At 58.8% G+C, this 121,896-nt stretch overlaps 2 protein-coding genes and 1 long non-coding RNA gene across 4 annotated transcripts; 2 read left to right on the top strand and 1 right to left on the bottom strand.

Moving 5' to 3' along the window:
* The first annotated feature begins 3,085 nt into the window (after positions 1 to 3,085).
* On the top strand, positions 3,086 to 12,088 carry LOC135272128 (uncharacterized). The gene is made up of 2 exons (XR_010340230.1): positions 3,086 to 7,051; positions 9,350 to 12,088. It is a non-coding gene; the product is annotated as an uncharacterized LOC135272128 (long non-coding RNA).
* A 2,503-nt stretch (positions 12,089 to 14,591) lies between these two features.
* Positions 14,592 to 50,105, top strand: TOLLIP (toll interacting protein). Of its 2 annotated transcripts, none has more exons than XM_021676966.2 (6): positions 14,592 to 14,654; positions 31,660 to 31,809; positions 39,737 to 39,919; positions 40,979 to 41,131; positions 42,348 to 42,438; positions 49,790 to 50,105. In XM_021676966.2, the coding sequence occupies exons 1-6, from the start codon at positions 14,622 to 14,624 to the stop codon at positions 50,002 to 50,004; spliced, it is 825 nt and encodes a 274-aa protein (XP_021532641.1). In that variant the 5' UTR covers positions 14,592 to 14,621; the 3' UTR covers positions 50,005 to 50,105. The 2 variants fall into 2 exon arrangements, with proteins under 2 accessions (XP_021532641.1, XP_012311547.1); XM_012456124.3 differs by lacking the exon at positions 14,592 to 14,654 and adding an exon at positions 19,728 to 19,763.
* Positions 50,106 to 73,087: 22,982 nt separating this feature from the next.
* On the bottom strand, positions 73,088 to 114,119 carry MUC5B (mucin 5B, oligomeric mucus/gel-forming). Its single transcript, XM_064370257.1, has 53 exons — positions 114,050 to 114,119; positions 112,022 to 112,078; positions 110,716 to 110,787; positions 110,138 to 110,399; positions 109,869 to 109,983; positions 109,615 to 109,705; positions 109,231 to 109,337; positions 108,271 to 108,472; positions 107,770 to 107,895; positions 107,257 to 107,374; positions 107,028 to 107,166; positions 106,527 to 106,637; positions 106,192 to 106,261; positions 105,698 to 105,835; positions 105,167 to 105,331; positions 104,773 to 104,867; positions 104,557 to 104,683; positions 104,055 to 104,310; positions 103,483 to 103,538; positions 103,105 to 103,205; positions 102,689 to 102,840; positions 102,087 to 102,225; positions 101,897 to 102,007; positions 100,882 to 101,058; positions 100,268 to 100,507; positions 98,345 to 98,501; positions 97,811 to 97,939; positions 97,431 to 97,575; positions 97,287 to 97,330; positions 97,004 to 97,201; positions 94,764 to 96,404; positions 90,130 to 93,671; positions 89,580 to 89,805; positions 88,360 to 88,787; positions 83,466 to 88,200; positions 81,824 to 82,005; positions 81,367 to 81,538; positions 80,110 to 80,360; positions 79,576 to 79,759; positions 79,079 to 79,304; positions 78,801 to 78,976; positions 78,612 to 78,681; positions 78,082 to 78,182; positions 77,600 to 77,631; positions 77,138 to 77,318; positions 76,651 to 76,755; positions 76,377 to 76,414; positions 75,764 to 75,883; positions 75,042 to 75,128; positions 74,796 to 74,918; positions 74,231 to 74,276; positions 73,900 to 74,008; positions 73,088 to 73,289 (listed from the first exon to the last, which is right to left on the bottom strand). The coding sequence occupies exons 1-53, from the start codon at positions 114,117 to 114,119 to the stop codon at positions 73,088 to 73,090; spliced, it is 16,947 nt and encodes a 5,648-aa protein (XP_064226327.1).
* Between the last annotated feature and the right edge of the window lie 7,777 nt (positions 114,120 to 121,896).

Raw genomic sequence — 121,896 nt, 5'->3', positions numbered from 1 at the left:
AGCCGCCGGGTGCCCGAGGGGGCTGGGGCGGGACTCCGGGGCCTCCGACCCTCGCTGTTGTTAACGTTTGTCAGGTGAGATGAAGCGGAATGAGGAGCCCGCGCGGAATGGAGGGGCCTCGGTGGGGAGCTCGGAGGACCCCTCTGCGCAGGGAAGCGGCGAGCGCGCTCCCGCCCGGGCACACGCGGCCACGGGGGAGGGGGAGGCTCCGTTCGCGCCTCTGCCCCGCGTTCCCGAGGCCTGAAGCTGCTGGAGGGGCGGAGGGGGGCGTCCGAACGCACCGAGCAGGGTCCGCGGCCTCCGGGGACCCCGTGCAAGGCGCCCTCCGGGCGGGGCCGTGGCTGCGGCGACGCTGGCGGGGGGGGGTTCGAGGCCGCGCGCTCCGGGGGCACCAGGCGGGGGCGGGGCCGCGGCTCGGGGGTCGGGCTGAAGAGGGAAGGACGCGGGGGGCGGCGAAACCTTTCACCGGAGAAGCGGGAGGGCGGGTTGGGGGTAAGGGTCACCGCGTCTCCAGCCCGCGGTCGGCGTCGCGTCGAGGGCGCGTTTCCAGTAGGGGGCGGGTGTGGACAGGAGGCCGCGGGGGAGACGCCGCAGCAGCCGCAGCGCGAGCCCCACGGTCCCCGGGTCCCCGCGCAGGTGCCGGACGCGATGCGCTCGGGCCGAGGCGCGGGGAGCGCGGGGAGCCGGGGACTTCCCGAGACACTTGCGGGCCTGGGTGAGGCCAGCGCCCCTCTCCCCCCGGCCCCCTGGCCCCGCCCCCCCACTCCCCGTCCGCCCCCCGACCCCCCTCCGGCTCCCCCTCCCCCGACCCCCATCCCCCCGTCCCCCGGCTCCCCGTCCGCCCCCTGCTCCCCTTCTGCGCCGGCGCCCGAAGGGCAGGAACGCGTGGGCTGTCCCGCTGCTTCTCGGAGCTGCGCGGGGAACGCTTTGTCCTCACGTCTGAATGACAGGGTGACGCCGTTTGTGGCGGCTCTGGAGCCTCCGGATGGTTTCCCAGACCTGCTTCCAGGGGAGGAGTGAGGAGGGCCCGGGGTGGTGCTGGGGGCCTGGGGTCGAGGAAGTGGGAGCAGGCGGCCGCTTGCGGGGACGGTGAGCAGCGCGAGGGTGCCAGCTGGGCAGGGAGGGAGGGGGGGAGGGCGGGAGATGGGGGAGGGGAGGGGGAAGAGGGCGGGGAGGAGTGGGAGGGTGGGGGGGAGGGCGGGGAGGAGGCGGGGGGAGGCGGGGGGGAGGGCGGGGAGGAGGCGGCGGGGAGGAGGCGGGGGGGGAGGGCGGGGAGGGCGGGGAGGAGGTGGGGGGAGGTGGGGGGAGGTGGGGGGAGGGCCCTGGGATGGGAGCTGGCACCCAGGAGCCCCAGGCCTCTGGCCCAGCCTCACTCCAGGCGTCCATTCGTCCACAGCCGGGAGAGACCCACAACATCGCCTGGGACCACCTGCCAGAAGGTGCCGGAGAACACCCAGGAAAACACTCACACCTGCGCTTTGTTACAAAGGCAGGAGTTTTGTTCCTGAAACCGCATCGTTTGCAGCCTCCCTCCTCACCCCGCTCCCCTCTCCACCAACATGAACGTCTCTGAATTTCTGAATGTCTGAATTTGCTGAAAATTCACACCGGTGCTCTGCAAGAGCTGCCGCTGACAGGAACGCAGGGTGTCAGTGGACGCTCTCCAGAGTGTGCAAAGTCACTCTCAAATGCAGCTGTTTCATCAGGCGCCACCTGTGTCCTGGGCATCTGATCTTTTTAGATTCCTTTGGGCGCACCTATAATATGCTCCTGGGGGCCGGAAGAGAGAATCTGGGGCTCCAGTTTAGCTTCATCATGCAGAATGGACCTTTCTTTTACAAACTCATCCAGTCATGCCCTCACTGTGTGGACTCGGCAAGTTACTTAACCCCAGCCTCAGTTTCCCCATTTGTAACACGGGGCTGAGCAGCTCTTGTGAAGAGTCCGGGGAATCGTGAAGTCCCCGGTGCATGAATACAACTTGGCAACAAAAAGACAAACAGCACAATTGAAAAATGGCAAAGGATGTGAGTGGACATTTCTCCAAGAAGATGTGCCAGTGAGCCATGAGCACAAACACATGCTCCACATCACTCGCCATCAGGGAAACGCACCCACGAGGGTGGCTCCACTCTCTATTAATCATTTTGTTTGAACTGGAAAACAGCAAATGTTGGTGGGGATGTGGAGAAATCGGAAGCTTCATTCGTAGCTGGAGGGAAGGTAAATGGCGTGGCCAGGGTGGAAAACAGTCGGGCAGTTGTTCCACAGGTTAAACGTGGACTTGTCACATGACCCAGCAATTCCACTACTGCATATGTGCCCAAGAGAACCGGAAGTGTGCCCACATAAGATCCTGTCCTCGAACGTTCATAGCAGCATTATTCATAGTACCCCCATGTGAAATTAACCTACATGTCCATCAGCTGATGAAACGTGGGCTCCAGCTGTGAAAGCTCTTGAACACCGAACTGGGAAGGAAGTGGTGATTTATTCAGCCAGGAGCTGCAGTGGCATAGATGCTTGACAGCCGAGCTCCCCAACAAAGAAAATCCTTGCCCTTTTAAAGGCTTAACACTCCAGAAATTACATGTAAAAGCATCTTGATCCATGAAGTAGGCGTGGGGTACGTGACTTAGGTGGGGATTTGATTGTATTTAAGTAAAAACAGTGCCTTCTGGAAAGATTCCTCCATACCATGCCTGTGATCTATAGGAGGGCGATTAAAGGTGGTGCCCAGGTCTGCCAGCCTTCACTTCTCCTGCTGAAATGCAGTGAACTCTGGGGGAAGGGCTCTTAGAAGCTTAAGACGATTAAGGGTCTCCTTCCTCAATCCGGCCATAAAAAGGAATGACATCAAATTGAAGCAGGATCTTGAGATGTTTGCACACCCACGTTCCGTGTTCATAGCAGCATCGTTCATGAGAGCTGAGAGCTGGAGGGACCCTGTGTGCTGAAACGGGCTGGCCGAGTCAGCTAGGAAGTGGACACACACCCTGGCGGCTCTCCAGGGACAGCTTCGAGGACGTCCCCTGAGCAGTGCCCGCGTGGTCAAGGACTTCGGTCCCTGGCAGCAGCTCATAGCCAGCTTGGCCTTGAGCGAGGAGAGGTCGCATCTGGTGCCTCAAAAGAACATCTTTGCCTAAAGCTCACCTGCGAGAGAGAGCAGGTAGACTGCAATATTCTGAAACTGCTTGAACCGAGTACATGAATTTGGTGCATCCCAAGTCCCTCTGCCGAGAGATGGCTGCTGGTCCGTGCCAGGCAGAATGGACCGCTGCTCCGAGTCACCTCTGCTGAGCAGCCAAGGCTGGGCTTCCCTTGGAATTGCTTCTGGAATGAGATATTCAGGGCCAGTCCTTGGTTGTGGTTTCTTGACTTCTGGTGGACAGGGCAGCCCCTTGGTGCCGCTCCTGCTGAGCTGCTGGCCCCGGTCTGGGTCTCTCGGCCGCTGTGACCACCCCGTGCCACTGCACGGTGCTAACAGTCCCCGTGTGTATTCAGCTGACTTCCCGACGTGGGGTCCCGCTCCTGCTGCAGAAGTCAGCCCCTGGCTCAGTGCTGACATTCATGCCCCATCCCTTGACTACCCCAGCGTCTGCGTGCGTGTGCGGTGTTTTGTGGATCGGCATGACTCAGCAGCTAGCTGAAGTGTGATTCACTTACGTACGACAAGCTGCGTTGTTTAAAGTGTATCAGTGGATACGTTTTGCCATTTGCAGATGACACCAAAAGCGTCGCCACGATGGAGATAATGAGCAGACCCCCGCTGGCCCCCAGTGCCTCTCGCCGCCCTCCCGCCCTCTCCCTCCACCCTCTCCCTCCACCCTCTCTCTGCAGCCCGCTGACCCGCCTTCTGTTTTCGTAGGTGGGACGGTTTGGAGCTGTGTCTCTGCCCAAATCTCATGTCACGTTGCAATCCCCAGTGCCGGAGGTGGGACGGTTTGGAGCTGTGTCTCTGCCCAAATCTCATGTCATGTTGCAATCCCCAGTGCCGGAGGTGGGCCCGGTGGGAGGTGATTGGATCGCGGGATGGATTCTCGCGGTTCAGCACCATCCCCACTGGGTGCTGTCGGGGCGTGATAGTGAGTTCTCGTGAGACCTGGCTGTTTAAAAGTGTGTAGCACCTCCCCTCTCCCTCTCCTGCTCCTGCCCCTGTCACGTGACTTGCCGGCTCCGCTTTGCTTTCTGCTGTGACTGTAAGTTTCCTGAGGCCTCCCCAGAAGCAGAAGCTACCGTGCTTTCTGTATAGCAATTAAGCCTCTTTCCCTTATAGAGCACCCAGTCTCAGGTATTCCTTTATAGCAGGGCAAGAACCAGCGAACACAATAGGTGACTTTGCATTTCCCCGCATTTTGAACACAGGGAATCTCTTACAGGGTTCACTCCGTCGAGTTGTGCCTGGCTTCCTTCATTCAGCAAAGTTATTTTCAGATTCTTCTGTGTTGTGAACTCCACTGCTTGGCTGTAGCACAGATTATGTTTCCACACTGATGGACGTTGGGGTTGTTCTCGGTTTGAGACTGTTATGAATAAAGCATTTTTTGTAGGGACAGGCAGTTTCATACTTCCCAGTGAGTGGCCCAGGAGAGGAATCAAGCAGCAGGTGTGTGTGAACCTTTTCAGAAACTCAGTAACAAGAATGCAAAGCCTTTTAAGAAATGACAAGGCTGCCTTCCGAATCAGCTGTGCCATTTTGCTTTCCCATCCTCAGTGATGGGAGCTCCAGCTCCCGCATGGCTGGTGTTTTTAACGTCGCCCCGGAATAGGTGTGCGGTGGCAGCTTGCCGTGCTTTGAGTTTGCAGTTCCCTGACGATGGACACGCTGAACGTGCTTTCAGGTTTGTCTTTGCCGCTGCTTTTTTTTTTTTTGAGGTGGAGTCTCACTCTGCTGCCCAGGCTGGAGTGCAGTGGCACGATCTCGGCTCACTGCAACCTCCACCTCCCAGGTTCAAGCGATTCTCCTGCCTCAGCCCATCGGGTAGCTGGGACTACAGGCACCCGCCACCGTGCCTGGCTAATTCTTTTGTTTTTTAAGCAGAGACGAGGTTTCACCATGTTGGCCGGGAGGGTGGTCTCACTCTCTTGACCTCATGATGCGCCCGCCTCCGCCTTCCAAAGCGCTGGGATTGCAGGCATGAGCCATTGCACCCGGCCTCTTTGCCACTTCTACGTCTTCCTTGAAGCGTGTGTTCCAATCTTCTGCCCATTTTTATTTGGGTGGTTGGTTTTCCTGCTGTTGAGTGTAATGAGTTCTTGATGTATTCTATATACACATCCTTCATTGGATGTACAACTTGCAAATATTTTCTTGGTCTATGGCTTGTCTTTTTATTCTGTTAACAGCGTCTTTAGAAGAACAAGTTAATGATTTATCACTTTTTCTCCTATAGATTGGACTTTTTTGTTGTATCTAGAAAATATGTAGTCCGAGTGTACAGAGATTTTCTACTGTTTTCTTCACTAATATTTATATTTTTGCATTTTATATCTAGATCTATGATTAATTTTCAGTTAATTTTTTTCACGTTGTGAAATATTGATCAAAATTATTGTTTTGCATGTGGGTATACAAATGTTCTAGCACCGTTTGTTGAAAAGACTATCCTTTCTCTGCTGAACTGCCTTGACGCTTTTGTTAAAATTTCATTAATCCAGAATTATTCACAACAGCCAAGAGGTGAAACCGACCCAAACGTCCATCGTCTGGTGAGTGGAAAAATAAGTGTGAACCATGCTTATAATGAGACATTATTCAGCCTTAACAAGGAAGAAAATTCTGACACACGTTACAGAGTGAATGAACTTAGAGGCTCATCTTCATGAAATGAGTCAGTCAGAAAAAGACAAATACTATATGATTCCACTAACGTGAGGTTTTCTAAGTAGCCAAATTCAAAGAAACAGCAAGTGGAATGGCGGTTACCAGGGACTAGGGGAGGGAAAACGGGGAGCTATTGTTTAATGACAGAGTTTCCGTTTTGCAAGATGAAAAAGGTTTCGAGATTGATTGCACAACGATGTGAACGTATGTAACACTGCTTAAATACACACTTAAAATGATTAAGGGCTGGTGCGCCGGCTCAAACCACTTCGGGAGGCCAAGCCCGGGCGTTTGAGACCAGCCTGGGCATCGTAGTGAGATTTCCTCTCTAGTGAAAGACGACACAAACAAGACAACTAGCCAAGCACAGTGGCTCGTGCCTGTGGGCCCAGCTCTTCAGGAGGCTGAGGCAGGAGGATCACGTGAGCCCAGGAGGTCGAGGCTGCAGTGAGCCGTGATCACGCCACCACACTTCAGCCTAGGCAACAGAGTAAGACTCTGTCTCAAAATGAATGATTAAGGTGGTGCGTTTTAAGCCATGCGTTTTTTAACCACAGTTAGCGCTGTTTAAGCAGTTAGTTCACCGCGTGTCTCCGTGCTCTGCACTGTCCTGCCTGTCACTGTTGATGCGGACGTCGGCGCCGTGGTGACTTGATGACTGCACTTTTACAGTAACCCTTGAGATAAGTTAGCCTAACTCTTTGTGTTCTTCTTTTCAAAGTTGTTTTGGATTTTCTAGATCTGTTGCATTTTCGTATGAATTTTAGCAACAGTTTTTCTGTTCCTTAACATAGCGAGCCACTGGGATTCTGGTTGGGGTTGTATTGAATCTCCAGGTCAATAAGGGAAGAATTAACTTCTTAAAGGTATTGAGTCTTAACATGAACAAAATATGTCTCTCCATTTATTTAGCTATTATTTAATCTCTCAGTCATATTTTATAATTTTCTTTCTTTGTTCTTTTTTTTCTTGAGATGGTGTATTGCTCTGTCACCCAGGCTGGAGTGCAGTGGTGCAATCTGGGTTCACTGCAACCTCTGCTGTAGGGCTGTTGGGCCCCACAGGGTCGTGGGGTGTCCCTAATGCTGTGCTGAGGTGCAGGATCCGAGAAGTAAAGAGACAAGACGCTGAAGAACTGGGGAAGAGCAGCTGGACTCGGGGGGCCAGGCGACCTGTGAGCGGAGACAGGAGAGGCCCTGAACGTGCAGAAAAATCTATATTTATTAGGTATAGGCGGGGGAAGGGTCGTGCGTGAGGTCATCATCTAGAGGCTTAGTGATAGGGCATAATCACATGAGTCTCAAGGGAAGGGGCCACCCCATTATGTCACCTGGGCAGAGAGGTGGGCCATGCGCAGCAGTAGAGGGTCATGTACAGAAAAGGGGTCCACCCCCATTAGGTCACCGAGGCAGGGAGGTGGGCTGTGTGCAACAGGTGTCATGTGCAACATTTCTTCTCTGGGGGCTGGAGACTTCAAAGGATTTCTAATAGAAGGATACTGTCAGCCAGTGCAGTGGGAGCTGACAGACTTGTGCTATTCTCTTAAGATATTTATGGGAGGATGATTTGAGCCATCACAGAAGCGAGAAAAGACTGCCAGGGTGTACAGCCGCCATGACTGGTCACACCAGAGGGTTCCTCTCCCTCGGTTACTTCCAGGATCTCAGGCCTGAGGCCGACTTTCCACAGGAACTGGATGCAAGGTGCTACAACTCCTTTATCAGGAGGAGAGACTCCTGCTCCAAGCCGGCCATACAGCGTGTGCCCTTTCAGGCAGGGACGCCACCGCCTGGGTCTTTGGTTCTCATCCTGGTCTGGCTGTTTTCCCATGTGCTGCTTCTGTTCTGTGACTGCTCTAGGCATTCCTCCTGCTACAAACTACTATATGGTTATATAGAAGGATTCTATAAGTCAGCACTAAATGTGTCGGTACAGCTCTGACTACGATACCTGTATGATTATATAGAAAGATTATGTGGAACTAGGTATGATTATATATATAAGCTAGATAGAGTGAGCAGTGAGTCATGCTTCAGGCGCTAACTGTTCCTGGGGTCTGCACAGCTCTCCTTCCTCGGTGCCCATGGGGCTTGTGACCCACACTCTGCCTCCGGGGCTCATGTGACTCTCATGCCTCAGCCTCCTGAGCAGCTGGGACGACAGGTGTGTGCCACCATGCCTGACTAATTTTTTTGTATTTTAGTAGAGATGGGTTTCACCATGTTGCCCTTTGTGGTCTTGAACTCCTGAGCTCAGGCAGTCCACCCACCTCTGCCTCCCAGAGTGCTGGGATTACAGGTGTGAGCCTTCATGCCCAGCCTGTAATTTTCAATATACAAGTTTTGCACATTTTTGTCAGATTTATTTCTAAGTATTTAAGGTTTTGATGTCATTGTGAATAGAATTGCTTTTTATTTAATTTATGATTGTTTATTACTGTAGAAATACAACAGATTTTTTTTTACTTCCCTTAAATTCTGCAAACTTGCTAAACTCACTAGTTCTAGTAACTACTGCATTCTATAGAATACTGCATTAGCTGCATCTCACAAAACATAATGTGTGTTTTTATCTTCACTCAGTTCAAAATACTTCCTGATTTTCCTCTGGGTTTCTTTGATGCATGGGATGTATAGTAGTATGTTACTTAGTTTCCAAGTGCAACGGAAATTTTGCAGATAACTTTTTACTGTTGACTTCTAATTCAATTCCATTTTGGCCAGAGAACGTACTCATTTTAGACTTTTTCTGGCCCAGAATGTGGCCTGTCTCGAGACACATTTGGTATATTCTGCTGGGCTTGGGTGGAGTTTTCTGTAAACGTCAGCTGGATCGGGTTGTTTGATAGCGTTCAAACATTTTCTACCTGCACTAAGCATCTCCTGCATTTTATGGAATGCTGAGAAAAGATTATCGAAATCTCCAGCTGTAGTTGTGAGGCTGCCTGCTTCTCCTCACAGTTCTATCAGGTTTTGCTCTTCTGAAGTATTTTGAAGCTCCATAACTAGGTGTGCAGATGTTCAGGATGTATATGTCCTCTTGATGTGTGTCCTGTTATCACTGTAAAATGGCCCACTTGTCCCTGGCAATATGAAGGCAAAACATTTTTGAGTACTCCACTCAGTGGCCTGCCAGTTGTGTGGCTTTTCACCCTAACTGGTGGGAGCAGGAGCTGTTCGTGGCCCGGTGTTCGCTAACAATGTTATTTCTGAAGTTCTTTCAAGCGGTTTGCTCCCCAGCCTTGGCTGGTTTCATCAGATGCGTGTACTCACTAGTACTGAGCTGCAGACTCACGGAGGAGCCTCTGGAGGCCTCTGTCCCTCTTTCCCCATGCAGCTCTCTTCTCCCTGGTGCTCTGCACTGAGAACTCTGGCCCTCCTGTCCTCCCTGGCTCCCAGCTAAGTCTCCTCAGCTCAGGGAGACCACGTGTCTTTGCCTATGTTACACATCCCTATGCTGCAGCCTGGGGACTCTCTAGATGGTGAAAGAGGCAGTCACGGGGCTCACTCATTTGCTTTCTCTCAGGGGCTGCTGGCCGTCACCCCATACGTCTGATGTCTCGGAGACGGCTGCTTCAGGTATTGTTCTGCACCTTACAAACGTACGGAAGTGGTTCTGTGAACACCGCCTTTCTCGTCTCTCTGTACCGCAGAGTGTCCCAGAGTGTACACTTACCACATTCTGCTGATTCATTCCTCTGAAGATGAAGAATTAGGCTACCGACTTCTGCTACACAAACAGCTATGCAAAAGCAGCCTTGAGTGCATTCCCTGGTGAGGCTATTTACAGGATCTACTCTCGAGAGACGGCACTCACAGGGCACACGGACTTCCACCAAGCACAGTCACATGCTTCTCAGAGATCCTCCACCAGTTCCTACCCAGGGGTGCAAGAGCCTCCTGCCTCCCCAGTTCTCACCTGAACTCGCTGTCCACCCCCAACTTGCTATTCTGAGGGATGTAAAGTGGTATGCCAGTGTCATTTTCTTTATCATATCGTGAGAAAGCATTTTAAACGGTCTGTTTTCAAGGCATGATAAATCTAAGCAGTGGCAGCCAGCCTGTGACAGAATGTGGGTGGGGGGGTCAGCCCTTTTTTTTTTGACCGTTGAGTTGTTTGAGTGTCTTATATGTTCTGGATATTAGTCCCTTGTAGGGTGAACACTTTGTAAATATTTTCTCCCATTCAACAGGTTGTCTCTTCATTCTGCTGATAATTCCCTTTGCTGCTGTGCAGAAGCTTTTTGGTTTAATATCGTCCCATTTGTTCTATGTTTTATGTCATCGCCTGTGCTTTTAAGGTCTTAGCCATAACATCTTTGCTAGACCAATGTCCTTAAGTGTTTTCTTCTAGTAGTTTTATATTTTCAGGTCTCACTTGACCTCTTTCATGCACCTGGAGTTGCCTTTTGTAGACGGCTGGAGATGGGAGTCTAGTTTCATTCTTTGCTTATGGATGCAATTTTCCAAGCCCCATTTATTGAAGAGGGTGTCCTTTTCCCGCTGTGTGTTCTGGCACCTTTGTCAGAAATCACTTGGCTGTAAGTATGTGGATTTCTGAATTCTCTATTCTGTTCCAGTGGTCTATGTGTCTGTTTTTATGTGAATACGATGCTGTTTTGGTTATGATACTTTTATAGTATATTTTGAAGTTGGATAATGTGATGCCTCCAGCTTTGTTCTTTCTGCTCGGGATTGCTTTGGCTATTTGGGCTCTTTTTTTGCTCCATAAAGATTTTAGGATTGTTTTTTCTATTGCTGTGGAGAATGATGTTGGTATTTCGATAGGCATTGCACTGAATCTGTAGATTGCTTTGGGCAGTATGGTCATTTTAACAACATTAATTTTTCCAACCTGTGAGCATGGGACCTCTTTCCATTTGTTTGCACCATCCTCAGTTTTCCATCAGTGTTTTGTAGTTTTCTTTGTGGAAATCTTTCAACCAATTGGCTAAATGTATTCCTATATATTTTATTTTTTTGTAGCTGTCGTAAACGGAATTATCTTCTTGATTTCGTTGTCAGCTATTTCATCGTTGGTGTATGGAAGCACTACTGATTTTTGTATGTTGATTTTATATCATGGAACATTACTGAATTTATTTACCAGATCTAATAATTTTTTAGTGGAGTCTTTAGGTTTTTCCAAATATAAGATTATATCATCTTCAGAGAGGGACAGTTTGACTTATTCTTTTCCTCTTTTTTTTTTGCCTTTTATTTCTTTCTCTTGCTGATTGCTGTAGCCAGGACTTCAAGTATTATGTTGAATAGAAGTGGTGAAAGTAGTTATCCTTGTCTTGTTCCAGGTCTGAGAGGGGAGGCTTTCAACTTTTCCCCATTCGGCATGATGTTCACTGTGGGTTTGCCATATGTGGTCCTTACTATGTTAAGATATGTTCCTTCTATGCAACTTTATTGAGAGTTTTCATCATAAAGGGATGTTGAATTTTATTAAATGCTTTTTTTTCTGTATCTATTGAGATGATCATATGATTTTTGTCCTGCATTCTGTTGATGTGATTTACATATTGATTTACGTATGTTGAACCATCCTTACATCCCTGGGATAACTCCCACTTGATCAGGATGTATTATCTTTTTCATGCGCTGTTGGATTCAGTTTGCTAGTATTTTATTGAGAATTTTTGTGTCTATGTTCACCAGGGATATTGGCCTATAGTCTTATTTTTTCTTTACATCTTTGTCTGGTTTCGGTATCAGGGTGATGCTGGCCTCGTAGAATGGGTTAGGGAGAATTCCCTCCTCTTAATTTTCTGGGAATAGTTTAAGGAGAATTGGTGTTATTTTTTTCTTTGACTGTTTGGTTGAATTTGGTAGTGAAGCCATCTGGTTCTGGACTTTTCTTAATTGGGAGACCTTTTTATTACAGTCACTCCCATTTCTTATTATTGGTCGATCAGGTTTTCTCTTCCTTCCTGATTCAATCTTGGTAGGTTATATGTACCCAGGAATTTGTCCATTTTCTCTAGGTTTTCCAGTTTGTTAGTGTGTATAGTTATTTGATGATTATAGTTTAAGTGTAAGTATAATTATGCAACAATTACATAAAATAAAGCAATAATACAGAGGTGGGAGGGAAGAATTAGGAGGATGTTGTGATTATAAGGTGCTTGCACTGCTCATGAAGCAGTATAGTTTTATTTGAAAGAGGACTTTTATGTTAGTTGTAAATGTATATTGTGAACTCTAGGGCAATAAAGATTATCTGCATTGGACGTGCTCCCAGGCATGTCCCAGCTCTCTACTGCTTTTATCTGTTTAAAAAAGTTTTAAGTTAGTAGCCAATCAGGTTTTAGTTTAGATTGTGGGGTCTGGCTCCAGCCAACAGAGATCAGACACAGCAGTAAGGATGACCCCAGATGCGTAAGGAATAAATTTGTGTGTTTTCCTTTATTGATTGTACTCTCCTGGCACGATGGCTAGCGAGTGTACCCCTCCTGCAGTCCAGAAAGTAAAAATTGCGTTGCTGAAAGATTCTTTGTCTCAGTGCTGATTTTTCTTTGTGGCATGGAGCATCGATTTCCAACAGTCAGGGCATGGATAGGAAGGATTTCTCTAGCGCTTCTCAGTAGCTTTGCATGCTTCCTCATACATCGCATGCAACATTCGTAGTTGAAATCTCTCCCCCTAGGCGTGATTTTTAGCATGAAAACGAGGAAGGGGTAACTATAGATGAAGCTTAAGTCTAACTGCTCATGTGGGGCCCGGGGAAGTTCCTAGGCCCCTAGAGCAGGAACTTGGGGTTCACAGCTTCTCGGGTCTTGGGCTATGGATTGGCTGGAAGTTCAGCTGTCCAACTTGAGGCAGGGACTTTGTTCTTTTTCCCTAAACCACATCAAAACAGGCAAGCAGCCAGCCTGCCCGTTTCAAAAGGAGAGACCGATAAGCGAGACCTGAAGACGCAGCCTCTGAGATGAGAGGAAAGCGAGAGAACATGTGTCCTGGGCGGTGAGGGAAGCATGGGTAGCAGGAATGACGATCGATTCGGGTCTGGTTCCCGGAGGACGAGACTGAGAATTGCCCAGTAACAACTTAGAGACCACTGATCCCCTTGGCAAGAGTTTTTAGTGGAGTTGGTTGTGTTACTGGAAAAGGGTACTGATCCAGACCCCAAAAGAGGGTTCTTGGACCTCGTGCAAGAAATAATTTGGGGCCAGTCCAGAGTAAAGTGAAAGCAAGTTTATTAAGGCAGCGAAGGAATCAAAGAATGGCTACTCCATAGACAGGCGCGGTGTTCGCAAAAGCACGAGAAGGCGTCCACCTGGGTACAACGCTTGGTTATATGTAAGACAACAGCCAAAACATCGCCGGGCTCGCGCTGCCTGACGCCTGTCCTGCCCAACCATCTGTATCATCATCTTTAAAGCGAAACTTCAACTAAGAATGCTTTTTGTTCTTAAGATACTAGCACATCAGGACCCAAGTCCCGGGTCTGCTGGGTAAACGTTATTAACCTGGTCCGGTGACCATAAACGCCAGAGGCCGAGGGCAAGGCGGGCTCGAACTCGGGCTCTTCTGGCAGCGCCTCCATCCCAGTCCCGTTCACTCGGCAGCAGCAGCCGCGCAGGAACCGCGCCCACCATTCGTGGCACTCTGCCCCCCGCCCCCCCACCCGCCTTATTTTTTGAGACGAGTCTTGCTCTGTCGCCCAGGCTGGAGTGCAATGGCGCGGTCTCGGCTCACTGCAACCTCCGCCTCCAGGGTCCAAGCGATTCTCCTGCCTCAGCCTCCCGAGTAGCTGGAATTACAGGCGCGCGCCACCATGCCCGGGTAATTTTCTATTTTTAGTAGAGACGGGGTTTCGCCATGTTGACCAGGATGGTCTCGAACTCCTGACCTCAGGTGATTCGCCTATCTGGGCAACAAGAGCAAAACTGAGTCTCAAAAAAAGACAGATATTTTACTATTATTTATATTATTATTATTACTTTGGGACAGAGTCTTGCTCTGTCGCCCAGGCTGGAGTGCAATGGCACGGTCTCAGCTCACTGCAACCTCCGCCTCCAGGGTCCAAGCGATTCTCCTGCGTCAGCCTCCCGAGTAGCTGGGATTACAGGCGTGCGCCACCATGCCCGGGTAATTTTGTATTTTTAGTAGAGACGGGGTTTCGCCACGTTGGCCAGGATGGTCTCGATCTTCTGACCTCCCGCGCGCCTCGGCCTCCCACAGTGCTGGGATTACTGGCGCGGGCCGCCGCGCCCGGCCTCTCTTTGGCACTTTTGACCGGAAAGGCCTTTCCTGGCGCAGGAAGCCGAGGCAAGGATCGCGCTGGAGGGGCTGTCGGGGCTGCAGCCGTTCTGTCCCGAGCGGATCGCACGTCGGCCGCTCACCCCGCCCGGCGGCCAGGCCCTGCAGCAGCAACTCGGCTGAGGCCCGAGGAGGAGCCAACGCACTGTCCAGATCGCAACGCCGCCATGCTTGGGCCCGCGCCGACGGCGGTCACGACGGGGCATGCGCAGACGCCCGTGCCCGAGCCATTTACCGGGATGCTGAGCTCGAAGAGAAGCGGGTGCGCAGGCGCCGGATGAGAGGCTGCGCTTGCACGACCCTGGAGCACGAGTGCGCGTGAGATGCCGGAAGGGGCGGTGCCTGGTGGCGCGGCGCCTGCGCAGTGGGGCGGTGCCGGGGGCGGGGCGCGGCGGCTGTCAGCTGACTGTGGCGGCGGCGGCGGCCTCGAGGTGACAACCATCCCCGTTGCAGGCTCCGCGGGGGCGCAGGAGGTCTCCCGGCGCGTCATTCTCAGGTCGGCGAGGCCCAGGGCCGGCTGCAGCACCATGGCGACCACCGTCAGCACTCAGCGCGGGCCGGTGAGGCCTCCGGGCTAGGGTCGGGCGGGGGCGGCGACCTGCGGCGGCGGGCGGGGCCTCGGGCCCAGGCTTCTGGTCAGCGACCGCGGGCAGGCCGGCTCCTTGGTTCTCCCGGGGCACGCGGGGCGCCTGGCCGGCCGGGGAGGGGCGGCGGCGTCCAGACCTCGGGGCGGGGCGGGCCGGACGGATGCGCCCGCGCTGCGGGACGCTCTAGCTCCCCGCCGCGCCCGGGCAGAGCGTTGGGGAGGCGGCCCCGGGTGAGGGGGCCTGCGCGCGGGGTGAGCCTCAGATGGAGGCGGGCGCCGCTCCCTAATGGTCCCCAGTTGGAGGAGGCCCCGTGCCCCGTGTTCCCAGATGGAGGCGGGCCCCGTGCCCCGTGTTCCCAGATGGAGGCGGGCCCCGTGCCCCGTGTTCCCAGATGGAGGCGGGCCCCGTGCCCCGTGTTCCCAGATGGAGGCGGCCCCGTGCTCTAATGGTCTCCCAAATGGAGGAGGGCCCTGCACCCTAATGGTTCCCAGATGGAAGCGGGCCCTGTGCCCCATGTTCCCAGATGGAGGCGGGCCCGTACCCCAATGGTCCCCCAGATGGGGGCGGCCCCTGCACCCTGATGGCCCCCGCGTTGGAGGTGGGCCTACACTCTGGTTGGTCCCATGGATGGTGGCAGTTTCCTCCTTCTCCCTTACGTTACATGAGGGCAGTGGTGACCACTTCATGGGCGCAGTTTTGTCCCCAGTTCCCCAGTTAGTGGCCGCTGTGTAAAGCCTCAGTTTCTTCATTTGCAAATGAGAGGATAGGTGCCAAGAATTTGAAAGAACCTTTCCTGCTCCGCATTCTCTCCTGAGGGTTGCCTGTCAGTTTCTATAGCATTCATATTGCAGGAGAGCTGCTGTGGATGGACTCAGAGACAATGGGCTCCTGGCGTGAGTGGACTCCTGGCGTGAGTGGGCTTCTGGTGTAAGTGCCTCCAGTGGCATCCTGGTGTAAGTGCCTCCTGGCGTGAGTGGGCTCCTGGCGTGAGTGGCCTCCTGGCGTGAGTGCCTCCTGGAGTGAGTGGGCTCCTGGCGTGAGTGGGCTCCTGGCGTGAGTGGCCTCCTGGCGTGAGTGCCTCCTGGAGTGAGTGGGCTCCTGGCGTGAGTGGCCTCCTCGCGTGAGTGCCTCCTGGAGTGAGTGGGCTCCTGGCGTGAGTGCCTCCTGGAGTGAGTGGGCTCCTGGTGTGAGTGGGCTCCTGGCGTGAGTGGGCTCCTGGCGTGAGTGCCTCCTGGAGTGAGTGGGCTCCTGGCGTGAGTGGCCTCCTGGCGTGAGTGCCTCCTGGCGTGAGTGGGCTCCTGGCGTGAGTGGGCTCCTGGCGTGAGTGGCCTCCTGGCGTGAGTGCCTCCTGGAGTGAGTGGGCTCCTGGCGTGAGTGGGCTCCTGGTGTGAGTGGCCTCCTGGTGTGAGTGGGCTCCTGGTGTGAGTACCTCCTGGAGTGAGTGGGCTCCTGGTGTGAGTGGCCTCCTGGCGTGAGTGGGCTCCTGGCGTGAGTGGGCTCCTGGCGTGAGTGGGCTCCTGGCGTGAGTGCCTCCTGGAGTGAGTGGGCTCCTGGAGTGAGTGGGCTCCTGGCGTGAGTGGGCTCCTGGAGTGAGTGGGCTCCTGGCGTGAGTGGCCTCCTGGCGTGAGTGCCTCCTGGCGTGAGTGGGCTCCTGGCGTGAGTGGGCTCCTGGTGTGAGTGCCTCCTGGCGTGAGTGGGCTCCTGGCGTGAGTGGGCTCCTGGCGTGAGTGGCCTCCTCGCGTGAGTGCCTCCTGGAGTGAGTGGGCTCCTGGTGTGAGTGCCTCCTGGAGTGAGTGGCCTCCTGGAGTGAGTGGCCTCCTGGTGTGAGTGGCCTCCTGGTGTGAGTGCCTCCTGGAGTGAGTGGGCTCCTGGCGTGAGTGGGCTCCTGGCGTGAGTGCCTCCTGGCGTGAGTGCCTCCTGGAGTGAGTGGGCTCCTGGTGTGAGTGGCCTCCTGGTGTGAGTGCCTCCTGGCGTGAGTGCCTCCTGGCGTGAGTGGGCTCCTGGCGTGAGTGGGCTCCAGGAGTGAGTGGGCTCCTGGTGTGAGTGGGCTCCTGGTGTGAGTGGGCTCCTGGTGTGAGTGCCTCCTGGAGTGAGTGGGCTCCAGGAGTGAGTGGGCTCCTGGCGTGAGTGGCCTCCTCGTGTGAGTGCCTCCTGGAGTGAGTGGGCTCCTGGAGTGAGTGGGCTCCTGGTGTGAGTGGCCTCCTGGCGTGAGTGCCTCCTGGAGTGAGTGGGCTCCTGGCGTGAGTGGGCTCCTGGTGTGAGTGGCCTCCTGGTGTGTGTGCCTCCTGGTGTGAGTGGCCTCCTGGAGTGAGTGGGCTCCTGGCGTGAGTGGGCTCCTGGTGTGAGTGGGCTCCTGGTGTGAGTGGCCTCCTGGTGTGAGTGCCTCCTGGAGTGAGTGGGCTCCTGACGTGAGTGGCCTCCTGGTGTGAGTGGCCTCCTGGTGTGAGTGCCTCCTGGTGTGAGTGGCCTCCTGGTGTGAGTGCCTCCTGGAGTGAGTGGGCTCCTGGCGTGAGTGGCCTCCTGGTGTGAGTGGCCTCCTGGTGTGAGTGCCTCCTGGAGTGAGTGGGCTCCTGGCGTGAGTGGCCTCCTGGCATGAGTGCCTCCTGGAGTGAGTGGGCTCCTGGCGTGAGTGGCCTCCTGGTGTGAGTGCCTCCTGGAGTGAATGGGCTCCTGGTGTGAGTGGGCTCCTGGTATGAGTGGCCTCCTGGTGTGAGTGCCTCCTGGCACACTGTTAGGTCCTTCGTGCATTGCTGTAAAGAAATACCGGAGACTGGGTAATTTCTAAGATAGGAGTTTTAATCAGCTCCGAGTTTTGCAGACTACAGGTAGCATGGCGCAGGCACCTGCTCGTGAGGAGGCCTCTGGAAGCTTTCAGCCATGGCGGAAGATCAAGTGGGAGCCTGCACGTCATATGGCGGAAGCAGCAAGAAAGTTGGGGGTGGGAGCTGCCACACACTTTTTAATGACCAGATCTCGTGAGAGCTCACAATCCCCAGGACAGCACCGAGCCACAAGGGATCTGCTCCCATGACCCACACCCCGCCACCAGGCCCCGCCTCCAACATGGGGGATCACAATTCAGCATGAGATTTGGAAGGACACAGATTTAAACCATGTCACTCACTGAGGCTGGGCTGGGGTGGGCTGTTGGGAGCAGTTCAGTTTTTATCAACAGCGGCTCTAAACGTGCCGTGGGTGGAAAAAAGTCCTTTTCCACTATGCTGCAAGGTCCCTGCACCCGTGCAGCCAGTACTGGACGTGGTGGAGGGTTCCCCGGGCTCCCACAAGTCCTGCTGTTTCTCCTAATGAGAGAATTCTTCAGGCAGTACATATTTTCTGAGTTTAGAATGAAGCCCCAGGTTTTGGGCACAGAGGGTTTTTCTGAGGACTTTGAAGGAAACCTCCTGACACATGCAAGACTCAGGTGCGGAGCCTGTGGGTCAGCAGAGGTCCTGGACGGCCTCTGATGTCAGCATCTCCACCCCTTCATCTTCACTGCACGACAGTGAGTCCCTGCAGGCTGCTGTGGCAGTGAGGTGCTCCTTTCTGCCTCACCAGAGGCTCGTAGCAACAAGGGGCCCAGCACCCCCTTTGTGTCCTCCTGGAGAGTGGGGGCCACAGTGGCTGGGCAGGACGGCCCCTTCCTTACTGTGTGGTCTGGGAAGCATCCTCAGCCTCCTGGGAACTTGTCCCTCATCTGGAACTGAACTGGGTTGTGGGACTGAGTTTGAATTCATCAGAGGCTGAGCACCACAGAGCAGCTGGGAGGCAGGCCCTTCCTGTCGTGAGGGACCCCGGCGTGCAGCGCTGTGGTACCCGCGATGAGGAAGTGGGAGCGGCACTGTTCATACATGCAGGGCCTGTGCCGACACGTGCTGAGGTGTCGTCAGACTCTTCTCTTGCCTGGTGCCTCCTGGGCTGTGTTTCTATCCTATGTGGACAAGCAGGTCTTTCAGGGGCACCCCCGTTGACTGTAAACACTCAGTAACATCAGGTGTGGCTCAAGCTACCAGGGTCTCCAGGAAGGTGTTGTCAGCGCTGGGGGTCCGAGTGCTGCTTGGAGTGCGTGTGACTTAATCAACCAGCATTACTGACTGTGGTGTTTAGGACAGCCACAAAGGGCAGGCACGATACAGGGGACAGCCAGGTGGTTCCTGCCATCAGGATCTCACAGGGCAGTGCATAAGGACAGTGGAGCCACGTGATCGCGGCTGGCAGGTCTGTGATCTTAACTCTAGAGTCCGGTGCTGGGAGAGTTTGTAAACGGTGGCCTCACCGGGGCTGGATATTGGGGTGAGGACGCGACACCTCATCTGATCTTGGAGGAGGAATGTGAGTCGAGGGTGGGCCGAGAGGGGAGCGCACAGAAAGAAGTGTGGAGTCTGGAGGTGGAGAGGAGGGAGCCCAGGGGCCGAGGATGGAAGGAGGTGGAGAGGAGGGAGCCTTAGGGGCCGAGGACGGAGGGAGGTGGGGAGGAGGGAGCTCAGGGGCCGAGGGTGGAGGGAGATGGGGAAGAGGGAGCTCAGGGGCCGAGGATGGAGGGAGGTGGGGAGGAGGGAGCTCAGGGGCCGAGGATGGAGGGAGGTGGGGAGGAGGGCGCTCAGGGGCCAAGGATGGAGGGAGGTGGGGAGGAGGGAGCCTCAGGGGCCGAGGATGGAGGGAGGTGGGGAGGAGGGAGCCTCAGGGGCCGAAGATGGAGGGAGGTGGGGAGGAGGGAGCTCAGGGGCCGAGGATGGAGGGAGGTGGGGAGGAGGGAGCCTCAGGGGCCGAGGATGGAGGGAGGTTGGAGCTGGTGGCCGCAGGAGGGTCTTGGGCACAGGAAGGCTGGACTTGGCCCTGAGTTCATCAGGTCACTGCAGCACTCTCTGTGAAGTGTTGCCCGCACATGCCCACTGCAGGGCCTGCCTTGGGACTGGCCTGCCTCACTGACCACGACCCATCCAGCCCCTCTGGATGAGCTCATGCTGGGCCTTCGACCAGTTACTAGTGTCCAGAGGAACTCCTGCTTTTGCAGGACGTATTGACACGATATTTATCGTGTCCTCTTCTTTCTCTTAACTCATGGTGCCGGGGAGGCAGGAGGTAAGGCAGGGTGCTCAGCTTTCCAGCAGAGAGGTGCTCCCCAGGGCCCGAGGCAGGCTCCGGCTCAGGAGACCCTGACTGCGGTCTAGCCGCTGCCTCCCCCTAGTAAAGAGCGGTGACAGCAAGGTCCCATGGGCCGTGAAGGAGCAGAGGGGCCGCTCATGGGGACCTGAGAGGGTTCTTTTGTCCTTGGGTAGAGGGAACTTCAGCGGCCCGGCAGGTAGTTGTGGGGATGACCTGCGTAAAGCTAGCCAGCCCGACATCGTTCTGAAAGAGTCCTACGGTGTTTGTATCTCCAGGGTTGTGCTTCCCCGATAGCCACTAAGGGATGCTTCAGCCTGTGCAGCGTTTGCCTTACTTTTCAGAAATGCCAGCATTTTGTAAAGATAACCCTTTTTCAATACAGTCTGCACATTGTCAGAAAGCGTCAGTGAGTGCCTGCAAGGAGTACCGTGTGGCCCCGCCTTCCCAGTGAGGACCCGGGCACTGAGAACTCAGGGATGGCGGCCCCGCCTTCCCCAGTGAGGACCCGGGTACTGAGAACTCCGGGATGGCGGCCCCGCCTTCCGCAGCGAGGACCCGCGCAGTGAGAACTCGGGGATGGCGGCCCCGCCTTCCGCAGTGAGGACCCAGGCACTGAGAACTCCGGGCGGCCCCGCCTTCCCCACTGAGGACCCGGGCAGTGAGAACTCCGGGCCGGTGGCCCCACCTTCCACAGGGAGAACTCAGGGTGTTGGGGGGAGACTCTGCCTTCAGCCACTGTGGCGCCGGCAGCTAGAGAGGCCTCCTTGGTAGAGCGGAGGTGGGTGTGCTATGCTGGGTCCAGGCTGCTCCGACTCCTTGTCCTGCTTTTGGGGGTGCTGGCTGACCATGGGGTCCAGCTGGAGGCGACCAGGCCCCTCCTCTCCTCCCTGAGAGGCCTGTGCCTGCCCAGGTTGCCTCACTCTTCACTTCGTTGACAATTCCTGCTGAATCGATGACTTCATTAGGGATGGCAGAGGGTGGCTTCTGAACTTTATCATTTATTCAGTGCTTATTAACTGGGATTGTTTGTAAAGGTAAAGCTTTCCCTGTCAACCAGTGTCGGCCAGTTGTCCTGAAATAGAATTTGTGAAGGAAAGGCAAGCTAAATGCTTGGGGAGTCCTTTTCCCTTCCTTGCCCGTACCTCAGGGAGAGTTGCTCTTCTTTGTAGGCGTGTGTGGGCTTTCTCTCCCCCGAGCTTGTGAGGAGCCCGTGGCTTTTCCTGCATCCCGTGTGGCTGAGCCAGTGGCACTCACCCCCTCCGCCGGCCCAGGTGGGCCTCGGGTGGGCTCTTCCTGGCGGATGTCCCTTTGTGCCGACTACACCTGAGCCTGCGAGGGACACACTCAACGCCTGCTCACGAGTCCTTTCTCTCTGGGCCCCGTGAACGTCTGTGCTGGATTTTTGAGGCCAGGTTGTGAGTGTGTACAAGTGTAGATTGCTGTGTTTTCCTGGAAATGAGATCTTTCCGCTGTGTGAGGACCCACAGGCCTCTTGGAAAATAAAGGCCTTTGCCTTGAATTATTTTGTCTGATGCTGGCATGGCCACTCCAACTATCTTTTAGAGAGTATTCACCTGGTATTTTTTCCTTCTTTGATTTCACATTTTTTCCGAAAATGTATGTTTAAGATAGGTGCATCATCCACAGCACGTAGCTGGATTTTAAAGTCATATTTAAGGAGTGTGAGTCTTGTGATGGGAGTGTGCTAAATAGTTTCATATTTCTAGTTACAGGTGCCCGGGTGGATACACAGATTTACATTCTTTTTAATGTTTTCTTTTGTGCTTTTATCTGTCCTACATTTTCTTGTTTCGTTGTCTCTCATTGCCTCCTTTTAGATTTGTTAAACGAAGTTTTTAAAAATTCAGTTGTTTATCTCAAGTACATACACGCTGTACTTGGGAAGTACCAGGGCGGTCCTGGAAATGATAACATGCAGACTTATCAGCTTCTACCGTGAGGGAGTCGGAGCGAAGTCTGGCTCCAGAGGCTGCCCGACTGAAAAACAAATAAATAAATCAGTGAATCATTGTCTGTGCCGCCTCCTGATCCACATGGAGCCCTCAGCCGCCCGTCCCGGCGCAGGTGCTACTGTGCCTTGTGTGGGCGCTCCTGTCCTTGGGGCTCCCGCAGGAATGTGTCATTTCTATTCAGTCAGCGCTGGTCTAGATCTCCTTCTGTGTTTATCTCTTTCTTTTCTTTTTCCTATTTGGGATCGCTTTCCTTTAGCTTCAGGTTCATCTTTTAGAAGTTTCTTTAGTGGCAAACTTGATGTTTGCTTGTAAATGCCTTTTCTTGGGTCTTGATGGCTATTTTTTCTGTGTTTGGAACTCCAGTGCCTCGAAGGTGGGAGCCGCCCGCTCCTGGCTCCTGGGTGGCTGCTGAGCAGGCGGGGAGTGGCCGTCCCTTCCTCCAGCTTTCCTTCGTTTCTGCCTCTCCATTCTGAACGTGCTGCTTCTGGCCTGCCTCCCAGTTCACTTGAGGTCTTTTTTTTTTTCTTTTTAGACAGTCTTACCCTGTCGCCAGGCTGGAGTACAGTGGTGCGATCTCGGCTCATTGGAACCTTTGCCTCCCAGGTTCAAGCGATTTTCCTGCCTCAGCTTCTGGAGTAGCTGGGATTACAGGCATGTGGCACCACCCCAGCTAATTTGTGTGTTTTTATTAGAGTCAGTGTTTCACCATGTTGGCCAGGCTGGTCTTGAACTCCTAGTTTCAAATGATCCACCCGCCTCAGCCTCCCAAAGTGCTGGAATTACAGGTGTGAGCCACTGCCCCCGGCCCCAACCTCTGTTCATCTGGGGCTCTAACACTGTCCCTTGACCTGCCAGACAGGCCCCTGGTTAGGCCTGCCGTGCAAGTATTTCCTGTCCCTGAGTCACCGTCTCCAGATCCTGCGGGCCCTGCCCCGGCACCAGGCTGCTAAGGCCTGCCCTGCCGCCCGGCTTTGCCCTGTGTCTCTGCACAGCACCTGCTGCCTTTCACACGCAGCGTGACTCACAGTGCTCTGCACTGTCCTCTTTCGTTGCAGCACCGCAGGAGCCATGTCCCCCAGCGCTGCACCGTGGAAGCCTCAGGCACACGGTAGCTCAGAAGCCGCCGCAGCGCCTGCCCCGTCCCGTGCCGTCCCTCTCTGGATCTCCGTCCGTCCACCCTCGGCCTGGTGCTTGGCTGGCCTTTGTTTTGTCTGAACAAGACCAAAAGGACGGGTTTTCCGCCTCGGCCTCGGTTGAGCGTCCCAGCACTTAGGATTCGGGGCTGTGTGCCGAGGAGTTCCTGGCGGAGACCCCGTTTCAAGTCGCTTGTTTTGTGTTGGCTTTTATGAGCACGCGTGTTCTCCTTCCGTCCTCTTCCTTTCACCGCGCTTCAGCCCGCACGGGTTCGCGTCGGCGCGGTCGTCTCCTAGCGTGTCTGCTTTGAGGCCAGCCTTGCGGGAGCCTCCCAACACTTTGGCCCTGCAGTGCTTGTCGTGTTTTGTATAATTGAAGGAAGAGGGGAGGGGTGGTAGGAGCAGGGAAGGAAAGCCCTGTCTGAGGAAGGCCCTGGGGAGGCGAGGCGAGGTGAGGCAGAGCCATTGAGGGCTCAGTGAGGGCTCCTGGGAGGAGGCGGCTGCCCAGCGGCCTTGGAAGGAGGAGGCGGAAGCCTAGGACACTGCCCGTCCACGCTGGCGTGGGAGCTGCCCTGCTAAGAGCAGATGTGTGAAATGCTGTTTGTTTGCTCAAAGGTTATTATTCATTGAACATACCGGTGCTGGGAGGCTGGCATGGAGCGTGAGGTCCGAGCTGGCTGGCGTGGGTTTGGGGAGTGCCAGGGACTGCAGGGTCGGGGGCTGGCCCAGCTTTTGAATGCTGCTGCTGTGAAGGGTGGTAGGTGGAGGAGCCGGGAGCTGGGTGGTGCGGGGAATTGGAGTTTTCCTTCCAGCCTTATTTTGGAAGATGCTGTGGCCCCAGAGTCCTTCGCCTCCACGGGGCTGCCCTTGGGCCGTGAGTGTGCAGGGCTGGGGCTTGTGTGGGCTGGCACTTCCAACTCAGAAAACCTGTGCACTGAGGCGTCAGTCAGCCGACCAGAGGGACTGCCAGAAGGACTGCCAGGGCCACCCAGGGACTGTCCTGACTGCCCACGGCCCTGTGTCTCAGCCCTGCTGCACTCTCTGACCCTCTCACACACCCCACCCCAGGTCTGGATGTGAACCACACAGGTTTCTCCTGGGCCAGACTGAGCTCTGACCTGGGTGTGAACCTGGTAGCAGCCGTCCCCTGTAGGACAGTGGCCTGAAGCGGGCCCCTTGCACAGCTTTCAAGGCAGGGCCAGCCCGTCAGACACAGTAGGAAGGCTGGCGATGACCTGGGCTTCAGGTTCTCAGCTCCATCTGGGCCGACTGGGCCGTTCTATGCGGGTCCTGGGGCCCTGGCCGAATCTGGGGTTCCCTTTTTAGCAGACACCCATACCTCACCTAAGAGGCTTGTGAGACTGTGCCTTCCACCCATATCCCCAGGACTTCTGACTACGTGGGATTTATCTCTGTTCTGTTAGGTTCCTCTGTCCCTTTAGACACCAGCTCAGCCCAGCGCTTCCTGCTGTGGGTCCCAACTCTGAAGGTCACCTTGAATCATGGCTGAGTTATGAGCTGGTGAAACCCCAGGCCTGGGGTACAGGAAATATCTGTGTTAGGGCTGCCTTGGGCCGGCTTTGGGGCTTTTTCTCCATGTGGGGTTGAGATTGATCCTGAGAGGGCAAAAAGTTTCCTTCTTGGGGGAGGAAACTCTTTAGATTTGACAGCTGTACGTGCCCTCCCCAGCTCAGCTCTGCTGGATTTTTTTGTTCCTTAGTATTTCATTGTCCCTGGGTTTTCTGGGTGTGTCTCCTGAGCACGCGGGTATGGAGTTCACGGAAGTTCAAGACACATGTGTGAGCTCGGGCCTGCTGCGCGGTGGGTGGGGAGGGCGGGCAGGCGCCCGTGATGCCTTTGTGTGGTTTCCTCAGCGCTGCTGTGTGACCCTGCCTGGAGAACTGCCTGGAGAATCGTTGACATTTTTTGATTGAATTCCGCAAAACGTATTTAGCCATCGCCAATTATATCAGTTTGCTGACAGAATACCAAGCAGCCACTGAGAAGGTGTTTTCTCACATCAAGCAAAAGCTTCAGTTCACTAAGGATATTTGCTGCGTTTATATAACTTGTTTATTTGTACGTATGATTTGAAACAATTTATGTAAGTAAATAAATTACACTCAGAGCTGCTCAGCACAGTCATGACGTGTTAGAAGCTTTTTAGTTTTTAATTGAACTTGATTTAGTAACGCTAACCTCACGTTAGAACTGAGACTCAGGAGAGCTGTGCTTGTAGTGTTGATGTGCACAGTGCAGGTGCACACGCGTGGTGCACACACAGACACAGTTCCTCCTCAGCCCGTGCAAAGTGCAGGTGCACACAGACACACACACAGACACAGGCACACACAGTACCTCCTCAGCCCGTGCACAGTGCAGGTGCACACAGACACACACACAGACACAGACACACGCAGTACCTCCTCAGCCCGTGCACAGTGCAGGTGCACACATGGTGCACACACAGACACAGTACCTCCTCAGCCTGTGCACAGTGCAGGTGCACACAGACACACACACAGACACAGACACACACAGTACCGCCTCAGCCCGTGCAAAGTGCAGGTGCACACACAGACACACACATAGACACAGACAGTACCTCCTCAGCCCATGCACAGTGCAGGTGCACACATGGCGCACACACAGACACAGATCCCTCCTCAGCCCGTGCACAGTGCGGGCGCACACACAGACACAGATACCTCCTCAGCCTGTGCACAGTGCAGGTGCACACGCGATGCACACACAGACACAGATACCTCCTCAGCCCGTGCACAGTGCAGGTGCACACATGGTGCACACACAGACACAAATACCTCCTCAGCCCGTGCACAGTGCAGATGCACACATGGCGCACACACAGACACAGATACCTCCTCAGCCCGTGCACAGTGCAGGTGCACACAGGGCGCATACACACACTACCTCCGCAGCCGCACGGCCTCATGGGGCAGGGACAGTGAGAAGGTTTCACAAGGCTCCACAGCGGGCCAGTCATGGATGTGGCTAGGAAACCCTGCCTTCCCACTGCCCACTCGTGGCCCGCCGTGCTCCGGCGCGTCCGTGGCTGCAGCTCCTCAGGATGGTGCCTCCTCGTAGGACAGGCCGGGACTGCGTGTGTTCAGGTCTCCATGTCCTGCGCTGAGCTGGGCTCTATCTGGGCTCTGTTGGGCAGCAAGTGTGACCACTGGCTCTTTAGACTGGAAACACATCACTACCAGGAATATTCACAGTGGGTGCTTGTTTAATTTGTGTGCTTAAATAGAAAAATTAGCTTTGGATTGACTACCCACATTGCATGATAAAAAAGAAGAATTAAGACTTTATTTCTGTGCCAAAACTAAAATTTAGACTTGAAGAGCAATTGTTTTAAATAGAAGTGAATTTTGGAGCCTTTTTTCTCTGATGGTGGAGAGGTGCGCTGTGGTAGTTGAGAGCCCTGGTGTCAGCGAGGGAGGAATGGCCGTCACACAGGGCTGTGTCGTGATCCATGGAGAGCGCCACGTCGAGGAGGAGAATCAGCCCTTCCCAGAAATGTGGAATTACATTTTAAACTAGATTTAGATGGACTAATAGTTATAAAAGTAGCTTTTATTTTCAGAGAAGAAAAAACCCAGAGAGCTCTGTGGAATGAGAGCCCTACCCTGTCCATTTTATTTTAAAAGTAATTCACAAATGTGGTTTTAAAACCATTTCTAAAAATAACCGGCAGGATATGAAAGTATAAATAAATTAAAATAGAATCTTCCCTGCCTGTTTCCCTGGAGTTCCATTCCTGAATGCTCCTCCAGAGTAGGTGTCGACCCAGGCCTCCTTATGGTTCCCGCGGCAGGTCGTGCTGCGCCTCCGCCTCCGCCTCCGCCTCCACCCCCGTCCCCCGGGTCTCCTCGTTTCCTCGTGTTCCATTTTTGCATCGTGGACTGCCAGCTCCTGTTGGGGCCGCGTGGCTCTGCGCTGGGTGGCTGTGCCTGGCTGGTGGATGGGGCGTTTTGACGGCACAGGTGGTGCAGCCGAGGCGTCCTGTGCTCACGTGCCTGAGTGAGCATTTCCACGGGACTGGTTCCTGAAGTGGAACTGTTGGCCTTCACACAGACATTAGGATTGAACTCAGTATGTTCAGCTTGTTCATGGAAGCAAAATTATAGGAAATATCCATTATGTATCAGGAGTAGTCATTTTTGTTTTCATATTCCAAGCTTTTGAGCCAGGGTAAAGCATATGTTTTTATGTGACCATTGAGACATTTCCTTCATCGTAATATGGCAAAAATAAATTTTAGGATTAGCACTGAATTTAAAAAACAAATTCGAAATAAATGTTTATTGAAGGACCGAGTCTGGTCCCTGAAGCGGTAGGATTTGCTTCAGCGCCTGGCCTCCCTGTGGCTCTGGAGTGGTCCCTGGTCTTGTTGACAGTGGTGGGACCCCTCTTGGTGGGAAGGGTGTGGCTCTAAGTGGAGAAACAGGGCATTGCAGCAGCAGGCAAGCGCCTCTCCCTGGCAGGCAGGGCGGCAGGTTGCATGACCAGTGTTCCTACGGGCAGGACTGAGGCCTGGTCTCTCTCTTGCTCTTGCTCTCTTTACGTGAAGTGAAATATTTTCTGATAAGCTTTTAATTTTGTAGTGCTCAGTTGAATGTGGAATTGAAAAGTTGGCACGAGAGGTCCTGTGTGTCTCAGCCACGTTCCCTGGCTGATGCTCCCCTCACCGGGAACAGCTCTCATGGCTGTGACGCTGACTGGGGACTTGACTGTTCGCTCCAGGTTCCATTTGGATGTCCTGGTTTTTCAGTGACTGTCCCCTGCTGCCTCTGGATCCCACCTTGCATTTAACCATCGTGTCTCTGTCTCTCAGGCTTCCCTTGTGTTTTTGGGACCTTGACAGTCTGAAGAGGACTGGCTGCTCAGGATTAGGTTCTGTTTGGATGTCCTGGTTTTTCAGTGACTGTCCCCTGCTGTCCCAGGACCCCACCTTGCTTTTAACCATCGTGTCTCTATCTCTCAGGCTTCCCTTGTGTTTTGGGGACCTTGATGGTCTGAAGAGGACTAACTGGTCAGGATTTTGTCGGATGTCTCTTAATTGGGGCATGGGTTTTTGGGGAGAAAACCCAGAGGTGAGGTGTGTGTCATCTCGGGGAGCCAGATGCGCACCTGCCCGCTGCGTGGTGCTGGCCACGGTCCCCGGGTGCGTGGGGCAGACGAACTGGTTCCACAGGGAGCTGCTTCTCCCCTTTCCGTGTTCTGTCCACACGGTTTATATTTAAAAACCCTCATTTCATATTTGTCATTTTGTGGTTAAATCCTTGTTGGAAAGTGATACTCAGTTATGAGGCCTTTGGATGTAATTTTATTTCCTCCCAGTAAAGAGTGGTCCCATTGTCCTTAATGGACACCTAAATTGTGCAGAGCAAGGAGACAGGGCGCTGGATGCCCACAAATGCCAGGACAGCCAGGAGCCAGAACAGTGAGGGACCCATAGCCCTCCCTCAGAGGCCTCTCCCGGACCCTGCATCCACACAGCCCTGTGACCACCCACACCCTCCCCGACTGGCTTCTCCATGCTGCTGTCTCCCAGACATGAGCTGCCTGACTGTCCCTCATGTGTGCCTAGGAGGACACTAGCTGCCTGTCTGTCCCACGTGTGCCCAGGAGGACATGAGCTTCTTGACCATCCCCATGTGTGCCCAGGAGGACACGAGCTGCCTGTCTGACTCCACATGTGCCTAGAAGGCCACGAGCTGCCTGTCTGTCCCCCATGTGTGCCCAAGAGGCATGATGCTATTCCTGCCATGTCCCCAGAGCTGTATGCATGGCACGCAGGAGGCAGTTGTCGCAGATAAACAGGAGTTTAGCCTGTGTACATTAATCACACAAACTTGGTTAACACGAGTGTATTTCTGCAAGAGAACCTGTTTCTGGTGAGCAGATGAAGCTAGTGTTAGAGCCCATGGTCATGGACTGTGCCAGGGCCCTGTGCGGTTGGCAGGGAAGCGTGTCCTGCATGGTCAGGTGTCCCACAGGGAGAGAGCTCTGGGCTGCGAATCCCTCTGGGAGATGGGCAAGGGGTCCTGGCCTTCTTTAGCCCAGCGTTTCCTGTGCTCCTACAGGAACAGGGCTTCATCCTGGCACTTCCCGTACACCTACAGGAACAGGGCTTCACCCCGGCACTTCCAACACACCTACAGGAACAGGGCTTCACCCCAGCGTTTCCCGTACACCTACAGGAACAGGGCTTCACCCCGGCGCTTCCCGTACACCTACAGGAACAGGGCTTCACCCCGGCGCTTCCCGTACACCTACAGGAACAGGGCTTCACCCCTGCGCTTCCCGTACACCTACAGAAACAGGGCTTCACCCCGGCGCTTCCTGTACACCTACAGGAACAGGGGACACTTACAGGAACAGGGCTTCACCCCGGCGCTTCCTGTACACCTACAGGAACAGAGGACACCTACAGGAACAGGGCTTCACCCCGGCGCTTCCTGTACACCTACAGGAACAGGGGACACCTACAGGAACAGGGGCTTCACCCCGGCGCTTCCTGTACACCTACAGGAACAGGGCTTCACCCTGGCGCTTCCTGTACACCTACAGGAACAGGGCGTCACCCCTGCGCTTCCCGTACACCTACAGGAACAGGGGCTTCACCCTGGTGCTTCCCGTACACCTACAGGAACAGGGCTTCACCCCGGTGCTTCCCGTACACCTACAGGAACAGGGCTTCACCCCTGTGCTTCCTGTACACCTACAGGAACAGGGGCTTCACCCCGGCGCTTCCTGTACACCTACAGGAACAGGCTTCACCCCAGCGCTTCCTGTACACCTACAGGAACAGGGGACACCTACAGGAACAGGGGCTTCACCCCGGCGCTTCCTGTACACCTACAGGAACAGGGCTTCACTCCGGCGCTTCCTGTACACCTACAGGAACAGGGCTTCACCCCGGTGCTTCCCGTACACCTACAGGAACAGGGGACACCTACAGGAACAGGGGCTTCACCCCGGCGCTTCCTGTACACCTACAGGAACAGGGCTTCACCCCGGCGCTTCCCGTACACCTACAGGAACAGGGCTTCACCCCGGCGCTTCCCATACACCTACAGGAACAGGGCTTGCCATCTCGTTCCACAGGGCCTCTCCATGTCCTCAGGACTCGCTGGTAACCTGTACAGCACCTCAGGACATGCTGCCCGTGGGAGGCCGGCCTGGGACTCCTGGCAGTCACTGGCCTGGCAGGGGCCTGCTCCCCTCCGGGACCTCTGCACCCTCTTTGTTTGTCCATAAGGATGGGGGTCCCTCCTGTCCAGGGCCTGGCCTGTGCCACACCCTCCACTGGTGAAGCCGGGGTGCTCTGCTGTCCTCACACAGGACGGCTCCTCTCATGGGGCAAAGGCCACTTGTGATGGGCCCCTGTCAGAAACAGGGTCAAGTGTGCAGAAAGACACGAAGTGTGTTTTGCTCTCTAGAAAAGCGCGGTTGAACGCGTACCAAGCCAGTCGCTCAGGTTGGGGTACAGCCTTCGGAGAAGTGAGGGTCCTGAGTCCCTAACCCTTCAAGCAGTGCCCAGCGTGGCTGAGTCCCTTTTTGCTGCCGTTGGCTATGGAGCGCTAACTGGCTTGTGCTCTCCAGGCCTGAGATGGGGACCAGGTGAGGACCCTTTTGGGTCCTTTGAAATGCAAGGCAGCAAAGCACAGCAGGTGCAGAGCTTAATTCAGAACCTCCTGGCACCCTGCCTGGCACCGGGTCATTGGGAGTCCATCGCACAGGCAGGGATGGGTGCCTGGTCTGCATGGCAGAGGTGTCCTGGAGGCCTCAGCACACGCACTTTACCTGAGCTCACGTCCGACACGCCCGGGCTTCCAGGTGTCTGCTCGGTGTTTCCTGAAAACCACTGGCTGGCCGGGCCCTGCAGGTGGCCGGGTCTCCTCAGCTGGCGTCTCTATTCCACCAGCAGCCAGGCCTGCCCTCGGCCTTGTTAGCCACCGTCACTGTGGAGGGTGTTTCTTACCCCCAGACGCCTTCGGCTGCTACAGGCGTGCGGGTGGTTCCGGGATGGCATTGCCCTGCCCGGGCCCATCCTGTCTCCCCTCAGGGGCAGCTGTGGTGAGCAGAGGGCTGAGGACACAGGATGCACAGTGGGGAGGGCTTTCGTGGCGGTTTGGAGTCGATTCGCTTCCTGTTTTCTTCTAGGGTGGTTTTGAATTTCGGCCGTTACACGTAGAAGCGTCTGAGGTGTATCGGCAGAGGGCTTTCCAAACAACTTAGACCTGAGGCTCAGCTTTGTCTCATTCATTTGTTTGGCCAAGTGGCCTGCAGTTCCCTGGCCTGCCTTTAGTGTGGACAAGGAGAAAGAAGTCATGGGCACACGTGGCGCAAGTGAGACCCTTTAAAATGACCTGAAAACCACCTGCCCAGGCTTTGAGGATGCAACCCGTTTTTAGCGGCAGAAACTGTTAAGCGCCTCCGAGTGGGATCTCCTGCGGGGATCTCCCGAGTGAGGGGCCGCACCTGTACTTCTGGGGCCTCGTGGTGAAGGCCAGGGTAGGGGCGGGCCTCGGCTAGACATCCTTGACCCCTTGGTTTGGAGATGAAGAAACTGAGACTGAGCACAGTCCAGGACTGGATTAGGAAGTGGGTGGGGATGGGGGCACAGGTGGAGCCCCTGGGGAGAGCTGGTTCTCAGGAACGCAGTGGCGGAGCTGCGGTCGGGTTGCGTGGTGCTCCCACCCTGACTCAGTGGCCTCTCTGATCCCCACCCTGCAGGTGTACATCGGCGAGCTCCCGCAGGACTTCCTCCGCATCACGCCCACTCAGCAGCAGCGGCAGGTCCAGCTGGATGCGCAGGCGGCCCAGCAGCTGCAGTACGGAGGCGCTGTGGGCACCGTGGGCCGACTCAACATCACCGTGGTGCAGGTGGGCCTTGGGCGCCCCCTGCCTGCCGGGGGCTGGCGTGCTCAGCTGGGGTGGGACTGAGGGTTTCGGCGTTTATACGGCATTTCCTAAGTGGGCAAATGGAGCTTCTGATCCAGGTTTTCCTGTGAAACGTGTGTGATGTGAAAAATGATACACATGAAAAATATTGTCAATGGCCCCGGTTCTGCCAAACATAACTAAAATGACAAGTAGGGGGTGTAGTGGGCGTGTGCTCTGTGTGGGATCCGGCTTCTCCACCAGGTGCCTGCACCCTCCCCTCCCCACGGAGCAGCTCCCCGTCAGCCTCAGAGCTGGACACCTGCCGCCAGGACGCGGCCAGCGGTCGCTTAGTGGACTTTCAAGTGAAAACCAAAATCCATGGGCAGATTGAACACCGGTCTTGATCACACCAAAACATTCCGTAAGACCACAGGAGAAGGAAACGCATTGCGGGCCACACAGGCTCTTCTAGAGACCCACAGTAGAGCAGGCGGAAGTGCCTCTGTGGACCTCACAAGTCAGACTTGCTTTCAGGGACCGAATGGTGTGGCGGGCCTGGCTGCGCCGTCAGTGTTTGGGTCTGTAGCCTCACGCCTCTCCTCACAGCGCCTCTTGGACCCTCGCCAGTGCAGGCGTTTCTGTGCTGGCATGGCACATCCCTCTGCCCATCTGCTGAACTCCTACAAGCCTGTGCGTTCCTGCCCCAGCTGCCACCAGGCCACCAGGTGCCATCACCCGCATTCAGCTGCCACCTCCTGGCAGGGCCTGGTGACCACAGGGCACTCCGCCTCACACAGTTCAAGCCCCAGGGCTGGCTGGGCCTTGGAGGTGGCCCTGGCATTGCCCACACCTCTGGTCCCCCTTGGTCCCCCGTCACACTCTGGAGCCCACCACAGGCAGCCTGTCTGCTCCGTCCACGTGAGCTCACCCAGCTGTTTGTGGGCAGCTCCAGAGGTGGGAACATTCCTGCCTCCTTACTGGGCCACGTCACTCAGCCCGCTGTTCCCTGCTTCTCTGGGCTTCTGGGAGGCCACACGTGTGGTTCCGTTTGCCACTCCTGGCTGCTTCCCCTGGTCGTCTCCTGGTCCTGCAATGGGACACCAAGGCGTCTGGTCCTCAGCCCGCCCTCCCCTCTGCCCACACACCCCAGGGTGATGCTGCATTTCTGTGGATCTAAATACCCACGTGCTGGCCCCTGCCTGAGCCAGCCGCTTAGCTCTGCTCCATATTTCTGGGTACAGACCATGGCCACATGGCCTCCCCGGTGTCCAGTGGGCATGCCGGACTCCGTGTGCCCAAGGTGAGCTCTCGAGCCGCCCTCCCCCACCCAGCGTCTGCAGGTGGCTGCTCCACACTCTGGAAGCTGAGCCCAAAGCCATGGTGCCCCATGGTTCGTCTCTGCTGACCCTCAGCACAGGTGCCACCTCCAGCCGGTCCAGGCGGGGATCCCCACACGCACCCACTGCCTCCGCTCAGCCACTGGAGCATGGCCAGAGCAGGTCACTTCCTGCATAGGCCTTTCTTGCGGGCACTGTCCTGCTGAGCCTTCTCAAGCTGCGGCCTGTTTTTTGCCTCACCCCTGGTCACTCTTGACTTTCCTGCTCCCTGGGCTATTCTCCTGCTGCCTGCAGCTCCTCCTCCAGCTCCTGCGCCCACACGCTCACTCAGTCCCCCTGGCCGGTCAGCCCTGCAGTGCCAGCACCGTCTGCTGCGCCGTGTGCCTGGTGTGCGTCTCTTGCCTGTTGTGGGGGAAGCAGCGGTGCCTGTGTGTCCCCACAGTGTCTGCCACACCAGAACAGCGTGTGGTTGTGTGCAGTCACAGCGAATGGGAGGATGCTCCTGTAACATTGGTGAGGCCACTTCAGCAGAGCCGTCGGTGCAGAGAATGCCCCCCTGCACTTTTCCATCCACAGCACAGAGGGCAATTGGAAGACACAGGAACGGCAGGACCCAGTGTGAGCAGGCGTCAGTGACGGGCACGGGGACACTGGCGGGGGAGTCCCACGTGCCACCCAGAAAGTTGGCTTTGCTCAAAGCCTTTACAGTTATCAGTAAAAACAAAAGTGTTAGCAGCTAGGCAGAAACAGCGTGGTTACCTGGAAGCTTTGAAAAGTCACTCTGGTCTCAGACTTTGCTGCTGCATACTTTCCAGAAAACAGGGCAGTTTCTAAGGAGTTGAGGGGGGCAGAGTTTTAGTGTAAGAGCTGATAGAGTAGATTTATGGGTGTGGAACTGGAAGCTGTAAAGGCTGAGCACGCCTGTCGCCTGGGAGCTTCCAAAAACCTGTCATTCCATAGGATTCCGCAGTACGCTCCGGCCACCCAAGAAACACCCTAAAATTAAGGACCCAAGAATGGGACAGTTTTGACATAAAAGCACTGGCCACAGCTTTGGTTAGAAGTGAAAGCAGGGAGCTTGTATGTGGATGAGGACAGAAAACAGGACCCGGCAGTCCAGAGATGAGGGCACGGGGTGGGAGCGCTCAGCTCTGCAGTCCAGAGATGAGGGCACAGGATGGGAGAGCTCAGCTGTGCAGTCCAGAGATGAGGGCACAGGATGGGAGAGCTCAGCTGTGCAGCCCAGAGATGAGGGCACGGGATGGGAGAGCTCAGCTGTGCGGTCCAGAGATGAGGGCACGGGATGGGAGAGCTCAGCTGTGCGGTCCAGAGATGAGGGCACAGGGTGGGAGAGCTCAGCGGTGCGGCCCAGAGATGAGGGCACGGGATGGGAGACCTCAGCTGTGTGGTCCAGAGATGGGGGCACAGGGTGGGAGAGCCCAGCGTTGCAGTCCAGAGATGAGGGCACGGGATGGGAGAGCTCAGCTGTGCGGTCCAGAGATGAGGGCACAGGGTGGGAGAGCTCAGCGGTGCGGTCCAGAGATGGGGTCACGGGATGGGAGAGCTCAGCTGTGCGGTCCAGAGATGAGGGCACAGGTTTGGGAGAGCTCAGCGGTGCAGTCCAGAGATGGGGGAGCTCAGCTGTGCGGTTCAGAGATGAGGTCACGGGATGGGAAAGCTCAGCTGTGCAGTCCAGAGATGAGGGCACAGGGTGGGAGAGCTCAGCTGTGCGGTCCAGAGATGAGGGCACAGGGTGGGAGAGCTCAGCTGTGCCGTGGGGGGTGGTGAGGACAGGGCGGCCTGCTCTCAGAGGGGGTTCAGCCAGGACGGGGCGGCCGTGCCCTCAGAGGGGGTTCAGCCAGGACGGGGTGGCCGTGCTCTCAGAGGGGGTTCAGCCAGGATGGGGCGGCCTGCCCTCGGGGGGGTTCAGCCAGGACGGGGCAGCCTGCCCTCAGAGGGGGTTCAGTCAGGACGGGGCGGCCTGCCCTCAGAGGGAATTCAGGCAGGACAGGGCAGCTGTGCCCTCAGAGGGGGTTCAGCCAGAACAAGGTGACCATGCCCTCATGGGGGTCTATGAGGATGGGGCAGCCATGCCCTCAGAGGGGGTCCATGAGGATGGGGCAGCCATGCCCTCTTGAGAGTCTATGAAGATGGGGTGGCTGTGCCCTCAGGGAGGAGTTGGTGAGGACAGGGGGCCATACCCTCAGAGGGCTCGGGCAGTGTCTGGACTCTTGCACTGGAAAGGAAGAACCAGTGGGCTCCACGTGGCTACCCCTGAAGTGTGCGGGAGGGAGGGTTGGGATGGCTCCCGTGGTCTCTGTTGCCGGCTCCTGGGGTGAGCTGGGTTGGCCACAGGAGAACAGGTGGCAGTGGTGCGGGAAGGCCATCTGCGCTCCAGGGAGGACGCCTTCCCGGCGGTGCGGGCAGGCCATCTGCGCTCCAGGGAGGACGCCTTCCCGGCGGTGCGGGCAGGCCATCTGCGCTCCAGGGAGGACGCCTTCCCGGCGGTGCGGGCAGGCCATCTGCGCTCCAGGGAGGACGCCTTCCCGGCGGTGCGGGCAGGCCATCTGCGCTCCAGGGAGGACGCCTTCCCGGCGGTGCGGGCAGGCCATCTGTGCTCCAGGGAGGACGCCTTCTCAGTGGCCAGGGCTGCAGGCTGCACCCGACCCAGCTCACCAGGGCTCTTCTCCTGGTTTTTCTTGACAAAGTTTTACAGTTCTAGGTTTCATATTTGAACCTGTCGTAGATGCTGAGTTGCTGTCTGCTGAGCCAGTCACCTTACCTGCCACAGTCTTCTGGACATTAATAAGTCCATTCCCTATAACACATTCACCTGTGACACATGTTCACTCTCACCCCGTGGACCTCAGATGTCCCAGCCCAGCCCAGCACTAGCCTGAAGTTGGGTCTTGTGGTCTACATGTGACGTGGCTCCTTGTGATGAGGAGACTGTAAGGCTGGTTGCCTCACCGGGAGCTCGGACGCAAACCCCTCCCCTTTTTGTCTGAAACCTCGGACAAGCTCGGGCATGTTCCCTTTTCCCCTTCTCGCACAGCCTGTCTTTCCCTTAAAGAACCCAGTATGCAAGTGGGATCTTGTGATTCTAGCCAATAGTAGCCAAGTCTTTCTAGCCAATAGCAGCCGAGTCTTTCCAGCCAATAGCAGCCGAATCTTTCTAGCCAATAGCAGCCGAGTCTTTCTAGCCAATAGCAGCCGAATCTTTCTAGCCAATAGCAGCCGAGTAATTCTAACCAATAGCAGCCAAGTCCTGTATGCAAACAAAGGCTTGTAACCTTACCCAATAGCAGTCCTGCTCTCCCACAACCAATTGAGCTCCTTCACTCCCTATAAAACCCCATGTCTGAGAGGAGTCCGTGCGACTTCTCTGGCCCCTTCTGTCGGACCGCAGAACCTCGCCTGGGAGCCTGAATAAATTCCTTCACATGGGATCTTCTTGTGTTGGCCTCAGTTTCTTCCTTTTAAATTCGGCAAGAACAAACCTTACAAATGGTGCTGGAAACCCGGGAGGAGTTGTAAGACCCCTCCTGGGGGAAACTGACTCCTCCACACAAAGCCAGACTGGGGAGCCACCGTTTCACCACAAGGTAAGACTTCTGTTGCCCACCACCCCACCCGCTGTTCTCAGGGAGTCCCTGTCTGAAACCGCTGCAGCGTCAGGAATTCCTGTTGGGGGTCCGGGACTCGAGTCTGGGACTCCAGCCCTGGATCCAGGACTCCGGTTGCCTGCCGTGGGTCTGGGACTCTGGCTTCCTGCCGTTGAGTCTGGGACTCCGGCTTAGGACCAGAGTGTAAGAGGAGACGTCCCTACACTCTTGTCCTCTCCCTGTGAGGGGTTTTTTAGGGTCAGGAATTTGAGGGAGACGTCCCCACTTTCCTGAACCCTCACCAGCGACTGAGGTATGGGTACTCAGAAAGCCCCCTTCAAGCAGCCCTGCCTTATGGCAGAGCCAAACCCTCTGGCTTATACCAAAATTTTTATTTTGAACTAGCTTATTGGCATAAAAGGCTCCCGTTAAGTAAGAAACTGTATTTTCGGTTTCTTTCTTTTTCTGTTTCTCTTTTTTTCTCCCTTTTCTTCTCTCTCCACCTCTCTTATATGTGGTACTGTCTTTATTGTAGCCTCTAATTTTGCCATGTGACAGATAGCCCTAGCCCTGTCTTTTTTTGTTTTCTTCCTGATTATAATCACTGTAAGTGCAGGCTTTCTGGTATTTTCATTCCCGCCCCATGCTCTGTTCCTCTTGCACCACTGCCCAGGTGCTCCTAACCAAAGAAACCTTCTCTACGCCTTTAGCCCCTCCACCCTCCTCCTCTTCCTTTTCCGACCCCGATGCACCTGAGGAACTCTCCTTTCTGCTGGCCTGACCCAATAATCCTCCGCCCTATGACAGACCTCAACTCCCCTCAGCTCCTCCACCTCCTAATTACAACCTGACCTCTTCTGTTAGTGCTCACACCTGCTCGTGCTGTGCTCCTAACGACGCCTCCTAGCAGGCATGCAAAGCGCAGCCCAGAAGGTAGTTAATTATGACAAGCTGAGGGAAATAACTCAGGGCCCTACTGAAAACCCCGCCGCCTTTAACTAATGCTATGATCCTCCATACCCGGCTGGATCCAGCCTCCTTAGCGGGGGCTACAGTCCTAGCCACCCGCTTCATCTCCCAGTCGGCGGCTGATATAAGGAGGAAACTTAAAAAAGCTGAGGAGGGCCCCCAAACTCCCATATGGGACCTGGTAAACATAGCATTTAAAGTTTTTAATGGCCGAGAGGATAAGGCTGAGGCCACCCGACAAGCCTACTTACAGCAGAAGGTAGGCCTCCAAACCCGAGCTCTTGTAGCAGCCCTGAGGCCGGCAGCCCCCCGAACATCCGGTGGGGGAGGTCCATCGAAACCCTTCCAAAAGGCTCCAAGGGCCCGGCCCAGGCCCTGTTTCAGATGTGAGGGACATTGGGCCCAGTAGTGCCCCTGTCCTCATCCACCTCCCGGAACCTGCCCAAACTGCAAACAGACTGGACACTGGAAGGTAGATTGCCCGTCCCGGACCACAGGCCCACTCCCCGCACCTCTATGTAAGGAGCAGGCCGGTCCACAGGAAGCAATCCCTTTGCCTGAATTTCTCGGCCTTCTGGACGACTGACGCAGCCCGGACTCGAGGACCCCCATCACCCTTGCCGAGCCCAGGGTAAAGCTGCAGGTAGCGGCATCCCCTCTAGCAGCAGCTGGACTCAGGAGCGGTGCCCTAGGGTACAGTGTCATTTCAGCTGCCTAACTGGAAGATAAACTCCGTGTGGCCATTGAAGCGTCAGCCGCCTCTCTGGCCTCCCTTCAGCGACAAATCACGTTACTAGCCCAAGTAATTCTCCAAAACCAACGGGCCCTTGACCTATTAATGGCAGAAAAAGGAGGTTCCTACAAGCTCGTATGCAAGAAATTGGACGAGTGGCTGTCAATCAAATGCTGCTTCATCCCTTTGTCTGGTTCACGGTCGAGGCACCAGCCGACTGACCTGTCCCCCTTACTTTGCCCCTATTCAGCGGGAAGTAGTCAGAAAGAGGGGCACCCTCTATCATCAAAAGGTCGGAATGTAAGGCCGGTTGCCTCACTGGGAGCTCGGATGCAAACCCCCGCCCCCGCTTTTGTCCGAAAGCTCGGACATGCTCAGGCATGCTTCCTTCTTTTCTCGCACAGCCTGGCTTTCCCTTAAAGAACCCAGTATGCAAGCGGGGTCTTGTGATTCTAGCCAATAGCAGCCCAGTCTTTCTAGCCAATAGCAGCCGAGTAATTCTAACCAATAGCAGCCAAGTCCTGTATGCAAACAAAGGCTTGTAACCTTACCCAATAGTAGTCCTGCTCTCCCACAACCAATCGAGCTCCTTCACTCCCTATAAAACCCCACGTCTGAGAGGAGTCCTTGCGACTTCTCCGGCCCCTCCTGTCGGACCGCAGAACCTCGCCCGGGAGCCTGAATAAACCTTTCACATGGGATCTTGTGTTGGCCTCAGTTTCTTCCTTTTAAATTCAGCAAGAACAAACCTTACGGAGACATGTCCCCAAAACCCCACAGACTCTGAAAGCAGAGGCAGGGTAGCTGCCTTCGTGAAGGGAAGAAACCTCTGGCACGTGTTGTCTGAATTCCGTGGAGCAGACGTCGCCAGCTCCCCGCTCCCAGGTCCTCATGCTCCTGGGGGTGGCTCACGTTCCCCTTCGTGCTCCGTGGCTCTCAGCTGTGTCCTGGGACGTCCTCCTCTTTCCCCCCTCAGCCACTTCTGAGGAGGGCGTTAGAAAGCCTGCCCTTCATGGTGGCTGATGGCAGCCTCCATTGTGTCTGTGAGCGTCGTAGGTATCTCTTTCCAGGACAGGCCACGAGCTTTATCTCAGAACTGCACGATTCTATCTGTGGCTCAGTCTTGTTGCTCCTGGCCTCCGGGGAAGCAGGTCTCAGTCATGTTCAGGTGACTGGGTGGCTGTAGTCCGTCTGTTGGGAAGAGGCCACATGGAAGGGTTCAGGGAGGCAGATGACCTAGAGAGGGTCGGCACCTCCTTTTCCTGACACTGGCTTCGTTTCAGGCAAAGCTGGCCAAGAATTACGGTATGACCCGCATGGACCCCTACTGCCGCCTGCGCCTGGGCTACGCAGTATACGAGACACCCACGGCGCACAATGGCGCCAAGAGCCCCCGCTGGAACAAGGTCATCCACTGCACGGTGCCCCCAGGCGTGGACTCCTTCTATCTGGAGATCTTTGATGAGGTGAGAGGGGCGCACCAGCCATCACGGAGGCCGCACGTGGCTGAGCGTGGCTGCCCTGGGAACACGCCTGCCGACACTGCTGCGTTCCTGGCCAGCTTCGAGGCGTGGCCCCAAACCTGGTGTTTTATTGGGTGCATGACAGGGTCCCACTCTCCCTAAGGAATATGGAAAAGAGAGACTGTTTCCAGCTTCTCGAATGCCCTTACGTTTGGAAACATCTCTAGTGACAGGCGCTGACCTTCTAGGGACAGCGTGCACGTGTGCCCTCCGTGGGGTGCACCTGGGCTGGCCGCTCACAGCAGTGGGACTCCAGTGAGTCCTGCCGGGTGGGAAAGCTGTTCTTGGTGGTGGGAGTGGCTGTGGCCCTGGAGGGTCCTGGGTCCCTTCTGTGGCTGCACCTGCAGTGTTTCTGAGGGAGACTCAGAAGGTCAGAGGGGATGTGGCAAGGCTGTCGCTCAGTGTGATCCTGGCACCTTGCACCTGTGGTCCTGTGAGGCTGGAGCCCGCATGAGGGTGGGAGCAGCGTGGGGTAGCCAGGCCAGCAGACAGCCAGCCCCCTAACCCCACCGCCTGGGCCCTGCCTTTTCCTCCAGGCTTTTCTCTTTCCACGCCCACCCTGTTTTCCCCCCTCCGGCCCTCAGAAGAGTAGAGAGTGCATGGGAGGTGCAGAGGCCGCTGTGGGAGGCAGGCCCCATGTCCTCTCTGTGTGCCAGCTGCTCTGGGGCTTGGGAGGTGGCAGTTGGTGGAGCAAGGATGGGGCCTGAAGGGCTGCGGAGGAGCAGCCAGTGTCCCTGAACTGGACCCGGAGGAGGACAGCAGCCCAGGGCTCTCACTCTGCCCAGCCCCAGACCTGGCCCTGGCCCATCCTGGTCAGGAGAGGGAAGGAGAAGTCCCCTGCAGCATTGATAATCGCGAAGTCTGCGCTGCTGGAGGGCCTCCTTGTGGGAGCGCAGTTCCACCAGTGAGTCGGAGACCCGAGGCGGGCCCACGATGCTGCAGCCACAGGGGCAGGCGGCCTCCTCCCTGATGCCCTGGGCCTGTGCCTCTTGTCTCCCCAAGAGAGCCTTCTCCATGGATGACCGCATCGCCTGGACCCACATCACCATCCCTGAGTCCCTGCGGCAGGGCAAGGTGGAGGACAAGTGGTACAGCCTGAGCGGGAGGCAGGGGGACGACAAGGAAGGCATGATCAACCTCGTCATGTCCTACGCGGTGAGCTGCGGGCCTGGCATGAGGGCAGGGTGCAGTAGGGCAGGGCGGAGTGGATCGGGGTATGGTGGGGCACATGGGGGCCATGCCGCCCAGCGGACGCCATGGTCTTTTTCCTGCAGGCGCCAAGCCCGTAAACCAGCAGGGTCAGCGTTTTGAGGACAGAGGGCAGGGGCCCTGGGGTGGTTTGGTGGCCGAGAGGGGCTGCCCCGCGCACCGTGCCTGCCCACGTGTTCCGTCTGGAAAAAGAGCGTTGGGGTTGTTTGGTGGTCTCCACTGCAGGCCCGTGTCCTCGGAGGCCCACAGTCCTGCCAAGCCCTGCCCTTAAGGTCCAGCTGGGCAGCCCTCCAGGGTCTGAGATACAGCCCTGGGCCCTGCAGGTTTCGAGGCACTGGCCAGGACATGGCAGGGTGTCTCAGTGGAGACGGGTAGGGGGAGTCCGGGGCCCGCTGCCCTCAGGGTCGGGAAATCGAGGCCTGGCCATGCCAGGCAGTGGGGCCAGCACACCAGCCACCCTGGCTCTCAGCTGTCTCCGTCCTCAGCGCACCTGCAGCTCCTGGGGGCACAGGAGGGTCAGTTAGAGGATCCCGGACTCAGGGCTCTGCCATCTCCTCTGTATTCTCATCCAGGGGTTTTTAGGTCATGGTAGTTGAGACGTGCTGCTGTGGTAAACATCAGGCAGATGTGGGCAGAGGGCACAGCAGGGAGCAGCTCTTCTGGGCAGTCTTGGCTCCTCCCACCCCCTTTTTGTTAATACCGGGATATTTTAAAGCAAGTCCCGCCATGAGTGACCCCTCGTAAATGTCTCATGATGCGTCTTTTTAATAGACACTTTTATACAAACACAAAACATCATGGCGCTCCAGTGACTTATCTGCAGTTCACATTTGAACTAAACTCAGAGGTGACAGCAGCCCAGTGTGCTTCCCCCAGGCCGACCCAACGCCTGCACTGGGATGTCCCTCCTGACGCCACACGCTCTCGGTCACATCCCTATTAGCGGGGGGTGAGGGGGGTGGTCCTGTGAGTCTCACCGTGTGACGTCACCTCCCGGATGGGAGGAGGTGGAGTGGGGGCCAGGTGTCCCTGGGGACTGTGCACCCAGGCCTCACATCTGGCCTGAGGGCTGGCATGGCGACGGTGATTCTGGAAGTCATGAGGTTCTGATGTGTGTGGCGTGTTCTGCCCTGACCCCGGAACCATCTCCGCTGTGTTTCAGCTGCTGCCAGCTGCCATGGTGATGCCACCCCAGCCTGTGGTCCTGATGCCAACGGTGTACCAGCAGGGCGTTGGCTACGTGCCCATCACAGGTGCGTGTCCTCTGTCTTCCCTAGGTGCCTCTCCCCTGAGAAACTCTAGGGGCAGAGGGCGGGCGCAGGAGGAGGGAGGGGGTTTAGAGCTCTAGAATCCTGCAGACATGCTGACTGTACGCACACCCTTCAGCCAAGGAGCCAGGCGTTGCGTCTGAATTTTGGATGCATATATAGAAAATAGAATCTGTCTTTTCGTGCACATTCTTCAGGCCAGGGAGTCAGGGGTTAACGTTTGAATTTTGTATACGTATATAGAAAATAGAATCGGTCTTTTCCTGTTGGCGCAAATGTGTTGAAATCGTCAGAGCTGTGGAAATCTGACTTTGGAGCCCCGTAGTGCCAGCGCTCTGCAGGAGAACCTCACCCCCCTGTCGGGTGACGTGTGCCACGCACTGCGCCACTGCGTCCTTCGTCGCTGTTAGGAGTGAGCAGCCTACGGCTGCAGCAGCACCCAGCTGGGATGTCGCTTTTCATGCTGTTGCGTTTCCAGTCCTGCTGTGGCCGTCGCAGCAGCTGGTGCAGGGCCGGCCCCCGCTATGGACGGGCCCAGCTCTCCTCAGCAGGCGGGGAGACCATGTCCCCTGAGAGGAGGTGCTTGGTGGGGAGCCTGTGGTCACCCTGGTTCTCCTCCTGAGGTGGCCTTTGTCTTGGTCCAGGGAGCTGGTGTCCAAGCAGAGCACTGGTCCCTCTGCAGTGAGGCATGGAGTCCAGAGGCCAAGGCCATGGAAGTGCCGAGGTTTCAGGCAGGGCGTTGGGGATTTGTGGTGGTGTGGGGGAGGGGCGGGGCATTGGGGATACCTGGTGTGAGGGAGGGGCAGGACACTGGGGATACCTGGTGTTATGGGGGAGGGTCAGTGTGTTGGGGATGTGTGGTGGTGTGGGGGAGGGGCAGGGTGTTGGGGTTACCTGGTGTTATGGGGGAAGGTCAGGGTGTTGGGGATGTGTGGTGGTGTGGGGGAGGGTCAAGGTGTTGGGGATGTGTGGTGGTGTGGGGGAGGCTCAGGGTGTTGGGGATGTGTGGTGGTGTCGGGGAGGGTCAGGGTGTTGGGGATGTGTGGTGGTGTGGGGGAGGGTCAGGGTGTTGGGGATGTGTGGTGGTGTGAGGGAGGGGCAGGGCATTGGGCATGCATGGTGTTGTTGGGGGCCCTGTGCTGAGGGGCTGCTTTGGGGTCAGGGCGGGATGAGCTGCTAGCAGGCAAGAGTGCTGGGAAGCCAGTGCTGATGTCCAGCCCAGCTGGAGGGAGGAGGCCTGGTCCACACCCCAGTCCCGCAAGCATCCCGCACAGATGCAGAAAGGCCACCTTGGGAGTCGGGACCTGGCCTTAGACCCACCCCAGCGTGGCGGGAAATGCAGCCGGACTATGGGAAGGAGGGGACGGCACTGGGAGACTCAGGCTGTCCTTTAGCATTAGGGACGTTCTCTGTTGTTGGGTGCCAGCCCCAGCCCTGTACATGGTGTCCTTAGTCCCGGTGGTGACCAGGGAGTGAGAAGAAATAGACAAAGACGAGAGTTGAGTTTCACAGCATGGGTCCAGGAGACCGGCGCAATGGCGGGACGGCCTTGGCCCTGAACTCTGGGCTCCACACGCTTTTATTAGGTGCATTGTCTCATTAACTTGCAGGCTATGGTGAGGGGAGGTGAGAAGGGCAAACTAAAAGCTATCGTGGGGTAAGACAGCCAGGGGACCATGCAGCATTCAGCAGCACATGTTTCTTCTAAGAAACCGAACTTAGAACACTGAGTTTTACCAGCTGTGGTTACCAAGGTGCATCTGCACAGGAGCACAGCGGATGAGGCACGCCAGGCCTGACCACACACAGCGCGTTAAGGGGCTTCATCTCCCGAGCGTTGCCGACGCAGAGCTATCAGTCACTCCATATTCTGAGAACCTAGGCAGAGCCAGTGGCGTTCTGGTTATCTCTGCCCTGCAAGGCTTTCCTGTCTTGCAAGCTCCTATCTGTAATGACCCTCCCGAGTGTTGTGAGTGGAGGTGGCATTCCTTCCCAGAGTTCTTGGACAGGCCCTCTTTACGAGACCCTCACGCAGACCCTATGTTGGGAAGAGATCGTGGGACCAAAACCATCGTTCCTGCCTTGCACCCACACCGCGGCGTTCCCTGGTTTTAAAGCTCTCAGGTGGTCTTTACTGTAGGCCTCCTGTTACCACTTAGTTTTTGTCTGTATGGGCCTTAAACAGTTTTTATTGTACTGCACCATGGTTTGGAGTTTTCTTAACTCAGTATTTGATCCGTGGCACGAATCTCAGTGTATAAAAAGCAAAGCAAGCTTGTAATCATTTACCTAGAAATAACATAGGTCTTCCCCTGCCATCTCGGCCCACACTGTGATGAAACTGCTTGTGAGAAACACATGGCCTCGTCCTCCCTTGCTCACCTCTGCAGACTCTGCTTCCAAGTAAAGCCGCCTGCAGGTGCCAGGGCCGCCTTTCTCGAGAGGAAGAGCAGAGCTCATGTCTGAGCGGGGCCTCCGTGGTGTCTGGCGTCTTAGAAAACCCCCAGCCCAGCAGAAGCTGCACCTGCGCCCGGTCACCGAGGAAAAGAATACTTCCTAGGAAGTGAGTGGAGGTGACCCAGAAACGCAGAAGCCGCCAAGAGACGTTATTAGAGGAGGGCGGGCATCTGGATAAGTGGAAGAGCAGGGACCTCGGCAGAGAGACAGGAGCGCCCGGGAGCCCCACAGCATGGCCAGGGGAGCTCTGCTGCCCCGGGGACCATGATGTGCCCTGGGTGCTCCCTGGAGTGTCTCCTGGGGGGCTCAGGTTTGTAACTGGGACAGCGCAGAGCCACCGTCTTGGGGTCGGAGTGTCTCCTGTGGCCTGCAGTTCCTAGGGCTGATGAGCTGCTGTCTCTGATTGGCCTGAGTTGGAGGCAGATGGGTGACCTGAAAGAGAGCCAGGCCCTCCGGCTTCCCGAGGCTGGAAGTCCCTGCCCACGTGGGTGGGGCTGTTCACTGGCCGAGGCTGTGGGAGGATCCTCCTTGTCTCCTCCAACTTCTGGGCCGGGCACTCCGTGGCTGCCTCCTCCTCCTCCCTGAGTCTCCTCTTCCCATGAGGACCCCAGTCCGTGGATCGAGGCTCACCCACCCCAGCGTGCCCTCGTCCTCGCCCGCTCACATCTGCAGACTCCGGCCAAGACCGCCCGCGCAGGCTGCGAGTAGGACTCACCTGTCCTTTTGCGGGGTGCAGTTCCATGGACTGTGGATACAGCAGTGGACGTACCTGGCTGAGAGAGCATTCAGATAACAGTGACATTGATGAGCTTACCTCTTTCTGGTTCCTATCCCTCATTCTCTTTGTAAATGCCCTTAAAGTTTGTCCTGAAATGTTTATTTTAGGAAAGGCTAGATTTCTGTATAAACAGACTTCGCAATTTTTTTTCATGTACATTGTACATTTTGAAACAGCCCCACACATCATAGCAAAGTTACCAAGGAGATGCAAGAACGTCTGCCAGAGCCCATGGGGACCCGTCCACCTGACACCCCTAGCCCCGTGCCCGGGCATGTGTTTCCTATACGCAGGGGTGTCCCAGCACAGGATGGCCATCCAGCTGGGAGCTGACGTGGATTCGTTGGTACTGTCCCCTGCTTGGACCCCGTCTGAGTGTCTCAGGGGTCGCAGCGGCCCGGCCAGGGTCACTGGCCCTCTGTGACGTCGCCACCTTGGCCTGGAGGAGTCCCCATCTTGCTTCTAGGGTGTGCCCTGGCCAGGGACCCGGTGAGGCTGCCGATGTGGCCTCGGAGGGCAGGGCTGAGTCTTCCGGGACTCCACCCAGCACAGGGCTAGTGGTGTGACTTGCTTACTCCTCACGGTGGGCTCTGCCCGGCTGCTCCCCAGGAACTAATGAGTGTCCCATGTGGGAGGCACCTCAGGACCCCTCGAAGATCCTGTCCACTTTCCTCAGTGAAAAACCAGAGTCCCCCACAAAGCAACTCAGAAACCAGGTGCGCTGAGATCAGGGTGTGACCACAGCAGTGAGGAAGGAAGGCTGGACACAGAGCACAGCCTGATATTAAAGCGTTTATCCCAGGTCTCCAGCAATGCGGAATGATGATTTCCTATTTTATTCCTTGGGTTAGAAACCCTTACAAACATGGTTTCTTTTTTCACTCAAATCCCAGATTTGGCCAGAGGGAGCCCCCCAGGCGGGGCCTTTGTCCTTTGTCCTGGTCCTGTCCTCTGGGCCCCTCCCTGCTTTCTGGCTCTGTGCACTTCCCGCCTCAGCCCTGGCATTAGCTGTTTCTCCAAGGAGCCTTGGTTCCCGCTAGGCGAGCGTTGCTTTTAGAAGGCTTTGAAGAATTTTTTAATTGTCCTAACAGTACTGTTTGTAGTGTGAATAAGGCACCCTTTTCTTCATTGGAAGCCAATGCCTTCATTTTCCTCTGAGTACCCTAATTTTTGAATCTCTGTGATCTCAGCCCATCCTCCCAGAAGCCATTGCCAGCTGAAGGGCGAGGTCTGCAGAGACCTCAGACAGGCTGGCAGCTGCTGTGGTCAGCGCGTCTCAGCTTGACCGGGGAAGCATGGTGGATTTCCACCCACCAGAGTTTTCTTCTCAGAGTGCATCTCGGCCAGGGCATTTGTGTGACCCACAGTTCAACTGTCTGTGGCTCACGTCACGCAGAAACCTGCCTGCGCCGCGTGCTCTGCCCCACACGCTTCCCCTCGCACGCAGAATTCCAGTGAACGGGGAGTTTGCAGCCGAGCAGCGTATGCTGTTTAAAATATGAAATGGTTCCATTCAAAATGAGAAGTGGACACTCAAAAGTTTCCCATACTGTCACTTGGAATTCTCTGCAGTTGTGTTTGTTAACCCGCTAACTTGAATGCTTTGAAACAAAGAATCATGTAAGTGTTCTTCTTTGTGACACGCTCTCCAGAGTGAGAAGCACCGACCAGCCTTGTGTTTCCAGAACAGTCTCTGAGCTGGACGGTCATCCCCACCTGCTCTTTGGACTTTGTTCCACTATGGTGCGAAGCCTCTGTGGCCGGGGCTACACGCCTTCAGCCTGCCTGCCGCAGCCAGGCCCCACCAGACTGCGTGGTCTCAGTTCAGGCCTTCCAGACCAGTGCTTCCTGAACGGGAAAGCAGCAGGTTTTGGTTTTTGGGATCCCGTTGTGTTTGTGAGTAGAGAATTTGACTTTGCTGAGACCTGACCGCGGAGTCCCACAGTGTGAAGACCGTGAGGTAGGGCCTGTCCCATCTGCTGCACGTCTGTCGTGTAGGCGCAGGTGTGGTGGGGGTGGGGAGCACGGCAGATGGCAGGGACTCAGCGAAGCCGCCGTCCTCCCGGGGCTGCTACAGGTGGGGTCTGGGCTGCCCCTGGCTCCTGTGGCGTCCTCTCTGCCCACGTCTGGTGGACTTGGGGCTCTGCCAGGCTCCAGAGCTCTGGTGTGTCCTTCCCCTGAAGTCCAGGCGGCCCCGACACAGCACACTCAGTGTTCCCAGGGGGCTTGGTGGACATGTCCACGCTCAGTAATGGGCATGGGTCACACTGGGGCCAGGCATGCAGCCTGTGCCCTGCAGGGGGCGGGGGTGGGCCTGATGCTACCCCTCAACCCACACCATGGAGGCACCCACCTCTGCCCCCGGGGGTGCCTGGTCCCAAGTGTGCTGGGGCCGTGCTCGCTTGAGGGCCAGTGGGTGCCACGGCCCCTTGTTGTCTCGGGGCGTCCAGGCCATGACGTTGTCATTGCCATCGTCGATTTTGCAGCCTTCCCCCTTCCCCCAGCCCTTCTCCATCAGGCTGGGTCAGAGTGCACTGCCTCCACTCCTCGCTGCCACGCTGGGGGGAGCTGTGTGGGCAGGCACGGGATGGCCGAGCTCCGGTCTACCTGCCAGCCAGGGCGCCCAGGAAACCATGGGGGTCTCTCCAGGACAGGCAGCGCCCGAGCCTTCGTCTGGTTTGAGAAAGAAGAAGGGTGAGGCTGGCCGTGTCCCCACCTGGTCGTTGTTTGGTTCATTTTCTCCTTATTACTGAAAGGCTGGTCAGCGTGGGGATGATGCTTTCCCGGTGAGGTGAGGTGTCCAGTGGCCAGAATGAGGCAGGTGTGGGTGTGGCGGAAGGGTGGGCTTGGGCGGAAGGAGCTGGGAAGTGGAGGAGGCAGGTGTGGGTGTAGGGGAAGGGTGGGCCTTGCTGGAAGGAGCTGGGAAGTGGAGGCCTTCCTTGCTGAGGAGCCCTGGCCACAGCAGGAGGTGCTGGAGGCTCAGCGGCAAGCCCCGTCTGCTCCGTTTCCACCCCTGCAGGTCCTTGTTGCCATTGTTGGTTCAGAGTTAAAATGGCTTCTGCTGCCTTTAGGGTCCTCCCAGTGTAGAAAAGAACAAAAGTCCTCTCCTAAGATTGTGGCTCTAGTGCCTCCGTGGGTCTGGCTGAGAGGTTGTGCTTTTAAAGGTGAACGGATGGGTGAGTGGTGAACCCGTGCAGTGCTCTAGCTGCTGCAGGAGGAGCCGCGCGCACCCACCAGTGCTCAGGGCTGTCTGTGGGTGCCGGTAGGCGGGTCTCGGGTCCGGCCAACTGCGCCTTGAGGGATGTGTGCGCTGCAGTGGCTGAAGCGCTGTGCAAGCTGCTCCTTGATAGATATCGTCTCAGTGTGTCTCTCGCATCTGACACAGGGAGCCAGGGGCCTGCGCCGCTGTGGGTGGTGATGCAGGGACCCTGGACAGTGGCCCCAGTGCGCTGAGGGCCCCCTGGGCACCACACCTGTTGCCCGACTTGAATGTTACTGAGCGTCTTCCTGGCCGGGTGTTTGCACGCGTGTGTTGGAGCCATCCTCAGGGTCAGCGTGCAGCTCTCCTGAGGTCCTCAGTGCCTGTGGTGACGGTTCCCTTCCCAGCACACGGTTCTAGTGACATACCTGTCAAGTGCAGAAGCATCTTCTAGAATGTCTTGCAGTGTCTGGATAAACAAGTGTGACATTGTTTGTGTCCCATCGCCAGATGAAGAGGATATCTGTGCCCTCTGGTCAGTGAAGGCAAGCATGCACAGGGCAAATTCATGCGTCTTAAGGGATCAAAACACCACCCTGCTGTGTCCCCCCACCCCAGCCTGCTAATTATAAAATAGGCTCGGGGAGATTTGAAAGATCAGACTTTCATATTTACATAAAAGGGAGATGAGTTCATGAAGGAGGCGTCACGGAGACCCCAAACCCCCTTCCCGTGGCTGTACCTGGCGTCGGTGTTGGAGGGTGTGGGTTTCAAGGGTGTCTTGCAGGACTGGTGTTTGCTGAGATCCGAGGTGGTGGGATGTGTTTCCTCCTTCAGCAGGAGCTAGCGTGGCACTTCTGTAACCGTCCGACGTTTTCACCAAACTTGATGATTGCTTCCAGGGATGCCCGCTGTCTGCAGCCCCGGCATGGTGCCCGTGGCCCTGCCCCCAGCCGCTGCGAACACCCAGCCCCGCTGTAGCGAGGAAGACCTCAAAGCCATCCAGGACGTGTTCCCCAACATGGAGCAGGAGGTGATCCGCTCTGTGCTGGAAGCCCAGCGAGGGAACAAGGACGCCGCCATCAACTCCCTGCTGCAGATGGGGGAGGAGCCGTAGAGCCCCCGCCTTGCTGCCTGTTGCCCAGCTCTGTTGCCGGCCCGGTTTCCCCCAAGGAATGCTGCCCCATCAAGATTTCCATGAAAGAGCACCTGTGTCGCCCCTCCACAGCTACGTCTGTGCCACCCGTCCACACCTGTTCTGGGGATGCATGTGGATTGTCGGTTCCCAGCGGCCCAGGACTGGGCGGAGCTCCCCTCTCGTCTTGTGTTGGGGGTCCCTGGGATGTGCATCTCCCCTTCTCTGCTGTTCTGGAAAATGGTCTTGCTGTCGAGAGCAGCTGCTTCTGCCAGGGTGTTGGGTGCTGGAGGTTGTCGGGCGCCTGCCTGTCTGATTCGATTCATGGCATTTTGTTACGTGACAATTGGAATAGAGCTGTTCATTTAAGGCATACACAATCCCTCACACTGATTTGTGGGTTTTTTTTAGAACTTCCCAAAAACTCAAGCCCTTGCCCTAACATGCTTTGCTGTGAGCCTGGCCCCTGCCCAGGGCTTGGGTCTGGTGAGCGGAGCCGCTTCTTCCTGTGGACGGCCTCTGGCCTCGCTCACCTGGCCACTGTCCAGCCAGCCTGTGACAGACTGCGGCCTGAAGGCAAGATGAACCCCCACCTGGCGTGAGGAAGGGAGCCTGGCACGATCACCTGGGCTCTGCCCGATTGCCAGCCAGCAGGCATCTGAAGCAGGGCCCTTCGCCTGCCAGAGGCTGTTGTCCGTCTCCTGCCGCGCTCATGCCGGCTACCGGGGTGCCTCCCAGGACGCTTTTCCTCAACAGGCCTTGCAAGGTCGGGGTGGGAGGTGACAGAGGCAGCATTATGTGTTTCTGAGGGGGCATCGTGGCACTGCCAGCCGACTGCTGATGACGGCCTGGGTTCGGTGTGGCGAGGGAGGCCTGGCGAATGTGGCACTGGAAGGCTTTCTGAGGCAGGAGGGGCACCTCTGCCTGCCTGGGCTCTGTGTGTGGCATCTTGGCTCACAGGACAGATTAGAGGATGAAATCAGAAATCCCAAAGCTTCTCAAAAGTGACGCACTTTAGCCCGCATGCCGTCGAGACTCCTGTGTACACAGCTGCGTGCCCGTGGTGTTCGAGGTTCGTGTCTGTTCCCAGCCTTTGGATGTGCATCCTCTGAGAGGACAGAGAGAATGCTCACGGCAGGTCTTCCGTGGAAGGTACAGGCGGGGGAAGTGAGCGCTTTCATTTGAGTCTTTTTCTCCCTCTAAAAAAGAGGTTAAGTTTTAGTGTCAGCTAGAAAATAACTGCTTTCTGCCACCTGTTGGTGGTTTTTGTTAAATACATTGTTCATAAATATTTATTTTTGTAAACTGTAGAAGTGTGTGGTGACTGTGGGGAGGGCTGGTGGCAGCAGAGGCCGACCACTCAGACGGAGGCCCTGGGATTCTATCTGATGGCCTGGTCCTGTGCCTGTGTAGATTTCTTCTCCATTGGGAATGAAGGTGTCAGGCAGGACTGGAACGTTCTAGATGCTATGTTCCGTGATATTAGCGACTCTTAACCCGGGACGGGCCGCAGGCCACGCTGGAAGGCCTCACTGTGCTGGGGCTTTGGCTACCCGGCGCCCAGGTGTGGCCACAAGCATGAGTTTCTGCCTCCGCATTGCTGGGGTGCAGTGAGACTGCCACACGCGTGCACGTGTGGTTCTGTGGGTGTCTGCTGAAGAGGGCATGGCCCCTGCTGCCGGCCCCTGGAGCAGCCCATGTGGAGGCCCAGTGGGCCGGCCTCACTGGAGGGAGCACCACCTTCACCCATGACGCCACGCCGGCCACCGTCGCTTAGTTTTGTTTTTCATGAACACTTTATTTTTTTAATAGATGTCACATTTTATGAGGCCTTTAAATAAGATTCTTCTTCCTTTCACTTATGCTTCATTTCCTGTCTGAAGGCTTACTGCATGAAGCTGCTTGCTGAGCCCTCTGAGAGGTCCCCAGAATTAGCCATTTCACATCCCCCCGCCCCCTCCTGTGTCAGGTGCAGATGAGGTCGTAGCACTCAGGACAGGCTTGTTCACTGGCTCGGAGGGGAGGCCGCAGTGGGTTTGGGAGCTGGGCTGAGACCCCTGGTGTCTGAGGGCTGCTCCTGCTCCTGGGTTGAACATGCAGGCCGTCGGCCAGCTCTGTGGCAGCGATCACTGAGGACGGCCTGACTGGGCCATCTCTGAGCCTGTGGCTGGGGCCCCCGTGGCATGGCGTGGCTGTGTTTTCCTCTGCTGGGCAGATGCCGGTGGGTGGCATCAGAGTCCAGGTGTTCTGGGCCTGTGTAGCCTGGGGCCTCAGGCTTGCCGGGGCCTGCGTGTCGAGGGCACCTGGAGTCACCGGACGCTCCTGCCTGTCCTCCCCTCTGCAGATGCTGCCCAGACGCTCCTGCCTCCCCTCCCCCCAAAACTGCAGATGCTGCTGGGACACTTCCTCCTCCTCTCCTCCCTGCAGATGCTGCCTGGAGCCTCCCACCTCCCCTCTCCCTTGCAGATCCTGCTGGGACACACCCTCCTCCCTCCCCACTGCAGATGCTGCCCAGAGGCTCCCGCCTCCCCTCTCCCCTGCAGATGCTGCCCTGATGCTTCCGCCCTCCCCGCTGCAGATGCTGCCCTGAAGCTCCTGCCTCCCCTCCCCTCTGCAGATGCTGTTCTGCAGGGTGCCCGAGGGAGGGGTCTCAGAACGTGAGCTTCCGATTATTTTATTGGGGTCCGTTGTCCAGATTTTTCTTTGATTGTAAAATATATTTTTACTTTTTAGTCTTCTAATTTAATAAATGATCCATATAAAAATAGAGAAATAAAGTCCTTTAAGGGAAGGTTTACCATGTTTGTTCCCGAGTATTTTTTAACTTAATTCACAATACGCAGGAATGAGGAATCAGAATCGGGGCGTTCACGCGTTAAGTCTCGGAGCAGTGACTGTACACCTTCAGATCAAGCCTGAGCTTTGCCTTCCGGACTGAATGAGAGGAGGGAAGGCCCAGGGGCTCCTCCCTGAACACTGCAGTGGGCGTGGGTCTGCTGCTCAGGCCCAGGCACCCTTTCCCTGCTGGGTGGTTGTTTGTGTCTTTTCATTTCCAGGCCATTTCCATCTGGGAGTGAGTGTGGAACACGACCCTGTTCTAAGAGAGCCGACTGGGAACCGTGGCACCCCTGACTCAGGAGTCTGAGCCCCAGTGATGACTGGCTCATGTGTAGGGAGCAAAACATCCTTAAATGTGAAAGGCACTCCAGAACTCCAGGCTACCCCTCACACCCAGGCACACATGCATTGCTGCAGCATCCACGGACACAGGGTGTCTGCTTCCTCTCTGCTGCCCGACCCCTGAGCTGTGCCTGTCGAACCCTGCCTCCACCTGCACGTGGCCTTTCACAGAAACGGTGGGGTGTCTGCTCCCGCTCTGCCACCTAAACCCTGAGCCAGCCATGCCTGCCAGGGCATCCCTGCCATGGAACACCAGGGTTGCTGGGGAACCACAGTGCTTCAGTGCAGAGCCGGGGAGAGCGGGGAGGGCCCACGCCTGCCGCAGAACAGGGATGCTACGAACCACAGTGCTTCAGTGCAGAGCTCGGCTCACGGGAGAGCGGGAGGGCCTCGCGGTGGGGATGGGGAGTGTGTGACATGGAATGCCAGTGATACCAGCAGGCCCGGGCCCCGGGGCTGTCTCTCCAGAATGTGGCCTGGTGCCCACGTACGAGGCTTCAGCAGCGCTTGCCAAGTGAACAGGGTGCCCACATCCCGGGTGTCCTGGACCTTTGCAGCTGGCAGGCCTGGCACCAGCACTTCAGCAGCCAGGAGACGGGGCTGAGCTGGAGAATGGGGCCCCTGTCATGCCAGGCCATTGGGAAGGCGGTTCCCTTGTTGAAAAGGTGGAGCTAATGTAAGGTTTAAATGAGGCAACTGAGGCCAGTTATTGGAATAAAGTAATTTAATCGGCTCCTGGGCGAGGTTCTGCAGTCTAACAAGAGGGGCCAGAGAAGTCGCACTTGACTCATCGTGGTCACGGGTTTTATAGGGAGTGTAGGCGTTTTGATTGGTTGTGGGGAAGCAGGACATGGACATGGCAAGTTGCTATTGGCAGGTAGGCAGGATTTCCGGCGAGCGGGCCGCCCAGGGGGAGTGGGACCTGGACAGAGCAAAATGCTATTGGGCAGGTTTTGGCGGGACTACTTTCAAATTTTGGCGGGGTTCTCCAACGGCGGGCTAGGTGCTGAGGGCAGAGCCTAGTGCTGAGGGCAGAGCCTAGTGTTGAGTGCAGATTTGAGTGCTGAGTGCAGAAGTGGGCGTGGGGGAGTTACGTGGTGGGCTAGGTGCAGTGTAGGGCTTGGTGCTGGGCGTGGAGAGGGCTGGGCGTGTCGGAGCTCCTGGCGAGGCGACCGGCCTTACATTCCGACCCTTTTGATGATATAGGACACCGCTTCTTTCTGGCTACTTCCTGCTGAATAGGGGCGGAGTGAGGGGGACTGGTCAGTTGGCTGGTGCCTCGGTTGGGAGTCGGACGTGGGGTGAAGCAGCATCTGATTTATGACACCCTGGATTTCCCTCATGCGGGCCTGTAAAACCCTGAGGACAAACGGGGCCAGCATTAGCAGAAGACAAAGCACGACAATGAGAGTGATGATGGGGTTAACCAGGTAAGTATGGGGATTGCCACCAGTTGAGAGGCGAGACCGATGTATTTTGCTTCTTGCGGAGGTCTTCCTGGAGGCGGTGGAGAGTGTTGACGTTTTCTTCTACCAGGCCTGATTCATTGATATAGTAGCAGCACTGTTCCTGAAGAAACAGACAGGTACCTCCCTTTTCTGCTGTTAGCAGGTTAAGGGCCCATCGGTTCTGGAGAGTTACCTGGGCCAGCGACATGATTTGTCACTGGAGGGAGGCCAGGGAGGCGGCTGACGCTTCAATAGCCACACGGAGCTTGTCTTCCAGTTGAGCGACTGAAGTGACACTGTAGCCCATCGCTCCGCCTCCTATTCCCGCAGCCGCTAAAGAGGATGCTAAGGAGAGGCCGACTACTGTTGGGAGGAAGACAGCTCATTTGTTTCAGTGAGCAGGGGAAGGCGTAAGGGGGGATAGGAGCTTGGCTTGCCCGTATACCTCTAACTGCGGGACTAGAGTAACGGGCACGCAAGGGCAAGGGAAGGAGGCATTAATGGCTTCGGTTAAGGGTCTGTTACACCAGAAGTATCCTCCCGGAGGTACGTAGAGGGAGGAGTTTACTCTTACTGTGCTGTTGCAGCGGGGGTTGGAACTGCTGGTTGTTCCATAGCAGAAAGAGAGATTTTGAGAGTGCCCTCCGAACAAGGGGATACCCGTTAGGGTGGTGCTAGGCCCCGTAGGTGACTGTGACAGATTTAACCTGGACTGGAGGGGAACTGCGGCTAAGGGGGTTTTGTTGAGAGAGGCACATCAAAAACAGTGGGTGAGATTTATGGCTTTGGTTAAGTACAACATGTTAGCGCCCAGCTGTATTAGAGTTAGCCAGGAGAAAGGTTGGGAACTGCTGTTTGGGGGTTTGATTTGGTTAGTTAGTTCATTCTGTAGGATGGTATGGCCTACTGAGCTGAGTTGCTCTATTCCTTCAGGAACAACGCGGGTATAGGACCGGAATATTAGCCACGTCGCCTGGGGTGTGAAAAGGTGTAGTCTACGTACAATTTGCCTTGTACTCCAGCGTTCCAGCGATCGTTCCAGGGGTCACGGATGTGGAGGAGCAGAGTTTCGTTGGAAAAGCGAGCTAGTACTTGGTTGCTGGTGGAGGACGGGGGCCTTGGTCTGTGGATTTTGCAAGAGTAATAGGGGCATCCTCCGTATGTGGTGTTCCACCAATGACAGTAGTCGTGGGTTTGGTCATAGAGAAAGCATAGTCCGTGTAGGTAGGTGTGGCCTTCCTCCCGCAGGACAGCACTTTTACCTGGCAAAATAGGAGTGACTACAGCAGACTGGCAACCCTTGCGTTAGCGGTCTGCTTGGCCAATGTAGTGAGTTTTAGTGGTAGGGCCTTCCATCCAGGATTCCTGAAGGAAGAACCGCCAGACATAGTAGGGGTTGGCTTTAAGAGGGGACACCAGAAGGATGGTTAGGAGGAGAGTTTGACGGGTTAGGAGTTGACAGACAGGGGCCACGGGTGAGGCGGAGGCGAGTGGGGCCCAGGGATTCAGATTTCCACTGATCATTTTGAGGGGCCATCTTGAGGCGGGACACATGATACCACAGAGGGTGACCCAGAAGTTTGGTGGCTGTGGGGGTGGTTAGGATAACAATGTGGTGTCCCGACCACCTGGGCTGCAGAGATCCTGGTTTGAGCTCCCGGAGGAGAACGCTGTCACCTGGCTGGAGAGGTGCTGCCGAGTGGGAGTCTCCAAGTCCTGGGACGATGGGGAGAGTGCGATCCACGTGCTCCCTGAGTAAGTGGCGGAGGAGAGAGAGGTAGGAGAGGTAGGAGGCTAGGGGAGGGGGTTGCACCGGGAGGTTATGGGAGACCAGGAAAGACTGGCCGTACAGCAATTCAAAGGGGCAGAGGCCTGTTGGCCCCCGTGGGGTGGCTTGGACCCGGGCTAGAGCAAGAGGCAGGAGTGTGGGCCAGGAGAGTTTTACCTCAGTGGCGAGTTTGGCCAAATGGTCTTTGAGGATGCCGTGAGCCCGTTCAACTTTACCTGATGACTGAGGGTGGTAGGGGATGTGTAGTTTCCAGGAGATGTTGAGAGACTTGGCGACCAGCTGGACCACCTGAGCTGTAAATGCTGGACCGTTGTCTGACTGGATGGTTGCAGGTAAGCCGAAACGAGGGATGATTTCCCGAATCAAGAGGGAGGCCACCGTGTCCGCGGTTTCCCTGGAGGTGGGAAAGGCTTCAATCCATCCAGAAAAGGTATCTACAAAGATTAGGAGGTAGCGGAGTTTTTTGTGAGTGGGCATGTGAGTAAAATCAATTTGCCAATCCTGGGCCGGCAGGTTGCCACGCATTTGGTGGGTAGGAAACTGTGGCCTTAAGCCTCCCTGAAACGAGACCTTAGAGCAAGTTTGGCATGCCTTATGTACCTGCTCAATTGTCTGTTGTAGACCTGGTGAGAAGAAAAGGGGCTGCGGAAAGCGGTGTGGCGCCTTGGGCCCTACATGTAAGGATTGGTGGATTTCAGCAATAATTTTGGGGGCCTGTTCCCAGGGAAGGGCGATCTTGTTGTTTAGGAAGATCCAGCCCTGATCAGACTCGGTTCCCCCTTTTAATATGAGGGCTTGTTTTTTTGATGGTGAGTAAACCGGCGGCGTGGTTGTAGTGAGGACAAGGATTGGAGTGGGGGCTAGTCTGCTGTTGGTTAAGGATTTTGCTGCCGCATCTGCCCTTGCATTGCCCCGAGAGACGGCATCTTGCTGGGCCTGGTGCCCTCAGCAGTGAATGACAGTGACCTCTTTGGGCAGTGACAGGGCCTGCAGGAGATTAGAGATCTGGGTAGCATTGATTATGGGGGACCCTTTTGTGGTAAGGAATCCCCGCTCTTTCCAAAGGGCAGAGTGGCAGTGGGTAATGAGAAAGGCATACTTGGAGTCTGTATAGATACTCGCTCACTTTCCCTGCACTAGCGTGAGAGCCCAGGTTAAGGCAATGAGCTCTGCTTTTTGTGATGTGGTTCCAACAGGGAGGTGACGTGCCTCGAGGGTGGCTGAATCTGTGACTACGGCATAGGCCGCTTTTCGTCGCCCCTCGGCTGTCATTATTGAACTTCCATCCACATAGAAAGTAAGGTCTGGGTTAGGTAAGGGAAGGTCGGACAAGCCTTCTCGAGGTTTGGCAAATGCATCTATTAGTTCAGGGCTGGAGTGGGCTGGAGAGGGGGAAAGGGATGGAAGGGGCAGTCAGGTAGCCAGGTTGAGTGGAGAAGTGGGATGCAGGCTAACTGAAGGGTTTTCAATAAAGAGTAGATGGAACTCCTGTAGGCGAGAGGGTCCTAGGTGAGCGAGAGATTTGTGAGAGAGAAGGTCGGTGAGCCGATGGGGAGAAAACACTGAGATGGGCTGGCCCAAGGTAAGTTTTGGGGATTCTTTGGTGAGTTCTCTTGCTGCTCCCAGGACCTGCAGGCAAGGCTGCCATCCCCTGACCGTGGGGTCGAGTTGTTTTGATAAGTAGGCTACTGGACGGTACACGGGGCCCAGGGGTTGGGTTAAGAACCCAACTGCAATTCCCTGTTTTTTGTCAGTGAACAAGTGGGAGGGGCGGTTGAGATCCGGCAGTTGGAGCGGGGGTGCTGTGGACAAGGCAGTTTGTAGGGTTTTAAAAGCCTGTTTTACTCCCCCAGGGTGGGAGAGGGGTCCCGTGGGTGTGTCTTTAGCAGCTGCATACAGAGGTTTAGCTAGAGAGGCAAAATTAGGTATCCAATGGCAGAAGAATCCTACAAACCCTAAAAAGGAGAGAATTTGGTCAGCCGTCTCTGGAGACTGTAGCGAAAGGAGTGCCTTTTGGCGATCTGCTGTCAGGCTTTTAGCTGTAGGGGTGAGGCAAATGCCCAAGTAGACTACTGAGGTGACTGACAACTGTGCCTTGGAGGGAGATACCCGGTACCCTTGAGATCGCAGAAAGTTAAGGAGAGCGGCAGTATGCTGTTGAGACAGGGAGAGGGAGGGGCTGCAAAGTAACAGGTCGTCCACATACTGAAGGAGGAGACTGGGTTGGAGGGGGCAGGAGCTAAGGTCATCTGCTAAGGCTTGTCTGAAAATATGGGGGCTGTCTCTGAATCCCTGGGGCAGGACCGTCCAGGTGAGCTGTTGTGACAGGTTGGTGTCCGGATCAGTCCAGGTGGAGGCAAAGAGAAAGTAAGACTCAGGGTGTAGAGGAATGGTAAAGAAGGCATCCTTGAGGTCAAGAACTGTAAAATGGGAGGTAGTGGAGGGAATGTTGGATAGCAGGGTGGATGGGTTGGGGACTACCGTGTGGAGGGGTACCACCGCCTCGTTGATAAGGCGCAGGTCCTGAACTAGGCGGTAGTCGCCGGACGACTTTTGGATCGGCAAGATAGGAGTGTTGCAAGGGTAACTGGTGGGGATAAGGAGTCAGCGTGTGTTCGAGCCGCTGTAAGAATGCAGTCACACTCATCTGGAGTAAGGGTGGAGGACAGGATTACACAGGTGTCATGCCAGGTGAGGTCGCACGCCTGGGTGAGGTAGCGGAATTCTTTGGTGTAAGCAGTAGGGTTGGTGATGACCCTAGGCATTTTTCAATAGCTGATAGATCGGAGAGGGAGAAGGGAACGTGCACTCGGACAATGCCCTCTGCTCTGGCCACCTCACAGAGGGGACAAAGAGAGGTTTTGTCATTAGGAGCACAGCGCGAGTGAGTGTGAGCACTAACAGGAGCAGTCAGGTTGGGATCAGGAGGGGGAGGAGCTGGAGGGATTGAGGTTCTGCATAGGGCGGAGGATTATTGGGTCAGGCAGGCGGAAAGGAGAGTTCCTCGGACAGGTCGGGGTCAGAAAAGGAAGGGGAGGAGGGTGGAGGGGCTGAGGATGAAGAGGAAGTTTCTTTGGCTAGGAGCACCTGGGCGGTGGTGCAAGAGGAGCAGAAGGTGGGGTGGGAACAAAGATACCAGAAAGCCTGCACATAGGGGACCTCTGACCATTTACTGTTTTTTTTTTTGGCAAAAGTTGTTTAAGTCTGTCAGGACATTGAAGTCGAGTGTGCCCTCCAGAGGCCACTTAGACTGGTTGTCTAGAGGATACTGTGGCCAGGCCATGGTGGAGAGGAAGAGTAGCCTTCTCTTTTTTATGGAAAGACCCAGTTTGGGTAGATTTTGGACTAGGCATCCTAATGGCGACTTGGGGTCTAAGCGGGACTCGATTCCCCATAGTTGGCTTTTGTGGGGTAGTCGGAGGCGAGGAAGGGATAGGAACAGGTATTACACCTAACACGGGCAGAAGTATTCCTTTCCCAGAGAGGGTGGCTGAGAGAACTTACAGGCTGCAATGATTATAATAAGGAAGAAGATAAAAAGAGACAGGGCTAGAGCTATCTGCCACATGGAAGTGAGACCTCAGTGGTAGAAGAAGAATAGGAGGAGAAAAGAGAACACAGTTATTTCTAGGGGCCTGGCCTGAATTCAGTAAAGGTTCCCTGCAGCCAGTGGTCTGTTACTTACTGTAGAATATATGCTACTTTAAGGGAAGCAGGTCTAAACCACTGACATTGGCTAACAGGAGTTTAACAAAACTGGCGAATTTACAATAAAGACAGAACCACATATAGGATTGACAGACGAGGGATGGGTGCCCCCCAGATGGGAGACCAGTCTGATGCCTTCCCGGCCATGTCCCTGAAGGGATGTTTCAGGGCATCTTGGCTAAGGTGTACCTGTATAAACCCCGGGCTTGGTCACCTCAGAACTTTCAGTCCAGAGGTGAATCACTGTTATGCCTTATGACATCCCTGTGGAACTGCAGGTTGAGGCCCATGCAAGCCCCGTAGCTGTTAGGCCGTGGGACTACACATAAACTCACTCACTCATTCACTCATGCCGGGGTTAGGAAGAGAAACTGAAGGTTCAGCTACTCCATTAAGCAGGAAACGGCCGCTATCTTGAAAGAGGGAGAGAGAGAGAGAGTTAGGAGCAGGAAACGGCCGCCATTTTGAGAGAGAGGGAGAGAGAGAGAGAAAGAGAGTTAGTGTAAGGCAGGTTGCCCCATCGGGAGCTTGGATGCACGCCCCCCTTCTTTTTCAAAAGCCTGGACAAGCCCGGATGAGCTCAGGCAAGCTTAGACATGCTCAGGCTTGTTCCCTTCTCCCATGCTCACACAGCCTGACCCTCCCTTAAAGAGCCCAGTATGCAAACAAGGTGCTGTAACCATAGCTTCTTGTTAACCAATAGCAGCCAAGCCCTATTGACCAATAGCAGCCGAGTCTTAACAACCAATAGCTGCCAAGTCTTAACAACCAATAGCAGCTGACTAATTCCAACCAACAACAAGCCAAGTCCTAGGTCAAGTCTTGTAATTTACCCAATAGCAGTCCTGCTTTCCCACAACCAATCGAGCTGTTTCACTCCCTATAAAACCACATGTCTGAGAGGAGTCCCTGCGACTTCTCTGGCCCCTCCTGTCGGACCGCAGAACCTCACCCAGGAGCCTGAATAAATTCCTTCGCATTGGATCTATTCGTGCTGGCCTCAGTTTCTTTGTTTTATCCTCAGCGAGAACAGACCTTACAGTTAGAAGATAGGAGCAGAAACAGGAGCCAAGAATACAACAAGAAAGTAAGAGAGGGGAAGAAGAGAGGAGACAGAAAAGAGAGAGAGAGAGGAGACAGGAGAGAAAGAGAGACAGAGAGTTAGAAGATAGGAGCAGAAACAGGACCCAAGAATACAGCCGAATCTGGATTTGCTGCTTAGAATTTACTTACTCATCCACTTACTTGTGCTGAGGTTAGGAAGAGAAGCTGAAAGTGCAGTTACTCAATTAATGGGAGTTTTTATGCCAACAGGCTGGTTTGAGATAAATGTTTTGATGGCGTAAGCCGGGGGTTTGGTTCTGCTATGGGGCAGGGCCCGGATTTACAAATGGGGCTTCTGATTACTCACACCTTGGCCGCTGCTGCGGAGGTGGTCAGAAGAGCAGCTCAGCGTCCTGGGCTGCGCTACTGAACACTGGAGGATACGAGAGGGTTCAGGAAGGTGGGGACATCTCCCTCAGAATCCTGACCCTGAGAAACCCCTTATGGGGAGAAGACAAGAGTGTAGGGACGTCTCCTGTATGCTCAGGTCCTCGAGACAAGGCCGGGGCCCCGGGCCCATGGCGAGAGACGAGAAGGAGTACCCGACACGGCCGCGATTACAAGCGGGGAGTCCACGAGGCAAGCAGCGGGAGGAGTTGTGGGCAACAGAAGTCTTACCTTGCAGCAGAGCAGCTCCCCAGTCCAGCTTTGAGTGGAGGAGTCAGTTTCCCCCAGGAAGGGTCTTACAACTCCTCCTGGGTTTCGGCATCACTTGTAAGATTTAAATGAGGCAACTGAGGCCAGTTATTGGAATAAAGAAATTTAATCGGCTCCTGGGCGAGGTTCTGCGGTCCGACAGGAGGCGTCAGAGAAGTCGCGCTTGACTCCTCGTGGTCACAGGTTTTATAGGGAGTGTAGACGTTTTGATTGGTTGTGGGGAAGCAGGATGTGGATGGGACAAGCTGCCATTGGCAGGTAGGCGGGATTTCCGGTGAGCGGGCTGCCCAGGGGGAGTTGGACCTGGACAGGGCAAAATGCTATTGGGCAGGTTTTGGCAGGGCTACTTTCAAATTTTGGCGGGGTTTTCCAACGGCGGGCTAGGTGCTGAGTGCAGAGCCTAGTGTTGAGTGCAGATTTGAGTGCTGAGTGCAGAAGTGGGCGTGGGGGAGTTACGTGGCGGGCTAGGTGCTGAGGGCAGAGCCTAGTGTTGAGTGCAGATTTGAGTGCTGAGTGCAGAAGTGGGCATGGGGGAGTTACGTGGCAGGCTAGGTGCTGAGGGCAGAGTCTAGTGTTGAGTGCAGATTTGAGTGCTGAGTGCAGAAGTGGGCGTGGGGGAGTTATGTGGCGGAGCTAGGTGCAGTGTAGGGCTTGGTGCCGGGCGTGGAGTGGTGATGTAGTTTGTAGGCGCGGCGAGGGGTGGGTGTGTCAGAGCTCCCAGCAAGGTGACCGGCCTTACAGCTAGGAAGAAGCCCACGTGCTGGCAGCCAGAGACCCTCAGAGTACCGGGAAGCCATCACCACACTTGCCCGCCACAGGCTTTGGGTTTGATCTGCACCGATGTGGTCCAGGCACCCTCCAGGGACCAAGTCCATTCATGTGGTTCTTTCTGAAGGGGCCATGTCCATCCAGGCTGTGCAGAACCACCCAACGTGCACTTACCATTAAAAGAGCAAAACTGGTTGGCCGTGGTGGCTCCCGCCAGGAATCCCAGCACTTTGAGAGGCCGAGGTGGGCAGATCCAGATGAGGTCAGGAGTTCGAGACCAGCCTGCCCAACATGGCGAAACCCCATCTCTACTAAAAATACAAAAATTATCTGGGCCTAGTAGCATGTGCCTGTAACCTCAGCTACTTGGGAGGCTGAGGCGGACGTTGCAGTGAGCCGAGATTGTGCCACTGCACTCCAGCCTGGGCCACAGAGTAAGACCCTGTCTAACATTTTTAAAAAGGCAAAGCACTGGGATTTTGTTCCATGTTACATAAATTTTTTTATGGTCCAGAGTCAAAACACAAGCTGAATTCACGGAGACCACGCTGTTCCCGCCTGCATGCTGTCCCCGTCTGCTCTCCTCCCTGTGGCCGAGTGTTTCCTCTTTGTGTGGCCTTCCTTGGAGTGGCCTTCCATGGTGTGGTGTGTATTTGATGCAGGCAAACTACATGTGTGCATGGAAAAGCGGAGATCCCTCCACGCCGCCACAGGGACCCTTCCTTTCTGCCGCAGCCTGGCCCGTGGTGTGACCCTTCCCATGGATGTCTCGGTCACTCTCAGTATGGCTGATGGCCTTGGTCCTTCTGTGGAAAAGATCCCTGGTGTGGGACTCCTGAGCAAAGACATACCCGCCTCCCCTGCCTGTACCCTGCCCCCCTTCTGGGTACCCTGACCCCCTTCTAGGTACCCCATTCTCCTTCCCAGTACCCTGCCTCCCCTCCCCATACCCCGCCCCCCTTCCTAGTACCCCCGCCTCCTTTCCGGGTACCCCACCCCCCTTCCCAGTTACCATCTCCCTGGGTCGGGCTGTCCTCTCCATCCCAGCGCCCTCTCCGGCAGCTGCAGTTAACATCTCTCTTTTTAGTAGTGAGATCGTGCACAGCCAGGTGCCCGGAGCGTTCACATCTCCGCCCTGTTTGCCGTGGGACTGCGGCCTTTTTCTTCCCTTAGCGGCTTTTTCACCCACACACGGTAACTCTGCGAAACGCTGCGCAGCCTTCCCTGCTTTATCATTTGTTTCTTCACGTTGCTAGTGATTTTGTCTCATGTAACATTTTATTTTTTAATGCCGCCATGTTAATCTTTTCCCTTATAGTTCCTGGACTTCCGCAGATGTTGGGGTGAACGGCAGGCTGAGCAGTGGGGCCGCAGCGGGCTCTGCTTCTCAGGGGACCCGAGGCTCCCCCAGGGCCCTCCTCCCGGCCACGCTGGCGTTGTGGAGTGGGTGAGACTTGGCCTTTGCTGACTCAGCAGACACCACCCCAGGCCCCGCCGCCCCAGGCCGGCTCCCTCTGCCTCCCTCAGTGCCTGCTCTGGGCCCAGGAAGAGGCTGGAAGGGTTCTCGGAGCCTCGATGGCCTCCATTCAGCTAGGGAGCAGATGCCAGGGGGTGGGGGGAATGAGGAGGAGGCCCCCAGGGACACCCAGAATTGGAGGGAGGTTTGACCACAGAGCTGCTCCCTTCCCTCACATGCCACAGTCCCCCTTGTAGGGTAGAGTTTGGTACAAGGTGCTGAGTGCAGAGAGCCCGGGCCAGAGGGCCAGCCCCTGAGTTCTGGGGCAGGCGATGACCCACCCAGGCCGCCACACCCCTCTACCCTCTACCCTTGATGAGTGGCGACAACCTCTGGGCTTTCTCCTGCCTCTTGGCCCCAAACCCAGATCAAGCCCCTTCCGTCTGGTGAGCCTGGCAGCGGAGATGGGTTCATCTCGATGGCTGTGTCCAGGCGTCAGCAGGGCTGGGGGAATCCTTATAGATTGCAGGTGGCCCACCAGGCTGGGCACGTGGCGACGGCCCAGGGTCCCTTCTGGTGGGTCAGGAACTCCCAAGGCCCAGGACTAGGGTTCTGGAGGGAAGGACAGCAAGGCCCCAGCTGGATCCCATATCCAGGGCTGGGGCATGGGAGGAGGAAGCGTTTCGGGAGTTGAGACTCAGTCCAGAGGCCAGGGCATAGGGCCGGGTGAGGACCCACCAAGGCAGGCTGGCCTTCAGCACAGACACCTCATCGTTAAGCTCTTCCTCATGACACTGTGGGGCTTTTGGACATGTTCTACTTGACTGTGGAGAGGAATTGGAGCGGGCGCAGGCAGCTGGTCCCAGCTGAGAGAGTGAGCTCAAGGAGAGTGTGTCCAGGCACAGACTCCACGGGGCATGTGAGCAGGACTCGGCCTTCCTGTGCCTGCAGAGCCTCAGCCCTTTCAGTGGGGACCACAGGCCCTGGGCATGTCAACCGGCACTGGCCGAGTCCCAGGGCCTCTCCCAGGAGAGCTTTGGCCAGAGGTCATCAGGAGCCAAGGGGTGTCCGTGTGGTGCTGATCTTGCTGGAGTAGATGCACAGCCCCAAGGGGTGAGTTTACAGCAGCTTTGTCTGCCCCTCACAGGAGCCTCCAGAGCCCCTTCATGTGGCCACAGCACAGCTGGCCCCATCCAGGGTGTGCGTGGGCAGAACTGACAGGCACTGCTGTACCTCTGAGGCCTGTATCCTCTCTTGAGAGGGGACACCTCTCCCCAGGAATGCAGCAAGATGGGTTTATTGAGCCCCTCCCACTGAAAGCCCCAAATGATAGATACCATATGTTTTTAATTTCTCCCTGGAGGTTTTGAAAAGATGACAAAGGAAAGGGGGAACCCAAAGAGGTGATTGCAGCTAACTTAGACTTCAGACCAGGTGGTCTTGTGGGGATGGAGAGTGGAGACATCAGAATAAAGGAGCAGATGTATCATGTTCATGGATTAACATAGTCAGTATGTCAAGGTATCAGCTTCTCCCAAATTAATGTAGTCAGTGTAATCCTGATCAAAGTCCCAGAAAGCCCTGTTTTGTTCTATTGGTTTTTTGTAAAGCTTGATAGGTTAATTCTAAATAGCTAGGAAGAGTCAAGACATTCTTGTAAAAGAAGCACAAAGTGTGAAAGCTTGATCAAATAGATATCAAGGCTGGGCACAGTGGCTCACACCTGTAATGCCAGCACTTTGGGAGGCCGAGGCGGGCAGATCACTTGAGTTTGGGAGTTTGAGACCAGCCTGACCAACATGGTAAAACCCTGTCTCTACTAAAAAAATATAAAATTAGCTGAGTGTGGTGACATGTGCCTGTAATCTCAGTTACTCAGGAGGCTGAAGCAGGAGAATCGCTTGAACCTGGGAGCCAGAGGTCACAGTGAGCCAAGATCACACCACTGCACTCCAGCCTGGGTGACAGAGCAAGATTCTGTCTCAAAAAAAAAAAAGATATATCAGATATCAGGACTATAGAGACTATTGTCTACAGTAAGATGAGTCCAGAGCACGACACAGAGCCTGCAGAGATGACGGGGTGGGAACAGATGGGCCTTATAGTACATGATGTTGGCCAAGCATCAAGACCAGTGAAATGAAATGGAGTCAGACCCCTACTTCAGACCACTTTTATACCCAATTCTGGGTGGATTCAAAATTTAAAGGCAGAAGGCAAAATTGCAGAGCTTTTAGGAAATAACTCAAGAAGACAATATTACTGGTCCCAGGGCAGAGAAGGGTTTTCTTAAATAAGGCTAAGAGACACTAACCATGAAGGACTGAGTTGTTAAAGTTAACAACTTCTGTGTTGTGACCTGTGGATTTCTGTTAGGCGTGTTTCTTATTTGGATATAACAGGGCATGAAGGCCAAGTGCAGTGCCTGTAATCCCAGCTACTCAGGAGGCTGAGGCAAGAGAATCGCTTGCATCTGGGAGGTGGAGGTTGCAGTGAGCCGGGATCATGCCACTGCACTCCAGCCTATACAACACAGTGAGACTCTGTCTCAAAACAAAACAAAATGAACAAAAAGAGGGCGTGTCACTGATTTCTTTGCTCACCATTATTGCATGTGTGTGACTGCATTTGGCCACTATTCACCTCTGTTAGTGGCTCATTCACAGAGGATCTGTGGGAGATGACCCTCTCAGTCCCTGTATGCCAAAAATGTCCTTGCCATTCTTAAATGACAGTCTAGTTGGGTATAACATTCTACGTTGAGGTATCTTCCCTCAGCACCTTGAAAAATATCATGGTGCCATCTTGCTGCATCCAGTGTTACTAATGAGAAACCAGATACCTGTCTGGTTCTCATTACTTTGTAGGGAAACTGCCTTGTCTTTCTGGTAGCTTTGAGGTTTTCTCTTTTTCTTGGGTGTATTTTTTTTTCCTCTATCTTGGCACTCACTGGAAGCTTTGAGTCTAATGAAAATATGGCCTCTCTTCCACACACTCTAGTCTTTCCTTTTGGGGCTCACTGGAAAAAGTGTTGAGATTTCCAGATCTGTTCTACACGTCCTCTAATCTTAAAAAGAAAAAAGTCATCCTATTAAACCTGATAGCTTGAGCGCATGCCTTTGTCTTTCTCTACCGATGCAGCTTTTGCTTTCTTTCAGGATGTTGGCATCTCTGAGCTGCTTGGTGGTTTCAGACTGAATGCCCATTTTCTATAAGTAAAGGTATTGGAGTCAGGCTCTGTGTTCCACCCCCCAACTCCCCACCAAGGTCAATTTGAATTGTATCGCCCAGAATTCCCACGTGTTGTGGGAGGAACCCAAATTAATGTAGTCAGTGTGGGGTGGGGTGGGGTGGGGTGGGTAATTGAATCATCGGGCCAATCTTTCCCATGCTATTCTTGTGATAGTGAATAAGTCCCACGAGATCTGATGGGTTTATCAGGGCTTTCCGCTTTTGCCTCTTCCTCATTTCCTCTTGCTGCTGCCATGATTGCCTTCTGCTTCCTGCCATAATTCTGAGGCCTCCCCAGCCATGTGGAACTGTAAGTCCAATTAAACCCTTTTTTCTTCCCAGTCTTGGATACGTCTTTATCAGCAGTGTGAAAATGGACTAATGCAGTAAATTGGGACCAAGAATGGGGCATTGCTGATAAGATCCCTGAAAATGTGGAAGCAACTTTGGAACTGGGTAACAGGCAGAGATTGGGACAGTTTGGAGGGCTCAGAAGAAGATAGGAAAATGTGGAAAAGTTTGGAAACTCCTAGAGACTTATTGAATGGCTTTGACAGAAATGCTGATAGTAATATGAACAATAAGGTCCAGGCTGAGGTGGTCTCAGATGGAGATGAGGAACTTGGGAACTAGAGCAAAAGTGGCTCTTGTTACGTTTTAGCAAAGAGACTGGTGGCATTTTGCCCTGCCCTAGAGATTTGTGGAACTTTGAACTTGAGAGAGATGATTTAGGGTATCTGGCAGAAGAAATTTTTAAGCAGCAAAGCATTCAAGAGGTGACTTGGGTGCTGTTAAGCATTCCATTTTAAAAGGGAAACAGGCTGGGCACAGTGGCTCACGCCTGTAATCCCAGCACTGTGGGAGGCTGAGGTGGGTGGATCACCTGAGGTCAGGAGTTTGAAACCAGCTTGGCCAACATGGTGAAACCCGTCTCTACTGAAAATACAAAAATTAGCCAGGCATGGTGGCATGCACCTGTAATGCTAGCTTGGGAGGCTGAGGCAGGAGAATTGCTTGAACCCAGGAGATGGAGATTGCATTGAGCTGAGATTGTGCCACTGCACCCCAGCCTGGATGACACAGCGAGACTCCATCTCAAAAAAAAAAAAAATTTTTTTAAAGGGAAACAGCATAAAAGGTCAGAAAATTTTCAGCCTTACAATGCAGTAGAAAAACGCAACATAAAACAATTTTTTGAGGAGAAATTTAAGCCGACTGCAGAAATTTGCTTAAGTAGCAAGGAGCCTAATGTTAATCCCCAAGACCATGGGGAAAATGTCTCGAGGCCATGTCAGAGAACTTCACGGCAGCCCCTCCCATCACGGACCTGGAGGCCCAGGAAGAAAAAGTGGTTTTGTGGGCCAGGCCCAGGGTCTGCATACAGTGTGCAGCCTAGGGACTCGGTGCTCTGCATTCCAGCTGCTCCAGCCATGGAGGAGCCAATGTAGAGCTCAGGCTGTGGCTTCAGAGGGTGGAGGCTCCAAGCCTTGGCAGCTTCCATATGATGTTGAGCCTGTGGGTGCAGAGAAGTCAAGAATTGAGGTTTGGGAACCTTCACCTCGATTTCAGAACATGTACGGAACACCTGAATGTCCAGGCAGAAGTTTGCTGCAGGGGTGGGGCCCTCATGGAAAACCTCTGCTAGGTGAGTGCAGAGGGGAAATGTGGGGTCAGAGCCCTCACATAGAGTCCCTACTGGGACACCACCTAGTGGAGCTGTGAGAAGAGGGCCACCATCCTCCAGACCCTAGAATGGTAGATCCACTGACAGCTTGCACTGTGCCCCTGGAAAATTCACAGATGCTCAAAGCAGTCAGGAGGGAGGCTGTACCCTGCAAAGCCAGAGACAGAGCTGCCCAACACCATGGCAGCCCACCTCTTGCATCAGTGTGAACTGGATGTGAAACCTGGAGTCAAAGGAGATCATTCTGGAGCTTTAAAATTTGACTGCCCCACTGCATTTCAGACTTGCATGGGCCCTGTAACCACGTGGTTTGGGCCAATTTCTCCCATTTGGAACAGCTGTATTTACTTACCAAATACATGTACTGCCATTGTATCTAGCAAGTAACTAACTGGCTTTTGATTTTACAGACTCATAGAAGGGACTTGCCTTGTCTCAGATGAGATGTTGAGCTGTGGGCTTTTGGGTTAATGCTGAAATAAGTTAAGACTTTGGGGGACTGCTGCGAAAGCATGATTGGTTTTGAAATGTTAGGACATGAGGTTTGGCGGGGCAGGGGGCAGAATGATATTGTCTGGCTGTGTCCCCACCCAAATCTCACCTTGAATTGTAGCTCCCAGAATTCCCACATGTGGGAAGTGAGGCAGAGGTAATTGAACCATGAGGGCCAGTCCTTCAGATGCTATTCTTGTAATAGTGAATAAGTCTCACGAGATCTGATGGCTCTATCAGGGGTTTCCGGTTTTTGCTTCCTCCTCAATTTTTCTTACTGCCACCATGTAAGACGTGCCTTTCACCTCCCACCATGATTCTGAAGCCTCCCCAGCCATGTGGAACTGAAGTCCAATTAAACCTCTTTTTCTTTCCATTCTTGGTTATGTCTTTATCAGCAGTGTGGAAATGGACTAATACATCCCCATAATCCCCAGATGTCATGGGAGGGACACTGTGGGAGGTGATTGGATCATGGGGTGGTTTCCCCCTGCTGTTCTCGTGATAGTGAGTGAGTGCTCACGAGATCCGATGGTTTAATAAGCATCTGGTATCTCCCCTGCTGGGTCTCATTCTCCTGCCACCTTGTCAAGAAGGTGCCTGCTTCTGCTTTGTCCTCTACCATGACAGTAAGTATCCTGAGGCCTCCTCAGCCAGGCATAACTGTGAGTCAGTTAAACCTTTTTCTTTATAAATTACCCAGTCCCAAATATTTCTTTATAGCAGTGTGAGAACAGACTCATACAAAAGGCTTTGCACCCCCCTCCACACACACACAGTGTGGTAGCATGTGGCCTCTCAGCAGTTCCCCGATCCCTCCTTTTCAGGATATCTTCCTGCCTTGCAGATGATTTATGATTTACTTCCTTGTTTTCTTTCCTTTTCTTTCTCTTTATTTTTTAGACACAGTCTTGCTCTGTTGCCCAAGCTGGAGTGCAGTGGTGTGATCTTGGCTCACTGCAACCTCCACCTCCCAAATTCAAGCAGTTCTCCTGCCTCAGCCTCCCAAGTAACTGGGATTATGGGCGTCCACCACCATGCCTGGCTAATTTTTTGTATTTTTGGTAGAGGCAAGGTTTCACCTTGTTGGCCAGGCTGGTCTCAAAATCCTGACCTCAGGTGATCCACCCGCCTGGACCTCCCAAAGTGCTGGGATTACAGGCGTGAGCCACCGTGCCTGGCTACTTTCTTGTTTTCAATTGCTGCTATTTTATAGTTTCTATCATTGCTGTGGTTTTTGTGTCTGTGGGGGAGACATGCCCACTTTTCCATCTGGAAGCCAGAAACCCGCTTTACAATGTCTTTAAAGTCTGAGTAACATTGGTTTGTATTCACTGTGTCTGTTTTTATAGTTCCTTGCTCCGGGGCATCAGCAGAGCCCTGTGGTTTTGAGTGCGGACTCCATGTGGGCTGCCTGGGTGTGAGCCCGGCTTTCCCCCGACAGAAGCGCACCTTTTCATCACTTGGTGCCTCAGTGTTCCCATCCGTGGAGTGGGAGACACGATACCAGACATCACACAGCGTCGCTGTCAGGATTGAATGAGATGGTTCTGGGTCACAGACGGCATAGCACAGGCCTCTGAGACGGGTGCTGGTACCCACACACTGACGTAAATGGGTCTAAGAAACCATTGCGCCACGAGAATGACTGAGGTTTAGGAAACACGGTTAACATGTGGCTGAATGCAGGCCCAGCTGGGCAGTGACCTGGCGTGGCCTCCAGGGATTCAGCCTCAGAGACACAGCGTGAACCTATAGAAGCTGACCCCAGTGGTGACCAGCCTAACCCACCGCCCCCCCGGAGCCCACCTGCAACCTTGTCAGACCCCTGACTGTCTCCAGCCCAGTCCTGGGGTGGCCTGTCCTGCTGGGCCTTGGCAAGGAGGGCAGGAGAGGCTGGAGTGCTGGCAGGGGCCTCGCTCTGTAAATGGGATTTGGGAAGTGCTGAGAGGCTACACCTGCCACACTGTGGAGGGGAGGGGCAAAGCCTTTTGTATAAGTCCTTCCCACACTGCTATAATGATGGCGTCACTTCCTGGGCAGGGCAGGACCCACCCAAGGGCAGAGGGCAGAGGCAGTTCCCGGTGTGGGGAAGGCCCTGCTCTGCACCCACACCAGAGGCTTCCATGGCAAGGTGTAGGCATTGCCCTCCTCTCCCCAGGCCACAGTCTGCCTGTGACCCCCCCCTGCCCAGTAGGAGGTTGTTTTGTGCCCAAAGACCCCTGCATCCTGCTGTGCCCAGGACCTGGCTGATACCACCTTCACTGTCTTCCCTGCCCACACCTGCAGCGCCAGCTGTCAATGCTGCCCATCCCACAGGCTCCCCGGTCCCCTGCTGTCTGCACGGGGTGCTCTGTGCTCCGGACAGAGCAACAGAAAGGAAGGGCAGGAAGCCTTGCCACATGGGGAGGTGAGATAGGAGGTGAGCAAGCCCCGGAGGAAAGCATCCCGGGGGGTCCGCACAGGATGGGGTGAAAGGTGGCCCTGCAGGGCCCAGCGCCAGCCTGGGAGCATCGTGCCCAGTTCTGGTCACCTGCCCTGGGGAGCAGCTGCGTCCCCGCCGACAGGGCCTGATTGCACATCTGCCCCACTGGCCGCCTCTGTCTTCCTGCACGAGCAGTTTCCTCACACAATCCTCCACGCTGGAAATCACAGCCAGGGTGATCTCCGGGTCCTGGCGGCCCCCTGTGCCCTGTCTCCTGGCCGGCGCTCCCACAGCCCAAGACTGGCTCCCAGGGTGCCCTCAGGAGCACATGGATGACCATCTGGCTTCTTGTCCCCCACCCTTCCTGGCCCTCCCAGAGACTTCCTGGCCCCACAGTGGCTGATGAGGGTTCTGTACCATCCCCTGGATGTGTCCTCCAGCCGGCAGGGCCCAGGCAGGCAGCCCTCAGAGGACCTGGACAGCCTGGGAGGGACGGTAGGCAAGAAAAGACGCTGGGACAGGAAATGTGGGCGATGCTCAGGGTTTATTTGCAGAACTGAACTGAGCTGAGCAGAGGGGGCTTTGGGATGCCGACCCTTCTGACCTGGCCATTGTGGCCTCAGCCCCGAGGTACCCTGCAGCAGGCACAGATGGGCGGACACATTGCCTGGCACAGCTTCCCAGCAGCAGCCAGCCTTGCCTGGACCGGGCTGTCTGTGTCCCAGCGGCCGGACACGGCCAGCTGGGATCCGTGCTGCACGGGGGCTCTGGCCGTGGCTCTGGGCGTGGTGGGAACACACAGGCCTGCACATGCTTAGTTTTTTCCAGGGTGTCCCAGTGACCTCAGGGAGGGGCAAGGCCAGGACGGGCCACAGGCTCTACTGGGGCACGACTCCTGAGTGGCGCTCTCTTGAAAGGCGTCCTGCTGGCTCCTCACACTTCCGGGGGTCGGTTTTACCCCCGGGGTGGGCAGCAGGAGCATGGAGGCACGGGGTGCCACACAGAGGCCGGGGGGTTCCATGGAGCAGGCCCAAGGTGGTCATGGTTGGGCGATGTGCATTCTGGCTCCAGGTAGACAGGGCATGGGGTTGGAGGCAGAACAATGTCAGACGGCAGTGGCCTCCTAGACCAGGAAGCCGGGGGTGTGTGTGGGAGCCACAGGCTCGGGGACACAGAAGGGCGTGCAGCCACACTCATCCACGTGGATGTATGTGTGCAGGACGGCTGAGCCATCGGGACAGCGCAAAGGCACGGTCTCCTCGTGGACCCGCCTCTCCTGGCAGCAGGTGCACTGGTGCCGCATGGCCTGGGCCTCCGCTGAGTACCTGTGGATTCAGGGTGGCCCTCAGACCAGCCACCCGGGCCCCACCATTTCTTTGCCCAGCTGCGGTGACACGTGGGCCTCTGGGGTCCTGGGCCAGACGGCCACCCCTCTGTCCACAGCGGCCTGCTCTGTGGGCACATGGGGCTTCACCTTCCCAGGATGGGGCAGCTCTGGACTCCCAGGGCCCCTTGGCCCAGGTTCTGTCTTCTGTGGCCCTTCCCCTGTCTGAACCAGCTCCTCCAGTCCTGAGCAGCGGCTGACGCTTCCTCCTGCCTCTGCTAGCCAAGGGCCAACCCTCCTGGCCCCTCCTGCTGACAGCCGGCCGCTGTGGCAAGCCGTGGGGGCTCCATGGAAGGCTCTGGTTCCGCCCACTCTCCCTAGGCGGTTACCCGGACCTGGGTTTGCGGCTGGGAGCTCTGGGCCGTGTGGCTCAGCCCCAGGCTTTCTGCCGATGGATGTGGAGAAGGGGGACCCTGCTGGGGAGCCGCTTTCCTCCTTCCTGGAGCTGGCGTAGGCCCTCCTGACCCAGAGTGGGATGCTGGCCAGCAGACGGGCCAGGACGGACCCACCGCACACATGTGCTGTTGGCACAGGGCCAGAAGCCCACTCACTTGGACACTCCGGGGCAGGAGCCATCACAGAAGGTGATGTTGACCGCAGTCTGGGTCTCGCAGCCCTGGTGCCGCAGGATGGTTGTGTTGACGCGGACTTGACAGGAGTCTGGGAGGAGGAAAGGCGGATGCAAGGCCCCAGCAGACCCTGGCTCTGAGGACCTGGTGAGTGGACCCTCCCCATGGGACCACCCCTCCCATGGCCCTCCTGGACCAAGGCTGGAGTCTAGAGGCCGTGATCCCACTGCTGCCCAGTGCTGCCGTCTGGGCGGGAATGGAAGGGCACAGGATGAAGCCGGAGGGCAGGTGTGGGAAGGCGGCCTTCACTTACCCTCCTCCTCACAGGAGTAGCAGCAGCCGGTTTTCCTGAGGCTCCCCTGTGGGGCCAAAGACAGGGCCAGGGCTGTGGGGTGCCTAGGGACTCACGTGGGGGCAGGTGCCTGGGGAATCACCTGGGGGTGGGTGTCTGGGGGGGCTCACCTGGGGGCGGGTGCCTGGGGACTCACCTGGGGGTGAGTGTCTGGGGGGCTCACCTGGGGGCGGGTGTGTGTGGGGGCTCACCTGGGGGCAGGTGCCTCAGGGGTTCCCTGGTGGGTGTGGCCTCCTAGGGTAGGGGCGAAGCCTCCCAGGGGCTCCCAGACAGGGGTGGGGCCTCCAAGGCAGAGGCAGGGCCTCTGGGGAAGGGGTGGAGCCTCCCTGCTGGGTGGGGCTTCCCTGATGGACAGGGCCTCCCAGGTGGGGGCAGGGCCTCCCAGGAAGGGGCGGGGCCTCCCTGGTGGACAGGGCCTCCCAGTCAGGGGCAGGCCTCCAGGGAAGGGGCAGGGCCTCCAAGGAGGGGATGGAGACTCCCTGCTGGGTGGGGCCTCCCAGGCAGGGGCGGGGCCTCCAGCACACACCCTGCAGCTGGGCACATCTGGGCAGGATGCAGGCTGTGGGGTCAGCAAATGGACTCCGCTCTCGACCTCACAGCGGTACACGGTGCAGTTGTCCACAGGGCTGTTGACCCAGCTTTCGTTCAGCTGAAGTGCAAGGCAGAGAGTGGAAGGTGAATAGGGATCATCTCTTGCACCAAGCCCCATTGAGGATGAAGGTCTGCGGAGGGTGCGCAGCTGAGACCTGCCCCTACACGCCTCCGCTGTTACCTGGACTGGCCGGCCGTCGGGTGTGAGGCAGGCTGTCTGCACGCACTCCCTGCAGCACTGCCCGGCCACGCTCTTGTACTCAAAGCCCTGTGGGGACAGGAGGGTGTCAGGCTGTACTCCCCTCCTCCAGTGCCCGTTCTGGCCCAGCCTACCCTGCCATCAACAACCCAGTGCTCTGGTGGCCCTTATCCCTGTCTCTGCCTGGACCTATACCCACAGAAGCTGCCCCCACCCAGTTATCCAGCTCAGCCTCGCCCCAGTTTCCAGCACCTTCTCTCTGCCTACCCCTTTCTTCCTGGGACCTGATGCTAGCCCCTGTCCCCAGCAGCCTGCAGGTCTGTCCCACCCTCAGGCCCCTTAGTCACCCTACTTCATGCTCTCCCTTTGGGAACAAACATGACCCCAGCAAAGGCTGAGCTAGAGAACCCCAGGGAGACAGGTCAACATGACTCGGGGCTGGGTCTGCCCAGCAGCTGTGGGCTCACCTGGGGATGGGTGCCTTGGGGACTCACTTGGGGGCGGGTGCCTGGGGGCTTACCTGGGGGCGGGTGCCTGGGGGCTGACCTGGGGATGGGTGCCTTGGGGACTCACCTGGGGGCAGGTGCCTGGGGGCTGACCTGGGGATGGGTGCCTTGGGGACTCACCTGGGGACAGGTGCCTGGGGGCTCACCTGGGGGTGGGTGCCTTGGGGCTCACCTGGGGGCAGGTATCTGGGGGCTTACCTGGGGGCAGGTGGCATTGTTGCAGGCATCCTCCTGACACTGCACCATTGGATTCTGGGTGTCCCCAGAGAGGCAGGTGCACGTGTGGCAGGGAAGGGTCCCTGGGAAGGTTGTACCAACCTGCAGTGAGTGGGAGGGTGGCACTGAGGGCACTGGTGAGCCACAGGGCCAGGACCCCTCCCCATGACTAGTTGGGACCCGCAGGAAGTTGTCTCTTCCCCAAATGGAGCACCCCTCAAATGGATGCACCCCTGGCTGAGCATGGACCCCTCGAATGGAACACCCTCAAATGGATGCACCCCTGGTGGGCAGAGAATCCAGGAGGGCAGGGAATCTGGGTGGGCAGGGACCCCAGGCAGGCATGTCCTGCCCCCAGGTCCTTGCTGGGAGGCCCTGAGTAACCTCTCAGAGGCAGCAGGTGTGGAGCTCACGGCTGAAGACGTAAGGGGTCTCCGAGTCCCAGGTGTGTCCCAGCCTTGTCGTGCCCAGGGCCCCTGTGTGGATCTGCCCTCATGACAGGAGTGTCATGACAAGGAGTGGGGGTCAGAGGGCCCCGGGCATCCCACACAGATGTCTGGGTGCAGGGCCGCCCCACTCGCTGCTGTGCCCTTACCCCGTAGAAGGTGCCATTGTAAGTACACAGCTGAGGTCCTGGAAGGAAAGGGAGCTAAGTCTATGCTCCGTGCCCTCGCCCTCCTGCACCCCCCACCGCCGGGCGCATGGCCACCCAGAAGCCCATCCCTCCCCCAGCTGCCCTCCTTCATCCCCCACCCCCAGGCGCGTGGCCACCCAGAAGCCCGTCCCTCCCCCAGCTGCCCTCCTTCATCCCCCACCCACGGGCGCGTGGCCACCCAGGAGCCCGTCCCCCCCGCCCCCGCCCTGCTCACTGCAGCGGAAGGTGGGACAGCAGTCGCCCTCCTCCTGGGTGCGGTAGGGCTCCTGGCCTGGTGGGCACACGGGCGGGCTCTGGGGACAGGTGGTGGTGTTGCATACTGCAGGAGGACAGAGGGTACGGTCTGGGGGCTGCTTGCTCCTCCTCCAGACCGATTGTTCCCAGCGTAAGCCCTGGGCGGGCTCCTCCCCGGAGACCTGACTTCTCCCACGGCCCTTGGGGGCTCCCTCCAGGCCCCTCGATTGACCACCTCCCCGCTGCTCCCCACGTCCCCAGTCCTGGGCAGGCCAGAGGACACCAGCCTCATCTTTAGGAGGACAATGAAGTGCCTGGAGGCTGTCTCTGCTGAGTGGTCTCACCTGGTGAAGCCAGGACATGGTGGCTCTCCTCAGCCCTCCTGTGCCCACCCTGCAGGCCCCTGGCGGGCACTGGCTCCATCCCCCCTACCCCGTGCCGGGCACCTCTGCTCCTTGGGTTCTTACCACACAGCGTCTCAGGGCAGCAGGGGTCGTCGGCCTGGGGCCTGGTCACAGTCTGGAAGCCGGGGCGGCTGCAAGTGGGGGGCTGGCCCTGGGCCTCACAGGGCAGGGGCTGGCACTGCACTGACACTGAGCCCTCATCACACACACAGGCCTGGCAGTTGCTGACCCACCGCTCCCCGGGCTGGAAGGGATCGAGGGGGTTCCTGAGGGCTCCTGGACAGGGCTCCGGGCATCCCCACCACACTCAGCCACGGGCCAACCCTGGGCATCTGTCTGGGCACCCCCTCCCTCGGGCTGGCACCCAAGGGGCCCAGAGTGATGGAGCAGGAAGCCCACACCAGCCGCCGGCATGCCCACGTCACGCTCATGCACCCCACAGCTGTCCTGTGGGATGGGGAGGCTCTCTTCCTCCCTCAACTTGAGAGAGGCTTGGGTAGGGCAGGTGGGGGTAGAGCCACTCACAGATTTGGGAAAGCCATCCGGTCCCACGCAGGCTGGAAAGGAAAGGGCATGGTGTCACTGAGGGTGCTGAGATTGCAGGCAGAGGGGCCTCTGGCCACGGGAGGTGCTCTCAGGCCTGGCGCCGGCTTCCCCCTGGGATGGAAGCCCCTGGAAATCTTGTAGGGTGTCGGTTGTGGCTGGAGCTCAGGCCGGGGCACTGTGAGCCCAGCTGTCAGTGCACAGGAGGCTTGGCCATGGTGGTGGGAGGCAGGGCTCAGGGGAGGGACCACAACAGGATTGCACAAGGACAGAGCCTCCCCGTGGGGCTTCAGAGGGCTGGAGGGGGGCTCTGCAGGGGCTCAGGGCCACACTGGGGCCATCCCGGGCCTCTGGTGGGGCGAACATGGCACAGGGGTCAGCTGGGGAGAGGGGAGAGCACAGCGCGATGGGACGGCCCCTCCCACCCTGCAGGCGCTTGGTCGGGCCCAGGTGGCAGTGCTTACGGCAGGCCTGCACGCAGATGCCCGTGTGTTCATTGAAGAGGATCTGGTCTTTGGGGCAGAAGCAGCCCTCCGCCAGCCCCTCCAGCTGTGGGCTCTGGTTCCTACAGGGCGACAAGAGTGGCCCTGGGACCCCGAGGTCCAGGAGGCCTCCCAGCATCTTCATCCATGTGAGTCCCCAGGATGGGCAGTGGGGAGCAGGAAGGAGGGGAAATGGTGGAGTGCAGGGCTCAAGGTGGGAGGGGATGGGCAGGGCTCAGGGTGGGAGGAGATGGGTGGGGCTCAGGGTGGGAGGGAATGGGTGGGGCTCAGGGTGGGCAGGGCAGGGGTGGGGATGGGGGAGGCGAGGGCGGGGTTGGGTCCCGGGAGGGTGGAGACGCGCCTCCTGCCTGCTCTGTCTCTAAGGCATCTGGGAGCAGCCAGGGATGTTTTTCAAGGAGTCCTGGGCTCAGGGGCACCCCAGAAATCTGTGGCTCACAGCAGGATGTCCCCTGGCCTCCTGCTCCCTGAGATCCAGCCATCCCTGCACTTACCTGGAGTTGCATGAGGCAGGCTGTATGGGGCCGCATGGCTTGTACACTTTGGTGAGCGGGCAGGTGAGATCTGTGGGTACAGAGAGATGTCAGGCCAAGGGGGCTGGGGTCCAGGGCTGCCCCCCACTCACTGCACAGGCCCCTCAGACAGGCCAAGGGGTCTGGGGGCGCAGGGCCACGCCCACTCACTGCACAGGCCGCCGGCTGCACCCCGCCAGTCACTGCACACTCCCCATGCGCGGCAGAGCGCTGCGTAGGTCTCCAGGCTCTGGCAGGGCACCTCGGGGCGGCCCCAGCAGCCGTCACTGACGCAGGCATTGAAGAATGGGCCGGGGGGCACCAGGTCATGGCACTCGGCAAAGACCCTGTGGGCAGAGCAATGGGGTGGAGGGCACCAGGCCCCCAGGGAGCTGAGCAAGGGCAGGCAGGGGCACCCCGGAGCCTCCCATCCGGAGGGGAGGACTCACTGGCTCAGCATCAGATCACAGAGCGGCTGCGGCGGGCACTGGCTGGGGGTGGGTGCGCCAGACGTTGGGGCTGTGGGGCTGGCAGTGGGGGGCGTGCCGGTTGGGGCCCAGCAGCCATCCTTTCTGCTGTCGGGGACCAGCCACGTCTCGGCCATGTCCTTGCAGCTGGCGGCCGTGGTTCCATCTCGATTGCGGCAATCGTCCCCCTGGCTGTTGGTGCAGGTGCCTGGGGGCAGGCCGGGGCGTCACCATGGGCTGGAATCCGGAGAGCGTTTTGCGCCCCTTCCCCAGGCTCATTCCCCTCCACAGGCTTCCCCCACTGAGAGCATTTCCCTCCACAGATTACCCCCCACCCCAAAGCTCATTCCTCTCCAGAGGCTTCCCCACCAACCCCCAGTTCATTCCCGTCCGCAGGCTTCCCCTTTGTCCACTGGGCTGTCAGCCCCGGGGACAGCCCTGGTGGGGCAGGACCCGCCTGGCGGGCGGCCCTCACTCACCGCACTGGCCCTCGGTGTTGTTGTGGAAGAGGCTGTAGGGCAGCCGGGCCTGGAAGACGTGCCCGTCGAAGGTGACGCTCACACCCAGGGCAGGAATGTCCACGCGCATGGCGGCCCCCGTCACAGACACAAGCACGCCGTCCTTGCTGAAGCCGCTGCTCACCCGAATTTGGTCAAATGAGATCTGGGGGCAGCCGGGGAAGCCCGTGAGCTGGGAGGCGGTGCCGGGTGGGCTCTGGGGGCGGGGCTTTCCTTTGGGGCTCTGTCTACGCAACCCCCACCCCAAAGCCCGGCTCTTCCCCAGGGGCCTGGAGTCTCCAGTTGGCTGCATTTGGGCCGCAGGGTGCGTTCAGCCTGGGGTGGCCCCACAGCCTTCCCTGCCTCCCCGGGAACTGCCTCCGGCCCTGGGCCATCGCTGCAGCAGCTGTGCCCCCCGCCTGCAGTCGGCCTGCCCGGGTGTGGTCAGGACACGCCCAGCACTGCCACACGCAGCCTGGGCACAGGGAGGGCCGCCCTCCGGCTGCCTGGACTCACCAAGCCCTCCTCCTTCCCGTGCACCGCGGTGACAGTGAGGACGATCTCCATGGACTTGTAACGGACGCCAAGGGCACGGGGGCAGCTGGCAGCGGCAGAGGCCGCACAGTACTTGTTGTCCAGGTAGAGGCTGAGATTCCCAAGGCGCTCGTGGATCTCTCTCATGAGGACATAGGTGCAGTTGCCCCGGAAGGAGTAAGAGGTGCCGTCAAAGGTGGAGTAGTGGGAGCCGCCCCACATGCTGCAGACGCCTGCGGGACACAGAGGCACAGACGGGCTGGCGGGCTCCACGGTGGTCCCCTCGCACCCCAGGCTTCTCGGCAGCCAGCGTCGCCACCGAGACTGCCGCCCTGGGAACCCCTCAGGCCCCTCGGCCTCAGCAGCCTCATCTATAACGTGGGTGCGGTGTGTAGAATGGTGCCCCCCAAGATCCATGGCCACCGCAGAACCTCCACACATGGCCTTGCCGGGAGAAAGCGTCTTTGCAGAGTGATTAAGTGAAGTATCTTATAATGACATCATTGGGGACTACCCGGGTGGACCCTAAATCCGATGGCCAGCACCCGTGCGGGGGACAGGAGACAGACACACGGAGTCGGGAGGCCACAGAGAGACAGAGGAGGAGACGAGAGTGATGCAGCCACGGCCAGGGGATGCCTGGAGCCCCGAGGCTGGGAGAGGCAGGAAGGATCTCCCCAGACCCTCCACAGGGAGCGTGGCCCTACCCGCCTGGATCTCAGCCTTCCAGCTCCAGGAGGGAGAGTGCGTTTGTGTCATCTGAGCCCCCTGGCCTGTGGAGGTTTGGAAGGGCAGCCTGGGGCCAAGGACATGGGAGGAGTGAGAAGAACCCCACCACCTCTTAGCGATGATGCCACTGTGAGGACCCAGGAGACCACAGCTCCTCTGGGCTCCCGCTTCCATCCTGAGCTTCTCTCGGCCTCAGAAACCCCTGGACGGGCTTCCTTTCAAGCCACACAGGCGGATGTGCAGACAAGCTCAGCAAACGCCTCTGCCCCTCTCCTGTGGGCTGCGTCAGCATGTTCAGCCTGGTGGACACAGAGCCTGCAGACTAATGGCGCACACCATGTGCGCCGCTGTGGCCAGGACGGCATGGCGCATGGCGGTTTCCTGAAGGGATGCCACCCATCTCCCAGGCGCCTCTTCACGCACCCCCACGCCCCACTCCTCCAGCCTGGCCACCAGCACGCCCTGCTCCGCCTGCCCCCGGGGGAGTCCCGCGGCCGCCCTCGCACTCACACTCGCACTCATAGTGGAAGTTGCAGGGCTGGCTCGGCTCCGACACTTTGATGGGCAGGTGCTTGTTCACGCAGGTGACGTTGGCAACGGGCTTCGGCTCCAGCAGGACAACACGGTTGTCACCCACACACTGCGCCACAGTGCAGTTCTCCAGGGTCCAGGACTCATTGACCTGTGGCAGGGAACAGGCATGTGCTCACTGGGACCAGCTCATGGGACCCAGCCCCTGGACATCCCATCCCTCGTGGTGCACAGCCCCAGGTTGCCACAAGAGTCCGCCTGGAGAGGGTGGCCCACCGTGTTGGCCTGGCCCCCCCAGACCCTGTGCGCCTCCTCCAACTGGAACTACGGGTGGAGGGTCACTGAGACAGGCCTCGGGGGCTGGGCCCTGGCTGTGCCTCAGCAGACCCAGGCCCTGTGTGCATAGCAGGGGAGGCGGAGGGCAGGTGGGACCCACCTGCCGGGGAGGAACAGCGTTGTCACAGCCGGGGGCAGGGGAGGGCGGGGGTGGTGGGGTGGAGGATGCTGGCGGCGGGGAGCTGGGGCAGGGGCCCTGGAAGCGGTCGATGTCACAGTGCTGGTTGCACACGGCATAGAACTGGCAGCCAGCTAGGTCAGTCTTATTGTAGATGACCTCCCCTATGGGGGACAAGACAAGAAAATAAGCCACTCCCAGTGACAGGCAAGCCAGAGCTTGGGATGACAAAGGCAGGGGTCAGTGCAGGAGGGAGTGGCCCTTCAGGGAGGGGGCCGGGGAGAGCGGAGACTGAATGAGGCCGGTGGGGACCAAGTGTGGCCAGTGAGAGTGAGTGAGGCCGGTGGGGACAGAGTGTGGCCAGTGAGAGTGAGTGAGGCGGTGGGGAGAGAGTGAGGCCGGTGGGGACAGAGTGAGGCCAGTGAGAGTCAGTGAGGCCGGTGGGGACAGAGTGAGGTCAGTGAGAGTGAGGGAGGCCAGTGGGGACAGAGTGAGGCCAGTGAGAGTGAGTGAGGAGGGTGGGGACAGAGTGTGGCCAGTGAGAGTGAGTGAGGCCGGTGGGGACAGAGTGTGGCCAGTGAGAGTGAGTGAGGCCGGTGGGGACTGAGTGAGGCCAGTGAGAGTGAGTGAGGCTGGTGGGGACAGAGTGTGGCCAGTGAGAGTGAGTGAGGCGGTGGGGAGAGAGTGAGGCCGGTGGGGACAGAGTGAGGCCAGTGAGAGTCAGTGAGGCCGGTGGGGACAGAGTGAGGCCAGTGAGAGTGAGGGAGGCCAGTGGGGACAGAGTGAGGCCAGTGAGAGTGAGTGAGGCCGGTGGGGACAGAGTGAGGCCAGTGAGAGTGAGTGAGGCCGGTGGGGACAGAGTGTGGCCAGTGAGAGTGAGTGAGGCCGGTGGGGACAGAGTGAGGCCAGTGAGAGTGAGTGAGGCCGGTGGGGACAGAGTGAGGCCAGTGAGAGTGAATGTGGCTGGTGGGGACAGAGTGTGGCCAGTGAGAGTGAGTGAGGCCGGTGGGGACAGAGTGTGGCCAGTGAGAGTGAGTGAGGCCGGTGGGGACAGAGTGTGGCCAGTGAGAGTGAGTGAGGCCGGTGGGGACAGAGTGTGGCCAGTGAGAGTGAGTGAGGCCGGTGGGGACAGAGTGTGGCCAGTGAGAGTGAATGTGGCCGGTGGGGACAGAGTGTGGTCAGTGAGAGTGAATGTGGCCCGTGGGGACAGAGTGTGGCCAGTGAGAGTGAGTGAGGCCGGTGGGGACAGAGTGTGGCCAGTGAGAGTGAATGTGGCCGGTGGGGACCGAGTGAGGCCAGTGAGAGTGAGTGAGTCTGGTGGGGACAGAGTGAGGCCAGTGAGAGTGAGTGAGGCCGGTGGGGACAGAGTGAGGCCAGTGAGAGTGAGTGAGGCCCGTGGGGACAGAGTGTGGCCAGTGAGAGTGAGTGAGGCCGGTGGGGACCGAGTGAGGCCAGTGAGAGTGAGTGAGGCCGGTGGGGACAGAGTGTGGCCAGTGAGAGTGAGTGAGGCTGGTGAGGACAGAGTGTGGCTGGCAGGGAGAGAGCAACTGGCTCCCGGAAAGGCAGACCCAGGTTGGTATGGCATGGGGGAAAGGGCACAGGGGCATCATCCACATAGACTCACCAGGTGAGAAGAGCTGTCCAAATGCCCTACAGAAGCATGGAGTCGAGAAGGGGGTGCTGGGGAAGCCAGTGGGCATGAGGGTGGTGAGGACCGAGGTGGATGCAGTGGTCACATTGAAGGTGGGCAGGCTGCTGGGGAGCACTGTGGGGGTTCGGATGGTCCTGAGGGCAGATGAGCTGGGCACTGTGGAGCTGGTGGCTGTGGGCATGGTGGCTGTTTCGGTCAGCACTTTGGGGGTGTGAACTGTCCCCACAGTGGAGGAGGGGGTGGCCATGGATCTGGTGGCGATGTTTGTGGTGGCTGTGGTGGTCAGCACTGAAATGGTGCTTGTAGTCCCTGGGCTGGAGGAGAGAGTGGTTTTGGAGCCAGTGGCCGCAGTCGTGGTGGCTGTGGTAGGAATTACCACAGTCCCTGAAGTGGAAGACAAGGTGGTTGTGGAGCCCATGGAAGAAATAATGGTGGCTGTAGTGGTCGGCTCTGTAAGGATCCAGGTGGTCCCCGTGATGGAGGAGGGTGTGGCCATGGAGCTGGTGGCCAATGTCGTGGTCAACACTTTGGGGGACTGAGCAGTCCCTGGGCTGGAGGAGGGCGTCGCTATGGCACCAGTGGCTGGAGTAGTAGTGGTTGTGGTGGGAAACACATTGGGGGTCTGAGCAGTCCCTGGGATAGAGGAGGGGATGGCTGAAGAGCCAGTGGCCGTCATTGTGGTGGCTGTAGTAGGAATTACCACAGTCCCTAAAGTGGACGACAGGGTGGTTGTGGAGCCCGTGGATATGGTCATGGTGGTTGTAGTGGTTGGCTCTATGAGGTTGCGGGTGGTCCCTGGAGTGGAGGAGGGAGTGGCCGTGGAGCTGGTGGCCACAGCCATGGTGGCTATGGTGGTCAGCACTGGGGGTGTGTGGGTGGTCCCTGGGACAGAAGAGGGAGTTGCTGGGGTGCTTCTGGCTGCAGGTGTGATGGCCGTGGTGTTCAGCACTCGGGGGATGGTAGTTGTCCCTGGAGTGGAGGAGGGGGTGATGATGGAGCCAGTGGCCGTGAGCGTGGTGGCCGTGGTGGTCAGTGCTGTGGGAGGACCAGCAGTCTGTGGGGTTGTGGAGGGTGTTGCCCTGGAGCCAGTGGCCACAGTTGTGGTGGTGTTGGTCAGCTCTCCAGGGGTTTGGGTGGTCCCTGGGATGGAGGAGAGTGTCACTGTGGAGCCAGTGGTCGTGGGTGAGGTGGTGGTGATCAGCCCTGGAAGGGTGGGTGCAGTTCCTGGGCTGGAGGAGGGGGTGGCTGTGGGGCCAGTGGGCATGGAGACTGTGGCCATGGTAGTCAGCACTTGGGTGGTGTGAGCTGTTTTTGGGGTGAAGGAGGGGTTGGCTGTGGAGCCAGTGGCTGCAGCCGTGGTGACACTAGTAGGAAACGGGGTGGAGGAGGGTGTGGCCAGGGAACCAGTGGCCACAGTAGTGGCTGTGGTGGTAAGTGCTGGAATGGTGCCTGTGATCCCTGGGCTGGAGGAGGGGGTGGCTGTGGATCCAGTGGCCACAGTTGTGGTGGCTGTCGTGGTCAGCAAGATGGATGTCTGAGCTGTCCCCGGGGTGGAGGAAGGGGTGGCTGTGGAGCCAGTGACTGCAGTTGTGGTGACACTAGTAGGAAATGGGGTGGGGGAGGGTGTGGCCAGGGAGCCAGTGGCCACAGTAGTGGCTGTGGTGGTAAGTGCTGGAATGGTGCCTGTGATCCCTGGGCTGGAGGAGGGGGTGGCTGTGGATCCAGTAGCCGCAGTTGTGGTGGCTGTAGTGGTCAGCACTATGGGGGTCTGAGCAGTCCCTGTGGTGGAGGAGGGGGTGGCTGTGGAGCCCGTGGACACCATCACAGTGGCTGTAGTGGTTGGCTCTGTTACGATCCAGGTGGTCCGCGGAGTGGAGGCTGTGGCCATGGAGCTGGTGGCCAAAGTCTTGGTGACCATGGTAGAGGGTAGAGTGGAGGCAGGTGTGGCCGTGGAGCTGGTGGCCATGGTGCTGGGGCAATGGCTGTATTTGCAGCAGAACACTCGGATTTCATAGTTGAAACACATCTTGAACTTCCCCACCTGCTCACGGTTCCTGCAGACCAGGCCGAAGTCCAGGCTGCATTCCACGACCTGGCCCAGCTCCCGCAGGGGAACGTCAGGCTGGGCCTGGGCGCGGCACTGGAGGCGCAGCGGCTGCTCACAGATGGCTCCCCCGGCCGCACGGATGTTGGAGTAGGTCTCGAAGTCCCCACCAGACGACCCCAGCATGGGGTAGCTGTAGTCCAGCCACTCTGACCAGGCACACTGGGGCTCACAGCCTGTGGACACCACCTGGGTTGTGGGGGTCGATGTGGGACTGCCAGGCAGCAGGGTCGAAGTCCTGGTCTCTGTGGATGTGGCAGTGGTCTTGGAGGTGGCCATGGTGAGAACTGGCGTGGTCTTCCCTGGAGAAGGGGGTGGCTCAGTGATTCTGCTGTGAGGATGAGGACTGGACACGGCCAGAGTAGAGTGTGTGGTGGTGCCGGTGGGTCCTGCTGTGGTGTGGGAAGTTACTGTGGGGGACTCTGTGATATGGGTGGTCCCCGAGGTGCCCATGGAAGTCCAGGTCATAGGAACCGTGCTGGGACTGCTGGGGGACAGGGATCGCCCATGTGTGGTGGCCATGGTGGTGAGCACTAGGGATGTGTGGGTGGTCCCTGGGGCAGAAGTGGGAGTTGCTGGGGTGCTTCTGGCTGCAGGTGTGGTGGCCGTGGTGTTCAGCACTCGGGGGATGGGAGTTGTCCCTGGAGTGGAGGAGGGGGTGATGATGGAGCCAGTGGCCATGAGCGTCGTGGCCGTGGTGGTCAGTGCTGTGGGAGGACCAGCAGTCCGTGGGGTTGTGGAGGGTGTTGCCCTGGAGCCAGTGGCCACAGTTGTGGTGGTGTTGGTCAGCAGTGCAGGGGTTTGGGTGGTCCCTGGGAGGGAGGAGGGTGTCACCGTGGAGCCAGTGGTCGTGGGTGTGCTGGTGGTGGTCAGCACTGGAAGGGTGGGTGCAGTCCCTGAGCTGGAGGAGGGGATGGCTGTGAGACCAGTGGACATGGAGGCTGTGGCCATGGTAGTCAGCACTTGGGTGGTGTGAGCTGTTTTTGGGGTGAAGGAGGGGGTGGCTGTGGAGCCAGTGGCTGCCGTCGTCCTGGTGACACTAGTAGGAAATGGGGTGGAGGAGGGCGTGGCCAGAGAGCCAGTGGCCACAGTAGTGGCTGTGGTGGTAAGTGCTGGAATGGTGCCTGTGGTCCCTGGGCTGGAAGAGGGGGCGGCTGTGGATCCAGTGGCCACAGTTGTGATGGTTGTCGTGGTCAGCAAGATGGATGTCTGAGCTGTCCTCGGGGTGGAGGAAGGGGTGGCTGTGGATCCAGTAGCTGCAGTTGTGGTGGCTGTGGTGGTCAGCACTATGGGGGTCTGAGCAGTCCCTGTGGTAGAGGAGGGGGTGGTTGTGGAGCCTGTGGAAACCATCACTGTGGCTGTAGTGGTTGGCTTTGTAAGGTTCCAGGAGGTCCGCGGAGTGGAGGCTGTGGCCATGGAGCTGGTGGCCAAAGTCTTGGTAACCGTGGTAGAGGGTAGAGTGGAGGAGGGTGTGGCTGTGGAGCTGGTGGCCATGGTGCTGGGGCAATGGCTGTATTTGCAGCAGAACACTCGGATTTCATAGTTGAAACACATCTTGAACTTCCCCACCTGCTCACGGTTCTTGCAGACCAAGCCAAAGTCCAGGCTGCATTCCACGACCTGGCCCAGCTCCCGCAGGGGAACGTCAGGCTGGGCCTGGGAGCGGCACTGGAGGTGCAGCGGCTGCTCACAGACGGGTCCCCCGGCCGCACGGATGTTGGAGTAGGTCTCGAAGTCCCCGCCGGATGGCCCCGGCATGGGGTAGCTGTAGTCCAGCCACTCTGACCAGGCACACTGGGGCTCACAGCCCGTGGACACCACCGGGGTTGTGGGGGTCGATGTGGGTGTGCCAGGCAGCAGGGTCAAGGTCCTGGTCTCTGTGGATGTGGCCATGGTCCTGGAGGTGGCTGTGGTGAGGACTGGCGTGGAATTCCCCGGAGAAGGGGGTGGCTCAGTGGTCCTGCTGTGAGGGTGAGGACTGGACACGGCCAGAGTGGAGTGCGTGGTGGTGCCGGTGGGTCGTGCTGTGGTGTGTGAAGTTACCGTGGAGGGCTCTGTGATGTGGGTGGTCCCCGAGGTGCCCATGGACGTCCAGGCCGTAGGAACCGTGCTGGGACTGCTGGGGGACAGGGATCGCCCATGTGTGGTGGCCGTGGTGGTGAGCACTAGGGATGTGTGGGTGGTCCCTGGGACAGAAGAGGGAGTTGCTGGGGTGCTTCTGGCTGCAGGTGTGGTGGCCGTGGTGTTCAGCACTCGGGGGATGGGAGTTGTCCCTGGAGTGGACAATGGGGTGATGATGGAGCCAGTGGCCGTGAGCGTGGTGGCTGTGGTAGTCAGTGCTGTGGGAGGACCAGCAGTCCATGGGGTTGTGGAAGGTGTTGCCCTGGAGCCAGTGGCCACAGTTGTGGTGGTGTTGGTCAGCTCTCCAGGGGTTTGGGTGGTCCCTGGGATGGAGGAGAGTGTCACTGTGGAGCCAGTGGTCGTGGGTGTGCTGGTGGTGATCAGCACTGGAAGGGTGGGTGCAGTCCCTGGACTGGAGGAGGGGGTGGCTGTGGGGCCAGTGGACGTGGAGGCTGTAGCCATGGTAGTTAGCTCTTTGGCAGTGTGAGGTGTTCTTGGGGTGAAGGAGGGGGTGGATGTGGAGCCAGTGACTGCCGTCGTCGTGGTGACACTAGTAGGAAATGGGGTGGAGGAGGGCGTGGCCAGGGAGCCAGTGGCCACAGTAGTGGCTGTGGTGGTAAGTGCTGGAATGGTGCCTGTGATCCCTGGGCTGGAGGAGGGGGTGGCTGTGGATCCAGTGGCCACAGTTGTGGTGGCTGTCGTGGTCAGCAAGATGGATGTCTGAGCTGTCCCCGGGGTGGAGGAAGGGGTGGCTGTGGAGGAAGGGGTGGCTGTGGAGCCAGTGACTGCAGTTGTGGTGACACTAGTAGGAAATGGGGTGGGGGAGGGTGTGGCCAGGGAGCCAGTGGCCACAGTAGTGGCTGTGGTGGTAAGTGCTGGAATGGTGCCTGTGATCCCTGGGCTGGAGGAGGGGGTGGCTGTGGATCCAGTAGCCGCAGTTGTGGTGGCTGTTGTGGTCAGCACTATGGGTGTCTGAGCAGTCCCTGTGGTGGAGGAGGGGGTGGCTGCGGAGCCTGTGGACACCGTCACGGCAGCTGTAGTGGTTGGCTCTGTAAGGATCCAGGTGGTCCGCGGAGTGGAGGCTATGGCCATGGAGCTGGTGGCCAAAGTCTTGGTGACCATGGTAGAGGGTAGAGTGGAGGAGGGTGTGGCTGTGGAGCTGATGGCCGTGGTGCTGGGGCAATGGCTGTATTTGCAGCAGAACACTCGGATTTCATAGTTGAAACACATCTTGAACTTCCCCACCTGCTCACGGTTCCTGCAGATCAGGCCGAAGTCCAGGCGGCATTCCACGACCTGGCCCAGCTCCCGCAGGGGAACATCAGGCTGGGCCTGGGAGCGGCACTGGAGGCGCAGCGGCTGCTCACAGACGGGTTCCCCAGCCGCACGGATGTTGGAGTAGGTCTCGAAGTCCCCACCGGATGGCCCCGGCATGGGGTAGCTGTAGTCCAGCCACTCTGACCAGGCACACTGGGGCTCACAGCCCGTGGACACCACCTGGGTTGTGGGGGTCGATGTGGGTGTGCCAGGCAGCAGGGTCAAGGTCCTGGTCTCTGTGGATGTGGCCATGGTCCTGGAGGTGGCTGTGGTGAGGACTGGCGTGGTCTTCCCCGGAGAAGGGGGTGGCTCAGTGGTTCTGCTGTGAGGATGAGGACTGGACACGGCCAGAGTGGAGTGCGTGGTGGTGCTGGTGGGTCCTGCTGTGGCGTGTGAAGTTACCGTGGAGGACTCTGTGATATGGGTGGTCCCCGAGGTGCCCATGGAAGTCCAGGCCGTAGGAACCGTGCTGTGACTGCTGGGGGGCAGTGATCGCCCATGTGTGGTGGCCGTGGTGGTCAGCACTAGGGATGTGTGGGTGGTCCCTGGGGCAGAAGAGGGAGTTGCTGGGGTGCTTCTGGCTGCAGGTGTGATGGCCGTGGTGTTCAACACTTGGGGGATGGGAGTTGTCCCTGGAGTGGAGGAGGGTGTGATGATGGAGCCAGTGGCCGTGAGCGTGGTGGCCGTGGTGGTCAGTGCTGTGGGAGGGAGAGCAGTCTGTGGGGTTGTGGAGGGTGTTGCCCTGGAGCCAGTGGCCACAGTTGTGGTGGTGTTGGTCAGCACTCCAAGGGTTTGGGTGGTCCCTGGGATGGAGGAGGGCGTCACTGTGGAGCCAGTGGTTGTGGGTGTGGTGGTGGTGGTCAGCACTGGAAGAGTGGGTGCAGTCCCTGGGCTGGAGGAGCGGATGGCTGTGGAACCAGTGGGCATGGAGGCTGTAGCCATGGTAGTCAGCACTTTGGCAGTGTGAGGTGTTCTTGGGGTGAAGGAGGGGGTGGCTGTGGAGCCAGTGGCTGCCGTCGTGGTGACACTAGTAGGAAATGGGGTGGAGGAGGGCGTGGCCATGGAGCTAGTGGCCACAGTAGTGGCTGTGGTGATAAGTGCTGGAATGGTGCCTGTGGTCCCTGGGCTGGAAGAAGGGGTGGCTGTGGATCCAGTGGTCACAGTTTTGGTGGCTGTCATGGTCAGCACGATGGGTGTCTGAGCTGTCCCCGGGGTGGAGGAAGGGGTGGCTGTGGATCCAGTGGCCACAGTTGTGGTGGCTGCTGTGGTCAGCACTATGGGTGTCTGAGCAGTCCCTGTGGTGGAGGAGGGGGTGGCTGCGGAGCCTGTGGACACCGTCACAATGGCTGTAGTGGTTGGCTCTGTTACGATCCAGGTGGTCCGCGGAGTGGAGGAGGCCATGGCCATGGAGCTGGTGGCCAAAGTCTTGGTGACCGTGGTAGAGGGTAGAGTGGAGGCAGGTGTGGCCGTGGAGCTGGTGGCCATGGTGCTGGGGCAATGGCTGTAGTTGCAGCAGAACACTCGGATTTCATAGTTGAAACACATCTTGAACTTCCCTACCTGCTCATGGTTCCTGCAGACCAGGCCGAAGTCCAGGCTGCATTCCACGACTTGGCCCAGCTCCCGCAGGGGAATGTCAGGCTGGGCCTGGGCGCGGCACTGGAGGCGCAGCGGCTGCTCACAGACGGCTCCCCCGGCTGCACGCATGTTGGAGTAGGTCTCGATGTCCCCGCCTGATGGCCCGGGCATGGGGTAGCTGTAGTCCAGCCACTCCGACCAGGCACACTGGGGCTCACAGCCCGTGGACACCACCTGGGTTGTGGGGGTCGATGTGGGTCTGCCAGGCAGCAGGGTCGAAGTCCTGGTCTCTGTGGATGTGGCAGTGGTCTTGGAGGTGGCCGTGGTGAGAACTGGCGTGGTCTTCCCTGGAGAAGGGGGTGGCTCAGTGGTTCTGCTGTGAGGATGAGGACTGGACACGGCCAGAGTAGAGTGTGTGGTGGTGCCGGTGGGTCCTGCTGTGGTGTGGGAAGTTACTGTGGGGGACTCTGTGATATGGGTGGTCCCCGAGGTGCCCATGGACGTCCAGGCCGTAGGAACCGTGCTGGGACTGCTGGGGGACAGGGATCGCCCATGTGTGGTGGCCATGGTGGTGAGCACTAGGGATGTGTGGGTGGTCCCTGGGGCAGAAGTGGGAGTTGCTGGGGTGCTTCTGGCTGCAGGTGTGGTGGCCGTGGTGTTCAGCACTCGGGGGATGGGAGTTGTCCCTGGAGTGGAGGAGGGGGTGATGATGGAGCCAGTGGCCATGAGCGTCGTGGCCGTGGTGGTCAGTGCTGTGGGAGGACCAGCAGTCCGTGAGGTTGTGGAGGGTGTTGCCCTGGAGCCAGTGGCCACAGTTGTGGTGGTGTTGGTCAGCAGTGCAGGGGTTTGGGTGGTCCCTGGGAGGGAGGAGGGTGTCACCGTGGAGCCAGTGGTCGTGGGTGTGCTGGTGGTGGTCAGCACTGGAAGGGTGGGTGCAGTCCCTGAGCTGGAGGAGGGGATGGCTGTGAGACCAGTGGACATGGAGGCTGTGGCCATGGTAGTCAGCACTTGGGTGGTGTGAGCTGTTTTTGGGGTGAAGGAGGGGGTGGCTGTGGAGCCAGTGGCTGCAGTCGTGGTGACACTAGTAGGAAATGGGGTGGAGGATGGCGTGGCCAGAGAGCCAGTGGCCACAGTAGTGGCTGTGGTGGTAAGTGCTGGAATGGTGCCTGTGGTCCCTGGGCTGGAGGAGGGGGTGGCTGTGGATCCAGTGGCCACAGTTGTGGTGGCTGCTGTGGTCAGCACTATGGGGGTCTGAGCAGTCCCTGTGGTGGAGGAGGGGGTGGCTGCGGAGCCCGTGGACACCGTCACGGTGGCTGTAGTGGTTGGCTCTGTAAGGATCCAGGTGGTCTGCGGACTGGAGGAGGCTGTTGCCACTGGGCTGGTGGCCGAAATCTTGGTGACTGTGGTAGGAATTACCACAGTTCTCAGAGTGAAGGAGGGTGTGGCCGTGGAGCTGGTGGCCGTGGTGCTGGGGCAATGGCTGTATTTGCAGCAGAGCACTCGGATTTCATAGTTGAAACACATCTTGAACTTCCCCACCTGCTCATGGTTCTTGCAGACCAGGCCAAAGTCCAGGCTGCATTCCACGACCTGGCCCAGCTCCCGCAGGGGAACCTCAGGCTGGGCCTGGGCACGGCACTGGAGGCTCAGTGGCTGCTCACAGACGGCCACCCCAGCCGCACGGATGTTGGAGTAGGTCTCAAAGTCCCCGCCTGATGGCCCTGGCATGGGGTAGCTGTAGTCCAGCCACTCTGACCAGGCACACTGGGGCTCACAGCCTGTGGACACCACCGGGGTTGTGGGGGTCGATGTGGGGCTGCTAGGCAGCAGGGTCAAGGTCCTGGTCTCTCTGGATGTGGCCGTGGTCCTGGAGGTGGCTGTGGTGAGGCCCGGCGTGGTCTTCTCCGGAGAAGGGGGTGGCTCAGTGGTCCTGCCGTGAGGGTGAGGACTGGACACGGCCAGAGTGGAGTGTGTGGTGATGCCGGTGGGTCCTGCTGTGGTATGTGAAGTTACTGTGGAGGACTCTGTGATGTGGGTGGTCCCCGAGGTGCCCATGGAAGTCCAGGCGGTAGGAACCATGCTGGGACTGCTGGGGGGTAGGGATTGCCCATGTGTGGTGGCCGTGGTGGTCAGCACTAGGGATGTGTGGGTGGTCCCTGGGGCAGAAGAGGGAGTTGCTGGGGTGCTTCTGGCTGCAGGTGTGGTGGCCGTGGTGTTCAGCACTCGGGGGATGGGAGTTGTCCCTGGAGTGGAGGAGGGGGTGATGATGGAGCCAGTGGCCATGAGCGTGGTCGCCATGGTGGTCAGTGCCGTGGGAGGACCAGCAGTCTGTGGGGTTGTGGCAGGCGTTGCCCTGGAGCCAGTGGCCACAGTTTTGGTGGTGTTGGTCAGCAGTGCAGGAGTGTTTGTGGTTCTCGGCATGGAGGAAAGGGCCACTGTTGAGCTGGTGGTTGTGGATGTGGTGGTGATGTTCAGCACTGGAAGGGTGTGTGCAGTCCCTGGGCTGGAGGAGAGAGTGGTCATGGGTCCAGTGGCCACAGTTGTGGTGGCTATGGTAGTCAACACTTTGTGGGTCTGAGGAGTCCCTGGGGTGGAGGAGGGGGTGGCTGCAGAACCAGTGGACACGGTCATAGTGGCTGTCGTGGTCGGCTCTGTGAGGATCCAGGTGGTCCCTGTGACAGAGGAGGGCCTGGCCGTGGAGCTGGTTGCCACTGTTGTGGTCAACACTTTGGGGGTCTGAGCTGTCCCTGGGCTGGAGGAGGGCGTGACTATGGAGCCAGTGGCTGTTGTAGTAGTGGTTTTGGTGGGAAACACTTTTGGGGTCTGAGAAGTCCCTGGGGTGGAGGAGGGGGTGGCTGCAGAGCCAGTGGCCTCCTTTGTGGTGGCCATGGTAGGAATTATGACAGTCTGTAAAGTAGAGGACTGGGTGGTTGTGGAGCCCGTGGACACAGTCATGGTGGCTGTAGTGGTTGGCTCTGTGAGGATCCAGGTGGTCCCTCGTGTGGAGGAGGATGTGGCTGTGGAGCTGGTGGCCGTGGTGCTGGGACAATGGCTGTAGTTGCAGCAGAACACTCGGATTTCATAGTTGAAACACATCTTGAACTTCCCCACCTGCTCACGGTTCCTGCAGACCAGGCCGAAGTCCAGGCTGCATTCCATGATCTGGCCCAGCTCCCACAGGGGAACATCAGGCTGGGCCTGGGCGCGGCACTGGAGGCCCAGGGGCTGCTCACAGATGGCTTCCCCGGCCGTGCGGATGTTGGAGTAGGTCTCGAAGTCCCCACCGTCAGGGCCAGGGCTGGGATAATCCTCATCCAACCAGTCTGTCCAGGTGCAGTGAGGCACACAGCCTGTGCTGGGAGATGGGGAGCTGGAGGGCAGGATGGTCCTTATGGTGTGCCCAGAGCTGGAAGTCCTCAGGGTCGTGTGCACAGGGGTGGTCACCATGCGGGACGTTGTGGAGGTGCTGGTCACAGCTGGACTGGTAGGTGTGGTCAGAGCCTGGGAGGTCTGCTGCCTCCTGGTAGGGAGGAGGTTGGTCGTGGAAGCTGGAGGGGCAGAGGGACTGGGGAGGGACACCCTCTCTGTGGTCTTTGAGAAGGTGGGGCCAGTTTTAGTGATGGCGGGAGTTGAGGGTCTTGTTACTGCTGGTGACCTGGTGCTCCAGGTGGCAGTGGCTGTGGGGGTGGTAGCCCCTGTGGCAGCAGTGACTGTGGGAGTAGTGGCTGTTGGGGTGGTGGCCCCTGTGGCAGCAGTGGCTGTGGAGGCAGTGGCTGTGGGGGTGGTGGCCCCTGTGGCAGCAGTGGCTGTGGAGGCAGTGGCTGTGGGGGTGGTGGCCCCCATGGTAGCAGTGGATGTGGAGGCAGTGGCCATGGGTGTGGTGGCCCCCGTGGCAGCAGTGGCTGTGGGGGTGGTGGCCCCTGTGGCGGCCGTGGCTTTGGAGACAGTGGCCGTGGGGGTGGTGGCCCCCGTGGCAGCAGTGGTTGTGGAGGCAGTGGCTGTGGGGGTGGTGGCCCCCGTGGCAGCAGTGGCTGTGGAAGTAGTGGCTGTGGGGGTGGTCGCCCCCATGGTGACCCCCGTGGAGGTGGGTTTGGGTGCCTGTGTGGAGGAGGTGGGTGTGGGGGCGGCCGTGCTGGGGCAGTGGCTGTAGTCATCACAGCAGAGCACACGCACATTGTAGTTGAAGCACATGTTGAATCTGCCTGACTGGTCCTCGTTCCTGCAGGTCAACCCAGTCTCCAGGCTACAGATCAGCACCTGCCCGATCTGGTCGATGCTCACCTCGGGATAGTTCTCCGCCCGGCACTCTATGCGCTCTGGTGCCCAGCACATCTTGCCCCCAGCAGTCCTGATGTTTTCAAAGGTTTCCATGTCCCCGCCTGTGACCCCCGAGGTTGGGAAGTCCACATCAAACCACTCTGTCCACTCACACTTCGGCTGACATCGGGTCATGCCCTGGCTGGTGGTGGCCTTAATGTTGGGGCCCTGCATCGTTGTCTCTGACCTGGGCGTGCTGGTCTCAGCCTGAGTGGTGGACTGATGGCTCGTGAATGTTGGCACCAGGCTGATGGTCAGTGGCTCTTTGGAGCCAGTGCTGGCTGTGCCTGTCGGGCGAGCTCTGGAGGTTGCCATTGTCGTTGGGGCCGGCATGGGGGGCTTCGAGGGGCCCTGTGTGCCCGAGCTTCTCGTGGTCCCTGGCAGGGCTGAGCGAGTTGGAAAGCTAGATGTGGCCACCCATGGGACCGAGGGTTCTGTGGAACCTGCAGGAGCCGTGGGGCCTCCCGTGGTGGCTGTAACAAGGGTTCCGGTGTATCTAGGGGATGTCTGTCCTTCTGAGAGGGTGGGGACTGCTGTGGTGGTGGACGGGGGAGCCCTGGTCTCTCCTGGGCTACTCATAGGTGGCAGCGTTGAGATCAGGGTGGTGGTGGTGGTGGTGGCCGTCTCTGGCTCTGTGGTGGGTGGCGGGGTTGTGGCATGTCCCCTGCAGTGGTTGGCGCTGCAGCACAGGACCCGGATTCTGTAGTTGTAGCACATCTTGAACACACCCTCCTGCTCCCAGTTCCTGCACACCAGACCGAAGCGGACGTCACAGTGCACCTTCTGCCCCACCTGCGCCAGGGTCCAGTTGGGGAAGATCTCGGCCTGGCATTCGATGTCCTCTGGCTGCTTGCATAGGTGCCCTCCCGCGGCCCTTATGTTATCGTAGGACTCAACATCACCCCCCAACTCCTCAGACTTGGGGTAGTCCTCATCAAACCACTCAGTCCAGTGACAGCGGGGCTGGCAGGCGGTGGTGGCTGGTGCCGGGGGGCTGCTGACCGGGCTGGTGACCGTCGACCTGGCGCTTGGTGTCACCCACAGGGTGGTCTGTTCAGTCGCTGTGGTCTGGGTGGGGGTGGGCATGGCAGGCTCTGTGCTGGCACTGAGGGAGGGCTGGATGCTGGTGCCTGGGGCTGGGGAGGCACCACAGGGCACATATTCACAGCAGAGAACCCGCAGCTCATAGTCATGGCAGAGCGGGGGGCTTTGCTGGCTGTTGGCACACATCAGCCCCCGCGTGCGGTCACAGTCCACCTGCTGACCCAGCTTCTCCAGCGGCATGTCAGGAAGCTGCTCCGCCCGGCACTCGATGCCCGCTGGCTCGGGGCATACCTGGAACCCCCTCTGCCTCAGGTTTTCAAACGTCTCGAAGTCTCCACCTCCCAGGCTGGGCTCCGGGCGGTACCCGTTGTACCAGTCGGACCAGCGGCAGACCTCACGGACACACACGGTGGAGAGTGGGAGGGCTGGGCCTACAAGAGGCAAGGGAGAGGGATCCTGGCTCAGCGTCCTCCAGTCCTGGCTTCACAAGGAGGAGGGGCCCCAGAGGATCCTGGCCCCACCCCTGTGGGATACTGGGGACCCTAGGCGCCTGCCTCAGCCTTGGTTAGGGCCACTTCTGCATGAGGGACTGGGCCCTGGCATCCTGGCTTTGAGGGAGCCCACCAGCTGGGAAAGGCCGTGGGGAGGGCTGGGGCAGTCTGAGGAAGGCCATGGGGAGGGCTGGGGCAGAGTCTGGGGGAGGCTGTGATGAGGGCTGGGGCAGAGTCTGTGGGAGGCTGTGGGGGGGGCTGGGGCAGAGTCTGGGGAAGGCCGTGCTGAGGGCTGGGGTGGATCTGGGGAAGCTTTATTGTCCTCTCAAGGTCACCCATCAATCATTGTGCTGAGGCTTCCTGGGGAGCCCCTGGAGACACGCAGGGTGTTGGGGGCTGTGCACCCCCAGACAGCCCGGCAGGTCAGTGGTTGGGACCTGACCGTTACTATCATCCAGGGCACCTGCACTGGGTGTCCAGAGGGTCCCTCCTCATCACCCAGACATGACCAGGCCTCAGGAGAGCCGGGCAGGGCTTACTTGTTGTGGAGCCAGGGACCAAGGCAGTGGTGAAGGTGAACGGCGTTGTGGCCGGGGTTCCCGGGCATGCCACCGCTCTCCTGATAATGGTGCTGTTATTTCCGCAGATGGCAATCAGGCAGGCGCCAAGCCCATCAGTGGTGTTGTAGATGATGTCCTGGTAGCCATAGGTCCTGTCCTCATAGGTGCAGGTGCAGGCTGGGGACGGGACCAGCAGAGTCATCCAGTGCTTCTGAGCCCCGGGCCCCAGCCTCAACCGCTCCCTACCCCGACCCTTCCTTACCCTCAAGGCTGTGGGCACACTGGATGCCGCTGGGCGTGCAGTTACTGTGGGCAGGGGAGAGGTGAGCTGAGGGCCTGGGGGGCAGCCTGCGAGACCTGCTCCCCAGCCCTGCCCCCCAGCCCCACCTGCTCCCCACTCCCTCACCAGCTCTGGCAGTTCTCCGCCGTGGGGACCCTGGCCCCCACGTCATAGTAGTTTCCGTCCTTGTCGTAGCAGCCACACTGGGCTACGCACTTCATCTGGTCCTCATTAAAGAAGGGCTGGCTGGGGGGGCACGTTGGGTAGCAGCCTGGGGCCAGCAGGGCAAGGGAAAGACTCACTGGGGTCCTTTAGCCTCTCGAACCAGGGGCTCCGTGCTGCCGGAAGTAGCCGCCCCCCCCACCAGCCAGCAGGGGCCTGTCCTAGAGGCTTGCACTGTGCAGCTCACGGGAGCCTATGTCACGTCCCTGGGGAACCCCAGCCCCCCCATGCACACTCAGAAACCCAAAGACAGGAGGCTTCATCCAGGACAGGCTGCCCCTCACCTTCTAGGCCTGGCAGGTCCACCAGGCAGTGCCCGCTGGGGTTCCGGCAGGTTTTCAGGCATGGAGCCCCGCAGGGCTGGTAGTGCCACTCACAGCCCCCGTGTGGGTTGTAGAAGTCACAGAACAGGGCTGGGGCACAGAGGACAGAGGCTAAGGAGGCACCCACCGGCCCTCCTGTGTGCAGGGCAGTCCCGCCTGGCGCGGGGGCCGGTGTCCCCAGGGCCAGACCTGGGCTTGTCCCAGATGTGCAGGGCGTCAGGCAGGTGGTACCTCACCTTCCCCTCCACTCCCCAGCCCTGCCCTTGGAATCCCTGTCCCGTCCCCCAGGAGCCGTCTGGTGCTGGGACAGCCTGTCTGGTGGTTTTGCGCAGGTCTGCCTCTGTGCATGGGGACATCACGCTCACATGGAGCCACATGCATGTCGGGCGTCTGTGTGCGGCTCAGGCCCAGGTCAGTGCCCCTACGGAGGCTGCTGCACCTCCTCCCCCGCCCGGCTGCTCCACCCTTCAGCACCACGGACAGAGCCCGACTCACGACAGGTGTCCGGAGTCCTCCAGGACACACACAGGCCGGCGTCGTGGCAGGCCTGGGCGTAGGCAGCCACAGCCGTGCAGAAGCACTCACAGTCGCCCCCCGAGTCGCAGGCACACGCGTCACTCACACAGGCCTCGTAGTACTTGGTGGAGTCAACCTGGGAGTGAGACCAAGGTGCACCTGTCAGGCCAACGTCCCTCCCACACCCCACTGGCCAGGCGGCGGCTGGCCCAGGGCCAGTCCCTGGAGCCATTTGCATTTCAACCCCCTCATGGCAAGTCTCTGACCTCGATGACTCTTGGGGCCTGGGGTACCTCAGAGCTTGCCCCAAATAGGAGCTGCCCCAGTACCACCTCCCTAGCCTGCCTGTGCCCTTGACCAGCTGTATCCTTGCCCACCTGTGCACTGCCCATCTGCCCACCAGTGCACCTGCCCATCTGCCCACCTGTGCATCTGCCCACCTGTGCACCTGCCCGTCTGCCCACCTGTGTACCTGCCCATCTGCCCACCAGTCCACCTGCCCATCTGCTTACCTTCACATGTGCCCTTTGGATCTTTTTATCACGGGGGTCTGGTCATGTGGCCTACAGTTTCCAAACCCACATGGAGCTAGCACCTCTGCTCGCCCTCGGCTCTTGATCCCACCTCTCTCTGCTGCAGAGAGAGGCCTCCTTTCCAGCTGGGGGCCTTCCCCACAGCTGACCCAACTCTGTGGTCACCCCCACTCAGGGCTCTCCATGACTGAGCATCTGACCACCCAGCGCCCGCCACCCTGCTGCCTCCTCCCAAAGGTAGTTCTGTGAGGGCAGGTCTTGTCCCCTGATGGCTGGGGTGAGCCCAGAACTTGCCAGGCTTTTCCAGGCACCCAGTGAACCTGTGCTAAGGAAGCAGTGGTGACTTCCAGCCCCAGGGACTTGGTGCAGCCTCACTTCCTTTCCAGACCAGCCACGGGGGGAGCCGTGCTGTTAGCCCCATCCTGACCACAAGGAGCTGCCTGCTTCCTCCAGGCAAGAGCCCACACCCCTCCCAGGCCCCATCTGAATCTGGGCCCAGATGCCAGCTTCCTTTTCAAAGGGACAAGCGGCAGCTGATATGAGAGTGCTCCAGGGCCTCCCATGAGCAAGTGTGCCCACCGCGGCCCCTACGCCAGCCCCTCAGCTCAACCCTGAACCACATGCTGTGTGCCTATGTGGGCACTCAAGTCTTCCTTAAAATGACAGGAAGCTGCTTTTTGTTTTTTTTTTGTTTTGAGATGGAGTTTCACTCTTCTTGCCCTGGCTGGAGTGCAGTGGTGCAATCTCAGTTCACTACAACCTCCACTTCCCAGGTTCAAGCGATTCTCCTGCCTCAGCCTCCTGAGTAGCCGGGATTACAGGCATGCCACCATGCCCGGGTAATTTTTGTATTTTTAGTACAGGTAGGGTTTCGTCTTGTTGGCCAGGCTGGTCTTGAACTCCTGACGTCAGGTGATCCACCCACCTCAGCTTCCCAAAGTGCTGGGATTATAGGCATGAGCCACTGCGACTGGCCAGGAAACTGTTTTTTGGAATTCTCTGCTTACGGCTGATGTCTGATTCCTCCCTGGGTGGGCGGGGAGCCGGGCTGGGCTTCCAGTTTGCGCTGAGAACTGGGCGGGTCTGGGGATCATGAGGAGGGTGTCTGGAGCCTTTGGGTGTGACTGAGGCTGTGGCCAAGGGAGTGACTGGGAGACAGCAGAGTTGGCTTCGTGCCAGGGGCAGGGAGTGCAGCTGCTGGGCTGATGGGAGATCCAGACTTGGGGCCTGCCGTGCAGGACCGCGTGCCCTGGGAGAACGGTCAGACCCTCCTTGGAGCCCTGGCATGTGCCCAGAAGACCCAGCTCTCAGTGGGAAGGAGACAGTCGCCATCCCCACTTCACCCTGTCTGCCAAGCGCAGAGCCCCACCTGGGAGCGGCAGGCGGCGAAGGTGGGGCCATGGAGGATGCTGCACTGCTTCTGGGCCCAGGACTTTCGGGAGGGGTTGGCCGTGCAGGGGTCCTTGGGCAGCAGGGCGTCCGGGCAGGAAGGGGAGAGCTTCCAGCTGTTCCCGAACTCCAGCGCGTCCCCCACCACGGACTGGCTCCGCGTGGTGAAGTCGTTGATGGCGTTGCCGTCGAAATTCCCGCACAGGCCGCAGACCCTGCCCTGCAGAGCAGAGGTGCCCAGTGAGTGGGACCCTGGAGCCGGGGCCACCGGCACCCAAGGGAGGTGGCATGGAGCCCGGCCTGGGGTCCAGAGCCCTCGGGAGATGGAGGGAGGACAGCCGGTTCGCCAGCCAGTGCCCAGCAAACTTGCAGGGGATGGGTGTGGTGGGTACCTGGGTGGGTACCTGGGTGGATCCCTGGGTGGGCCACTGGGTGGCACCTGCTTCCCTATAAAACCTTTGGCCCACTGTGGAGGCCAGAGGGCAGGGTTCTCACCAGCCAGGCTCAGAGGATCCCACAGGCCCTCTCTGGCACCAGGGTTTCTGTGGCTGCCAGGTAGTCCCACAGGGCCTGGGAGCCACGGCCCGAGCTCACCTTGTAGTCCTGCTGCAGCCGGATGAACACGCTGGTCTTCCGGTCCCAGGACACGGCCATCCCGCGGGTCTCGATGACCAGGAAGATGCCCATGTAGCGGATCCTGTAGGGCGTGTCCCCGCCCGGCCCTCTGGCCACCACCTTAAAGGTTCCCTCCTGGAGGATCAGCTCGTAGCTCTGCAGGAGAGGCAGACGCTGCTGGAAGCCCACCCTGTGGTCCCCGGGGTGGGGCCTGAGATGCCGGGATCCCCACCCAGGGCAGGGCTCTGCAGGGGCACGTGGCACAGGGAGCTGGCATTTGGGATGAACTGGGTCGGTGAGACCCTCAGTGAAGGTTCGGCAAGAGGCTCGGCAGGAAGTGCGAGGAGCAGGGGCCACGGTCGGCCCCTCCTGCCATCTGCAGGGAGCACCCTGGCGGCGGCTCTGCCTTCTCCCCTGGGAGCTCTGGCCCCCCATGCTGGACCGGGTGTCTCTGGGTGTGGCAGGGTGAATGGTAGCTCCGGAAAAGGTCTGTTTACATGCCAACTCCCAGAACCTCGGCCTGCAGCCTTAGTGGGAGAAAGCATCTCTGCGGATGGAATTCAGGGAAGCATCTTGAAATGAGAACATCCTGGACTGTCTGGGGGGCCCTAAATCCAATGACCAGTGTTCTTACAAGAGACAGGAGAGAGAGGAAAAAAACCAAAACGAGAGAAGAGAGGCGCAGCCACAGAGGGAGGCCACAGGCAGCCATGGCCACGGGACTCCTGGAGCCCGAGACACTGGGAGAGGCAGGAAGGACCTCCCCAGACCCTCCCAGGGAGCGTGGTGCTGCCTGCCTGCATCTCTGACTTCTGGCTCCAGGACGGAGAATGCATTTCTGTTGTCTAAGCCCCGTGGTTTGTGGCTGTTTGGAACAGCAGCCTGGGTCAGGACACTGCTGAGAACCCGTCAGTGCAGCTGCAGACTCATGAAGCTTCCCTGGGCCGGCTCGTTGGCTGCGGGCCGGGGGGTTCACGGCTGGGGCCGCTCTCACCTCCACGAAGAGCTTGATGGCCTTGGAGCAGGTGGTGCCGGTGGTCCCACAGGGGATGTTCTCCGTGACAATGCGGAAGGTCCCATGGCCGGCGTTGCCCCCGCAGTAGTCCTGGACCAGGAAGAGACAAGCTGCCAGCTGCAGGCCCGAGCGTGCCCGGCCTGTGGGAGCCGGGGCGGGGTCGGCGTACCTGCGCCAGGGTGTACTCGCAGCTGCCTTCGAAGCTGTAGCGCTCGCCGTCAAAGGTGATGAAGTGGCCATCGCCGTAGGCCACGCAGGTGCCCAGGCAGAGCCGCTGGCTGCACTCCCACCTCCGGTTCCTGCAGGTGCTGCGAGGGGCCAGGACAGTGCCTGCTCGTGGGGGCTGCCCTCCTGGCCTTCCCGAGACCCAGCACCCGGGCCTGTGCGGGTCAGCCTGGGGCCTCAGCCTCCCCAGGCCCAGCCTGGCCCTCCTCGGTGAAAGGGGTGGTCCCGCACAGTGAGTTCAGGGCATGCAGCCCCACCAGGTTCCTGGTAGCACCACGGTCCCTGGGCCACCTTCCAGAGGATGCACAGGATGGCCCCTGGCTTTCCTGGCAACTCTCCTGCCACTGCCCCACCTCACCCCAGCCAGTTCTCCGCCTGCCCTCCCAGCCCCCGCCCTCCCCCCTGCCCTCCCCACTCTCTCCCCTTGCTGCCCCTGCCCTCCCGGCCCGCTGCTCTCCCTCCCCTCCCCCTACCTTCCCCACCTCCTCCCTCCCAGCCCACTGGCCTCCCTGCCCACCCGCTGCCTCTGAGGGACCTGAGACCCACCAGGTGTTGCAGTCGACCCTGATGGTCTCCCCAGGCTTGTAGGTGGCCTCGTTGTGCATGCAGGGACAGTCCTCCTCGGCAATGCAGCCCCCACTCCCGTCCGACACCAGCCCCGGGGGACAGACACAGCCGGACATGCAGTGTGTGCTGAACTGTGGGCCCAGGCAGGTCCCGGTCAGGGCCGGACACCAGAGGGGCAGATGCTACTCATCCTTCGGGAAGGCACACCCAGGGGCCCCGGGGCAATGTCCCGTGGAGCAGCGGGCGGGGGAGGTTAGGCCTTTGGCCACGCAGTGTCTCCAGGACCAGCGGAGCCCTGGGCTTGGGAGCTGGGGAAGCTGGGATCCCTTCCCTGCCCACCCTCCCTGAAGCACAGGACGGCGGGGAGTCGCCGAGGCCAGCGCCAGAAGACTCACACAGCCCACGTCCAGTGTGTGGCAGCTCCGGACGCACTCGGCCCCAGGGGTGCCCGCCGAGCTGTTGTGGCAGTCCAGGTACACCAAGGGGGCCGCGCACCCTGGGGGCAGAGCTTGGTGGGAGGGGTCCTGCGGAAGGGCAGCCTCGGCCCCAACTGCCCCTGGGCGGCCCTGAGCCTGTCCTGCTGATTGAGCTAATGAGGGTTCCACGATACCAGCAGCCCCCAACCCCAAGGCACCCCGGCCACGATGCGGGGCAGAGACCCACTGGGCCCTCCATCCCTGGCATGTCTGGGTGTGGGTGCCTGTGGCAGGGCCCAGGTGAAGACTGATCTGGCTGGGTGGGGCTCAGGTGGGGCGGGGCGGGGCGGCGCCTACCTGTGCTTCTCTGCAGGGAGGCTCCCAGGCAGCTCAGCTTCCCACCTGAACACGAACTGCGAGAGATGGACCGCACAGCCTGGACCTGCGGCCCACACCCCACAGACCCAACCTGGGTTCCCCAGCCTGGCCGCCTCCCTGTAAGGCCAACCGGCGCCTGCCACTGGGTTCTATGGGAGACCCCAAGTCCCTCGGAGGCTTGTGGGCAAATACACACAGATGGGTGACCAGGCAGTCGGGACCCTGGGGTTAGGAGCGGCCTTTGAGGCCAGGGTGGGAGTGGAGGCTGTCCTCCTTTTCCTGACAGGGGCTGCCATTCAGACCAAGATGAGAACAGCCAGCAGGTATCCTCCCGGCCTCTTTCCCGGCCGGGAATTTTCTCTTCAGAACACGCTGAGCCCACCCTGTGCCGCCCTCCCCAGCCTGGCCCCTCGTGTCTCAGAACCCTCGGGGGAGGCACAGAAGGCTTCGGGCATGGAGCGGAAGTTCAGTGGGAGGCCCCTGTCTGCCCAGGGAGGGCGGGTGGTGGCTTCGAGGAGCACCTAGGGACCCGCTCCCCGGCCGGCTCTTACCACACGGCGCCCTCGTCATGCACGACCTCTCCGGGGGCCAGCATGGTGCCGTGAACGTAGCAGGGGCACTCTCGGGCGGGCACACAGGCACCCGCATCATTGAGGAAGGTGCCGGCGGGGCAGGTGCAGCCGTCCACAGGCACGAAGGTGACGCTGCAGGTGACATCGGCCTCACTCAGGCCGCGGCAGGTGGGCTGGCAGGCGTCCACCACGTAGGCGTAGCGCTGGGACTCGGGGCAGCTCTGCATGTACTTGGCTGCGGTTGGGAGGGTGGGGGGATAGGTCAGTGGCCGGGCAGCCCGGCTGAACCCCCCACCCGCCCCATCCTCAACGCCGCGTCCCCGTCTGTGACTCAGAGATCACGAGGGTTCGAGGTTCTTGCGAGGCTGGGATGAGGAGGCGCAAAGCTGGGGGCTGAGAACCGTGTGGGTGACAGGTACCGCCGCCCAGGGTCCCCCGCGCCCCCACGCAGCGTGACCCCTCCACCCCGCGGAGCACTCACTGCAGACGCCGTCCCTCCAGCCACTGAGCCGCACGCCCTTGGCGGCACAGGCGAGCACGTAGGAGGACAGGGCTGCGCACAGGCAGTCCTCGCTGCGCTCACAGTTGCAGGCGTCAAATATGCAGTTCTGCGGGGAGGGGGGCGTCAGGGACCCCAGCCAGCCACGCTCCCCACCCGTCCTGCCCAGGCCTGGGGGGCTGCCTCACGGCCTCTCACCGAGTGGAAGGGTTTGGGGTTGATGACGGAGTGGCAGGGCGAGAAGGCGCCGGCGGGGTCGGTCAGCCGCGAGCACCAGTGCTGGGCGTAGTTCTCTGTGAGGGAGACCCGGCCCCGTCTCCATGACCTGCCCTGAAGCCCACAGCCCACCCCCCCACACACACACAGGCCTTCGCGCCCCTCAGCCCTGGGAATGGTGAGTTGGAATTTGGAGGCTCACGTGCTATGCCTTGGGGATCCCAGCCACCTGGCCCCAAGCACCAACTCCCGATGCCTCCCACCTGCCTCCATGGGGTCCCCAATCCCGCCCTAGGGTTCCCGTGGCCCAGGGGACAGGAAGGTGCTGGGTGGCACTTGAGCCTGGGGTGACTGTGGGGGTGGGGTCGAGGGGTACCATTCTCCACACTGAGGGAGCAGGGGTCCTCGAAGCTGTTCCTGGCGTTGGCACAGGCGGCCTGGGCCTTCCAGGTGTTGGCGAAGGCTGCGCCCGTGGCTTCTACCACCCCGCTGAGGGCCGTGAAGTCGTCAGCCTGGTTCTGGTTGAAGTTCCCACACAGGCCTGGGGGCCGGGGTTGGGGGATGTCAGTGGCTGCTGGCCCCTACCGGCGCTCCGGGCGCCACACAGGGCGGAACAGCCGAGAGCCCTGTCCCCGGATTCTGCTTCCAGAACTGTCTGCAGATAAGCCCCGGGGGGCCGGCCCCTGTGCAGAGCCAGTGTGAGTCAGGGCAGCACTGCCCTCTCCCTCTTCCCAGTCACTTCTGGGGCACCGGTCGGATGCTGGTGTCCTGCGCCAGCACCAAGGTCTCCGCCGTGCCCTGGGAGCAGCCCTCTCCCTGGCCCCCTGCCCGCCTCTGCCTGCCCCCTCCCTGCAGCCTGGCGCTAGTCCAGGCCCTGCACCCACCGAAGGCCCCTGCCCAGCCTCACCGCACATCTGGCCCTGGTGGGCGGGGTCCAGCCTGACAAACACCTGCATGAGAGGCACCAGCTGTACCAGCAGCTGCAGCCCCAGGCCTGTCTGCACCACGACGAAGAAGCTCGAGGGCCTGAACAGGGTGATGTTGGCTGCGGGGAGTGTGGAGGAGAGGCCGGTCAGGACTGCGGGGCCAGATATGGCCAGATCGGAGGGGCAGGGCATCCAGCGGCCGGGCCACCCCACTGAGACCCGGGAGTGGGCAGGAGCCCTCGTGCTCTGCCCTGCGCCTGTGGCTGCCAAGCAGGCTCAGGATCCCTGAGAGAGTGGGGCTGAGTGAGCTGGATGTGGGGTCCCCACCGCAGCCTGGGTAGGAGCCTGGCATCCCCACTCGGCCGATGAGAAACCGACCACAGGAAGCTCCTGGAGCTGCCCGAGGCCATGGAGAGCTGGCAGGGAGCTGAGTGGGCACTGCACGGGCTGTGGCCGTCCCGGGGGAGCTGTGTACCTGCCGACAGGGGCAGCTGCGTGTAGATGGAGTTCATGAACACCGCGCCGTCCGCCTGGACCCGGATGGCCTGCCGGGAGGAGGCGGGCGGGAGGTCAGCTCTGGGGAGGAACCTGTTCCCAACTCTCAAATGAGGGGGTGGCCTGCCCAGGGGCCCCCACGGGGTCAGAGCCCACAGAGAAGCTCGGGCCTGGGCCTGCGGTGGGCTCTGCAGCTGCCCGCCAGGAGGGGCTGCCCGGCCTCGAGGCTGGAGGGGAGATCTGACCACACTTGCTCCCCGCACGACTTCAAACGCTCCTTCCCGCCCCAGCCCAGGGCCCGGACCAGCTCCTCACCGTGTTCCCGCTGTCCAGGTTGAGCGTCACTGCTTTGAGGCAGTTCTCGTTGTCCGTGAGGCCACACTTCCGCAGCTCGGCCAGCACGGTGAAGCTGCCATCAGCACATTGCTGGGGAGGGACCCACGCATGCATTAGGCCTGGCTCGATGTGGGACGCCCCCCCAGAAATACGCTGGGGACGCCCTTGTGGGGGATGTGGCTCTGCGGGGAGGTGCCCTTGGCCCCTCTGGTCACCTCCCAGCAGCTTGTCTCAGGGCCTGGGGGCTCCTTGACCCCGTACTGCTCAGCAGGGAGATCCACCCTCCATGGCCATCGTGGGGACCCAGGGCTCCCCCTCAGCAGAGATCCACCCCTCCATGGCCATCGTGGGGACCCAGGGCTCCCCCTCAGCAGGGAGATCCACCCTCCATGGCCATCGTGGGGGCCTCCCCTGGGCAGAAGGGGCGTGAGGGTCCCTTGGGGGGGCTGGGTGTCTGGAGACCCTGCCCCGAAGCCAGACCTTGGACAGGACATAGCTGCAGTCACCGTGGAGATCGTAGAGTTTCTCGTCATAGGTGGAGATGTGGGCCCCACCCAGCACAGAGCAGGTGCCCGGACACGGCAGATCCTGGCACTGCCACAGACCCCCGGAGCAGGTGCTGGGGAGGGAGGCCGTGAGCGGAACGAGCATGCCGGGAGGAGGCAGGCCCCACCCTCCACACCCCGACCCCAGGCTGTCGGGTGCATACCAGGAGCTGCAGGTGGTGTTGAAGGAGGCGCCCGGGCTGTAGGTGCGGCCGCTGTGGGTGCAGGGGCACTGCCCAAGGGGCAGGCAGCCAGAGTGCGTGACGTCATCTAGCACCGTGCCTGTGGGGCGAGCAGTGAGGCAGGGCTGGCCCATGCACGGGGGACTCTGAGGTCAGAAGACCCTCTGCCTTGGGGACAAGCCGCCTCCCTCCAGGAGGAAGTCCCGCACCAGGACGCCACCCCTGCCCTGAGCCCCACCCACTTGGATGAGCACCAAGTACCTCCGGGCCTTAGTTTCCCCACCAGGCCCAGGTGGCTTGCGGCACCGCTCTGCCTCCCTCCACGCATTGGCCGATCGTCCGGCGCCCTCCAGGCCAGTGCCCACCCCTACCCTGGGTCCCCGGGTGGGACTTTCTGGCATGAGGGGCTCTGATCTGGGCCTGATGAGGAGGGGGGTGGGGTTGGGGGCAGAGACCCGAAAGCCCCCGGGGGCGCCCAGGGCACCCAGGACCTGCCTGAGGGGCAGAAGCAGCCGTCCACACAGTGCTCCTCGCAGAGCTGCGCGCGCTGGGGGTTGGAGCAGGTATCTGCGCAGGGTGAGCCGCACTCCTGGTGCTGCATGTTGAAGGGGCAGGTCCGGGCTGCGGGGAAGGAGGTAGGGCTGGGCCAGGGAGGGACCCCACGCTGTCCATGTGGTCAGCTCCAGCCACCTGCCACTGCCTTCTGCATGCCATCAAGTCCCCAGGAGCCAGAGCTGGGCCCCAGGATGGTTGTGAGGTCCACCCTCTGCCCCCCACCCCCGCCACCTCCTGTGCAGCCTCTCATGCTCCTGCAGCCCCCGGAGGCCCCGCCCACTCTTGGGGTCCTGGGGTGGCCCCTGCCCACTATGCCCAAGGGGGGGTCCTCTGCCCTCAACCCCCATCCCCCAGGCCTCCCCACCCCCCTGTGGCCACTGAGGCACTCCCGCTGCCCCTTCTCCCCAGCGTAATCCCTGGCAAAGGCCTGCGGGCACTCACGGCAGAGGTCAGGGCGCCTCCAGTTCTGTGGCTGGCCGCCTGCGTGGGCGCACTGGCGTGAGTATTCCGCAAAAGTGGCACATGGGCAGGTGGGACAGTGGCACAGGTCCCGGGTGCAGGCGGCCAGGTACTCGGCGCTGTCCACCAGCGCCTGGCACTCCGCAAAGGCTGACCCCAGTAGGGTGCGGCGGCAAATGCCCTCCTGAGGAGCACAGTGGGCCAGGTTGGGCACCCCTGTCCTCCACGGGGGCTGCCACAGCGCTGGAACAGGACCCAGGCCAGGCCAGGCCCAGAAGGCCTCTCCCCCTTGGGGACACAACCCCATCCCATCCACCTGCTGCAGCCTCACAGCTGCCAGTGCAGAGCCCCGCTTGGCCCTTGGGGAGTGACCCATGACTCTGGGCCCCCACCGGGGTGTGCCCGCCTTGGAGTGAGTGCCCAAGAAAGGTGTGGATCCCGCCCCAGGAGGCAGCTCCTAAAAAGGGAGGTGGAGGCCCTGCCTCTCGTTCAGGGCAGCCCAGCGGTGAGTGTCCTCCGTCCCCAGATCCCGGGTCTCCGGCTGTGGGAGCCCGCTCCCCAGTGAGGGCTGAACGCTCTCATTCATGGCACAATTTAAGGCTAAGAGATCCTGCTGGTTTGGGTTTCCCGGAGCCTCCAGGCCCCTTCTGACTTCCCCTGCCAGTGGGAAGGGCTTGTTCGGGGCTCCCCGAGGGCCCGCCCTTAGCCCAGCCTGTGTGGTGTGGCTGTATTCACCCCCACAGATGGGCACACGTGTGGCCCGAGGAACGTGCATATCACCACACATGGACGGCGTGTGCCGTGGAACTGAGCACACAGAGCATGGCTGCCTGGACCCCCCTCCGACGCTACCATCTCTCCTGGTCAGCTGGGGACGTTCCTCAGACCTCAGCCCAGCTCCCCCGAACCTGGAGGCCGTCCCTGCCCAGGAGCAGGGCTCACCTCGTCCGTGCAGTTGTTGGCCGGCAAGGGCAGCGGGTCCGGGCACTGCTCTGTGGGCCCATCCAGCTTCTGCAGGTTCCCAAACTGGAGAGGGCTCAGCCTGGTGTCTGCCGGGAAGAAGCATGGGTCATGGGTGTGGCGGCTCTGAGGGGCTCCTGGGGACAGGGTCTGGGCTCCCACTTCCTGAGGCCGGGCCAGAGGACTCCCCCTCGTGCCTGGGGCCAATGCCCCCAGGGGCACTCCTCCCCCACCAGGACCACAGCCCTGCTGCCCCTCCCTGCCCGCTGCCCGGTCCCCGCGCTGCCCCCTCCCTCCTCCCCGGAACTGTGGTCCCTGGCTGGCCGACATAATCGGTCGCCACCCCCTCCGCCTGGTGGCACTCACTGTGGGCATAGAACTCATTGAAGGCCGGGAGGCCGTTGAAGTCCCCGCACAGGCCACAGGTCTGGTTGGCGTATTTGGGGTCCAGCTCCAGCTGAGAATGGGGGAGGGGCAGCTCCAGCCTCAGGGCCTCTGATCTCCCCCGCTGGCCACATGCCCCAAGTCCTGCAACCCTAAGCCCAGGGAGGCATCCTTCGACTCCCTGTGGGGGTTTTGCGGCCTGGTCTGGAGGACAAGGGGCAAGGGGGCTTCCTCACCAGGGCGCCATCCTCTCCATTCCACAGGAAGGTCAGGACTAGCCGGATGCTGACCTTGATGTAGTCCCCGCTCTGCTCCACCAGGAGCCCAGTGCGGCTGTAGGGCAGCTCCTCCCTGCACAGACAGCAGGATCTCTCCCTGGGCCCGGCCCTCCCAGTTGCCCGCCAGCCCAATCCTGCCCCAGCCCTGGCGCAGGTCAGACACGGCCACTGGGGGAGGTGGCACCATGTGGCCCGGCCCTCAGCCTTCCCCGGGGTGGCCGGCTCACCGCTGCCCGTTGACCAGGATGGAGCCGTTGGACACCTCCAGCACCAGCCCCTGGGCCTTGATGACAACACGGGTGACCACAGGCCTGGAGCCCGCCAGGCCTCGGCGCAGCTGCACGTTGAAGTCCTCGTAGGCGGCGCCGCAGTGCTCGGAGAACACGTAGTTGCAGAGGCCGGGGAAGCGGAAGACGTCGCCGTCAAAGGTCTTGTAATGGAAGTCACCCCACGTGCTGCACACACGCCCGTTGTGCGCCGGGTTCAGGGCTGCGGGGGGCATCTCAGATGAAGCCCCCCTACCCCCACGCCAGCCCCCACCAGGGAGCCTCCCCTGGGCCGAGGTGCCCTGGCTTTGGAGCGGAAAGGACCGCCGTCGGCTGTTGGCTGTGCCCTGCCTGGCTCCCCCCGGGCAGCCTCTGTTTCACTCCATGACCTCGACCCTTTCCCCCTCCCCATGGCGGCCTGTGACCTGGGCCTGGCCCTGTGGCCCCACCTGGTGCCAGCTGCATCCCTAGATCTGGGCCTCTACCCTTGGCCCTGGCAAACCTCCCCTTCCCAGCTGGCAGGGGCAGTGTCTGCTTACCGCTCAGGCTGGGGAAGACGGTGACAGGTGGAACGAAGCTCACACGCCGGGCAGACGCAGACGTCACGGAGCCTGTGGGTGAGGGCCGGTCACCCCGGGAACCTAGCCAAGAAGGGGTGGCAGAGACACCCTTCCGGGCCCTACCCTCCTCGCCAGCTCCCAGACTGAGCCCAAAACTGACGGGCTGGAAACAAGGCAGCTCCTTCACCCCTTGGCCCCGTCCACCCCAGAAATACTGCTGCTCTCGTGTTTTGGCCTCTGTGTGTGTGCATGTGCCTGTGTGTGTGTGTGTGTGCAGTGTGTGGTCTGTGTGTGTGCATGTGTGGGTGCCTGTGTGCATGTGCACATGTGTGTGAGTGTGCATGCATGTGCCTGTGTGCGTGTGTGTGGTGTGTGGTCTGTGTATATGCATGTGTGGGTGCCTGTGTGCAGGTGCCTGTATGCACGTGTGTGTGCCTTGTGTGTGTGTGCATGTGCTTGTGTGCATGTGTGTCGGTGTGTGTGTGCCTTGTGCATGTCTGTGTGCGTGTGCACATGTGTGTACCTGTGTGTGTGAGTGTGTGCATTTGTGCCTTGTGCATATCTGTGAGTGTGCATGCGTGTGCACCTGTGTGCATGTGTGTGTATGTGTGAGTGTGCTGTGTTCATGTGTGCCTGTGTGCATGTGCACATGTGTGTGAGTGTGCATGTGTGTGCCTGTGTGTGTGTGTGGTGTGTGGTCTGTGTGTGTGCCTGTGTGCAGGTGCCTGTATTCATGTGTGTGTGCCTTGTGTGTGTGTCTGTGTGCATGTGCACGTGTGTGCGTGCGTGCATGTGCCTGTGTTCGTGTGTGTGTGCCTGTGTGCATGCATGTGTGTGTGTGCCTGTGTTCGTGTGTGCCTTGTGCATGTGTGTGCCTGTGTGCATGCATGCGTGTGCATGTGGCTGTGTGTGCGTGTATCCCTGTGTGCATATGTCTGTGTGTGTGTGCCTTATGCGTGTCTGTGTGCATGTGCGCGTGCATGTGCCTGTGTTCGTGTGTGTGCCTGTGTGCATGCATGCGTGTGCATGTGGCTGCGTGTGCGTGTGTGTGCCTTGTGCGTGTCTGCGTGCATGTGAGTATGTGTGCGTGTGCACATCTCTCTGCTCTGCACTTTCCTCTTTGGAGCACCCAGCCCCGCCTCGGGCCGGCACTGTCCCGGGCAGGGGACCCAGGGAGGGTCTCTGTGGGACTCATGGCTGCGTGGAGAGGTGTCAGCCTGCCCCAGCCCGAATCCCAGCCCCTCCAGCGTGGTCAGGAACCCGCCGCCTGAGTCCGGCCACGTACCACCGTCTGTGCTGTACCCTGCGCTGCCCCCACTCGGCTCCGCAGGGCTCTGGGTCTCTAAAGGAAGAGGGGATGGGAGTCAGTGAGGAACCAGATGTGGCTGCCAGCCACGAACCTGGCCCCGGGCTTGGCCACATCCCTGCTGTGGCATCCTCATGTGGGGTCCGAGGTGGGGTCTCCACGCCCTTCAGGCTCCCCTGCACGGCACACTCTGGCCAAGGCCAGTACTCCTCCCCAGACGCTCGGGCAACCCCAACCAGCAACCACAGATGCTTCCCCACCACTCAATGCTATGGAGAACTGCAGGGTGGAAGCTTCCAGCAGGGCCTGCACCTGTCCTGTGACCCCCACTCTCCCTGATGGACATGTGGGGGTGGTGCCTCCTTCTCAAGCAATGGGGGAGGAAGATGGAATCAGGAAAAGGCGTTGGCCGCCCCAGGGGGGATTCAGCCCCATCCTAGGCGTCCCTGAAGACGGACAAAGACTCCCTTTGTTGGGAAGACACAGCTGGAGCCTTCCAGGCGTGACTTAGCAGAAACCTAAGCCCAGAATGAGTTTCGAGCTAGAACCCTAGGTCAGGGTGAGAGGGGCAGATGGGGGCAGGCCTCAGGGCAGAGCAAGCGGTGTGGCCATGGATGCTGTAACGGCCGCCCATGGTCGCCTGGGCTGCCCACTGCCTCCCTGCAGGGCCTCACCCACTGGCCCCGTGGAGGCTGGACTCTAAGCAGAGAGCCCTGAAAAGAGGCAGCTGCCACCCCCAGGACTCAGGCCCCCCGACCCCCAGGCCTCTGTCTGCCTGGTTTGAATTGGGGCACTTCCTTCCCGGGTCCCCAGAGCTCCTCTCTGGAGCCCAATCTGAGACAGCCCAGCCCAGGTCTGTGCTCCATGGGGAGGCAGGAGAGGGCCCAGCCCAGGCCTGTACTTCCGTGGGGATACGGGAGGTGCGGCCCCAGTCCCTACGGCAGGATCAGGGCTCAGCGAGGTGCCAGCACCTGTGGTGTGAGCTCTGGCCTGGATGGGCCAGTGGCTGGCAGCTCACGCCCTGCCTGGCCTTCCCAGCCTGGTCCCGCTGACATCTGGGAACTACAGCAGGGGCTGGCTCCGGAGGCCCAGGCTGGCTGTTTCTCAGAAGGCCGGAAGCTCCCTGTGTCCTCCACCCTGACCCCCAGCCCACAGCCCTGCCCACGAGTGCGGCCCAGCCCAGATGCTGCCACCCACTGGCACCCGCCCCAGGCAGCCCCTCTGTGACCGACAGCCCCTGCCCCGCCCAGGCTGACCGACCCTGGGCATCTGCTCCGTGCGGCGCCCTCCTTGGGCTGGGCCACCTGGTCCTCCATCTTGTGGCCAGAGAAGTGCCCGCCACCAGCCACCCCGTCACCCTGGGGTGTGTCCCTTAACATGATGCCACTCTGTGCAGGGCCCGCCTCGCCCTGATCGCAGGATGTGCATCTCGAGACTAAAGCACCGTCCCTGCTGAGGGCTTGACCCCCGCAGCTTGGATGTGTGTGGGGCACAGTGGGCTGACAGCCCCTGGCCTCCCTGCTCAGGAGAGGGGAGCCCAGGCTGCGTGGCCCCGAAGAGCCGGTTGAGAGGACGTGGCTATTCTGGTCAATCCAGCACCCAAATCTTGCGGTCAGAGACAGCTCCCTTGGTCCACACTGGGAACCACTGGAGGAAGCCCCGGGCCTCCCGCCGTGCTGACCACCCGGCAAGGGGGCTTGGGTCAGGGGCCCTGAGGGGACCATCCCCTCCCCTCCCAGCCTCCCCCCTCAGTGGTCTTCCAGGTGCCCTGCTCCTCAGTCAGGGGCCCGACTTCTCCTGACACCCCATCCAAGCCAGCCCCCGGGTTCCCTGACACTGTGAGCAGTGGGGCCCAGGAGCCCTGTGTTGGGGACACGTAGGGTCCCATCCAGGACACTCATGGGGGCGTAGGGGGATCTGCCTGTCCACACTGCAGGAGAAGCCCCCAGGCGAGCAGTCCGCAGAGACCCCTGTGGTGTCCGGAGGGGCCAAGCGGGGGGCCCTTACCTGCCTGCCTCACCACGAGCAGGGCCACCAGGACCCACACCGGCGCCCGGCACACGCTCCGGGCACCCATCCTGGGGCTGGCACGGGGGTGGGGGCGCGGACAGGCAGGGAGGGAGCCTGGCCGGGTGCTTGCTCTCCTGGGGGCCCTGGCTTATGTAGCAGGGAGCCTTGGCCCCGAGCCAGGCCAGGCCACGCAGGGCACCCTGCTCTTTTCTGCGCCAGCCACGTGTGTTTGCTCTCGGGGAGGGGCTGTGGCAGGGAAGAGGCCTGGAGCAGGAAGGATTTGCAGCTCTGCGCTCTAAGGCCAAGATGCCCCCGCCCCCAGCAACTTCTGAGAATCGAAAGGGAGAGGAGAAGGGCCAGGCCTGCCTGGCACCGGTCCTAGGCGGCAAAGCCACTGGAGGGCAGGGCGGGCCTTGGACCCAGGGTCTGTGGAACCAGTGGTCAGCCAGCCTGACTCATACTCAGCCCCACTCCTGCCGAGCTTCTGGGCAGCTCCTCTAGCTGCTCACCATGGGTCCCTGAGGCCTGGGGAGGGTCCCCGAGGCTGGAGCTCCTCTCTGGCCACTGCTCAGCCAGCAGGGAGGCCCAGAGACTCCTGCTCATCTCAGGCGTGCATGTGGCCAGGACGCTCAGTCTCGGTGGCTTGTGGGGGTCCTCGGAGGAGGCCCGAGACCCCAGCCCAGCTGACCAGAGCCCCTCGAAGACCCTGGGAGGGCTCCGGGCTCATCTGTTTCAAGGTCCAAGTTCAAGGGGAAACCGGGGCCCAGAGCGTGCCCTGGCCATGCGCCCGGGAGTCGGCAGTGCTCGTCCAACGCCAGCTCTGCCCAGGCAGGCCGCAGGCTGCCAGCCCCATCCATTTGGCCCCCACCGCACTCCAGGACCCCTCATTAACCCTGGCAGGGTTAAGGAAGGAGCTGCTCCTCGGGGTCCTGGACCTGCCCGGGGTCCTCAGTCTGGCCCAGGTGGAGGCCGCAAAAGCCTGGCACCACCCAAGGTGGCAGGTGGGCTTCCTGGGGGCCACGTGGTAAGCCCGAACCAGGAACAGCCTCCACAGACGGCGTCACCTACAGGACATGCTGTCCACGCGGTAGCGCCTCCTGCAAACGCCTCCTACCTATATGACCCGGGCTCGAGATGCTCCCACCCCACCCCCACCCCCGGCTCCCCGGCCGCCAGCATCCTGAATGCGCCGAGGAGCGGACCCCAGGCGGGAAGCCCCAGGTGGGGTGGGGTGGCCTCGTCCAGCTGCGGGGACCGGACGGCGGTTTCCAGGTCTTGTTTTGTTGGTGACAGTGTCCGTCACAGGGACCCTGCACCAGCTCCCCTGCGTTTGTCTTTCTGAAGTTAAATTCTTAGCGGTGGGATTTCTGGGGCAAGACGAAAGCCCGTCTGCAAGGCTTCGACCCGCCTCATGCTCAACAGGATGTGGGAGACCAAGAAACGCCAGAAGTCAGGAGCGTTGGCTGAGACGCGGGGACCCGGAGCCCCTCGCCCTGCCGGTGCGGGACCAGCAGCTCCGCTCTGCGTCCGTCCCCGGATGCACTGGAAGCGGCTCACGAAGGAAGGTCTGCACCCCTACATCCATAGCAGCACCTCTGATAGGGCGAAAGCTGCCCGCGCGTCCGCCGTCGGAGGACTGGTCATCACCACGAGGCCGACCCGTGCGGTGGAACACAGTTCAGCTGTGAAAAGGAAAGGCTGGCCCAGGCTGCTCCATGGGGAAACTGAGGACACTGTGCAGAGGGGGCAGGTGGACGCAAAGGACAAAGGTGGGAGGGGCCTCGAGTGTGCGGCCCCCAGGGTCATGAGACCCGCGGGTACAGGGTGTGGGCGGTGGGCGCCAGGGGCTGGCGGAGGGGCTCGGAGCTGGTGTTTCAGGGGACAGGGTTTCAGGTTGAGAAATGAGAACGTTCTGGAGATGGAGGACAGGGACCTGGCCCATTTTGTCACCTGTCCCCGCTCACGGCTGAGGCCCCCAGGAGACTCTTCAGAGCGCAAGGGCCGTGGCAGAGGCTGGGACCCGCCTTCTGCCTTCGTGGCAGTTTATCTGTCTCAGGGTGCGCCTCAGGCTTCTGGGGGAAGGGGGCTCCCAGATCTCAGGATGGCTCAGACCCCGGCTCCTGCTCACTTTCGGGACTCCAGAGCATATGCTCGGTCGCCAGCTCCCCGCACCCCACCAACGTCATCTCCAAAGCTAAAGGTTCCAGGGTCTCTGGGGTCTCCGAGCTCTTTCATATCCAGCCCGGTCATCCCTTGGCAGCACGGCCCCGAGGAGGGCTGGGAGACAGCGACTGGCTGGCGGCCTTAAGGACGGTGGGGAGGGTGGGGGGCACCCCACCCCGGGCTCCTGGCTGTGACTGCACCCAGGCCCCGGCCAGACCCCTCTCCTCGGCCTTCCTGCCTGCTCCAGGCCAGGCTGGGCAAACGGGGGCTCCCTGATGCTGTGGCTCCTGGTCCTCACGCTGGGGGAGGGGTGTGCCTGCTGCCTGGGCCTCTGCTGCAGATGCCCTCACCCACCGGCCCCACAGATCTCCCGCCTCGGCCACAAGCCCTCCTGGCCTCCCCCGACCCTGCCCGTGGCTCCAGCTCACAAGCTGATGCCCACCCAGGGACTGGGACCACTCCTGCTGTCTCCCTGCGGCCCCTGCTGCCTGTCCCGGCCCTCCCTGACCACGGCCAGTGCCTGCGGCCTTCATGGGGGCTGGTGGCCCACTGGGCGGGCCGGGCACCTCTGCAGCGGCGAGAAGCGTTTTCTCCGTGGCGGAGCTGGGACCCGCAGGCAGCAGCTCCAACCCAGCTCAATGCCTGAGGCCCCACCTGCCCCGCCTCCACCCTGGAAGAGCCCCCAGGCAGGGGCCTCGCCCGCCTGTGGCCGTCTAAACCAGTGGGGGCCCTGACTCTGCCTCGTCCCTCCCCCAGGCACCTCCCGGGGCAGAGGGCCCCTCGGGGACTGGGCTGGGTCCCGGACAGGGGTCTGAGGTGGACGTCAGGGCCGTGGCTATTGAGACATCCCGGATGCGGCCCCGGGAGTCCAGCCTGTTTGCTCAGCATGTTTGAAGAGTTCTCCTCTTCACAGTTGAAGGCGCTGAAAACAGGAGATAAAGGAAGGAAAGGGACGCAGCCGGTTCCTGCCGGGAAGGGGGGCCGGGCACAGACTCCCGGAGCGCAGGGGAGCCTCCGCCTTGGACGTGCCAGGAACCTGCCCTGCGGCTCTGACGGGGTCTGAGCCAGGCCCAGCCCTGGGCGGGTCACTGTCCGTCATTCCGGCCAGGGGGCAGTGGGGACAAAGGGGCCGCCTGGGCCTCACGGAGCCAAACACGAGAGGGGTTGATCCTGCCATGAATGAGAACCTGCCTGGGACCCCACAGACCCCTCCAGAGGCCGTCCAGGCTCCAGTGGTCAGAGCCACCGTCTGCTGTCACCAGCTGCCCCAAACCCAGCCTCTCAGCCCTGGGGGACGCCCAGAGGGCTTGGCCACCGAAAAGCGTCGTCACTGGGGCTGGGGTCCCCGCATGGCCCAACCCTCCCCTTCCCCCCACCACAGGGGTGCAGGTTTGAGCCGGGCCTCAGCCTCCATAAGCCCCGGGCACTGAGCACTGCCTGCCAGCTCCACACTGGACACGTGAGGTGTCAGGCACAGCCTGGGGGTCACAAGCAGGTCTGGGCTCTGGGTCTGCTCCTAGCCAGGCCCCAGGCCACCTGGGACAGGGGGTGGTGGCTGTGTGGGACCCTCGGCCTCGGCAGCCTCCTGCTCCCTGGCACATGGCACCCCGGCTCCTAAGGTGGAGGTCTCACCAGGCCGCAGGCATGCTCCCAGGGACTCACCTGCTGGTGGGCCGAGGGGCCCAGTGTGTGCTGAGCAGGACGAGTTCAGGGCTGGGTGGGTCCAGCAGGAAGGTGTCCCAGACCTTGGGGCCCCGGGTGGTGATGGGCTGCTTACTCCTGGGTGCTGGGATGGCCAGGCCCCTGTCCCCTGTCCCCTGTCCCAGTACAGGTGGGGAGCTGTCCAGCAAGGCCCAGGGGTCTCAGAGCCAGTGCCGGGTGTCCAGAAGCAGCAGGTGAAGGCACGTTAGTTCTTTTTAGCCCTTAGACCCTGGTCCACCCAGTGACAGGCACGACTGGGGGCCGAATCTCCCGGTGGGAAGTGAAGCTATGGGAAAGGCGGGTCACCTTCCACCTGTGCATCCCAGTGCCCTGAGCTGCCCTTGCCCGGAGGATGCCCCACACGGGGGCTACAAGACATGGAGACCCCCTCCTCCAGGACTACCCCTGCCCTGTGCGAATTTCTGAGGCAAGAGGAAAGCTCATCTTCAAAGCTTTCCTCCAGAGGAGGCTGGACTCCCCTTCAGCCCTGCTCAGCCAGCAGGGAGGTCTGGAGGCTCCTGCTCAGCTCAGGTGTGCACCTGGCCAGGGCACTCAGTCTGGGTGGCTTGTGGGGGTCCCCGGAGGATGCCCCATTTCCAGATACCCCAGTCCAGCTGACCAGAGCCCCTCGAAGACCCTGGACCCCCACCACCTGTCTCTGCTTCCTCCTGGTCTTTGCACAGATGGCCTTCTCTGCCTGTCCCCCCACCCCCTTCCTTCCTGACAATTCCGAGGAGTCCCAGCTGCGTTCCCGCGCTGCCCTGGGCAGTGGAATTTGACAAGGACTAGAACAGAGTCCTGCCCCTTCAAGGCTTCGGTGGTGTGGCCTTTGCGGCAGCATCCAAAGAACGGGAGAGGATGGGATGGTCCTCCGGGTGGGGCTGTGGGAGATGACGGCTGAGCTGCAAACTGGGGAACAGCAGGTGCAGAGACCCCGGGGCAGGGATGACCTCGGTCCACTGGAGGGTCTGAGGGCACCGGTGTGGCTGCGCTGGTGCAGGGCGAGGGCAGGGTCAGGTGTGGGCAGGAGCCTGGGGGAGGGGGCGTATTGACTGGATCATTTAAAGCAGGAAAACTACAGGGCATTTCTCTAAAATAGTGGTGAAATGTAGATGACATAACATTGATCACTTTCGCCTTGATTGATTGATTGATTTTTGTAGAGACGAGGTCTCACGGTGGCCCAGGCCATCATGAGCTCCCAGCCTCAAGCGATCCTCCCACCTCGGCCTCCCAAAGTGCTGGGATGACGGCGTGAGTTCCCGCACTGCCCGTTTTGCCATCTTTAGGTGAATGTAGGCGCATTAAGTCTGCTCACACTGTGGACTTCCCCGTTGTCCTGAACTGAAACTCTGTCCCCACGGAACACCAGCTCCCCTCCCCTCCCCAAGCCCACGCATCCACCAACCTCATCTCTCTCGCTAAGTTTTGTCCTCTAGGGGACCGTGTATAAATGGAATCATACTGAGGTAGCAGATGAGAGCAGAAAAACATTCTCCTCCCTTCCGGTAGTGAGAGCAAGGCTTCCCAGAATCCCCCTCCCTGAGGAACTGTACCCTGCTTTGCAAGTTTTATAAGTTTATAGATGCACATATTCTTGTTCTCTGTAGCTGAAAACCGAGTTCCTGCTTTTCCTGTGGCGTGTCTGGGCAGGTCTGGATTGCAGTCATCCAGGCCCCATAGCGAAGGACGCAGCAGGCCGTGCAAGGCTAACCTAGTGGACTCTGGACTGCATAGCGTCGGTCATACATAAGCGTAAGTTGTAAACCCGTCGTTTTTAATAAGCTGCCTTTGTTCTGCTCCTGAGTTTCATGTATAAAAGTCACGCTTTGTCTGTTCAGCGCTCAGTCTTTCGGACATGAAGGCCCTGAGCCGCTGCGCACCATAATAAAATCCTCCTGTTCCTCCCAACGTTCCACCCATTGGCCTCTCTGGTCTCCTGATTCCCGCAAGAATACAACACCCATTCTGACATGACTGGCCCGTTTCACGGAGCACAGTGACCTCAGGGTCCGTCCGTGTGGCTCCCTGTCCGGATCTCCTTGCTTTTCTGAGGCTGAGTCAAGTCCCACCATGTGGATGCGCCGCATGGGGTTGTCCATTCGCCCGTGGATGGACCCGCGGGTTGCTTCTGCTGTTCGGCTTCGTGAGTGAGCCTGCGATGGACATTGCGATGTGCCCAGGAGTCCGAGCCCCTGTTTCCAGTTCCTTGGGGGTCCCTCTGGCTCGGAGCGGAACAGCTGGCTGGCCTGGTGAGTCCATCTTTGGCTTTCCGAGGAGCTGCTGTGCTGTTCCACAGAGGCTGTGCCATTTTACGTTCCTACCAGCCGTGTACAAGCTTCCAATTTCTCTATATCTTCACCAACACTTCCTGTCTTCCTTTTTAAAAATCCATCACCACATGACATTTCATTGCGGTCTGGATTTGCATTTCCCTAATAATTAGTGGTGTCCAGCGTCTTTGCATGTGTGCATAAATCATTCCTATATTTCCTTTGGAAAAATGTCCATTCCGGCCAGGCGCAGTGACTCACGCCTGTAATCCTAGCACTTTGGGAGGCCGAAGTGGGTGGATCAGGAGGTCAGGAGTTCGAGACCAGCCTGGCCAACATGGTGAAACCCCCTCTCTACTAAACATACAGAAATTAGCCAGGTGTGGTAGTGCACACCTGTAATCCCAGCTACTTGGGAGGCTGAGGCAGGAGAATCTCTTGAAACTAGGAGGCAGAGGTTGCAGTGAGCCAAGATCATGCCACTGCACTCCAGCCTGGGGGACAGAATGAGAGAGACTCCGTCTCAAAAAAAAAAAAAAAAGAGAGATATCCATTCACGTCCTTTGCCGATTTTTTAGTTGCATTGCTTGGGTTTTGTTGTTACCTTTTAGGGGTTCTTTGTATGTTCCAGATACTAATTCTTTATCAGACATATTATTGGCAAGTGTGTTCTCCTGTGTGTGACTTTTCACTCTCTTCTGATGCACAGAAGGTTTTAATTTTGATGAAGTCTTATTTATCTATTGAATCATTGCCAAATTCAATGTCATAAAGATTTTCTCCCATGTTTTCTTATAAGGGCTTTAAAATTTTAGCTCCTACGTTTAGGTGTTTGATCTATTTCGAGGATTTTTAAAAATTGTTGTAAGGTAAGTGTTCGGTTGCACCCTTTTGCATGTGGAAATACACTTTTCCCAGAGCCATCTGTCAAAAGGACCGCCCTGTCTCCAGTAAGTGGTCTTGGCACACAAGTTGAAAATCAGTTGAGCTGGCCGGGCGCGGTAACTCACGCCTGTAATCCCAGCACTTCGGGAGGCCAAGGCCGACGGATCGCCTGAGCTCAGGAGTTCAAGACCACACTGGGTAACCTGGTGAAACCCTGCCTCTACTAAAATACAAAAAATCAGGCGGGCGTGATGGCAGAGGTCTGTGGGCCCAACTACTCAGAGACGGAGAATCACTTGAACCCAGGAGGTGGAGGTTGCAGTGAACAGAGATTGCGCCACTGCGCTCCAGCCCGGGTGATGGATCGAAAGTCTGTCTCCCAAAAAAAGAAAGAAAAGAAAATCCTTTTCTGGCTCTCTGCTACAGTCCATTGGTCCATATATCTGTCCTTATACCAGTAGCACAGCACCTTGATTACTGTGGCGTTGTAATGAGTTTAAAAAATAAGACGTATGGGCCGAGTGCGGTGGCTCACACCTGTAATCCCAGCACTTTGGGAGGTCAAGGTGGGTGGATCACAAAGTCAGGAGTTTGAGACCAGCCTGGCCAACATCGTAAAACCCCATCTCTACTAAAAATACAAAACATAGCCAGGGATGGTGGTGCGCACCTGTAGTCCCAGCTACTTGGGAGTCTGAGGCAGAAGAATCACTTGAACCCAGGAGGCGGAGATTGTGGTGAGCCACGACTGGGCCACTGCACTCCAGCCTGGACAACATAAAAAAAAAAGAAATGTGAGTCCTCCACTTTTATTCTTTTCTA

This window comes from Aotus nancymaae, unplaced genomic scaffold (genome assembly GCF_030222135.1).
Source record: "Aotus nancymaae isolate 86718 unplaced genomic scaffold, 86718_ANA_hifiasm-v0.15.2.pri h1tg000106l, whole genome shotgun sequence".
In the NCBI taxonomy this organism is placed as follows: domain Eukaryota; kingdom Metazoa; phylum Chordata; class Mammalia; order Primates; family Aotidae; genus Aotus; species Aotus nancymaae.
The sequence above is the reverse complement of the archived record's forward strand: the minus strand, read 5'-3'. Positions and strand labels throughout refer to the sequence as shown.

Coding starts and splice junctions, on each gene's coding strand:
- TOLLIP (XM_021676966.2), top strand. CDS start 14,622: ATGGCGACCACCGTCAGCACTCAGCGCGGGCCG. Junction 14,655..31,659: donor TCAGCACTCAGCGCGGGCCG/GTGAGGCCTCCG, acceptor CCCACCCTGCAG/GTGTACATCGGCGAGCTCCC. Junction 42,439..49,789: donor TGGCTACGTGCCCATCACAG/GTGCGTGTCCTC, acceptor GATTGCTTCCAG/GGATGCCCGCTGTCTGCAGC.
- MUC5B (XM_064370257.1), bottom strand. CDS start 114,119: ATGGGTGCCCGGAGCGTGTGCCGGGCGCCGGTGTGGGTCCTGGTGGCC. Junction 100,508..100,881: donor GGCTGCAGCAGGACTACAAG/GTGAGCTCGGGC, acceptor TCTGCTCTGCAG/GGCAGGGTCTGCGGCCTGTG. Junction 75,129..75,763: donor ACAATGCCACCTGCCCCCAG/GTAAGCCCCCAG, acceptor CTGTCCCCACAG/GGCTTTGAGTACAAGAGCGT.